Source organism: Lonchura striata, chromosome 5 (genome assembly GCF_046129695.1).
Source record: "Lonchura striata isolate bLonStr1 chromosome 5, bLonStr1.mat, whole genome shotgun sequence".
Lineage (NCBI taxonomy): Eukaryota > Metazoa > Chordata > Aves > Passeriformes > Estrildidae > Lonchura > Lonchura striata.
Window position 1 is genome coordinate 44,833,582 of NC_134607.1, and position 121,896 is coordinate 44,955,477.

At 38.3% G+C, this 121,896-nt stretch overlaps 2 protein-coding genes across 4 annotated transcripts; both read left to right on the forward strand.

Annotated features, from left to right (window-relative positions):
• The first annotated feature begins 13,897 nt into the window (after window positions 1-13,897).
• Window positions 13,898-95,927, forward strand: CNOT2 (CCR4-NOT transcription complex subunit 2). 3 transcript variants are annotated; one of them, XM_021528960.2, is made up of 15 exons: window positions 13,898-14,027; window positions 63,784-63,906; window positions 74,371-74,437; window positions 77,787-77,934; window positions 78,538-78,720; window positions 81,082-81,161; window positions 82,301-82,426; window positions 84,934-85,058; window positions 86,541-86,661; window positions 86,773-86,929; window positions 88,697-88,758; window positions 88,855-88,904; window positions 89,708-89,808; window positions 90,396-90,540; window positions 94,790-95,927. In XM_021528960.2, the coding sequence occupies exons 2-15, from the start codon at window positions 63,796-63,798 to the stop codon at window positions 94,874-94,876; spliced, it is 1,563 nt and encodes a 520-aa protein (XP_021384635.1). In that variant the 5' UTR covers window positions 13,898-14,027; window positions 63,784-63,795; the 3' UTR covers window positions 94,877-95,927. The 3 variants fall into 3 exon arrangements, with proteins under 3 accessions (XP_021384635.1, XP_077639646.1, XP_077639645.1); XM_077783520.1 differs by having other exon boundaries at window positions 88,697-88,904; XM_077783519.1 differs by lacking the exon at window positions 13,898-14,027 and adding an exon at window positions 14,579-14,632 and having other exon boundaries at window positions 88,697-88,904.
• Window positions 95,928-101,990: 6,063 nt separating this feature from the next.
• Window positions 101,991-118,877, forward strand: KCNMB4 (potassium calcium-activated channel subfamily M regulatory beta subunit 4). Its single transcript, XM_021528984.3, has 3 exons — window positions 101,991-102,329; window positions 110,706-110,833; window positions 118,471-118,877. The coding sequence occupies exons 1-3, from the start codon at window positions 101,991-101,993 to the stop codon at window positions 118,637-118,639; spliced, it is 636 nt and encodes a 211-aa protein (XP_021384659.1). The 3' UTR covers window positions 118,640-118,877.
• Window positions 118,878-121,896: the final 3,019 nt, after the last annotated feature.

Sequence of the window (121,896 nt, forward strand, 5' to 3'; positions counted from 1 at the left end):
ACTGAGTCTTCAGAAGTTGAAAGCAATTACTTATGGAGTGAATGAAGTCCAAATTACCACCTACAGGGGATTTCCCATTTTGGAAAAAAATTTTACTTTTATCTTACTGAAAAAAACGACATAATAATTTACTGAATACTTCAAAGGTAATACAACAGGGAATTATGTCACAGTTTCAGGTTATATTGTGTGCAGCTCATCTGTGTTTCTCAATTACTGAATAAAAAGGCAAGCTGTTGGTCATGTTGAACTTGCTGACTTTTGGTTTTTTTTTTTTTGGGTTTTTTTTTTTTTTTTTTTTTTGGTTGGTTGGTTGGTTGGTTGGTTGGTTTTTTGCATAGCCTGTAAAAGCTGTTCAAAAGCATTTTGTCTGAACTGTATTCTGTCATTAAAATATAAATATTTTGCAGGAGTGTTTCAATTTAAACAAAATAAGAGATGAGACAAGAGTCTTAAATAAGATTTCATCATGTCATTTTTTTTTAATATTGATTACTAGCTCACTGACTGTACCAGAATATCTCCACTGAATAGCTGAAACTAACTGCTTTTTCTGAGATTCTTCATGGACTCTAATCTGCTGAGTTCAGACACATACCTTTAAAATGAAAAAAAATCTTTCACATAAGGAAACTGCATTACCTATGTACTCCTATTTATTCTCACTATTTAAGTTGTAAGTTTAAAGTACAGAGCTCACAGTTCATGTTCTTGTTGTCATCTCTCCACCTACAAAACAAAGCATTGTCTAAGCACCATCAAATTTCTGCTGAATTCTGCAGACAGGGTGCTCATGTTTACTTTCATTTTAAATATAGTACCATGAATTTTATCATGAAGACATGACATAGTTAAAGATTGTCAAGAAAGGCAAGTTTATCAATGTAAGCCATGTGATCTTATTTTATTGCCCTTAAAATAAACAATGAGATGTGCAATGGCTTCCATTTGACTTCTTACTATGAAGTGTGTAGATAGGCATAACACATTTACAAAATTAGCTGAATTAAATGAACATACTGTCAGACAAACAGTTTTTATCTCAGTCTAACAATATTACATCAGAAGAATAGATTTCTGGTCCTGGGTTTTTGACCCCTTTTTGCCAGAGCTAATGGAGATATTGTGTGCTCAAAAGTTTCTCCTAGTTTTTGTAGATGTTTCACAAAAATATTACCTCTTTCTGCAACTATTTGCTTGTACCAGATTTTGGAGCATCATGCTTAAAACACTACTATGATAGGTATTTACTAAAACTGATTTTTTTGTTGCCTGACAAAATTTTCTTTAAATATTAATTAAAATATTTGCTACCAGTAAATATCCATTTCCAATGTTTATATAATCAAAGAAGTGTAGTGTGGAATTCTATTTTTTTAGACCTGGGAAGATTCTTCTTGTGTATAGAGGTCTGAGTTACAGCCCTTTTTTGCTCATACCAGTGACTTGCACTGCCCTTCCCATTATTAAATATTTCACTGAAAAAGCTCAGTCTAAAAATCTATGACATAATATAACTAGATGTTAGAGCTCCAATACTGAAAAATCTCAGCAAAATTCAGCAGATGCCAGGATTTAATCCTGATGGAAGGTGCCTTCTGCATAACCCCAAGTTATTGCACAATGGGTGTTGACTACAAGACCTGCCAACACCAGAGACCTGCAGGGACCTAAGAATTTTGCAGAGAATAAAGTCAATCTCTTCTGAGAGTGGTGATCCTCTTAGAGAAAAATTTTGCAATCCCCCTCTGTTTTCTCTCTTGGTCAGCCAGTGAGTGCTGAAGAACCTCACTATCAACAAGAGATTTTTTGTTGGTTGCAGGAGATGGACACAGACCCTGTTGATGCCTCTCAGCATTCTGACAGAATGCTGAGAGGACAGGGCATTGATTCTACAGTTACTCAGAAGGAAATGTGTCACATAATGAGTCACCTGCATTGCTACTCACAACACCTATGCTCGAGCAATTTAGGTCTCCCATACAAGCTGACAGTGACCTCATCTTACTTGTGATTCCTTGGGATGGTGAAAGCAAGAGATGCCATCATCATGAGGGAAAATTATCATGGAGACTGCTCAGCTGTTACTCTGGAGAAGAAATGTAAACCCAGGACAGCATATTCAGTACACTGCAGCTATTATCAGTATAAGTATAAATATTACTTATGATAAGTCATCGTACACTTTAGACTATGGCTATCTAACTATGATCCACAGCTGGACAAAAATTGGAAAATGTTTCCTTTTCTTTTTTTTTTTTTTTTTTTTAATCTATTAAAAGCATGACTACAAGGAAGAATCGGCTCACAAAGTAAACTGGAAATTAAGAAGGCTGAGACATTACAGGAAGCAGAATGTGCCTCAAAGAAGCTACTCCTAAATAATACATACTCTTTCAGGGGAGGACCTAATATAGTAAACAATCTCTCGCTTTGTTTCCATTTAGATAAAGGTATTGAGTTTTGCCATTTAATTTTTCTATGTTACTTTTAAATTTAATATTTCATTTTTTAAAAACAATTTAAATTTAATTAATTTTTAATTTAAGTGGGTGGTTTGTTTCCTGCACTAATGTTTTTAACAATTGCCCCACACACTCTAGTCTGGCTACTCAGAAAAAGAAGATAAAGTAGCACACTGCTAAGGGAAAGATTCTTCTCTAAAAGCTGGTATTTCTGGTAATAAAATACCATAAAATGTTTTTGCTTCTGCATCTCCTACCAGAAGTGGATCACATTCCCCTGAAGATATTAAATCTCTTTGTTTGAAAAGCCACCAAACACTTTAAGGGCACATGAAAAATGAGAGGCTGCCATAAGGTGCTGTGTGATCTTTGCCTTGTCACTCCAAACCCCATCCTGGGTGCCACGGAGCAATGACCACTGATGTCTAAAAGATGGCTGGAGTCAAAGAGCATGACCAGAGGTGCTGCTGTGCTGGCATCAGGCATCTTTGCCGAATTTAATCTCTGGATTAAAAACACCTTGCATAATAAACAAATTGCACTATATGAGACAGAATTTCTGAAACATCAGCAGTTTGGTGATGTGCTTTTATGAGACATGTCATCAATGAATATGTATATAAAGGCTTTTGATTTTTTAATCAAAAGGATGAATTTATCTTGATTCCCCATATGCTAAGTGAGATTGATTAGTGAAAGATATATTATATAAAAACTTCACCTGATTAAAACTAAATTATTCATTGCAAATAAATTATCTGACAAGCTGGCCATTATCCTGTTTCTGAACCAATCAAAAACCAATCTAACATTCTCAAGCTCTGTTTTCTCAAGTTATGTCCAAATACTGACAACACGGGACAAAAACATCTCAGGAAACAAACATGGGCACTTATGTTGATTGTCTATCAATGTAAGATGGATAAGTCTGGATAACTTGGACTGCTCTTAACAATTTTACTGAATATCTGAAAAAATATAGAAATACATCTTATGCATCTTCCAATACACCACTTTTACATATGAATTTTCTGTATCTTGCTAGAAGATATTTAGTTGTTAAGGAACTTGTTTTCTATTAGAGGAGGGACACAGTGAAGCATTTACTAGTATATTTTTATGTTTCTGAAGACATGGGTCTGAACAGCTGCAGAATGCAAAATAGTGGTCAAGACCTTGTGGCCTTTTTCAGGTTTTTCATGGACTGCAAGGCTACAATAGCTCCCTTCTCTTTTATTAAACCAGCTTTACACTCTGCTTTTCCTACCTGTAACATCTCAAAGCTTCCTGCTGCTTTCAAAAGCTCAAGCTAGCAAACGCTTCTGTATTTCACACTGACAGGTTCCTCAGGAAGCAGCGTAACATACCAGCTTGCCATGTTGCCCTGTGGTGGCAACAGGCCTTGGCATACCAGTGGGATGTGGCCCTGGCTCCACTGGCTGCCACCTGCAGAGCTGGGACCAGTACCCTCCCTGCTGCCCCCAGCTACCTTCAAGGCTCAGCAGCAGCTAGCTAGGTAACAGTGCAGGAAAGAAACCCAGAAGAGTGAGAAAAGGCTTTTGCAACCCCAAAAGATACTATTTATTGTGGGGTACCAGGCATCCTGTGATGCCTGTACACTCAAACAGCCCCATGCTATTTGGATGCAGTGGTGCCTATGATGGGGACAGAGATATCTATGCCTATATTATGGCACTGGTCAGTGGCTAAGGCTGGCACAAGCCCTTGCCAGTGGGCTGGATGCCACATGAACAGATGAAAAGCAGCACAGCCATGCCAGGGATCTGTCTGAGTTCATCCCAGGAGTAGCAGCACCGAGGTCAGCGGCACCACACCTGCAAGTTGTTGGTGCCAATGTGCTTGGCTAAAGATTTTAGGCTGAAGTTAGTAAGGGGTGGGCCACATAGACAGAGGAGAATGTATCATTCCAGGCCAGAAGCAGATTATCCGAAAAATTTTAAATAAGAGTTTAATGGCTGTATGTGAGAAATGGCTGGATTAAGTTTTTAAATTAAAAAAGAGGAAACAATTACTTGCAAGGTTTGGGCAGGGGTTTTGCCTGTTGGAGGGTTTTCAGGCTGTCAGATTACTTGCATTTCAGAGTCATCAGATTAGAAATCCTGTTTGAATTCTTCACACTAGAAGATTACTAGAATGATTGGTGTCTGAATTTTGATCAGGTTTTTGAACATTTTCTTCTTTCAAACCAAAATATCTACATAGATGCATCTTTCAGGGAAAAATGTCACCCAGTTTGTTCACGATTAGAAGGATGTTTCAGAAAAGCAAAAGCTTTTACCTACCTTTTATACATGAATGCCATATTTCCATCTGACTAGGAGGGTCACTAGAGTTTGAAACTGAGGTGTATAAAAAGCATTTCCAGGAAAAAACTGCTATGTGATTGAGCAAGGCTGCTGTTATTTAGACTCAATACTCCTGTCACAGTCCTTTCAGACAGAAAGAAGTAAAAGAGCCACCTACTGTGGATTCTGTTTATTATTCTGTCTTTTTCCAGTCTTCTTTTGCAAGAGGAGTGGCTAAAGAGGTACATAATTTGCAGAGAATTGTGCTCTTCTAAGTATTGCACATCCTGGGTTGCCAGACTCAGGTGTGTGTTGCTACTAATAGCAATGCCAGATTTTTTTCTAATCCAAGCACTTTTTTAGCTGCAATCCTTCTCGCTTCTTTGAAGCAACTTCATGTGTGACACCAAAGTATGATTGTAAGCAAGGCCAAGGCTGGGGAGAGCTGGAGTACATGACAGGCACATCCTAGTGGGTCTGAAGCTGGCTCTGGCCATCATTGCCTTCCACTGTGAGAGATTTCATGCTGAATAGTCATGGTCACCATGTCCTTGGCCTTGGAGGTGATCCTCCATGATGTGTCGTTGTTGGAAAAAAGCAGCTGACTCCAAGGTGTTGACTCAAAAGCTTGTTTTGACATGATGGGGTATGAGTACAATCCCTGATGTATCAGTATGCTCTGATGGCACTGAAGAAATCTGTGTACTACACTTTCCCTCAGAGAGCAGCATCATAGCTAAAGGCTTATAAAATTCCTGTCATGCAAAAGAGTAAATAGAAGCTAAAAAGGTCATGAAGATTTCACACTGAGAAGGGAGGATGTAAAAGAAAGCGCTGGATGGAGGCAAATGTAGAATGCAGAACTATAGCAAGCAGGGTACACAAAACAAAGGTCCAAGGAAGCATCCAGGCTATCAAAGAGCTTGCCAAAATTTGAGATATTGAGAACAGTCTGAAAGACAGAGGTTTATGGGCAAGAATGCCCTTTTCCATGATAAGCCAAATGGAGCTGAAGAAATTGTCAAAGGCCAGAGGGAGAGAGAAAGAAATAAAGAAAGAGCCCCATATGAGATAAAGAGAATAACCTAGAAGGGAATCCCAGAAAAAGGGGGAGGAGGTATGACGAATGGTGTCACAAACACAAAAAATTTACTGACCTAAATCCCAAGTAACAGTAAAATGCAGTAGGGAAATCAAGCAGACATTTGTATGGTAAATTTCTTATGCTGCTTAAAGTGAAATTCAGTTGAACATATTTAGTTCAGAATTAGTGTATCCACAAGATTTGGATTCTGGGATAACACAAACCAAACTAATGGGGTGTATTCAGTGGTTATCACTGCTCCAGTGATGTTCACCACAGCTACATCCCACACACAGTTAGTAGATCATGATGTAGAGATCTGTATATCCTAGACCTTTACTATCTACACTGACACAGGGATCTGGAGAGTGGCCTGAATGGACCAGTGGCAGAGAAAGTGCTGTGGGTTTCCCAGCCCAGGAGAGGCTGGCAACTGCACAGGGCAGTGCTGGCACACAGCACCTAGACATGTGGATGCCTAGTGGATGCCCAGTGTGGAGTTTCGTGTCAGGCATTTCATACAAGATGAGAATTTCATTTTGAAAGCTAGAAGAATTCAACATTGAATATATGACTTAGAGAGTACCAATGGATGAAAAATGTTTCTTTTATAAGATGTGAAAAGAAAACCACTTCAGGTCAATCCTTTGAGGAGGTAAACAGGAAAATATTTTTATACGTAAGCTATAAACAAAATAGCAATATATCTACAGTAGAACTGATATAGGGAGGTGAATATTTCTGACATTTTTGGTGTGTTATGGCACTTTGGTTCCTTCTGTATGTGAAGTGGATTTCATTTTTCTGGCAATTTTAGTTTGGTATGGAAGTAGTGTTTCAATACTTCCACCACTGACATACAATAATCAGGGTATATCCCCTCTGGTAAAGTTCAGAGTCTAAAATAAATAAGAACTTGGACTTGAGAAGTATATCTGTTGGCCAAGGACTGCAAATGTCAGCTATATCTTGCAGACAAGAGAAATCAGAATGCATTTTTAAAATATTTTGATTTTACGTATTTTTGCCAGTTAATTGTTGTACTAGAATTTCAGGGAGGGAATGTTTGTGTGGAAATTATAACTAAGCATCTCTTTTTCTCAAGAAAGCCAAAAGAAAAAGAATGCAATGTGATATGTAGCATCAAGGATGACTAGTGAGCTTTTATTTCCATCCCAGGAGATGGGTTTAGAAAGTAGGATCCACAAATTCTGTTTCTCTCCAGAGAACTGTAACAGTACAGTATTCACAGACAAAACACACATGCATGTGACACAGCCCTTAAAACACAATTCTTATTTATTTTCCTTTCTGTGGGTGGGTAAAGCCTCAATGCTCTTATAAAGAAGTGAAAGGCTATTTGCCCAGTTTGGAGATACAAATGAGGAATTATTCTAAGCTAATTAAATAGCTTTTCTTTTCTCCAAACTGTGATAAAATGCAAAATATTTGATAACATTGCAAACAAAAACATCATGTTACAAATGATACATTTTTTAATGCATTAGATATTATTAAACCTATGAAAATGTTCAGTGATGGTAAAAAAATGTAAAGATACATTTTTATGACTAGGGTTAATTCCTTCCTCCAACTTAATTTTATCTATAGTATCAGGAACATCTTCTTTGGAAACTACTGTGAGGCCAAGACACAGAAGTCACTTGACACTAGACTCATGATATTTACTTGCTGATAGCTACTGCAATTTCATTGGATCATGCATTTATTTTATTTGCAATGGCAACAGATAATGGATGGAAAAGTTGAGGATGGACACTTGCAACAGAGCAACCATCTGGAGAAATGCAGAGAACAGGCTGCTTCAGGGGGCAGGGCTCAAGTGATCTGCCCCAGGCTTTGCTGAAAGAATGATAACCTTGGCTCCACAGCAGCTGACTGCTGTTCAGGAAACCTTTCAGGGCAGGTTCTGACCTAACACACTGCAACATGGGCTCTGTTAAACACAAATCTTCCACAGGTAGCAACTATATATAATTAGCAACTATAACAACGATAATACCGATAATAATAATGAATCTTGTCTTCCCAAATCCTGCTTATGAAGGCCAATGAGAATTGCAAGGGTGCCTATAAAACTCCTTAGGTGAATGTGAATTCACTCATGGAGAGGTAAGTCAGCAGAGGTTAATGCCTAGCAAGGTGTTTAAGTTTCAGCTCAGGTCCAGACACTTTTGGCAATGGGTGTCCCACAATTGACTTCCTTTTATTGATTTGTTGGTTCGACAACTGGAAGTGATGACTCCAGCTGTTACTTCAGTGGTTGATGGAACATTGAAACCCACATCTGCACCACAGAAGAGAGCAAAGCCACCTTGAGTACCAAAGGTTGTTATGATGGCTGACTCATGCACTTCCCCCAAGAAAAAGGGGAAGAAGAACAAAGGCCAAACTTCCTGGTGCTTCCCTGCACAGCAGAACAATACAAGGCAGTGCTCTCAGGGCAGGTACAGTTGATGTTTTGAAGACAGATGTGAGGCCTCTCTAAGAGCTCATCCTCCCTGAAAACAACCCAACTTTGCTAGATGAGCACAGAGATCTTATTATTAGGCTTCCTGGCTAAGCAGCTTTTTGTCAGTTTGCAATGTGACTAGCTGTGTGGGAAAAAAGCAAACCAAGATATGGCTATCTACCCTCAGGCTGTGATGTCATGATGCTTATGCTGGATCTCTACACGGCTGGATTACTGCACACTCTGGCCCACCCCAGGATGAGCTTGCTGACCTGTATAGAGACAGTTCTAAGCTTTTCCTGATTTTACATCAACAGCTGAAGGATGGATAGAACATGGTCTTGATTGGCACAAGACCTGCTGCAATAAAATTATTCCATTTACATTTTTCTTCATATGTGTAAGGAAATATTAACCAACAGAAGAAAGGCCACTGTCTTTGAGAAACAATATTGGGAATGATGAAGTCAGATTTATTTTCTGACCAAACCTCAATTGGTTTCAGGTCTCAGAGTACCAAGTATCCTTTTACTGGTTGAGCATGTGAAATATCCATAAATGTCCTCAATAAAAAACCACTGCAGGCTGAATGGGGATTATAGCACAGGGCCAAAGTATATCTGGTCCACTGAATAGATCTCAGATTATCTCATATTTGTACACAAAAAACCCACAAAAAACCAAAAACATACTCATCAGCCTTTGGCTAGTAATTTATCTGGGTGTTACTACAGATTGCTAACAAGGATATGGCAACCACAACTATTTCTCACAAAATCTTTTGCCATTCTAACAATACTAAAATGAATAAAATTCTTGCTCGTGATATTCCATGTTTGAATATAACTGTGATTTGTCATATTGTCTTTCTCCCAAGGGAACACTTGAACTGGAAAGGCCAAGCTAACTGTAAGGTAATCTAGTCCATTGGAAGTCCCAGTGAGAAGAATGTGTTCAAAGAATGTGAGAAGGTGGCACTTGGGGACACAGATTAGTGATGAACTTGGGGGCAGAGGTTAGTGATGAACCTGGAAGTACTGGGCTAACAATTAGACTTTCTGATCTTAAAGGTCTTTTCCAACTTAAGCAAATCTATGATTCCATGATTCAATTGTTTCAAAAGAGAAATAGCACTTCTGACCAGGCTGCTCCCCAATGACCATCAGCTGACTGCAATCTTGAGAACTAACATAAAAAGGGTTTCTCTTTCCCCACTGCCATAACTTCCATCTCTTTGGGGATAATGTTGTTCAGGAATGTCAGTCAGCACCTACTCGGGCACTGGCTTGTATCTCTAATGCTTCTCTCCCCCAGAAAACATATTTCCATCTGCATCATTATTCTTCTCTTTGTCTAAACAAACACTTGAAACTGCTATCTCTAATTCTTGATTTATCCTCTCATTTACTAGCACGCTGGTAGACTTCTTAGTTGCTATACAGCAATGTGAAGCATCTTATTTTGGGAAAATGCTACATTTTATCTCCTCTTTGGGGTCATATTACTTTCCAGAATTGTCAGACTTCTTTTTAAATTTGGTATTTTTTCCCCCTGATACTCTGTTATAATTAGCACTAAATCAGACACTGAAGGCACTAGAGCAGAAGGCTGAGAAAGGGTTTCCTGGTAGTAAAAATATGAAAGACTGAGATAAAGATACTTCTGCTCCCAATATTCCCTCCTGGAAACTACAAATCCAGCAGATGAGAAGCCATCTGTGTGGATACCTTGTGATGCATTTTAACGCTAAAATAGTAATTGAGCTGCACTTCTAGGGCTTCCCTTGCCAGCAGCCATCCCTGGAAATCCCCTGTAGGAGTGAAAGGATAGATAAGGACAGTGCCATGGAAACAGCTGATCCTTCCCCTACCTTTCTTAAATGCACTAGCAACTGGAGACTAACTTGCAAAAGTCAAACTATCTAACCAAATCTGCACAAATCTAAATATTTTGTGCTCAATTTCAGTGTAATAGTTAAGAACTACAAGTAAATACACTAAGAAAATGTGAGGTCTCAGTGCTTTTGTTCTTGGGAAAAAAAAAGTGTTGTCAACACCTCTCTAATCTCTAATAATAGATTAATTAATAGATAATCTCTAATATTAGATTTGGTGTACATTTTGACATACCTTTATCCTCCTGTTATAGAAATATTTGAAAAATCAAATAGGCTGTACTAATGAAAAAAATCTGCCACGTTCTTCTAGGCCACAGATTAATGCAGTGCAGTGCTGTAACCCTACAACCTTCCAAATAAAGCAATGGAGGCACTTTTGAACATCATTAAGTAAGAAATAGATTAGGGAGAAGCTGCAGAAAACAGAAACCTCTGTCTTCTCCTGAAGCAGTATTTCACTGTTTTAGCTGATCAAATGCACTTTGCAATTCAAGCTGTTTCTTCCAAGGGACTTAATCCATAATCTGGGAAAGAAAAATACAACCTTGTTTCACCACTGCTGAAAAGCTGCCAACTCTTGCTCCAGGTGATTGCACTGTATTTGTTTTTCCTGAAAACTCTGGTGACAATACATAGGTGGGAGAAAAACTGCATTTCAATTAACATTTTTGTTCTATTTAAAAATTGCTTATAGGGTTGCTAATTCACCATGTTCTGCCTCCACTCTTAAGTGAGGATGGTCGTCTTACTATGACTAATTTAATTTCACGTTTTGGTGAAGTGGAACAGCCTAACCCTGCCCTACACATACTCTGGGTAATTTCTCCCACTTCTGCACCTGCATTGCCCACATCTGTTGGTGATACTTTGAGTCACGGAGTGTTGATGAACTCTCTGGAGCTAAGCATTTGGGGATTCAAAGCACACCTGACTCTTTTGATGACCTCTTCCCAAACTTTCCAGCCAAGTGCTGTTGGTTTTTAGCCTTCTGTAGGTACTAGCAGAAGCATTAGCCAGTGAAGTCCAAACGGATGGTAGGCAAGTGTTGGGAGTGCTTCAGAACACATGCTTTCAGGGCCCAGCTTTCAAGAACATTAGGTAGAAGGCTGTGTCAATGGCAACACATGGATTGTTGACTGCAGGGGCCTGCACACATGATCACATGCAGGACAGGTTTCTGTAATCATGCTTTGTAGTTCCTTCACCTGTGCTGCTATAGACAAAAGTTTTCAGATTGACTCCTACAGGCATTCTTACACTGATTGAAGATGGATGTGTATCAACCTAGTCTGTGGAATAAGTAAATAGTAAGAGACCATTGATTAAATGAGAATAAAAATAACAGATGCATATCAGTTTGTAGACAAAGACCTAAAGAATGAGGTAAAACTCTACCATACATGGTTCAAAATGGATTAGGACTGTCCACACAAATTATCAGTCCTCGTGTTAGTTGCGTTCAGGGCACTTCTTTAATTAAGCAGATGCAACTATGGGAAACAGACCTCACCTTTGTAACAAAATGTATTGAGTCAAGACTAAAAGCAGCAAAGGTATGAGCACATACTTGACAATACACCTTCTTTACTGGTAGCCTTGGACGTTATTTTAACACATCAAAACACTAAATGCTTTCACTTTCTTTAAGAAAACAAAAGAGGAAGTAGAATACACAGCTACTACAGCTTGAGTAATGAACTTCCTCAACTAAACACAGAGTTAAGCAGAAGGACAGGTTAGATTTTTTTCAGTTAACAGAATTTTAATCACAATTTACACATATTGTGAGTGCAGGTTGGGTTGTTTATACTAAACTAACCAGTCTAACACAAGATAACACACTTTTTTCCCCATTACTAGCTCTGTTGAGCTAGTCAAGCTTCTTGTCCTATAAATGCTAATTGATTTGTATGTAAAGTGTTACTTTGCAATGAACAGAGAGATCAGCCCATGTACATGCAATGACAATATCAGGTTCTTAGTTTACTTACAGCATATTGTTTGGTATTGTCTTAATGACTTCTCTTTGGGAAAATTGAAGGAAAATTAGCTTTTAAAAAAGAAAGTCAGACCAGTGAAGAAGTGTGAAATGAAATATAATGAAGCAAGATGTTTATAATCAGATATAAAAGAATCAGACTATATAAACACTAATAACACTGAAGGTTAATAACACTGATTGTATTTTTCAGTATAAAAGTACTGCTTTTGTATTTGATTTGTGGTAAGAGGAAATTTTTGATTTTTCAGACTGAACAACAAAAGTGGTCCAGAAGTTCATACTATAAACAGCATGTCACTTTTGGTACTTTCTAATGGTTTGATTCTAGCAAATGCATGAATTTGTCACAAAGGTTTGTGATTGGAATAATAAAATGCAGTGCCTTCCTGGATGGTGTATATACACATCCATTTCAATGACATGGCAGCCATTCTCATCACACAACTAAAGCTGGTGGCAAAAAGAAACTGGTCTCCTGGCTTAAAAGGAAGGCTGCTCTTTTATCTTCAAAATGTATTTATGTTGATAGACATGTTACTGTAGTACCTTTTTCTATAAAATATTAGTGTTGTGTAACCTAATGAGTTCTTCAGTAATTCTAAATTCAATCTGAAGGTTCAAAATCAAACCTGAGAAGAAAGCACACGTGTGAAACTATTGAAAGAAACCTGCTATTGCTGCTCATATCTTTGCTTGAAATTTTAAACTTTATGATGATTTTACAAACTAAGGTGTCAGTGCCATTGTTTTGTTTTGTTTTGTTTTGTTTTGGTTTGGTTTTTTTTGATGGAGCAGAGCACCCAGCTCACAAATGATGTTGGCCATTATCCTGTGAACACTTGTGCAAAGGCTTAGCTTTTTTACCATTGACAGTCTCATTAAATTCAAGGGGATTATTTGCATGAGTGTTTTGTGCATCAGCACTGGCTGTACTGAAGCCACTGCTATAACACACATTTTGTGGGTCGATAAATTAAAAGTCCACTTAGGTCATCTTGTAAATGCTTTTCCTCTTTATTAACACACAAAGTTAATAGCTGGACCTGTCTCTCTACTGCTATCACACTCCAGAGAAAATGGGAACTTTGACACAATTTACCCCATCGTCGGGTCGTTCCTGACCTAGAACCTCCACAGGATGATGCACAGCCTGCGGAGAGGCCAGGCCGCTCCTTCTGCGCTCTGCAACCCAAAGGGAGTTGACAGAGCAGGGCCGTGGAGGATGGGACACCCTCTCTGGAAGCCGGGGCGCTCGCCAAGGGAGCGCGTCCACCCGGGGTAGGTCTCCAGAGGCCCCGGCAGCCCCGGGGAGCACAGCGAGGGGAGGACCGGAGAGCCCCGCTGCGCCCCGACCCTGCTGACCCCCACGCCCCGATCTGGCCCGGCACGCCAGGCCGGCGCCCTCTCCCCTCAGAGAACGGGATCTGGGCCGGGCGCGTCCCCGGCCAGCAGCGTCTCGGCGGGGCCGGCGGGCACCGGCGGCATCCGGCAGCCCCGCGGCCTGCGGGCCCTGCCCCCAGCGCTGGGCCGCGTCTCCCGCGGGAGGCGGAGGGAGCGCAGCCGAGGGAGCCTCGCTGCTCTTCCTCCTCCCCTTCCTCCCGTCCCCCCCAGCCCCTCCGCAGGGCCGAGCCGTTGCGGGCGGTGCAGCGGCGCTGCCCCCGCCCCTCGGCGCCGGCGGCCGGGACGAGCGGCGGCGGGGTCACGGCGGCGGCCGGGTCAGAGGGTAAAGGTTGCTCCCCCAGCATCCTCCGTGCTGGATACTCAGCCATCTTGGATTCGCGGGACAAGAAAATTCATGCGGTGAGTCCGGCCCCGGCCGCCCCTTCCCCGGCCCCGCCGCCGACACGGGCCTCGCCGCCGTCCCGGCCGCGGCCCGATGTGGGAGGCCCGGGCGGCGGCGCGGCCCTCGGCGAGGCTCGGTGGACCTGGGGCCGCCCCGCCGTGTTTCCGTTTGCTTTTGTCTCCGAGGGGGAGCGGGGGGGACGCGCGGCGCCCGAGCCGGGGGCGCAGCCGCAGGCCCGGCCCGGCCCGCCGCCCCCCGCCCTCCTCCGCGGCCGCGGGCGGCGGGACCCCCGGGCGCCGCTGCGGGGACGGGCGAGCCCGCGGCCCGGCTGTGTTTGGGCCCCGCATCCCCGCGGCCGCCGTTGGCAGCTCGCCCTGCGGCCCACTCGGCCCGCCCGACCGGCTTCTTCCCGCCGCCGCCCCGCCGGCTGGTCCCAGGCCTCCTCCGTCCCTCCGAGCCCGGCCCCGCGGGGCTGCGCGGCCGCCCGGCCCCCGCCCGCCGCCTTCCCCGGGCCCGGCGCCGGGGCAGCGGAACCTGCCGCCCACGGCCGGGGCCGCGCTGGCCCCGCGCTCCGCCGAGCGGCCGTGCGGCCTGCGCCGCGGGCCCCGGGCGGAGAAAGGCGGTGAGATGGGGGTGTTGCTGGCTGGCTTTCGGTTGAAAAATTATTTTATTTTCTTTTTTTTTTTTTTACTTTTTTTTTTTTTTTTTTTCTCCTGCGTCTGTTTCACTCTCCTCCTGGTGCAGGTTAAGGCTGTGTGTAAACAGGTTCTGGCTTTCCCTCGGACGTGTTTGTAAAACAAACTTGAAAGGGACAGAGCGCGGGCGCCGGAGGAAGGAACCAGCCTTCCCCTGCCCGCCTGGGCGGCGATGACAAGCTCTGGCGTGAGCCTGACCCGTGCTGGGAGAGGAGGTGGCACAGGGTGACAGGTTAGGGATAAGAGGGGGACAGTAGGGCGGTGGGAAAAGATGCAAGTGTCAGTGTTAGCAGTCTAGTTAGTGTATGTATGCTTCTGGTGAAAACAAGGACCAACTAATGGGTGTTCTTGGTTTTAGGATGGGGTTTTTTTGGTGAAGTTACAAGTAACTTTGTTTTGGAGGCTCTGTAATGTGGGAAAATGAAAATATGTTTGTGTAAGGTGGTATTTGCTTCTGCTGCTTATTCAAATCTAACACAAGCATGTTTAATTTCTGCTGTCTCTTTTATCAGGGAAAAAGTTGTTCCCAACTTTGCAGTGTTTTATCCCCAGGGGAGGATAAGAACTTTCTGTGTATCTTTCATAAACATATATGTGTTTATGTGACTTGAGTGCGTGGAGGAGACACTCCTATGTGCCTGCACAAGCAGCAACATCTGGTGTTGGTGACTGGCTGCTAGTCTTAACTCTTCAGCTGGGGAAGGATAGATTAAGATGATCAAACCTGCTGTCATGCCTGTTATTGGAAAACTTTATCTTTTGGAAAACTTGGATTTGTTTCAGACTTGTGAAGACCTGCAAGAGCAAAGTAATTTTAGAAGTTTATATTGCAAAGGCATCTTCCTTTGGATCTGGAAGAATTGTTGTGTATGTGCTGATGTACTTTAAGTTACCTTATACTGACACATTAATGGAACATAGCTCACAGGATCAAGTTTTGTGAACTTGAACATGATGTATCTGTCCCATGCCTTTTTTTCCCTCTTCTTTTTGCCCCCCAATTCCACTGTTCTTTGTGTTGTGTATTCAGTTGGTATGCTAAACTTCGAGGTGTTGACTGCTTCTGATTTTAGAAAGGGATTTGAATACTCACTTATCAAGAGCTGACTGACTTGACTTGCAAGTGTATTTCCGTTTCATTTTCAGCAATCTGTTGATAAAGCTAAGAGTGTAGTAGTAGATAAACCTTGTCTACATATCTCTTCTAGAAACTTAATACTGCTGTCAAGGTAGTCATTGTTATTGCAATCTATTTGTGTGTCAGTTCTATCAAGAAATGAAAGAAAAGCCCTTGGCTAAAAACTGAAAATAAAGAAACCCCAGAAATTTATATCAAAAAAACAGATTTGAATTTTCTTTAACAGAATCCAGTTCTAGTAATTGTCATTTAGTGGAAAAAAATAGGACACTTGGTGTGTTCTGAAGTTTGATGCTAAAAAATTGTTTGATGCTAAGAAGTGGCTGTTTCCACCTGAAAATCTTGGTCTTTACCTTAGTAGCTTCATATGAAAATTCTATGTGCCTGCAGTGGACCTTTAGATCTCAGAAAGTATTTCTGTTTAATTTTTTAATATTTCTAAATGCATTTCTGTCTGGATAGAGATTAGCTTTGAAATCAGGAACATTATTGCTGTTTTAGCCTCTGTTGTAGCTTTCTTAAAAATTATCCTAATATTCATGTTGATGGAAGGGCTGTTGTGTAGTAATTGCTAAGTAGTAACCTCATTATGGTTTTAAAGGGGCCTTGTATCATAACTTTGTTTATTCAAAAATATCTTCCACCTCCATCCTTTTATGAACTCAAGAAGATAATAGAACTTAAAAACACACCGTATTTCAATTAAAACAGAGGTTTCTATCACCTGGCTTTCTGACTTTATCTGGAAACTAAAAATAAACATTGAATTGCTTGTTTTCCTTTGAGGTAGTATATAAAGTGCACCAAGTACAGAATTTTATTCTAATGGAAGTAGACCCCTGTATCTAACTTTTAAAATTATGTCTTCCCTTAAAGCTATAATTTGCTTGAATAAAAGGCACCTTAAAAATGCGTTATCAAAAAGGAAAATTTTTAAATTCTTGGCAGAGTATTTGCCACATTTGTTGTGTGTCTTTATAAATGTTAGCTTAAATAGAAAGCCTTTTACCAGTTTCTATGGAAGTACAGTACCTTAGGAAGTCAAATCAAAATTTTTATGACAGATTTAAGTGATTGCTCTGTACATGATACACTTTTTCTTATTTTAAATTGTTATTAATACAGAAGGTATGTAAATTTCAAGGATTGACAAAAGCATAGAAGCTGAAGTTAGGTTAACTTTGCTTTATCTGAGCTTTTGAGACATAAATAAGTAAATATATGTGAGCATTCTGCTATACAGCAGAAATCTGCTAATATATTTGCTTTAAATTTATTACTCAGTTATACTGCACTGAACAATTCAATATAACTTGTTTCAGTTGTCTTTCCTGAGTAGAATTGGCCTTTTTTTTTTCCTTTTTTTTTTTTTCCTTTCCAGATGTGCTTTTGCACATAGGTGCTATGTTTGTGTGTGTCTTGTTGGTCTCCTGACCAAAGTTCCTGGAAAAGAACACCTAAACATACGAACACCTGAAAGTTTGTGTGTCGTTTCCTTGCCTTAAAAGCACCTGCTTACATGCTGAGGGTTAACTTTGTGCATGAATTTCCAGGATGGATGGTGTATTTTGACAGCTAACTATGCTTTTATTGAGCATTATAATAGCGTAGGAAGCATTGTGTCAAATGAAAATACTGCACAGTAGGATATTTTAAATTGTCCTTGTGGAATTATTTTGGTTTTGGAGCAGGTGTGTATATACCAAGCATGGTCTGCTAATCAACAAGAGATTCTTACATAGCATTTAAAATATTTTTGTGTTTGTATATGCAAAAATTAAAAAAAATCCTAACCAAACACCCAGCCACAAAATATTCATATTGCTTATAATAATATATTTTATCTTTAATTTTTAATACTCTGATAAAATAGGATATTTTTGTTGTGGTGGTGTGCGCTTGCTCATCTTCTGGTCTGGTTGTGTAATAGGCTCCAAATCAAGGTGTAAGTGGTTCTTGTCCAAAGGGGTTATTGAGAACCCTTAATTTGTCTTGTTATAGCATTGGTTATCAGTAGCATTACAGAAAAGTGTGCTTTATTGTTTCCCCCTGACCTGGTTACTCTGTCCTTTGATTGCTTTTTGCAGTGCTAATACATATAATTTCACAACTCTGCATTTCCTAGGAGGATTCCTTTCAAATTATGCTGGTAGGTTAACATTTTATTACAATGAAGACTTTTTTTCAGACACATCCTTCTCTTGTTAAATTGCAATGCAAGAGTTGTTAATCAGAAGTTCAGTAGTAAGTAAACCATTGTTTCTTCCTGTTTCCCTTTTGATTTGGGATGATTTATGGAGGGATATTTTTAAATATTATTTTTTACCCCATGTCACTTGGGATTTTTTCCTCGTTTTTTTCATTTATTTAACTTCATAAGCATTTTTAAAATCATACTTTCAGATTTTTTTTATGCAGTTGAGATCAATCAGTGATGCTTGAATATAGCTTGCTGTGGTCAAGCTATTCATCAAATGATATAAAATGCTCTTGTATTTGTGGTACATAAAATGGAAACTCTTATTTTGCATTGCTGTTACTGAGGAGACAATTATCCAGTGGGCTTAGTAGGACCATGCTTTTTGTGTGTGTTACCTACTGAAGTGATGGGTTACTCTGGGTAAGTCATGTAACCAATTCATAGCCAAGTTCTAATCTGTAGTAAGAAGATAATGGTTCCCTGTGTTTCACTAGCCTGGTTCAGGATTTCTGTGAACCAATACCAGTAGCAGTTAATCCATATGGTACCAGTGCAGTTAATCCATATGGATAGCAAAAACAATGTTAACTCTTCCCAAAATGGCCCTGTACCAAGTTCAGTAGGTGGCAGTTGTCTGGTTTGTCCTTACATGTTTCAGAATGGCGCATCCACAATATTTTCATTACAATCTAAATATGTGTGCATTTGGAAACAATAGCAGGGAGTTTTAATTCACCAAAAAGAGGCAGTTGTACTCATTATAGCCAACTATTTTTAATTTTAAAATGTTAACATTTAGATTTGTAGGCAGTGTCTTGGCGAACAAGTTTTCCTAAAGCTGTCTTTATAAAACAGACAATGATAATGTAATATCATATATTATCTTTTCTGTCAAAGGGTTGTAGAAAAATACCTGTCCTGGTGTAAAATGGGCAACTAATGCTTGTGTCAGTGAACTGTGTACTTGTCTTGCTGTCTGTATGACTGTGTGAGTTCTTGATTTGAGCTTCAGTGGAATAGTATTTTTCCCCTTCCAGCTTATGAAAACCTTGCATTGTTTGGGGCAGAATGACTATTCCTTGTAAGCATTTTTCATTTGAATTGTAAAAACTATTCTTGCAAAGGAAATGTTGCCAGAGAATTATAATGATGGAAAAAATATATCTGCCAACCTTCCTTCTGTTGCTCTGCTGTGTAGGGGACTTGTTTGGGTATATGCTTGAAGTCTTTTACCTTTCAGTAGTGATGAGGTTTGTGCGAAAGTACTTGTTGCGTATAAATATTTAATTTTGAAAACGTTATACAAGAGGAAAATAGCTGTGAAGCAGGTATTTTATGTAATGACCAAGTAGGCTAAAAAATTGTGTAGAAGAATGTAATCTCTTGAATGTTTGTTTGTACCATGTGTTGTGATGTGGAGAAGTGGAAATCTGAAAGGTTTTCAAATAGAAATCAGCTGGAAGCAATGTCAGTTTTTGAAAGACTGACAAGGTGATGAACAACTCTGAATGTTAAAGTACCTTGCGATACTGTGTCCATCTGTAAAACTGCTTGACTCAAAAAATCTTTTTAATGAGATGTGTGATTACTTATTGCAGTATTGGTACTGGTCTTGATACTTTGCTATGTGGCGTACTTCTCCTAACATGTCAAAAGCACTGTTGTAAAGTAGAGAGGTACCTTATGTTGAAATCTTAATTTGTTGGCTTATTTTCTGGATATGGATGCACATTTCCAGTAAGATGAAATTGATCAAGATCAGCATTACACATGAGAGTAAGTCAGTATCGCTTTTTATTTCATGGTGGAAGTCAAAGTAAATTCAGGAAATCGGGTTCCCTTGCTACTGTGGTATGGAGTTAATTTTTTTGCTTGTTTGGGGTTTTTTGGGTTTTCTTTTGTGTATGTTTTGTCTTTTGTTTTTGGAAATTTCAGGGTGGTATATTTTGGACAATAAATACATGTTTTGTTTCCCCAAGTTTCCTGGAAATTTAATTAGGCAGGAACATAACTGTTGTGAGATATCTGTAATGGAGCAGGGACTGTCAAAATTTCTTGTGAGGATAATATTTAGTTTTCAGAAGTTTGGTGCTCTTTTAAGCTTAGCTTAGGTCAGTGAATACCAGCAATATATGGTTGATGGCAAGTAGTATTTTCATTGGGATCAATATTTTAATTAGGAATTACAAACTCTTAATATTAGCAGTGGTCCTAATCTTTTATTGTCTCTGGAAGACATGCAACTCATTTAAATGATTTTTTTTTTTAAGCAACTGGCAGTTCTTTTACAGTCCACAGGGTAGATTCAATTTTGTACTAGTCTGAATTAGGTTTTATAGCAAGAGTCCAGCAAGTCTGGAAAACTGGGATGGCCAAGTGTAGGTCTGGTTGGTAACCAGGAGTGACTCACTATAACTTGCTATTTACTAAAAGCTTCAGAGTTTTCTGGAAGACTCACTAAGCAGACATCTTTAACTTCACCTTAACAATGTATTCCAGTGTCCAACTGCTGGCCTTTTCTATACTAATGAATACCTGCATCTGCTGAGACCAGTTATTAAAGCAAAACCATTTTGAGCAGTGTATTTTAAAACTTAATAGACTAACGGTACCTCACAGGCCCTGATGTTAATGTACTTAGGAGAGAGACTGGAGAGGAGTAACAGAGGCTGCAAATGCTTAAACTGTTGGTGGTAGTAAATAAATAAACTGTTGGTAGTAGAATGTGCTTCATGGATTAATTTATTTTTGTAACTGCAGAAAACATAAAAATTTAAAATAAATCATATATATTTAGGTAACCGAACTTTGGGTTAACTCAAAAGTTAAGCAGTTAACTGAATTTATATAAATATGCTTATATATGGAAACTGAAATCAGAAGGAGAAATTAAGGTATGAATTATGGTCCTACAGACCTCCTAAAATTGTGTCTAGGTGAAGGAAGGAATTTCAAATTAGTGCACCTTCTTGTAAAAGAAATAGTCAGACATGATCTACAGGTATGTATTTGCTAGGATGGCAGCTGGTTAAGCATCCTGTAAACACATGCAGACTTTGAGAGCATCTGCACCACAACTTTTCCCTGAAGTGGGGGGAAAGTCACAAAGAGATCTGGAAAAGAAGGAAGTTGAGGCTTACCATGGTTTAAGTGTTAAGAAGCAGAACAAATCTTTAAGAAACTAATTTTTATTAATTCTGCTGCTCACAGCAAAGGCCTTTATGATTAGTAGGGGTTTTGGTTTGTTTTTTCTTTATCTACTGAATGTAAGTTAAATTTTACAGTCTCAGATGGTTCAGTATTTTTGGGACTGTCAGGACAGAGCTTCAGTCTGAATCGAATCTAATATTCTGCTCCAGCTGAGCAATTGTTCTTTGTGCATATTGATGTAACTGCCCATGGCTCTGCAACAGATTCCAGTGCAGTACTTAATTTTGTAATGTGCTTCTAAAAATAAGTGCATAGTCTTATGTAACACATCTTGTATTGTTAGCACCTAGAGGCTTCATCCCCACTGGTATGAGGTGGAACACATCCTACATGATTTTTGATAGTGGGTATTTACACTTTGACAGTCATTGGGAATGAGTAGTAGTTTTAAGAATATCAGATACCATGTTTGCATGCTCAAGTATGTTACTCCTCTGCATATCGGAGCAAAACAACAGCTGGAAAGGTACTATCTAGTTCAGTAGATATTTGATTCCTTAAATAAATTCTGTGGATTCCTGCTTATGGATATGTTCACTTTCTCAGAGCTCTCACTTAATTTGGCTCTGCACTGCAAGAGTTCTGAAAGTCTGTGGATGCTGCAGACATGAAAATAAGATATTAATAATATTAATGCAGCTTTGAGAGCAAACTTGAAATCTTGAAAAGGGTGACATTTATGATCAAATTAAACTGTTCTGTTAGTTTTTGTACACCTCTTGCTGTAGTGGTAGCAATGTTTTGATCTCTTTAATGTGGCTTTTCTCATGCTTTTTGAATTCAGGCTGCAGATAACACATTAAATTAGATTATAAAATGCATCATGTCTTGCTGATAGGATGACACCTGTACAGAACAAACTTGTCATATATAAATAAGGGACAGAAATCAAATTTATCAAGAGTTACAGCTTTACCCGAGTAACTTGGTTCTCATTTTTCACCACTTCTTGCAGTAGTTGCTATGCTTTTATGTTAGGGGCACATCTGAAATTTCAGAGTAAAAAATTGAAAGTTCATCTCAAAGTCTGAGGCTGAAAACAGAGGCAATCATTCTTTATTCTATTAGTGTCCCTCTAAAAGTTACTTTTCTATAATGCTGTTTACTGACACCCCACATGCTTCACTTTACAAAGTCCTCCTCTTTCCCTGAGAGATCTGGTACTTCAGTGAAGAATGAATTTAAAGGGATAAAACTAAACAAACAGGTAATCTCTTGATTAGGTTGCATCTTTAACAATAAATGAGATGTTTGTAGATGCTTTTAATGATTGTTTTATCTGAACAATTCAAATTATTTGATTTTCTAGCAATATCTAGGCCAGGTATCCATAACTTTGGGGCAGGGGTAGCACTGTCAGCCCTCACACTTTCTTTTGTCAACTGCGGAGGTAATCTGGAAAGACTGAAAATGTAAAGCTTGGTATTTATGACACCAGATGCCCAAGCTTCAGTGTTAGGTTTACCCTTGGCAAAGTGTGGGTTACTTTTGTCCATCTGGAGGCCAAAAAGCACGTATACATATTCAGGTAGTTAGTTATGTGCCATTTCTATGTGTATAGGTTTCATTCCTTGTATAGAAAGGCTGAGACTGTGCCTGGGCCCTAGTGGAGCAGGCATGCACCTCTGATAGGAGAGGAGAAGGTGGACCAGGGAGGGAAGTGTCACAGAGAGAAAGAGCCTCTGGTGTGCAGACCATGCCATGTTGTTCTGATCCTGGTCTGTCAGCCCAGACCTAGCCTGTCACTTAAAACCTGTGAGAAGAAAGCAGTATTGTTATAGCAAATATGTTCCTCTGTTCTCTCTGGTATTATTTCCTCTTTTTTTTTTCAGTAAGTGCCCAGGGAGCCAAATGCGAGAATAATTAATGTATTGGTTGTGTATTTCAGCATTCTTACACCCAGTCCTTTTTTTTTAAGAGTGTATCCCAGAATTTGCTCACCACAGCTGTCTGTCATCTGTTTGCTCACTGGTAAGAGAAGACTGCTAACATGAAGTAGGTCCTGCTCTGAGCCTTCTTGGCCTCGTGTGAGTAGGGCTGTGTCAGGAAAATGTTGGTGTCACCAGGTTCATAGGGGATTGTTGAGTGAGAGGAGTTTAATGAAAAGAATGTGCCATTATTTTGGTGTGGAGAATCAGTACACACTTTTTACTTTAAACACTTAGTTGTCCTATTAATATAATTTATCTTTGTGAAATTAGTGTGTTTATCCCTCACTCATCATATAACTTGCTATTTACTAAAAGCTTCAGAGTTTTGTGGAAGATGGCATAACCTCCTTTTCCTGTCTAAGCAAAACTTTGAAGTTTTATGTGAGGTTTATTCAATATCTACCTTTTTGACTTGCAGCTTATAGAATTAATCGATAGTCTATTTTATTAATACAGGGTCAGAATGAACTCATATCCCTCCAATGTCGCCTTTGCCATAGCATGCTATAAAATTGTGTGGGTGTATTTTGATCCTCCTGAGATACAAATATTTTGGCAATGAACATGTTTTTTCTGAAAACCTATATTCACTAATAATTGTAGTGACACTCTGTCTGTTACTGTTTTTACTGGTAAAGCAAAAAGTGCGTAAGACCACAGAGAATGACAGATTTTGCTTAGAAGGTAAGCTTCTGAAATTGTTATGCATGAAGACCATTAAAAATAATTCAGTTGTGAGTGTTAAACTAATACTGAAACAGAAAAAAAAGTGAAAACAGTCTTGCTTAATCCATTGCCCTCATGCTTTGTAGTGTCAAACCCAGAAGACATACCAAATTTTGCCTTGGTTTGCAAAACAAAGTTCCCTTTCGTAGTGTGTTTCTTCTGTATGAATACAACTGCCATGGTTCTGCCCACAGTATAATTCTTTATTTTAATTTTTTTTTTCCCCTATCTTTTCTCTATTTTTCTCTGACAGGTGAGACTCCAGTGGTGGTAAGAGTCTATCTTAAAACAAGATAGACAGCTGCTATTAGAATGGGTTCCACAGCAAGGCCTTGTCATTTCCAGGAAACGTTGCCAGGTCCTGCTCTTGACAGCAGTCTGGCTTCTGTGGAAACTGCCAAACTGGCAAAACAAAACGAACAAAAAATCAGAATTATAAATGGCAAGATTACTTATGAAAATGTGTCCCTTGAGTAAGAATGGGACTCCTAGTGATACCTTGTAATTACACATCTGTTATGAGAATCTAATCTAAATTTGAGGTTTGAAATGATAGAAATCTGTGCAACACTGCTGATATGGTCATATTCTTCATGTATTGGTTCTTTAATATCAAATATGCTTTTAAATCTTAGCAATTAGAAGTTTAAAGTTTTTTTTTTTCACTTAGTGTGAGAAGCTTTGAGTTGGGTTAGTACATAAACCTGGAGAGGAGCAGCTCTGTTCCATCAAGTCATGAAGGCTTTCCAGTGTTAATATATATAGGCACATTATGCTGAGAACTAAAGTTTTGTCTGAAGACAGGGGTTTAGGTAAGTGCAAGACACTCCAGGTAGCCTTTTTTAATCTCCTGTATGCCCAGAATGCCTCTGTTTTTTTGCCTTTTTATGATTTGTTGGTTTGTTTTTGTTGGAAGTTTTTTTGTGCTTTTCTTATTCTTTCATCACGTCTTTTCACTGAGTTTCATTTCTTCTCTCACAATTTAAGATTGAAAAGTGAAGTTTTGGATCACCTCATTGTTCTTCCTGATGGTTAGTTTTTATCTTGTGATGTCAGACTTGTCTCATTTTCAGTTCATAAACTGAGAGGGATATAGGTCACTGTTTGAACAAGTGTTTGAAGTTTTCTTGAAAACAAACCCCTCCCTCAGTACATAAGACCTTGCTTCAGTGGCCATTAAAGTTGCAGACTTAAGGGAGTCTGAATTCAAGGAATGCTGGAATGAAGGCTTTCTTTCCCATCTTAACTCAGGTTCCATCTGCATGTCACCATTACACAGTCTTTTAAAATCAAATAGTGTTTTTCCCAGAGCACTCTGGAATTACTGGTTAGAGAGATTTCATGGTGTTCTCACACTGAGGTTTTTCTTTTTTAATCCTATTGTTCATATCATGCTATCCAAAATTATAGGCAAATTCAGGATTAATGTTTTCTCATGGAAGTGCTTTATAATATGTTTTTGAAAAGTTATATTTTTAAATTGTCTCACTGAAGTGACAGCCATGCATTACAAATAGAGAAACTGAGACACTAGCGTAGTATATCATAACATAAATACCTTCATTTAATTTGTGAATAGTTAATGCTTCTCCATAGACTGAAATATTTCAAGCAGAAGAACTTGTAAAAATCTGTGTGTAGCTCCCCCAGCATTATTAAAAAAAATTAAAATACAAACCTTAATGGACAGGCATAAAATTAGTCTACATATGTGGCATTTAAACATCTTAGCTAGACATGTTTTCTCTCTGTAGTTTCTGTGCCATTAATTCGAAGAGGACAGAGGTAGATCTTGACAGTGGTCCCTGTGCCATTGAACAAAATAATGGGAAAATCCAGAAGGGGTGGGTCCAGGATCTTTAGGCTCTGCATGCTGTAGTGTGTGGGTCTTTGGGGCTCTCTGCCTACCCATCAGCACCTTACACATCTGTCTTTTTCTTTCTGCAATTTCTTTTCCTCTTCTGGTTTCCTCCTCCCCTATGTTCTAGCTATTCTCCTGATAGCACCCAACTGGTATTTAAAACAATGACAAGCATTTCTCAGTCCTAGGATGACAGGTCCTTAGCTGTCTCATGGCTGAGCTTACATCCACGCCATCGCACAGCAGTCCTGTGCAAGAAGGGGAAATGTGTTGTAGATAGCTGAGAGCCTGCAGGATCTCAGGGTAGCATATGAGCATGGCGATGCAGAGCCTTGCAGCTGAAACAGATTTGAGCAGGTCTTCATTGTGGTGGTACACAGTGGTTTCCTAAGACAAGAACAGACTGAACTTGTCACTGTTGCACAGCATTTAAGTACCAGAGCATCCCAACAGACTAGATTTTTGAAATGTTTTCAGCTGGAGGGGGCTATTTTTCTGTTGAAAAACATTGAACTATATTAGCGGCTCTAAAAAAGAATAAATGTTAGCAGTTTTGCCCAAAAGCTGGTTAAAGGTTGTGTTTAGTCCTAAAAGGCTTATGTATTCTGTGATTTGGCCAAGTGAATGAATATGGGGTCTTAATGACTACTGTTATACAATACAATATTACTGCCTATGCTTTCTGTAACAATTTAAGATGGTATTAATTTAGTAAGACTGAATCGGTATGGTTTCATAGCTTTTTCTTCTTCCAAAGCAATGCATTAGAAGGCAATTTTAAACAAGGCCCAAATTAAAGTGCATTTCATGTGCATGCAATTTATTGTGCCGTTTTGAACATGAAGCATAGGAAGAACTCTAAAAAATTTCTTGAAAATCCTTAGTTTAGAAATGTTGTCTTCAAATTACAGGATTTTGTTCGGAAATCCCAGTGTTAAAATAGGGACTTTTCAAAGGGGGCTATCCGCTCAAGATTTCTTTTGAAAATGGCTCGGGAGTAAATGCTTAGAAAAAGTATTTTTTATTTATTTTTGATTTTTTTATTTTCTTTCTGAAAGAACGTGTCACTTTAGGAGATATATTGTGTCTGTGGGAAAATTATTGATACTCTTAGAAATTGATTGGAAAGCAGCTTAACTTCATGTTTAAGGAATGGTTATCACTGTGTTGTAAATGAAGATATTTCTATCTTCAGGGTAAGGATATAGGAGGATTATGTCATGAGAAGTAGAGTGAAGCAATTAAAAGTGGAACTGTTACAAGAGGAGTGGATGCTCTCAGGTGAGGTGAAGGTTTTAGTTTTATTTGGTGTGTTCACCTGCATTAAAAGTATTGTGAAAATAGTGAAGCTATTTATTTAAGGAATATGTGACTAATTTTCTCCACTTTTCTCCACTTTGTTTTACAAGTGAGACTTAATACCCAGAATCAGCTGTAAGTCTTGGGGTGTCAGCTGTAAGATCCAGATTTATCCCATATATCTTTCTTCACTTAGTTTTATTGCCGTTGAGTCTTCTGACTTCAGCTAGCTAATATGTAGGCATTTAAGCCTCTGCAAGTCCAGGTAAAGAAGTACAAGAGCTTGAGTATCCTTGAAAGTGCATACATACAGCAGGATGAGCCTTTGCTCTGTGAATGAATATGTGTACCTGAAAGAGTATGTGTGTAACAGGTCACAGGGACATCATGAATGTTGCTGTGCCCCTGTCCTCCTTTTCGGACTGTGCTTGTGGCAATACACTTACAGCCAGGCTTTATGTTGTGCACATACGCTGCAGATAACAGTCGGGAATTTTCACTAGGATGGACTTAAATGTGTGAGTAGCTGACATTGTGAGTTGCTGAACTAAAACTTCCTCTTTTTATGCCTCAATTTCCAGATAGGGATATCTTTTTCTTATTATGCAAGTCTTGTTTTCTGTGTGTAATTCAAGGTTTTGGTAAAAATCTTCCCATGTAAATAGGCAGTAGAGCTGGTAGACCAGTGCTAAAGCATAAGAACCCTGATAAACCTGGTATCACTGTAGCAATTACAGTGTAATGATGATTGATAAACCTTTGAATAATCTTTAAAAAACCCAAAAAAAACCCAAAACCAAACCCCATGCAACAGTGTATAGATAGTAGGATCCCTATGGGATTATGCTTTTTTTGAAGATTGCCTCTATGTGCCTGTGTGAGTAGTGATTATCGAGATCTCAAATGGGAGTATAGTTAGCATATTTTGCTGTTAGGGATCAGTTCTGGACTGATATTTTCTTTTCTGCCACTCTGTCCTCTCTGCGTTGTGGTCATTGTCTTTCTTGGTGAAGGGCCTGTATTGAATTTTGGTTTGTTTACTCTCTTTTCTTGGACTGCTTACTGCCTGCTTTTTAGGCACAGCACCTCTGGAATCTTTCCTCTTCAAACTTCTTTGTCTGACAAAGCCAGAGTTTGTACTTCAGAAAATTTATTTAGATTCTCTTGGTTGACAGATGTGATAATTTTTGATGTATAATTTTATAAGGATGGGTGGTATTGCTTTTGCAGTCTCTGTGCTTCTCCTTTCAGATGCATATATAAATGATTACTAGTTCTGACTAAAAAATGTGTTTAAGTTACAGTTTCTTGCAGTTTTTTTTTTTCTTACTAATGAATCAGAACAGTATTAATTGGATTAGGAGAAGAACATTCAGAATAAAAAGTCTGCAATATGTAAATTTTGCTCAATGACTCAGTGTCCTCTCTAATTGTGGACTTCTCTTGAGATCTACTGTGAAAAGGTCCCTACTGGGCCACCATGACAGTATGAAGTTAATTCAAGGTACAGACTTTGCTTGTAAAAACCTCCTTAAAATGTAAGCTACAGTACTTGCCACCAGTTTGTCTTATTGTATTTTTTTTTCAAGTATGTAATGTACTCAAGAATCACTGACTTTTAACAGTGTTAATTTATCTTCTTGATGTTTTTGTTCTTTAAAATGGCTATTAGGCTTTCTAACTGTAAAAATATGCTTGATACTGATGGGCTTATGTGAACTGGTGGACTTGCTTGTAAACAGTTACTTGAATTATTTTTTTTTTAAAGAGTTCTGGATAATTAAGAAATATAATGGAAAAAATACAATTTTCTGGAAAGAGATAAATGGTTAAAGGAGCATCCATTAGGGCTGCAGACATACGTTACTCCCATGTACATCACATAACTGACACATGTTAATGGTTGTGTGCTTCAAAAGAGTAAACTACTGACATAATTTCTTTCATTTGGGTTTTTACCTAACTAAACCAATTAGAAAAGATCATGACACTCTTTCATACTTTATTTAAAACTTTTAACTTATGTTTCATGTGGTTTTGAAAATTCTTGAAGGGTCAATTCTTCTAAAAGGTGAGTTTTCTGTTGTGTTACGTGTCAGCCTTGCTGCACTTAATTTCAGTATTAAAACCAATAGTTTCTCAATATTGTAGTTAATAAATTTAGTTGTGAAGATTCTTTTTGTGTATGTGTACATGTGTCTTCATCTTGTTACAGAGAAGTTTTGAGATTGCTGGATATTTTTTTCTATTTTGGCAATTCTGTAGTGAAGTGTAGTGAAAAATTTGCAGACATGAGTTGAAAACTCTGAACTGATATGCCATCAGGTATATATTCCAAAATGGGACAGTTGGGCTTTTTTACATCTAGATTTTTTTTGAGGGATAATATAACCTGAGATTGTGGATATGGTACATTTTTCTTTTTTGCAGAATTAAGTAAGCAATTCTCAAATGAGTGTCTTCCTTATAAAACCTTCTTATGGGAAATACACCAAAATTACAAGCATGATATCCATACAAAAATATCTTTAGCTTGTGTCCAGATAGGAGACAGAGTACTGTCTTTTGTTTGTTTCAAAGTACACCTTTGTTAAGTGAACACTTTGGATTATTAGGATGCTTAAAATGACCTGATGGACATTTTAAATAAGGTCTTTCCTCTAATGTCTCTGTTAACCCATTAAATAAATAAGGTTAAAGGGTTAACACAGACATTACTTAGGCATTAAGTCTAGCTTTCCTTAGTTAACTCCAAGGAACTTGCTATAGGGTTGTTGTAAAAAGTAAATTCCAGTATGGCGGCCAAATTAGGAGCAGGAGAACGGATTTGGAATCTTCTGTTTTGGCTTTCAGTGTATTGGAAGGTACTAGTAGGTGATAAAGAGATACCATTAAAGACTGTAAGGAGGGTGCCCCTTGAAAGCTGTTTAAGGGTTTATAAAGTAGAAGTTGTTATTATTAAGCTTTTATTCATTTATGTGGTTTCTCTGATTCCTTGCAGCTGGTCTTTCAGCTCCCCATTCCAAGGGCAGAGAGGAATAAGCTGTGTCTCTTAGAATTATTTTTATTTAACTGTCATTTCTTGAGAATGCTGGTGGTAACCATTCATAGCCTGCAAAAGGTTTTTTCTACAGGCAGTTGTAGTGGGTTTGGCTGAGATGAATTCATTTTCCCAGAGCAGTCCTCACAGTGCTGTGCTTTGCATCAATGGCTAGAAGGGGGTTGATAACGCACCACTGTTTTGGCTACATCTGAGCAGCTGTGGCACAGCATCAGACCTGTATCTCCAACATTTCCCCCACATCAGCAGGCTGGGGGTGGGCAAAATCCTGGGAGGGGACACAAATAGGCCAGCTGACCCAAAATAACCAAAGGATGTTCCATACCATATGAAGTCAGCTCTGATGTAAGAGCTAAGACAAAGAGGAGGAAGGGAGGTGGTATTTGTTATTTTACAAAGTTTGCCTTCTGCAGCAGTTGCTACAGATGCTGAAGCCCTCCTTCCTGGGAAGTGGCTTGCTGATGGGAAGTGGAGAATTAGCCTTTTTTTTTTTTCCTTTTTACTTCTGCACGTGTTAACTTCTGGTTTTAGTTTAGTAAATGGACTTAACTCTAGAGTTGTTTTCTGTCTTACTTTCCCCTGTGCATCTGGGAATGAAGAGCGATAGAGCAGCTTGGTGGGCATCTGGTATCCAGCCAAGGTCAACCCATTACAGAAGCAAAAAGCATTAGATAGAGAGATTTTAGAAAAATTGTGGAAATTAAGGTTTTGGACAATGTGGACAGTGTCACATTTTCTCTTTTGGAAGCAAGACACAGAAACTGTTTATCCAAGATGCTGCTTTCCCCTAGACAGAGATCATAAAAGAACAATGTAAACATTCTGTGGTGTCAGCCTTTCAAGTGAAATATCAGCTACAGAGCAATGGCTTTGATACAGCCATGTCTGAGCAAGCTATTTATGACCATTACCAGCACAAAAAGTGTTCTTCCTTTTTCCTCTACGTTTATGAATGCTTCCTGGCAAACAATAGTCTGCCAGCACAGGTACCTGTATGACAGGGAAGTGAGCAACTGAACAAACCCAAGAGATCTGGCCAGTCAGTAAACTGGCTAGAAAGTTGCTGTTAGAACCAACGGATAAGTTGGTTGGCAGAGCCTGCTCTGATAAATGAGGAAAGTAATTTTTAAACTGTTCCTTGCTAGACAGGCAAACACTGCCTTAGGCTCTAACAATTATCTCTGATTTCCAGCAAGGCAGCTGAGTTAAGAGCTGCAACATCAGGAAAAGAGGAACAAGTTTCTAAAGAGGTATTTCAGGTAGTTTGCTGTGTTCTTCTCCAGTTTGGGAGTTTCCACTGAATGTAGTTTTGGAGGTCATAGATGGGAGTATTTCATAGATGGAGCAAGATCTTGGCTTGGCAATTAATTTAAACATGTCATTGAACTAAGATGTTTTTGGTCTGCTCATGGTGTGACTAATGTGATATTTCATACAGTATCCACTGGAAATTGGCTGAGTTGAGGTGAAGTCTGAGATTCTTTCTGTATCGGATGCCCTTTTTTCTGTACAACTGTTTGTAGCAGGTATACTTCTTTTGCACACCATTTTCAGAATAACTTCAGCTTTTTACAAATATAACTTAGTAAGCTACTAACCTAAAATAGAACAGTTCAGTTGGGATGAATTTGCAAAATGAGTTAAGGCAAAATTAAGCTTTGTGGGGGAAAATCTTCAAATCTGCCATCTTACATGCCTCTCAGTGGTTTGTTTATGTTTTGGTTTTGTTCAGATTTTATCTGTATGCCTGTCTTATCCAAAGGTAGTTTTCTGATACTTTCCTAACAATTAAATTACTTTTTGTCTTCAAGTGTGTCTGTTTACAGGAGCCAGACTTCTGTAGCAGCAAGTCCTAAGTCGAGTTCTTGGCTGCTATAGTCTGAGTATCCATTATAATAGACTTACAGAATTTATTTTGCTAAGAATCGCAGTTTTTATAGTAAGTTCTGTTTGTTTCACTTCTCAAACTTTAAATGGAGACAGAAGCTGCATTCTTAGCATTCTATCCATAGTGAGGGAATGAAGGAGGGAACTCGTGCCTTTCAGTAAAGAGTACAAACCTGGGATTTGCTCTTCTGTGTAGTTGCAAAATATGCTAACAATTCCCTCTAACTTTTGTTTGTGCTACTATGCTCAGCTGGTTAAGATCTGTCCAGTACTAAAAAAAAAATCAGTGCAGAATTTTAGCTTTAGAGACTCTTCAATAATATGCAAAGGAAGAAAAAATAGCTCCTATCATGTTAATTCCTTTTGCCAGTCTTAGGGACAATGGGGATTACAGTATTACCAATGTGTTGCTCTCAGTGTTTAAAGGGTACTGTCTGAGACTTTTGGGGTTTTTCCCCTGGTCTCAGTTTCTCTTTATGCTCTTGTTAAAGTGAGCAAAAATTAATATAAACTTGCTCAATTTAACTAAAAGCAAACTCAAAAAGAGACCAGTTATTTAATAGTATTTTTAATTAATCATGAACTGTTATATTATACTTTTTCCAAATCTTTCAATTTGTTCTGTTATGTTTTTTTGTTTGAAGAGTATGTTGAACTTTCAAAAATGTTTTGCATATTGATATTGTAACTTAAAACATACTCAGACTCCAGATATGTATAAGAACAGAGATTATACCAGCATTATTTCTTAATAGATTTGCTATGGAAGGGTTTTGTGTACTTGTTTTGTTATTGTATTGTTACAGCAGCTATCTTTAAGGGACAAAAGGCTGTCAAATAGGTAGCAAGAAGTACTGGAATGTAGCTGGGGATGAAACTACTGGGAAAACTTCCTAAAAATACTATATATTTTTATATTTAAATCTGTGTAAATATCATGACCTCTAGCCTTGACTTTGGAGCATTTTTTGGATGCTTTTGGATGATACATATCTTTTGGTCTTAAATACATATAGTCAAGATAATATCTGGGTGCTCATTTTTAGATGCTTAATACTGCAGGAGAAGGATTTAGCATACATAGTAACATTTAGCATACATAGTAATAATGAAATTTGACTTAGTCTTAAATGTTCTAGTGTATCTTACCTTAAAAGAATGGTTCTTAATATATGAAATAAAGGTGTGCTCTGTAGCTCCATTTATGAGTGCCTGTGTAATGACACAGTTTTAATTACAAGGTCATTGTACTTTCAGATGTATCTGTGCTTACGTTTTTTTTTTTCCTTTAGCTGCCATCTGAATGTTTCTAGTGCCTTATGAACTAGTGAGTGCAATTACTGTTCTGGTCCATCAAGAAATTGAGAGTGGGGTAGCATAGACAATACTGAAGCAATAGTTAGACCCAAAGAGTTCTCACATGATCATCTGCAATACATCAAAAGAAAAGTTTGCCATTTAGCTATTCCAATTTAAAGAGCAAAAGGCTGAATCATCTGCTGACTAGAGAACTGAACAGGTTTATGAGAGAGGAAATGAATAAATTTCATGTTTTTTCTAGGTACTTTGGATTTACTGATCAGTAATAGAAAGGTGTTTTTTCTAATCAAAAGCAAAATAACCTGGACACTAATCAGCTGGAAGAGATGTGTAGTTTGCTTAATTGTCAGTACTACCTTGCTCCACCTTATTAAATGAGTGTAAAATCTGGATGGGCCCTGGAAGGAGTAATTATAGGCTTATTTTTCATGTTAAATGCAGTTAGGTTTTTGCAGTTAGAGAAGGACAAGTGATGTGGAAAAAAAAAATTGTTTTATCTGTTAACCAATGTCTACATATAAGCAGTAAAGTCTAAATTGTTAGCGTACGTGGCCAAAGACAGTTTTCAGTTAAACATTCAATTATAAGAGACTGTGCTGTGATATTTAATGTGAAACCCAACTTTTTTGGACATTCCCGTATTAAGGATATGTTATCATGGGGCAGTTATATCATGGTGTGCTTTTTTTTGTATTTTTCTCCTTGAATTTTTTTTCCCCTTGCTGTCTGTTTAAAACAAGAGGAGGGAAAAACGAAAGGTGAAAGTCTCTTCTACAACCCTCTTTCCCTCCTTACAAAAAGGGGTATGAATACAGCTTTATTTTCAGACCCTAATTTAAAACGGTTTGCACCCTGTTGGTATCAGTAAAATTCCCTGTGTGTAAAAGTGCTTGCTTTGGGGAAGGGATTGACTTCAATCCCTAACTAAATATAGCTTAATTTAAGTAATGAGTTTCTCATTTGACTTCAGTGAGGCTCATTGTGCATATGACATTCCCACTTAAAAGTATGTTGTGTAAAAATAAAGTAGAAGAGTGATTGAAAGGGCACTGCTAATTTGTTTTAAGTTTATATTTTCCAATAATGCATTTTAAGTACTTTACCATGAGGCCTTTTTATTTATTCAAATACACGGTTTTTTCCCCTGCATATCTCTTGCTGATCTACAATTAGCTGCAGAAACCTTTGCTAGTCAGCAAACGTATCTTGCTACTCTGTTCTGGAGCACCTTGTACTGTCTGCTCTCTCTTCAGGGACAGGGCTGTTGCCCTTGTTGCTCTTGTACACTGGTTGGTCTGGGCAGGTGGGAGTGCATGAGCAGAGTGCAGCATCCATGGATCAAACGCAAAGGGCCTGTAAGAATGAAACCAGTGATCTGCAAAGTGCTCTCAAGCCAAACAAGCAAAAAAGCTAATGATATTTTGAATTAACTTTCCTTAGTGATTTGGCATGTGTTTGCTAGTGGGGCTGAAAAGAGTGTAAACCACTGTTCATGGTTTAATAAAGTCCACAAGGGTTATTTAGTGAAGTCATGTGCTCTTGATTCTCTGCAGAGTATGTGTATATTAAGGGTGAAGGCATATCTCCTTACTTTTGTATTCCTGAGTCCTACTTAGGAGATATGTAGCTGTTTATCATTAATTGCAATTTTATTTTGATCTCGTATTGTTGCTGCATTACTATAAAGTTGCTTTACTGATAATCTAAAAATAAGGACATTCACAGTTTTCTTAATATCCACTTAACTGTCAGTGGATGAAATTCTTGAAACATGCATGGGGTAACGTACTGTGGTGTTGAGTTAAATGGAGCAACTGGAGAAAAAAGATACGCCCATGTCTGGACTGTGTTGTTTGAATAAATTAAACAAAATGGAATGGATCTGCATCAGTACCTGACTGGGCTAGACTAGCCCAGATGTGTGCCTATAGCTCCACATAAATATATGATGCTTGAGGAATTAAATGGGGGGAAACTTGGAGAAGTCAGAATCTATTAGATGAAATAGAATCAAATTCAGTTTCAGTATATGAATTGATGTAGCTGCAATGTTGTGTACTGACCAACTTCAAACAAAAAAGCAGGAATATTGCAGATGTGCTCAGATGAGTGCTGTTGATGTGTGTTGAACTTCCAGTGTCCAGGGGCTGGGTTGTTCCTGTTGGGACTGTCTTGGCTCTATTTCTGCACACATTGTGCCAAAGGCTGCACGTGCCCTAAAGCTGGAGCTTATATCCTGCATAAAACATTTGGACAAATACTTAGTTGATCTGTTAACTTATTTGCCCAAACATCTAATTCAATGTAGTAGTCCTTTAACTATACTAAACAAACAAAAATTTATTTTTGCAGATTTTTTTTAACAGATGTAAAGATGGCTTTACCTTTGAGGTATGAGTCACATAGGTGTTCACACAGAGATCCTTGTATGCTCACAGCTATTTGAATTAGAGACTTCTTCTATTTGTAAGTGGTATTTAGCTGGAATATTCTTGGTGCCCTCCCCTGTTTACTAACAACACTTGGCTATTTTTGTTTTTTCCTGAGCTGCACAGTTTTTTACTTGGAGTTCCTGGCCTTTAAATCTACTTGCCCTACTTGTCATTGGTATTTGTGGTAGTGGCTTTATTGTTTCTTCAAGCTCTGTGTATTGTAGGACAGGGCCAAAAGATGGTGGCAAGGTGAAAAAGCTTTTCAATAGCAGATGAGATGGATGTTTGCTTATTTAACCTGTCTGGGCATGTCCTCCAGGCTGCAGATTTGTGGGGCATAGTAGTGGATCTGTCTTTCCCACATAATCTGGGAATGAAGTAACTTCATAATACAATGCAGGTCTTCAGTCATCTTCATATATCAGAGAGAGTACAATCCCCAGGTGTTAGTAGGATAATGGCTTTGCTTCCAGGATTTAGATGAAAGCACGGCAATGGCCTGTGTATTAGAAACAGAAGAGGGAAGGGAAACATCCTGCGACTTCACAGATGCTGTGTGGTAGCTAGATTGTTCTTACCTGCAGGTGTGGCTGAAGCACAACTCTGCTTCATTGTTGATTTCTGTTTTCTTGGCTGTAGGAGAGAAAGGTCAGGAGTTCTACCCTTCTTGGGGGATATTCTTGGTGTTGCCTTCATGTCTGGCTGTCCTGACACAGTCAGAGAAAATTTAATAGTTAGAGTTTAGGGATAGGCAGGAATATGTTTTGCTAAAGCACTTGTGTTTGTTGTGGGGGATTTGCCTGTGTTATTTGACCTGAAAACATATGGTCTCATGTTGACAGGTTTTCTAGCTGACAGCATCCTTTCTTTTGCCTCATATTTTTTAGGTTTTTGTTTTGTTTGGGTTTTTTGTTTTGTTTTGTTTTTTGGGGGTTTTTTTTGTTTTTTTTTTTTCCAGATAAGATAGCTTTTACAGTGCTTGGAGACCTTGGCTTCAGCTTTTCCTTACTCTCTTTTCAGACATGAAGAAAGAGAGTCACGGTTGAAGACTTTATAAGCTTCACCTCTAGCTCTAATGACCCATTTGTATTCAGCCTGTTGCTCTCACTGTAGGTGTCCCAGCCAGTTGATATTGCCCATTTTGTCCACCCTGCCTGCAGTTTCCTTTCGCTAGAGTGAAAAAAATCCCAGACAACCAACCCAAACCCACAACAAACTCACTCCTGTTTTTGATGCACTTAGCCACCAGTCCTACCATTCGTATATATCCTGTTTGCCACTACCTCTATCTTTCTGGAGTTACTGTGGAATTTTGTTGTATACAATTTCATTGCACTACAGAGAGGATATTTTATTTCGTGTTCTACTATCAAAAAGAAGGAGAAAAGTGACATAATTTTATTCTGAAGCATTCATTTTCTCTCCCTTTTCCTTCAGGCTTTGTGATTGGCCATTCTCTTGGCCATTTGGGAAGTTAATTGGTGTCTCCCTTAATTTCAAGACACTGCAATGGAAATATGGAAGTGAGTGTCACAGAGCAAATACCTGTATTTTTTTAGTGATGCAGATCTGCCAACAGTAAAATACCTGATTGATTGGCTTCTTTATGGCATTAGGGTTTGGTGATGATATCTCCTTCTGTGGGAATAAAATAGGGTTCTCTTAACTGAGATTCAAGAAACTGTATAGTTGACTTGAAGCATCCTTTTTTTTTTTTTTCCTTCTCAGTGGAAAACTAAACTTTAGGCCCAGTGCCCAGAAATTTTGCCTATGTCCTGTTAAGTTGGATACAGCTGACTGGGTCATTTGTCCTGTTACCTGGCGTAAGGTCCTTATGATTATTTTCCAAACAGCTTTCTCCTTCCAATGTAAAGTTTAATTAGGGTTAGTTTTACTGACTCTACAATGGGATGCACAGGTCTTGAACTTTAGAGTTGTCCATTCCAGAGAAACAGAAATGTTACATCATTTCTTTGTAGCTGGTATGTGAAGTGGAAGGACTGAGAGGTTGCTGTCTTTGGGTGACAGTGATGGTATATATCACTACAGTATGGCAGTATTGAAGAAGATGTTGTAAAGTCATATGATGTTCATCAAGACAAAATAACATGTCAGGGATTGAATTTGCTTTTTGTTGTACTCTGGATGTTTTGAGTACCTTAGCAAAAGCGTCAGTCTCTTCATGACTTGGATCCTGAGTGGGAGGTTTGGACCTGTGAGGTAGACATCTACAGATAGATCCATCATCTCTGTTATGTATTCAGAGAATAATTCTTGAAATATCAATTCGGTTTATGATGGTGCTGAAATGGTGTGTGTTGTGATTTGAACACTTTAGCACAGCAGACTTAAAGTTTGCCTTAGACCAGTGAGAAAGTTTGTTACTCGTTTAAATAATATCCACGCTCCTGTTTGAACTTGCTTCTGCCTATTGTTGGAAACCTAAAGATATTTTTTCATTTTCCTTTTTCCAGCAGTAATGTCTTCTGTTTTTTAGGATAATACTGGTCTAATATTTCTTGAATGAAAATTTGGGATTAAAATAGTGATCACACACAATGGATATTTTGAAATATCCTTATTGAGAAAAACACTAAAACAGCATAATGGTTAGGGTAGCTGTAATTTCCAAGTAACAGAAGAGAGAGATGAGACTATAAAAGCAGGTAGTATCAACAGAAAATTATGTCATTTCGCTGACATTGTAGACACTTACTTATCTTGGCCCAAACCAGAGTTACTTTTTTTTAATTTTTTTTTTTGGATCATATACCCATATGAAGTTGCTTTCATCTGTATGTTTATTCTCATTTTGGGTTATCTCAGCACTGGAAATGGCTCAATATTACAGTGATGTCAATTAGCTACTTTTCATACTTTTCCCTGTACAGCATATTAAGATTTTCTTCCTAGTGTATTGTGTAAGAAGACTACTCGTGTTCATTTTTACCACTCCTCCTTGTAAGGAACCTCTGTTACATCTGTGCAATTTGGACCAAGTCAGTGTCTTTGCAATGCTCCATTTTTAGGAGGTTTTTTTGTGACATTACTTGCCCCTTTTTATCCATTTAGCAATCTGAAATCTAATTAAATGAATGTTTTGTAATTTTTGGTTATATTTATTAAAAATAAGTAGTTTTTCCATTGGAACTTCACTCCCCAGATGAAATCTTAAGTGTATATGCTCTCCCAAATATGGAGAAAGACATGAATTTGTGCACAGATAAGAGATGTTGATTTTAGTTATCTTGTCAGAGGTCCAATATGTGGAGGAATTAAAAGTGAAAGATGAAAAGGAGTTGTCAAGTCATACAGGCTAATGAAGAATTTTGTATGAAGCAGTTAAGAAATGCAATTTAATGTGAATATAGTTAGCCAGAAACTGAATATTGTCTTAGGTTTTAGGAGTTTCAATATTCTTCCATTGCTTATTGTGATCTTTTCAGGACAGGAGAGATAAAAGAAAGCTTACATTATGAAAGTTTTATATTTAATTTTTTTTTAAATCCTGCCAGTTGGTAAAGCTTTTGTCACCTGTAGTTGATTGGGAGACCTTTTTATTGAGATCTATATGTTTACACACGTGTGTGTGTATTGTTTATATCTTGATCTGTGGGTTGTTATACCTGACCCCCTAAGCTTGGTGAAATGAGAATGTTTGTTCTGCTAGGCTGTCTATGTGATCCAAGTGAACAAGAATTTGTTATGTACCAAGAAGAGAGGTTCATTTTTGTCTACAAGGATACTTGACAGAAAAGTATACAGACATGTGCATGTTTTAGGATTATCTCTCCATTAATATGTCAAAGCTAGTAATTAATAATCCTGCATTATTTTTCTTCCTAATTATCAGCTGATGACTTTGTGAATGGAAACTGTTGTTGTAATTAGGACTTAATGTATGCAAAGAAAGACAGTGGTGATTTTATTTCATGAAGTGGTTAAAGGGGAAACTGGTGCTAGAACAAACTGCAAGTGCTTTCTCCCTGCTTAATTTTACTTGGATAATTAGAAGATTAACTTGGATATTTCCATGCATCTCTGATTTCTAAGTGTGACCCTCACATCCTGGAGGTGAACAGTTGTCTGCAAAGTCATGGTGGTTCTGCTTTGAGAACCGTCTCCCACTCAAGTTAATAGTGGTAGTATCTGTAGCAAAAGATCATTCAGGATTAGTAGTCCTTTATGCTTAATGTTTGTTTTCTTTTAACTGTCTTTTGTATAGTTATTTTGTGCTCTTGCCAAAGCTCTGCATGTTTGAGCAGTTTATAAATAATTTTTGATTGTCCTAAGTGCAGTTCAGTGATGCCTGTTTTACTTCAGGCTTCAGGTGCTGCGTCCTGAGATACAAATGTCAATGTAGAGCTGTCTTAGGCGAGTGTAAGATGCAGTTGAAATAGAATGTGGGAGAGAATAACTAAATGAGCTGCAGATAAATATAATAAGTTGGTAAACTTAGGTTGTGTGTGTTTGTTCAGTTATTCATTTTAGATGCTGGTTGCATATCTGTGTGACAGATAAAATGATTGTATTCTCTTTAGCATGAGCCATTAGAATTCTGGTGTGACAAATTTAGCATTATTGGCTTTGTTCCAATCAGTAAGATCAGAGGAAATGTGAAGTATGCTCCAGTAGATGCAGTGACTAGGTCTGCCTCACGTATGCTTTACTACTTCTAACAAGTTTGAAATGTAATTCACCTGCCTCTTCAGAAATCTTTTGTAGGCAGTGGCTTGAGATCGCTCCAGGAGCAATTGCTTCCATGACACTACTCTTGCCTGTTGGTAAGGCAAACCTAGGTGTTGCTTTTGAAAGCAGGAATCTTAATGCAGCTGTTTCTGAGTTCTTCAATTACTGGCAAAGAAACTGTACTGCAAACTTGGTTGGTTTGGTGGAGCATACAAAAGGGCCTTATTACCTAGAAAAACATTTTTTTTTTTAATTTATGCATTTGTACACACAGGAGGACAGTGATTTAATTTCAAAATTAAATAATGAAATCTTTCCAGTAATGAAATACTTCCTGTTGTCTTTGTTCTATGTGACCTAACGTTTTAATGTCAGAAGCATCTTTGTTTTCGCTTTTCATTAATCTGTATTAAAGTTTGGAATGCTTGAGAAAAAAACAGTTTTTCTGGCCCATATCATATGTGTTTTGGTATATTTTTTAACTGAGATTTCTTTGTATTGAGACAGTTGTCCAAACTATATGGTCCAAGATTGAAAGTGGGACTTGTCAATGAATACTGTGTAGTTTTTCTGAAAATCAAATGGAGGAGGGAGGAAGAGAAGCTGTTCTTCAGGAAAAATGTTTTAATTTTTTTCCTATCAAATCTAATATTAATAGCCATTTTTTCTTTTTATTTTTCATAGATTTTTATTTCTTTTCTGTGACCTCTACTCTGTCTTACTTTTTCTGAAATAAGATCATTCTTAGTGTATGTTGTCTTCTTGGGGGTTAGGTTTTTTGCATGTTTGTTTGGTTTTTTTATAATGTTACTGTTAAGATTTTTAAACATCTAGCAATGTTTTTTCTCAGTTTGTTTAAATGGAGGGTGAGTTACTTAGAGTTTGTAAAGCTAAAGCCTAAACTTAGGTTGCAGATGGAGTCTGATTGGGTGTTACTCTTGAAGCTTATTTTGAAAGGTTTTGTACAGAACCAAACTGTGCTGAAACAACCATGTTCTCCAGTGGTGGAGCAGGATATTTGAGTAGAGAAGCAAGAGATCCTGTATATTTCAACAAGAGCTTTTGACATACACTGGTGTGGCCTACATAACTTAGTTAAGGAGGCGTGTCATAGACTGAAGCTTCTGTAAGTTGTTTGGAAAACCCTAGTATGAATATTTCACTGTGAAATTGTAGGGAAATTTCAGGTTTTGTATGCATTTTCTTGAGGGTAATACTTGACAGTACTTCTCCTGAATTACTGGCTGATAGAATACAAAGTAAATGTATGCACTTTGCATAAAAAGGCTAATAGAGAAATGCCAAACAGTACAAATATATGATGAGTACTGCTCAATTAGCAGGAAAGGAGGTAGTGCTTGCACTGAGCAGTAGGGCATTCAAACCCTGCAGTATGTTGTTGAGGGAAAGAGGGAAACTGACATTGTTCTGGGATGTATTCATAGCAGTGCCTCTTGTCCAAACACTAGTGAAGTACAGTGGCTGTGTTCAACAATGTTAAGACCTCACATGGAGCACTGTACTTAAAGAAGTATATTAACTGCTACAAGGACTAAAAAGGAATGGTTCTAGCAATTTGCATCAAAAATGCAGAGACGAAGAACTGGAGATGTGCAACAGGAAAGTGAGAGGAAAATGGAATTGACAATATTGTTATAAAGGTTTGAATAAAAAGGTTTTTAAGAAGCTGAAGAGTATTTGGTCAGATACTGGGATAGGTTCCTCAGGGAGGTTATATAAGGGCTCTCATGGGTTTGAGAGCCATTTAATGATACTGTTAGATAGTAGATACTGGCTTGTATCTTCTGGAGAACTGAAACCTCAGGAGCCAGAAGCTACCACGCAGAATATGGCAGCAACTACTCTTGAATGTGAGGTATCTCTTTGCTAGGGAGAATCTCATGTTTCCTGCAAAAATTTTAATCAAGTTAACATCTAATTTGGAAGAGAAGAATACAGTTTGATGCACAGCCTTTGGCTTGAAGAATTCTCATTTCCTATAAAACACAGAAAATGGGGTGAAATAAGGGTGATTTTAATGAGAATAGAGTTTGTGTTTGTGGAGGTGAAATAGACTAATATTTGGATAAGCATGTTGTCTTCTTAATATAACATTACATACATATCTAACAAAATAATGAAGATTGGCATTTTCTCATTGAAAAGATACTAATTTCTAATTTGGTTTGGCCATAGTGCTCTCAAGTCTTACCTATTTTGGTACTTGAGTAGAGTCCCACTCATGCTTTATCAATCCCTATTTTAGGGATGATGAGACTGGAGTGTTGTGGAATTTCAGCAGTACTGTTTTAACTGGTCTGGTAAAGTTCACATTGTAAGGGTGTGAGATGCCTTTCTTCCCTTGGAGCTAAACAAAAGGCTGCTCTTGTGTAGTTGTTTGATTCTGTCAAGAGAGGAGAAGGAGGAGCTGAGTGAAACCCAGCTTCCTGTGTGACGCTGCCTAGAGAGGCTTTGCAACTCAAGCCTTTCCCTTTCTGCCAGGTAAAGGAGCAATCTAGATTTGTGTTGGAATTATGACACTTTAGGGTTTATCCCCTGATACTAGTTGCTTATGCTGTGATTAAGTTTGTCATACCTGATCAGGAAAAGAATGTAACTCTTTCTAATTTCTCTTACAGCCCCAATATTATTTGCATGCCAGCTATGGTGCATGTTCCCATCAGTATGTTTATAAGACTCATTGACGGAGGCTATTCCATGTGTAGCAAGTCTGAACTTAATGTAATAAATAAATGTAGTAGTCTTAATGTTTATACAGTGTTAGAAGAAATACTTGATACTGTTAAGTATAAGGATGCTAGAATTGAAATAGTAACATTTTAAGGCAAGTAAAGAAAGCAGCCTTAGGGAGTGTGAGGTGAATACAGGATCTACCCAGAAGAGAGTTGAGGAAGCACTGAAGTTTTATGTTCTATATGTTGAAGCTCCTGAAGGATCCAGTCCCTTTCCAGGCAGAAGGATTGTTCCTGTAAGACTTAGGTGGTAGAATTTGTACTTTTTATAGCCAGTGAAGTTATTACAGAAACCTCTTCCTCAAAAAAAGAAATCTATGGGTTTTCCACAGTACTTGATACCACCTCCATTTTGTCAGAGGAAGAGCCATCTGTCAGACACATCTTGTATCCAGCAGTGCCAGGTTCCACTTGCTTTGGGCAGCAGTACTGCTCTTTGCTAGTGCTGGTGAAGGGAGTGCGTCTCTGGATTATCTGGTTATGTAACTTGGGAGGCTAGGTTTGTTTGCAGAACCAGAGGCATATGAAACTCTCTCCTGTCTTTTTGGTGGTGTATGTTGACTTTGCAGGAAGGAGGAAGACAGCAACTTGCCTGCTGCCCTGCTGTTTCTTTACTGGATGAGATGAGGCTGAGTGTGCTGCTGTACAGTGGTGTGCCAACACTGGAGACAACAGCCTTTCCTGCTTTTCTTCCTCCCATTGCCCCACCATTGCCAAACTGGGTTGTGTTGCTTGGTGCACTGGACCTGGGGCTGTGCTTGAATTGCTCAGGGACCACAGGGCTGACTGCTGTGGAGTTGGGCAACTTGTTTGCTTTCTTCAGGCTTTCATCTAGGCTGTGTTTGGCGATAGCCTTCTTGAATAGGTCAAGTGCTTCAGGAATGATTTCACTGAAGTGTTTTGGTTGAATGGTTTAAAAAATTTTGCAGAATTAAGTATGTCCAAATTAGTTAGCAAAAGGTAATTTGAAATGTTGCCACTTTTCTGAGGTAAAGAGCTGTACAAAAGTATTGTGAGAAGGGATGATGCAAAATGCTTAGTGGAGTTCTACCATGCAGCTGCAGGACCCCCACCTGGTTGTGTTATGCCTCTTCTGGGCATCTCTCTTACAGTGTGAATGTGCTCTTTGGCTTTCTGGTGAAAAACAGGTTACAATTTTGTGATTGTGTGCAACAGCAGGTTCCTTCTCTAGACCCTGAAAGGTCACCATCTGCTTGCTCGATTGCTTTTTGGTGATATTTTTTTTTCTGTTTGTTTGTTTTTAATTATTTTTATTTTTCTTTCCATTATTTTCTCATTAAACTAAGTTTTCTGTTGGGGGTGGTTTTAGTTTTCCTTTTTCTTTGGATTTGGAAATAGGGATTCTACACTTTCAACTTCTGGTTTTGGCTTTCCAATCATCTCTAAAAACTGTTGGTTCATGAATTTGAACTTGTTCTTTTTCTGTCCCAAGCATTGGGTTTGGAAGCATTTCTTTTTGGAAGGAGGAAGAGTTCCCTGTAAGGTAGATAATAGGAGTTGTCAGTATTCAAGTTCTGTTTGGGTTAGCAGAGAATAAATTGCATACAGTTAAAAATAACTTCAGGGGCATTTGTGATTTCTTATGTGGTTTTCTTACAAGGCAAATCTGTATTACTAGAATAACTTGTCTGTACAAGATCAAGGCATCTATGGCTTTGTGCTTGGAGAAAGGGTCTCAAGATACTATAGATCTAGATCTCTGCAGCCTTTAATTATTTTTTTTTTCTGGGAAAAAAGACACCAGCACCTACTGCTGATCCATCTTTTTCCTAAGTCTTTGAACGAGTAATAATTTTGTTTTTAAAATGTTAATGACTTCTGCTTTAGTTGGAGTGTGATTATTGTTTTTTATGGCATTTAGATTTTGCTTTAAAACTACTCAGAACCATTTTAGTATACTTTCATTTTATTTTCAGTGTATAGTAAATGTTTGCAAATGTTTTTTTTTTTTTCCTGTTTATGGAACAATAGGACTCGTAAGGTTGGAAGATAACAATATATTTTACTAATCTACTTTCTCCTCCATTTACAGGAAGCAGTCATCAGTCAAAATTTACTTACCTGAGCAGACACAAAAAATTAATGGGCAAAAGTACAGAGTATGTTGTGATTTTCAGTGTGCTTAAGGTTCTTTGAGGAGAACCTTATTCTAAGGGAATGGGATGTTTATACTCTCAAAATGTAAGATTTTGGTTTTAAAAATATTTAGGTAGTAGATTCACAGTAAGATGTTGGAGGAACTGGTTTTGAAGTATATATTAATGTGTTCCCTACCTTTTTGAGTTTTTATTAAAAAGTGAGATGGAATGGTGTGTATATGCATTTGGTGGTCAAGAGAAATTTTTTAAAGTCTGCATGTACTTTAAAAACTTTTGGAAATACTTTTCTTTAAGATTTGTAAACAGTGTTCCCACCCAAAAGTGACAGTCTTCCCAAATTTGAGTGTTACTAATTTATAAAGTGGTATAGCATCTTTCGTTTTTTTTGAATGGTGTTTTACTGCATTCAGTGCATTGAAACATGGTGCAATAATTGTTATATTTCAGTATCATTTACTGCAGTCTGTAATCATAATGAAAGTTAGTCAAGGTTCTGTGATTGTAAATTTGCAGCAGCTTTACCACACAGTGAGTGGTTGAGTTCTATGTTTTGGAATATGAATAAGAAACATGTTTTATTTGGCCCCTTTTAAGGGGCTGAAAAATACAACCTTCATATTAAAGGCTGCTTTACTCATAAACATTATTTGGAATTCCTAGTGTTCCTTCAGCTGAAATGGCAAAGACTTAGAAAGATCTATGAAAAACCCCCTTGGTTTTGCTTTTACAGAAATGTATGTTGTTAATAACGGTATGAAATACTTTGGGATAGCATTGCATTTAATTCAATAAAATCATCTTTGAAGATGAAAGGTTCAATTTCAGGACTGTTTTGGTTTTTGTTTTAACATCAATAAGTAGAATTTCAGTGGCTTTGTTTTTTATTGCAAGTCTCAAACTGTGGTGCTATGCAGCATAGCCAGTTTTTATATTTATTGCCTAAACATAGAGTAGGAAGGAGGTGACGTTTCTAAATTGGGTGTTTTGCCATTTTAAATGTAAAATTTGTTACATTCTTGTGAATTAGGGAGGAATTTGAGTGGACTGGATTCTGTGAGTTAGTAAAAGCTGACAAATTATTGGGAAAAAATGTGTACATGACAAATCACGAAGTTAAAAACAGATGAGTTGGCTTTGGGGTTTTGCCAATTTGCATTTGAAAGTAGCATGGTCACGTTCCCAGGAACATGTCATGACATGCTTAGGATTCATTAAGCTAAGATGATCAGAAATGTCAAAACCTCAAGAATAGCTTGCTTTTGTGATTACTCTGTTTTACATTTTGGCAATATGTGTTTGAATTTAATGATACACTCTGGAAAGTCCCAGAAGTGATTTCGAAGAATTCTTCCTTTCTGTTGTCATGTGTTGTTTGTTATGCTCAGTTGGCATGGATTGGTTTCTTGTTCCTCGGGGTAATTTATCAATGTGTTCCTTTTGCATCCAAGATAGTCTGCAGATTGTTTTGGCTTTCCTAGAGCAAGGCTGGGTAGGTAGTTTACCATTAGGGACTCTGGCTTTCACCAGTAGTTTCTAAAAATTATCTTTGTGGCAGTGTGTTTCTCCTCAGTCTCCCATGTAGTGTTTAAGCTGAGACGAGAGAAGCCTGTGGTGTGGAATTGCGGTTCTTTGTGCAGGTGAGAGCCAGTGTTTAAATTGCAGCAATGGTATGTGTAGACTGGTAACCATGAGTTTGAAAAATTCTAGTTCCAGATATCCTTGGTATCAGGATGACAAAAGTTGTCCTGACTTAGGTGCTGTGATAAGGAAGGCAGATGAGTGTTCTCGTTCATGAATTTATATATTCTGAACCAGTCAGTAGGATCCAGTCTTAAAGCCAGTAGTGCTTGAGACACATGCAGTACCAGGGTAGGAGGAATAAGGACTAGCAGAACTTGAGAGCCCCATGGGATGTGATTCAGCTTATTTAAATTTGGACTAGATCTGATACTTCATGAAGCAGTACCAGACAGACCTGTTTTGAAAAACTGGATCCACAGATGAAAAGTCATTCATTTATTGAGAGTAATCTTCAGCCTTGTTCTTTCTGAAGCATTATAATTGAGTTTGTCTTGTAAAGGAAACCTTCTTTGGTTGAGCACATCTCTATCCATATTGTCTCTCATTTCCAGTCCAGCAATTTTTGTACCAAGGAATTTTACAGAAGCCTGTCATCCAAGACTGTATGTTTTGTTTCCTTTAAAAGTAGGTATTTTAGAACAGGATTTAAAACTTAGGAATGCTTTTGTAGGAACATTTTCTGATCTAGATTTTTGTATTAAATCCTTTGTTGATTTGAACAAGAAAGTTGTATTTCAGAGCCCCTGATTTAGAAGATACCATTGTCCCTATGAACATATATGGGAAGAGGGAGCAAACTGTAAAGTTCTACTTTATGTTAAAGTGCAAGGCCAGTTACAAAATTTAGTAATGTTTATGGAAAGGGATTGGAAAATTGCTGTAGACAACCACATGCCTACTTTGCTCTTGATGAGAAGAAATTCAGAAACATCAGTACAGAGTAGAAAATCAGGTAAGTATTGGAAGTCACAAAGATCCAGAGGGGCTCCTGTCTTTCTCCTAACTAGGTTAAGTCACAACTTTTCTTCCTTGTTTGTTGGGTCACTATAAACAATTGATATTTAAAATAATTTTTCTCTGAAATTCAACAACGTTTTAAGAAAGTAGGCTGTTAAACTGGAAAACAATAACAAAAGGGGGAAAATTGAACTAACCAAGGATGCACTTTCTAGAAAACCTAAAGGTTTTCGTTTCAATCTTTTGTCAATTAATCTGACTTAGACTTTACAGGAAGCCCATAGAAATTTATGCACAAAGGATTCAGAGAATAATTTCGAAGTGCATAAAGCCATAGTATAGTGAAAGTCTTCGTAGAATTATTTTTTGTAAATAATCTGAAATTTAGAAACTTGTAAGTCCTTTTTAAAAGAACATTTACCTCTACTTAATTTTATCTGCTTAACTAGAGCTATGCATGCCCAAACTAGCTATCTAAGCCTTTCATCTAAAGTTTAGCAAATTTATCTTTATTAACAAAAAAGGCGCTTCAGATCATGCATCTTTTCTCTGTATGTTCTTCATGGCTTGCTGACAGATTGTTTTCTTTTAATGTTTTTGAATCATTAATTAACAGGTATTGGTCAATATTCTGTTCTCTTCAATTGAAATTTTAGACTGGGGGTTAATGTTTGATGTTATGTGAGAAGCGTGCAGGTAACAATAGTTAAGATCTTTAAGTTCCCTTGGATTTATTAGGGTTTTATTGTCATTTTTTTCCCAGTGAAAAGACAGTTGAGCAAATAAAGAAAACCATGCCCAGGTGCTGGGTGCCAAGTGACACCCTGTGCAGGAGAAGTGGTGTGGTGCATGTGGTTACTCCCCTTGGCTGTGCTCTTGCTCCTGTCCCTGAGGTGTCTGTAGTTGCTGTAGGGATGGTTGGACAAGGTATTGTAACAAAGCCTGTGGAACTTCAGTATAACCTACCACAAGTAAATTGGTGGTACCCCAGTTGTTACTTATGTTTGCAGCTTGTGAGCAGCCCTCATGGAACAGGCATGATGGAAAAATTTAGGATGGCAACTTCATTGGTCACCCTAGTTCAATTTTACCATTACAGACGGTCAGTTACTTACTATACTTGCTTGATAGTGTTTTCTATCATACAAGAATGTGTCCTTTTGATAAAGTGAATATGGACAACGGGGTGCTTCCCTTGATCTTCCGATACAGTTTTTCGGCTGTTAAGATACTGTAAACTGGGGCTGTGTCTATTGCATTGTCCCATCTGCTATGGCTTAGTGTAACCATGGCTGTAACCACACAGCTGGACCAAGAACACAGCTGGTTGAAAACTTAAGAAGCCAGCCAGGAGCAGGACTGGGTCAGTAGGCTTCACTGCTGTGAAACATTATTCCTTGTGAAAATTCTACTTGGTGATGATTCAAACTGTAGTAAATCTTTCATTATGAAACACAAAATCTTCCTATTCAAAGCCTTAGTATAAAAATTGTATTCTTAATATAAGAATTGTCTATTGAATGTATAGGTTTCTCTCTGTCATTTCAAAATCCAAAAAGCTTGCTTTTCATAAAAATTTTGTAGTTGCAGCCTGTAGTGAACCATGGTTATGTGTTTGTATTCTACCTTCCTGTGACTTACTGTCACTTTTAAACTAATTTTAAAATACCTTAAATAACCTTAGTCTCAAAGAATGCTTTGAGAGTTAAGTGAACAGCATTCTGCCAGCTATCTCTACTACATCTGGTTTTCCTTGTTCTGCTTTCAAAGCTTTTGTTAGGTGTTCAATTTATTGAATTATCTAGACTTTGCCGTTGCTTAAAATAATTAATACCAGTACTTTAGAAGTAGTAGATCTTCCTTTCTAGAAATCTCCAGTATTGGAAACAACTGGTTTGTGTGCATTAGTATTTGTTAGATAGATATTTAAGTTCAGATTATTTTTAAAAAATCATGTATTTGTGACTGATTCTTCTTCTGTGTTTCACTTAGATGTGGGTGATATAGTCTTGTCAAGGTTTTTTTCTATTAATAAGCAAAAAACTTTATATGATATATATCCAGTCACTATATTAAATACATATTTTTGGCTCTTTTATACTTACGTGTATACATTAATAATATTGCCATTTCTGAACTAGTTTGAAGATAAATTCTGGTTAGAGCTAAGAAAACATACTTTTTCTTGTGTGGCTAGGTTTGGGGAGTTACAAATTGTGTGTCATGCTTACTCTATAGGCAGTTCATTTGTGCTGCCTCTGGGAACATTATTCTTCATAGCAATCAGCATTTGGGTATGTTCTTTTTTAAAAAGGGGGGGAAGGGGTTAAAAAAAACTGCAAGGAATATATTTAACAGAAAAAACTTACAGCACCACAGAGATACATAAACAATTTTTTAAAAAATTACAGTATTGAAGGAGAATACTTAAATACTTTGTAAACACTTTCGACATTTGCACTTTTTGAGAGCTAGTTACTGTATAATTTAGTCACTTAAAGAGAGCTGTAGAATCTGGGTGGCATTTTGTTTAAATTAAGAATAACTATAAAGTTATGCAACATGTAGCTGCCTCCAGTTATCCGGTATATAGGTCCATGATGAAATAAATCACCCTCCATATTCTTGCCAGCCTGATGCTAAGAGAAAGACATATTCATAACTTTACTGTATTAATTTAGATTTTGAAAATATGGTAAAGAAATTAGTTTTTATCTTTCCTGAACAAGATTTATATCAGGAACAATGTTTCTTTTTAATACAAAACTTCTAAGATTCTGCTTCAAAATTGTGTGGGCCAGAGAGAGCAGGAAAGGGATTGTATCACTCAGGAAGCAAGAACTTCTTACAGGACTTGGCTGATTCTGAGAATTCTTCAAAGAATTTGGCATCAGATTGTGATGTAGTGATTTAAATTGCTTTCCCCATCTGCAATACTGGTAAAGTATGTTAAGACTAAAGTTCATTTGACTGTTTTGCTATTGCAAGTTTAGGTGAAAGTGAGGTAATGCTGCTGGTCAGGATAACTTCTGAATTTTGTGAAATCAGAAGTAGGAACTCCGAGTAAAGTGTATACATTAACTGAAGATTGAGAAGTCCCAATTTCAGTAAATGTACTCTTCTTTTTTTTTTTCCCAATGGCAATGAGACCAGAATAATGGGAAGCAATGCCTATTGGTTGTTTTACTGGGCTGTTGAGGCACTAAATATTGCTGTTCTGTTTTGTACCTCTGTATACAGCTATTCTCTGAGAAACTGTGAGGAAGGTGTGAGATGGATGAGACCATCCCATGTCTGGGACTTGGGCCAGGTCTCAGCAACATTTGCAGTCTGAGCTTAGACTGCCAATTTGAGATAGCTCTGTTTTAAAATGTTGTGGTGTGAAGTTTACCCATTCCAAGAAGAGTTACTTTTAATTCAAAACTGGTATGTTATTTCAGTTTCTGATATTTAAACAAAGTTTACAGCATAAAGCCAGATTCTTACAATATGGAAGTCTGACTAAAGTCCATATGCATAAATTGAGAGGGTGCATGACAGCTTTAATGGGCAACGGAGTGTTTGGAGAGATTTAACTACAACGTGTGGAAGATTAGTACAGTGGAAAGGCATAATAGGTGCATTTACCACTTCCTTAATTTTACTTGTTGATTGCATTTGTGATAGTATGCTAGGGAGCTCACTCTGATTTATCTTTTCCACTGTGGAGTACTATCACTTAAATAATGAGAAATGATGAGGAATTGCAGTTCACAAATTTAAAGTTTTAAATAATACCAGTACTTATCTATTATCTTTTTTAAAAGATCAACATTTTTTAAGACTGGTTTGGCCTTGTACTTCAGATATGATGTAAAAACATTCAAAGTTGTTTTGTCACACTTTATTTTGTCTGAACCTCGTTCAGCTGTAATCACAACATAGCCTGGTTGTATAATCAGAAGGTCGCAAGAAACAGGCCCTGGAATATGTAGGAAGCATCTGAAGGGTTTTATTTAATAAAAAACACAGTAAATAAATAATCAAAGGGTAAAAGTTTGTAATTTTGACTTGAATTTTTTCATTTGCCTTGTATAGTTACAGAGTTGTACATATGTTTTAGGAGGACACTTCAAAAACCCATAAATGAATTTAACTTTAACATGTCTGTGCTCTTGGGAAGTGTTTCTACTTTTGTAGACTGTAACATTAGTCTGGAGAAGGAGAGTCACTGAGAGGCAGGTATGCTGCCAGGAGGTTGTGCAGCTCATAAATACTTCTTTTCCTTCAAGGATTCAATATATTAAACATACTTAATGTTTTGAATTTTGAAGTTGTATTTTAAGGTAAGACAAGATGTTTGATGTGCTGTGTGCACAGAATAAATTTTTTGGCCATAAATATTGTCAGTTCTTTCTATTTTTAAAACACCTCCAGGAAGCAGGAAAAAAAAAAAAAAAAAAAAAAGCCCAAACCAAAGGGAAGCCTGTATTTCTTAAAATTCAGCTTAAATTAAAAATACTGTGATTACCTCCTTCCTGAGATGCTTCAAACAAATGGTTAGTGGCTTACATTAAATACTGTATGTGTGAATGTACTGATAGAAGATAAAAAGTACTGGATCTCTTATTCAGTTAAGATTTATCTACCTTGTGCTTCCTGTACAAACTCCCCCCACCCTGACACCTTCCCCCACCCCCCATCTTGGCAGAACCTGGAGTAGAAATGTGTCTGTATTGTGATTTATTTAATGTCAACAAACTTCATAAAAGTAATGAAAGATAAAAATACTCTGTTGTTACTCTGTTAATCATGTTGCACATCTCGCTGTATGTACAGTGCTTAACTGCAGGAAATGCTCAGGAAAGCAGGGCTTTTTTAAAATACAGTATTTTAGGTTAACCAAAGATGAAAGTTTTGACTCTATCCAGGAAGAAAAAGGAAGGCAGTGCAGCTGTCTTAAAAAGTTAGTGGAATTGGTACTATGCTTAAAAAAACCCAAAAAACAACAAAAGAACAAAAAAGCCTGCAGTATTCCTGGAAAGAGGAGCCTCTTCAAAATCATTGTGGAAGTGTCCCAGCTGGAGCAATGGTTGCCCATTTAGCTGAAGCACAGATGTAGAAATCTAACCTCCTGGCTGAGAGTATCAGCTGAAAGCAAGTAAAAAGTCAGAGGAGCCTGTTCTTTAATTGTTTATTCTTCTCATACAATAAATGAGATTTGGCATGATGAAAACACCTAAATCATGTTATTATGAACCAAAAATTAATTAACACTTCAGAATTTGTTTTTTCCATTTGGTTTGCAAGCTTTCATCTGCATGTCTGTTATACAGTGCAAAAGTTTTTAAACAAAAAACCAACAAAAAACGGTGTCCAGTGAACAGATGCAGAATACCTAATAGATATTGTGACACACATCATCTAATAAGACTTAATATTTTGTAGGAATACAGGTCTAGAAAGCTTATCAATGGGCATTTTGGTTTAAATTGATTAGGGCGTGTAGGAAGTGTTAAATATTACTTGAACGGTATGTACAGTAGTGACTACAGAGATAGCTGGAGGCACTTAGCAGATGAAACTCTGTCAGATTGGTTTAGGTGTCATGTAAAGGACCACAACAAGGTTAAGAGAAATGGGAAAAAGATACTCTCCCAGTAATAGAGCAGGCACGTGGTAATGGTGCTTGCTCACTGACAAGCATATCAACACTATCCTTGCAACCATCTTCCCTTCCCAGTGAGACCCAGCTGACCTTCATGTTTCCAACTCATCCACTCCCATCCCCATGCTACCGCCTCCTGCCCTGACAGTGTCCTTGATGCAGGCTATTTTCACTTTTGATCCCCTGGAGGGATACAGCCTCCCTAAAATCTGGGAGTGTTGTTTCCTCTTTCCTCACCACTAGTTTTCCTTAAATGTTTGTATGTTACTCCACCAGGGTGGTGGTGTTGTGTTTTGTTTGGGTGTTTTTTTTTTTTTTTGTTATTGTTTTTTTTGTTTTGTTTTGATGGCTTCTTAGAGGATTCATCAACATAAAAGGTTTTTGAGCTGCTCCTTATTAATGAAACCTTTGTATCATTTGATACTGAGAGCAGTTACTTGTGCTTCAGAAGTCAGACTATAGTTCTGGCTTAGAGTAGACAAGGACCTAGTTTGTTTTTCAGTTTAAGCTGTGTTGGTCCATTTGTTCATTGTCTGAGTTGTCTGTTGTTTATGGAAAATATTTTTGAGAAGCTGTGAGCGATACCAAACATCAGAGGTAGCAAAGTATGTCATGCTGATATCAAAGCTGTAAAGTTCATAGAGAAAAAATACTTGAACGCTGCAGTTCTCTTAATTGTGAAGCTGAAGTCCAAACTACTTAATCTTACTCAGTTAACTTCTGTTATAATTGCTATTTAAAAGTCTTTTTTTTTTTTTTAATATGTGATGACTGTTAAACACCAGTGATGAATGAAAAGTCTTAAAAGTGTTTGTCTTCCCCCAGAACTGTTCTATGGTTTTTATCAGAAGTCATACTATATTTCTTTGTATTTTTGAACATATTTGACTTGTCTGGGGATTCAATGAATTAAGATGCTGGTATTCCAAACTTGGCTTATGGCCTGTCTGATTATCACTTCACCTGCTTAGCTGCCTTCATAGGGAGTGCATTTATGTCCCATAAGAATCTTTCCTCTGCTACATGCCCATACACGTGTCGCAAAACATGTATTGAACAACTTCCCTGTTTTAGTGCATTCTATCAGAGGGGGAAAACTTACCTCAAGAGAGGACCAATACTCTGAGGTCAGAATGGTATGTCCCTGTTAAAATCCCATTTTCTGTTGCCAGTACAAGACGCAACAAATTTTTTAAGACACAAGCTTCTTATTCCCTCTATATGCTTTGCCTCATCTTGGCATCACTCTTTGAATTTTCAGCTGAAATTACTTATAGCCAGTTCTGTGAATTACTTCATACAGAAATGAGTTTTTAGAGTAGGAAGTACAAACTTCTTTGAACTATTGGCTTTGGTCACAATTTTCTTATTTTCTTCCATGAAAAATTTATAGAATCTGTCACATTTCTAAGTAATTCAGTACAATGTGCATGTGCTTAGTGTGATTTTACTTTGTGGGTTCATTTCTCTAGTTACCTTATCCTTTCAGCTTTCAGACTGCACATGCATCAAGTGAGTTTGGCCATATACACAGTTTGCTGCAACAGAATTTTACTGAACACAGAAGTTGCATGTTTATTAATTTGCTCTGAGGATCACAGTGTTTAATAAAATGCCATATTCCAGCTTCTTGCTCTGGGGCCTGGAGGAAATGGTAGGATTTTGTTGTATCTGAAGACCTTACTATATTAGGCATTTTCTGATCTTCTAAAGCTGGGCTTTACAACTGGATATGCTCTACAAATGAAGTCTCTAGACAATATCTGAGTAGATCTAGAATTTCTAATTGGTTAAAGTGTCGTTTTATTTATTTCTTTAAAGAATGTGCCACAAAGCAACACAAAAGGCAAGCCCAGGTATGAAACGGGAAATAAAATTCAAATAGATGAACTTGCTGAATAAGAGGTTATCTTATTCTGATTTGTTATAAAAGTGAAATTTATGAGAAACAACTAAACTTGTTGTGTCAAAAGTGAAATACTTAAAAGCACTAATGCATCTCATATGGCAAACTGCAATGTTTTTCAATTAGAAAATAAAATTTTAGTTTAAACTGCAAATAGTTTGCAACCAGTATGTCTCTGAATTACATAATGGGATGAGTCAAAGGTTATCAAGGTAGGAAAGTGCTATTCTGAGACCTTCTAACAGCAGTTTTTTATTATGACTGAGGTGTAAAATAGTGATTGGGAGAAACTCGCAAAATAAATTTTTGAGGAGCCAGGAAAAGTGTCACTGTAGTAATGCGTTTATTATGAGGATATTTGAAGATATTTCATTGTCTTTCTGGAATGGAATTTTGAGGTTTTTTGCTTATTTATTTACAGACCTTGCAGCTGAATTTCTCCTAAGAATCACCCATTCCTACATTAACCAAGTACCAGTTTTTATAGGAAAAGTTTATTTTTATAATTATATCAGACAAGTAGTCATTGTTCCCAATGGATGATAGTCCTTAAACCATGGCATTGACAAGAAAATACAGCTGTGTGTTTTATAGTATGTGTGTGGCTGTGCAGATGTCTGCAGTAGTCAGGACTTGTGATTTCATTGCCATGTCTATGGAGGAGACACGTTCCTCCTACTCGGGTCATGCCATTGACTAAGGTGGATTGAATGTGCCATCATCCTTATTTCTCCCCAAACTGCTCTAGATGGAGTACAAGTTTGTTTGCCCTTGTCACTTCAAATCTGTTGCTGCTTTTCTTGTATTTGAAGTATTTCTTGTATGTGTTTGGATTTTGTTGAATGGCCTGTCAGTAGACTATTTTCCTTATGAGTATAACTCATTGATCAGACCCATAAAAGGCATTCAGCTTAAAGAGAAGTCATATCCCAAACTACTGTTGGTTGCTAATATATTCCAAGTGTTATTTCTGTACCAGGAGGAGAACCTGCAAGACTTTGTCCGAGGATGGGAATGGTGTCAACCATGTTACAAGACAAAATGGAGTTTCTTATAATCACAGTTTTCAAGTTCAGCTTTAGTAATTTCAGCGTTAGTTTATTCTTGTTTTAATGTAGGATAGTTTTTCCTACTCCTCCTGTGCTATTTCAGGAGTGTTGTAAAATGTTTATTTCATAAGAGTTAAAGATGGTTAACAACAGTTAGGATGTCGATCTTGTTCAGGAGAATTTCTGTGGCTTGTTTGATGTTAGGGACTGCCATTTCTTGGATATAGTTTGTATGCAGCATAGATTCACTGTTTTAGTGTAGCTTTTGAAAGCATTATTATACTTCATAGAATACTTGTGAAACTTCACCCTGTAGATGATTGTTCTTGAGAACATGAGTGGAGGGTAGTCTAAAATCATAACTATTTATCCTTTATTTCTTTGATGCTCAAAATTTTGTGTGGAGTTCCTGCATTTAGATTGCTGTGCATCTTGTCTGTCATAGTTATATTACAAGAGGAAAGACTATGTAATGTTTTAAGGAGATCAGTTGCATCTTCAACTACTCAAGAGACTTGACGTAAGTCTGTAATTGCTGTTATTTTCTACAATGCTGTGTGAATTTGGAAAATAATTTATCATATGACACAAGTACCTGGAGTTTATTCTAAAGGCTGTCCAACTTAAAAGTTTTTTGACAGATTTATGTCTTATTTTGTGGTGGTCTTTTAGTCTTCTATGTTTGTGATTGAAACTTGGGGATTGACATAACTTAAAAGAATATGAAGCCATTTATTAAAGATTGCAGAATCATTAGGGTTGGAAGGGACTTCTGGAAATCATCTAGACCAACCCCCTGCCAAGGCAGGGCCACCTAGAGCAGGTCACATAGAAAAAACCATGAACAAAATACCTATTATACGATTTTATTCTTACAATGGGTAAACTGTGCCAGTATTAAGCTAATCAAGAAGAAAAAGAAAGAGAAATATAGTGAAATGTTCTGTTTACCATGATGACGTTCTTTTGGTACTACAAAGTTGTTATTTGTAGTCAGAGCATAATCATAAAGTGTACAGGTAGAGGTTATCATTCACCTTGAAGAAGCAGAGTGCAATTAGGAAATGAGAGCAGAGGATCTCAGCTCCTGGGTTTTTTTTTGTCTTTCATGAAGAAAAGGAAATTATTTTTAGCAGTGCACTTTTTAAAATATTATTTTTAATAGCTTTACTTATCACTAAAGGTTTGGGATTTGAATGATTTTTTGGATTTAGCAACTTGGTAATATATATTCTATTGTATATCAGTTCCACTTAAGTTAAATAGGAATTATCTTTGACACTCAGAAATAGGACCATAAACTGTAGTAGTTTTTACTAAATTGAATTTATGCTAGCAAACCAACTGATGGAATTTCAGATTCTGTATTTTGACTTAAATTGCAGGCTCATTTGGTGTTCCATGTGATTTTTGATAGGATTTTGAGAGACACTTATTTCTCACTAAAAAGCTCATTAAGGGTCTCTTTTGTAGATACTGCCAATGTGTAAGTATGTTATTTTCTGTGAAAAGAGTGATTTGTGACAGAAAAGAAATACAGTAAATTATTGCCTTTGCTTATTAAGACCTAGGCAGCAACATCAGAAGCAGTAGTATATAATTGGGTAGAAGCTCTGTAGCATCAAACTGAGATTACAAATTTTAATTTCTTCCATGTAGTGGTAGTGTGTCTACTGTAGTCACTGGAGAGGCAGGAAAGGGAAGATGCTGCTAGAATTCCTAAAATGGTTTATCTTTTTTTTTTCCAACTTGTATTACTGTGTATAGTTTTAATCTCATTAAGATTAATGAGTTTAATCGGTTGTAGTTCAGTGTTGGTTTTTCTACTCTATGGAAATTTAAAAGTATTCATTCTCCTGCAAGATTTTATAGTATCATCTTAGTTTAGATTTGGCTATATTAATAGTGTGAGTGAGCACTCCTTAGGCACTGCCTATAGTAATATGGCAAAACAAAAATATAAAATTAATTTTCATTTTTTAATAGTATTATTTGCTTCAGAATGTTAAATTAACATTGATATACAATCACAAAACCTCTTTATAAGTAAATTTTGAAGATTTTCTTGCAGCTTAAGACAAAATTTTTAGTAGTTTTTCATACAAATTCAGTTTCAATAAGATATTTTCAGTTATTGGTGAGACATTTTTGTGTGCTGAATTATGCTACACTGCAGTATTCCTCCCAATTAAAAATATTTCTCTTTATATCTTTTAAAAATAAGTATTGATTATTGTTTTGGGTTATTTTCTTACCTGAAGGATAAAGGTCAACGACCACAGCAAACTGGTTATTAGATCCTTCAAGTTCATAACATTTGTACAGTGCTTCTAGTTCTTTTGTTGTTGGGAAATGTTCCACTGAAGAATTTAAAAGTCTTGTCAGGTTTCTGGCTGCATTTTGCTTGATGAACATTAACTTGAAATGGTGAGTTTTAAACATAGAATCATAGAATGGCCTAGACTGGAAGGGGCCTTAAAGATTATCTGTTTCCAGACCCCTGCCATGGCAGAGATACTTTCCACTAGACCAGGTTGCTCACAGCCCCATCCAGCCTGAAAACTCTGGGGATGGGGCATCTAGAGCTTCACTGGGCAGCCTGTGCCACTGCCTCATTACCCTTACAGTAAGGAATTTCTTCGTAACATTAATCTAAACCTACTCACTGTCAGTTTAAAACCATTTCCCTTTTGTCCTGTCAGTACATGATGCATATTTTATGTAGGCTCCCTTCAGGTACTCCAGGGCCACAATTAAAATATCCTTAAAACTTCTCTTTTCCAGGCTGAAAAACCTCATTTCTCTCAGCCTTTCCTCATAGGAGAGGTGCTCCATCCCTGTAATCATCTTGGTGGCCCATCTGTGGATTCATTCCATTAGGGCAATGTCCTTTCCACGCTGGGAACCTCAGAGCTGGATGCAGCTCTCCAGGTGGGGGTCTCACCAGAGCAGAGCAGAGGGGCAGAATCCCTTCCCTCACCCTGCTGGCCACACTGCTTTGGACAGCCAAGATCCAGTTGGTGTTCTAGTCTGTGAGTGCACACTGCTGGCGCATGTCCAGCCTTTCATTTATCAGCACACCCAAGTCCTTCTTGGCAGGGCTGCTCTCTCTCTGTTCATCCCCCAGCCTTGGTTAATACCAAGGGTTGCCCTGACCTAGGTGCAGCTTGTGCTTCAAAAGAAAAACCTGTGTTCACCTGATCAGAACACATGGCCATGTGTTTGGTGAGTTCTGTTAACTCCATCCTAATGTGTAGTTCCTTCCCTTTCTTTCCTCTGTCACCATGAATATTTTCTAATAATATTTTGCATGGGATTACCAGTGGAAGTTGTTAGTACTTTTGCAACACTATGCTAAAGAATGAATTTACCTAAGTGCACCGTTTTTACATTTTTAATGAATGGTTACACTGCCAGTCTGTCCTGTGCAACAGAGAACTGAGTTCCCAGAGTAGAACAGGAAGAGTAATTAGAGGATTAGAAATTGCCATGCAATTGGCATACTACTTCTGTGAGATTGTGTTGGCATATGGGTGTGTGTGTGTGTCTATGTATATATATGAAAGAGGAACTGAAATACAAGACCTGATTCCTACGTTTCTTCACCTCACCAGTCTAGACCCTGTGTACCTGAAGGTCCAAAACCTCAGGTCACTGTTACTTTCCAAAGGGTTTAAGACCTATTTGTAATAACTTCATGAACTTTGCTGTATTTACTTTCATAGCTGATTGGGCAGTGATCTGTCTGTCTGAAAATCAAGCTGCAGTCTGTGTATGAGGTTTCCCAGTGGCTTCTTGTCCTAGGAAATAAGCAACTAAGTTCCATCTGCATATCTGCCTGCATTTGGCACAGACCCAGTTATTCTCACACCTTCTTACAAAGAGTACCACAACAGTGTTTTTCCAATATCTGTGCATATGCTTGTAGCATGAGTGACTAAATGAGTGTGTTAGTGAATACTGGAATAAGGTAACATGGATTGGAAGGTGCCTGCTGCTAACCTGGCAACAGTATGACACCATAATTGCATAAAGCTGCTGTAATATAAAAGTCTGCATGGGGATAAGTGCTCTGATTCAGAAGTCTGCCAGCTGTTTACTGTCCCCAGTGACTATTGGGAAGTAGATAAATTGGCTGCTGGTTTTAGCTTCAGAATGAGCACAAAGTAAGCAACCTGGCTACAGCAGCTGCAGCTTAAGTCTCTAATCCCAGTTTCTACTCTTTTTGTTACTGGTTTTTAGCAGCTTGCCTCATGTTACTGTGCTGTTAGTTTTGTGACAGGGATGGATAGTGGTGTGAATTGTACCACCACATTTCTTTGTTGTGACCTGTGCTGTGGTTCACCCTAAGAACAGGTGACAGCTCTTTCTAGTGGAGTGGAATCCTGTTAGGAGTGCAGGCAGTTGCCAGAATACCCTCCAGTGCCTGTCCCACTTCCCCTGGGAGTTTGGACAGCTTGGACACTGCATGTGACTGCTTCACTTGGCAGCATCGAGCAACACAAAATCACATACAAAAATGCTGCTGTTAGGAAGTGTCAGCAAAAAGTCTTTGAAGGTCTTCAGGGTAGTTGGGTGCAGTGATGCAATTGGGTAGCAGACAGGAGCACTGCAGGCTCTTAAGCCTTCCCCTCTTCCCCTACAGCTGCAGCCTGCTCTGTTTTCTCTGGAGTTCATCAGCACAGTTCTGTTAGGTGTCATGTAGAAATACAGGTTTCCAATTAAAAAACCCAATATTTATCTAATATTAGAAGTTTTCTTCATTTTCTTTCTTTATAACCATGCTATTGTCAGACTTCATATTAATATCATCGTACTTCATCAGTGTTCAGGGGATAATAGTCTTGATTAGTTTTTTGGGCCACTGTCATTTATGATTTTCAGTACAGAATATAATCTTTTAGAAAGTTTAAATTTAGTGGAGAATTTAAAATATCTTTCAACTTTTCAGTGAAAAGATTATATTTGGACATACTAACTTCTGTGCAGCAGCTACAGACATACATTTTGAGAGCTCTGACCCACCGACTCAGAAATCTTTGTGATGCATATGTAGCTAGCCACGTGTAAACCTTTGCAGAAATAAGATAAAAATCTTCTGGGTCAAAGACAATAGTTTTTTCCCCTTATATAGCTCCTGTATTGTAGCTCAGGGTTTATTATTACATTAGTACTGTACCACGTATGCATCAGTGACTTGCTTTCTATCACAATTCAGTTGTTATTCTGATGATGTATCACAAGAGAAGGTTATGTGGCAAAAAAATAATCCTTTTTTTATCCCAGGTGTTGTTAAAGGAATACCAAATAATTCTTTGGGACTTGTGAGAAGCTTCTTTTCTGTTTCTGAAGAGCAGCAGTTGGGTGAGACTCCAGTTTCTGTTTGTTGCTGAAGATAGCTTCACCAAAGTATTTCACTATCCCTTTTACTGCAGTTAAAGGCAACTGCTCATCTCTCTGCACTTTACTGAGGCAGAGCAAAGGACAAGATAATCCCCTTAGCCTGTTAAATGCTCCATCCCATCTGGTAGGTGATAATTGCATTGTAAGGGGATTAACACAGTGGGATATGCTTACAGTGTAATGAAAGCTTCACTGTAAGTGTGAAAGTCGACTGATTGCATCTAGCACGTGGGGACCTTAAATTTGCATGCATTTTTTATAAAACTTAAAAGACAAGTTACATTTGGGGAAGGTACACAGTACCTTTACATGCCATCTTTTACATATTTGTAACAGAATTTACATTTGTTCTGGACTATTAGTAGTCTGAATATCTGAAATCCTCTTGTAGGAGTAGAGCAGTAGATGCCTGTTTAGCCAAATGTTTTGACATCATTCTGTGGACTATAGCTGTATTAAATGCATCCCAGGTGTTGACTACTGTTAATCAAAAGTACTATGACTTTGAAACCATGGAGTTTAATTGTTACCAATCTAGGAACAGCCATGTTATTTAAACACTGCCTGGAAATCTTTATCAGTAAAGGTGAAATTTGAATAAGCCATGCTGTGAGGAATATCATTGTAATTTTGTGTCAGCGGGGATTTCTGTCAAGAAGATTTCTGGCTGAAAGTAATTCTTTGTGTACCAACCAAAATAAATACTTTGAAATTTTAGTTCGAAGCATGAGCTTAAGGTAATGCAGATTGACTTATTATTTTACAAAAAAAGTTTAAAATCCTATGGTATTTAAGTTTATCTAATGCTGTAGTGAAGATAGTAAATCTTAAGCATTTCATAAGCTAATTGCACCTTACCTTACCTTTCAAGATGATAAAGATCCTTGAGAAGATAATTTATGTAGAGCAGTAGCTCAGAGTTGATTATCACCCTGTTGGATTGCACTCTCTCTAGTCTTCCCATATGGTACAAGAAACTGGGCAAGTTGCTCTGTGCTGACCTGCATGTGCCACGTCACTGGTTTGAACATTAACCTGAGTGGTTAAAACAGGGTTTGGTTAGTGCACACTGTGCTGGGATAGATCTTTGTAGTCAGGTGATCAAATGAAAGTTGTGTATAGAAGTACCCACTGTGTGCAGAAGATGCTTTAGTGACATTGTATGACCTTGCTGCAGGATTAAATTTTGTAATGAATTAAGGTTCTGTGTGGCTGCTGTTTCTCTGGTTTCCATTTCCTGACTTAGCAGCACTGTGTGCATGTGTGATTCTGAGAGTAAGGGTAAAATAAAATCTAGAGGGGTTTTGTGGGTGTCTGCAGTAATTTTGCCAGTCTGTGATGAGGTTGTTGAGTGTGGTTAAGCTCAACCTTCTCTTACTTAATCATGGATCTGAGTGGGGTCAAGTAGAAGGCTGGTTTTCCAGGTTCTGGTGATGAGACATGGAATATTTCACAGATTTTTTTTTTCTTCTTCTATTTTTGCTATTTCTTTTAAGGCGACTGAACTCTAAAGAATATTCTTAATTATTTCCTTTTAGGCTGAAAACGTTTACCTGAGGAGAAGAAAACTAGAGAAGTTTGCTCTTGTTTTCTGACATGTTGTAATTTTAAATAAGCTTAGGTGTAAGGTCATGGAACTCAAAAACTAAACAACATCCTTCCACAAAATGAATACATTCCCCTTTTCCCACCTCACTCATTTCTGGAATATGAGTTTATGTCACATGAAAATCCCTCTTGAAAGAACCATTATGCTTGCAATATACAGAAAGTATTTTTAAGAGCAATTTTCAGATATTTAGAAATGGGTTTTTAACTGTCCTTCCATAGATATATATTTAAAATATATACCAACTATGTAGCAAACCAAATAATATATGGTATATAATAAATTTTCTTCTTATTTAGGTGACAAACAGCATGTTTGGTGCTTCAAGGAAGAAGTTTGTAGAGGGGGTTGATGGTGACTACCATGATGAGAACATGTACTACAGCCAATCATCAATGTTCCCACATCGGTCAGAAAAAGATGTAAGTTGAATAAGCTTATTTTTTCTCCTTTCAGTACTGAGATAGTTTCAAGTATGTGAAATGTATGTAAAGAAGCGCTTCATTTAGCTTTAAGTTGTACATTTCCAGTGGAAAGTGCTTTAGTTTAGTGAATGTATTAATGTAAACTTCAGCCATATGCTTGCAATTGTTGTTTGGGTTTTTTCATCTTGAAGCATTGCAATTGTAATTTAAATTGAGTTATTGATTATATCTTGTGCTTCTGTGCAGTGTCTACAGGTTTGTTGTTGTGTTTTTGCATTTTAAATCTTCAACCATTTTTAGTTTCTGAAAATGCTTTGTGCAGTTTGTTTGCTGAAGTAATCTAAGTTAGGTATTTCTCCTATTTGGAGTGCCGCACGGTTACAAAACTAGTAATTCCTAAACAATTTTCCCCTCAGTAATGACAAATTTGATGTTAGAACTGTACTGACATTACTGAAGCTCTGTTGCTTCTTACCAAAGAGAAATAGATTAGGCAGTAAAGTATTTCACTTTTATATGGAGTGGCATGAAGAAATACATGAAGGACTTGAAAGTATGACTTGAAGTTAAAGTCACCTGCAGGTCACTAATATCATCTCATGGCCGGCTTGCATTTAATATGTGTAGACAACATATTCTTCCTAATTAAAAAAAAAATTCATTCTAATTTTTAAAAATGTAAAAATGCTTCAAGTCTTCCTCCAAGACTGTTCAGAAATATGGTTAATAGCAGTTGTGAATATAGTCTTGATAGACCTTGACCTGTGTCAATAGAAGCATTTCCTACAGACTCTTAGCTGAATTTTAATTTAGATTTTCAAAGAGAAGGAAATAGATTTAGAGTAGAAGGCCTTTTTCAGACAAAATTGAATTAAAAAAAAAAGGCGCAAATGCAGCTTTCCAGCTCAGTTTCATAAACTGATAATAGACAGCAAAGGATTAAAATGTAGTACAGTGTAAACAGAACTAAATGGGCTGCTCTTTTCTCTTTATGTTGATTACATGTGTACATGTACCACAGATGCACAGTGGAATATTTATGATGTGGAATATACATCCTTTTTCTGGTCACCGAGAGGTGCAGCTAACACTCAAAAACAATAGACAGAATTTCTCCAAAGTGATTTTTGTACATTAAATCCCTACTTTTAGATTTGATACGCTGAGGGTAAAATCATTATGGTGTAGTAAGAAAGGTAAAGTGAGATAAATGCTGCGCTGCACAGCATACACGGTGAAAGCTGATGGCTTGACACATTGTTGACACCGTGAATGAATGTTTTATTTACCTACTTTTTCTGTAGGTAGAATTGTAGAAGTGCCTCTTAGAATGGCACTTCAAGAGGAGGAAGGTGGGTGTTCCATACATCAGGAATGATAAATGAGAAATCTTGAAGGCTTGTGGGAGAAGTGGCCAAAATGGGGCACAGAAGCCTGCTGTAGTTGGCAGAATAATGCTGCCATTTCAACAGGAAATAGAAGAGCAGATTTGCAAAAGCTTTTTAAAATTTTATTTCCAAATTATTTTAAGGTTACACAAGTCCTGTAGCTTCACTATTGACCATTACAACTGTCTGAGTTTGTTTATGAAATTTTAAACTGTTACATGTTACTCTAATTTTTTAAAATAAGCTTATAAAATAAATTTATGGTGATAATATTGACTGTACACCTTTGATCACTCAGGTATAGCTAAATGCATACTGTGTATTACATGTTCCATTTGCTGTTTCATTTGGCTCACAGTAGATAAAAGGAGGATTGGAAAGGTTGTTACATTCTCTTGGTCTCCAACTTCTTTCACAGCTTTGTAAACCTTTACGTATTGAAAATAACCATGTTTTCAAGTAGTCTTTAAACTAGAATTCAGCTAAAAATGTTGTATATGAAAATAAAAGAAATATATTGACTGCTGTTTATATAAGTGTTGACAGACTAAAATAAAATTACTCAAAGTTTTTCCAAGTAAGCTAATAAAGACTAATGTTCAAAATCTAGATCTAGTTTTATGAATACCTGGGGGAAAAATTCCAGCATTCTAGATCTTGAAGCACTTTGAATCATTCTGTCTTCACATCTACTATGGAAATAAAATAAAGACAGAAGAAGTATTGGGGAAAGAAGCAAATTACTCTTATATTATCCAAACAAGGTGCAATTCTACTGCAATTTAAGCTATTCCTCTTTTTTCATTTTCAGCTTCATTTATGTCTTTACTGAAAGCAGATAAAATTAATGTTGAAGGGTTTTGCAACTGACCTATAAAAATTACAGGAATTTATTTTTTTTTTATCTTTGATGTATGATATGAACATATGAATGCAGAGTCCTTCATTTATGCTGTGTTTATCTTCTAGAGTTCTTCCAACAAAAATAGAATGGTTTTGGTGGAAACTTCTGTGAATGGCCTCCCTAAATACTGTTTTTCAGCAATGGCTAAAGCTTGTTTAGTATTTACCCTTATACTGGATATAACTAGGTGTTTCTGGTTTTCATTTTCTTGAAGTTTTACTGATTCTGATCTTGAAAGTTGCTGCTTTCCAAGGAACTGTTGCTGCTTGTGTGTATGTATGCTCCAAGCTGAGTATAGGAATGGGGGAGCATAGGGAATGGTGAAATCCTCCTAAAATTTAGAGTAAAGGCTATTACTGCAAGTGTATTTGTATAAACTTCAAAACTTAGTTTTCACTTTATTTTTGCAGTAAAGTCAAGCCAAATCCTGTCCTAAATTTCAAAGACTTCTGACATGGGGAAAGAACTGGCAGCAAGTAATTTTGGACACGTTACTTTTATTTCAGCCTCAGTTTAGCTAAGAGATTTTTCTTTTCATTTACCTGTTCTTTCACTAGAGAAAGCAGCTGTAGATAAACAGGACTAATATGGTAATAGAAATTGAAAAGTTGCATGTTACTCATATGCACAAGTGCTTCCAAGATCATGTGGATACTGACTGGATAACTTATTTTAGACCCCCAGTTTTGGTTCCTATCTGTGAATATTTCTGCACTTGGTCAGTGCATTATAACCAGGTCAATAATCCTTTGGCAAATAAATTAGGTGTTTTACAGTACTTTCAGAACAAAGAATAGGTTAAAGGAGTGTAACATTTTACTGGCAACAAGTGGCATCCTTTTACTATAAATTGACAAGATGGTGCACTGGACACCTGCAAAACAATTGCAGAGCTTACTTGTAGCTAATTTCATCAACTTAATTGAGCTGTCTGTGCATGCAGCAAAATAATTTTCAGGACATGGATACATGTACTTTTATTTGGATAGAGTGACAATGGTATAAATTGGTAGCTCAAGGCCCTCATGTACTTTTGAAACTACAGTTGTTAAATGAACAAAACAAAAATGCAGATGAGCTTTGAGGAAAGATAGGACCAATTCAGTTTGAACTTCTTTGATTTCTCATGTATGAGAATATAAGAAGGACTCCACAAGGTTTGACCAATCTAGCCCAACCCACTGAAAATGTGTACATGAGAGTGTAAGATAAGGGCATAGTCTGTTGCTTTGTAGTCATAAATCTGACAGTAGACACACATGCATTTTAATTAAGGTCTACCCAATCAGAAAATGTAAGAGATTTTTTTCAGTTAGTATTGTTCCAAATCTTGGCCCAGTTCTTTGCTGTTCATTTTCATTTTGGGTTGCTCAACAGATAGTAAAATGCTTGCAGTGAGGTAGTAGTAATGCTTCTGATTTGTGTTTTTAATTGCAGCAGGTGAGATTTAGCTTGAAGATTAGATTAGTGTCATTGTAATTGTTTGTCTGACTCCCTAGCACTAGGAAGTCCTCAGATTTGGATACTGAGTACAGAGAAATGGATTGTTGGTTCTGAGAGCTTGCTTTCCAGAGGTTTCTGCCATCCTGAGCTGAAGCATGTCTGTGGTGGATGAAATTCAGGTGTTCCTTTGTCATGAGACAAAGTTGCACAAAGGCAGATATCAGTGGTGCTGATACAACAAAGGGTGATCACAGGCCTTTTACTGTGATTCTGTTAAACTGATTTATAGAACCTTTACTTTTACCATGTTTTGAAATACTTGGCCTTAGAAGGTGGTACTTTTACAAGAGAGAAAACCTTGAAGGTTTAGCTTACTGTTGTGATTGAGATGCAGAATCTTGCTAAGTTTTGGAAACTAGGTGCGTAAGAGTTTAGTCAGTTTTCTGGAGATAACTTTGACTTTAAGGCTGCTGAACCTCATTGATCCAGATGAATTGCTGTCTTTTTAATGCTATTATTTCAGGATTCTGAGGATACCTATGGTATCATGTTCCATAAGGTATCTTTCTTGCTTTAGTCATAATTTACTTCAGATACTTTACATAGAGTTCTACGTATTTAACAATTCCCATTAAACCCCCTTGTGTCAGGAGCAGTTGTAGCATTCACACTTAATGCTGGTTGGCTGAATAGCTGAATATACTGTACTTGAACCTAAATTGTAATTGTCTGAATAGTTTTGATCCATTTGTGGACTGAGAAAAAACCCTAAAGTTTATTTTGAGAAATGAATAGATTAATGTTGTAATTATAAATGGCAAATGAATGTTTTCACATGCATTACTTTGCATGTAAACATTCTTACAGGTTTGACTGAATAGTGAGTTGGTTTGCCCTGCTTGCTTCGTGAAAAACATGATTTAGGCTTCACTCTTTGAAGTGTGAGTTACAAAGCAACAGAGTTACTTTTCACTGTCCAGAAGAGTGATTAAATATTCCTTGCATGTATTATTGAGTACACAATAAGGGTTGTTTTTTTTTTAACCAAACAACCAACAAATGAAACAAAAATAAAACAAAAACCCTAATGGAAACAAACTTTAAATGTATGAAAATTGCAATGCCACTGATAGTGGCAAATGTGGCAAAGTAGTTGGAATAGTTGGATTTGAAGGGATTGAGATTAGTAACAGTTGAAGGAACTTTGTGTTTTAATGCAATTCCCTTTCAGAGCCTATCATCATTCTGCCTATAGTGTACATTTTCGTAATAAAAGTTATACATTATGCTGAAAGAACAAAAAGTTTCAAATACAAAATGCATGCTTTACTGTGTCACCTATAAATTTGCACATGAATGGATTTATCAAATAAAACAATACATCATAAACTAATTTTACTTAGAGACAAAACTGTCTTTATACTGTTTCACACAGTATATGTATCTGAAAAATATATATCTGAATGTAAGTTAGTTTAGCATCCCTTTAGAATCTGGAAATACGTCACGAGGAAATTACTTTTACTGTTGATGACTGTACTATAATTTTCACTATGATTGTGTTTGTACTTAGGCTTTTTATAGGATAATTGAATGCCTATGGTAGGTGTTTATACTTTCCTGTGCCTTATCATTGCTTCATCTAGAAGCTTTATTTTCACTTCACCGTGTATAATAATTTTCATATGTCAGCTCTAGCTTTTGAAGTGGTGCCTTTAACTAGATTAATTCCATGCATAAAATCATGTGCATTTTCTAGAAGGGGAAGGTTATGGTTTCTTGCCCAATAACTCAATTCATTGAACATGCTGTTGTATAATATTGATGGTTTATGAGCTCAGTGGTGGGCGTTTTGTTTGGTTTGTTGTTGTTGTTTTTTTTTTTAATGTAGCTGGTTATTTAGTTGGTATAAAATATTTGCTTTGTTGTCCTAGTTCTTAATTGCTCTGGCATTTTTTATAGCATCTTTCAATGAGCTTTCAGTAGTCATTTGGCTCATTGATAAACTGTACTATCAAACAATTTCTCTGCACAGGGAGAATTTGTTTTTACTTGGGTAGCCATGTTAACCTCACGGTAATAATGTCATTGTCATTCAAAGGCAAAATCTTGTCTCTAAGGTCTTGAGATATTGCTGCTCTCAGCAGTATGGTCCTACCTCCTTGTATTCTCCAAGTGCTGCTGGAGGCAGAAGATCACAACAAATGAGAAATTATGAAATAGGAAAGACTGAATAAAATTTCATTTATTTTACATATTCTACATATGTTTATATTTCACAAATTATTTACATCAGTAGTAATTTTCACTGGCAGATAATACCCTATATTTATATATGTATACAAGTTTTTATTGATTTTTGATACTGAAATTTGGAAATACTTTATTGTAACATGGAACTGTTGTGAGTGCTGTATTACAAGGTGGTGTAAAGGGGAAGACTAATAACACTACTAAAAAACTGCCTGAATTCTAGTATTTTTATCTGTTATTTGTTGACTTGTTTTAGTACTGTTTTTTACATCAGTATAACACCACTTCTTTTGAGGCTGTGGATCAGATGTTGTTACTAAATAGTGCAGCACAGATGGCAGATACCAGAAATAAAGTATTGTAAATACAAAATTATGCTGATGTTTGCATCTGTGAGAAACCCATCATTTATCAGGCCAGATACTTCTCACGAACTTGCTTATTCTAACACATTTTGCTTCTAGCAGTTGACTTTATAGTGCTAAATCAATATATTTTAGCTACAGCTTGTCTCATGTTTAAGAAAGTAGTTTTCTGCTATAACTACATAATGTAGCAGCCGTCACAGAATTGCTTTACTGAGTTTTCTTGGTGCCACCCTGCTGCCGTGGCAGCAGTGGTGGTAGGCAGCTGTCCCCACGCTGAGCTGGAGCTTTGCTGGGAGGAGGCGAGATGCTGCAGTGCACAGGGAGGTAGGAGCCTGTTCAGCCATCGCTGCTGCTGGACTTCCTCCCACCACCCCTCTGCTCGCAGTAAGACTGCAGCATATCTTCTGCACTCTCCTGAGGGGGTTGTAAGGTGCAGGGCTTTCTTCACAGTTCTGACAAATGTAAACATTTCTTGGTGCTGGTTTTATTTTTTTTGGATTTGTTGACACTGTCAAACTGCAGTAAACTGATCAAGAGTAATAAAAGCAGGTTTGTTTATTTTTTTAATCTCTCATCTCTAGGGAATAGAAATTATCTGATATCCCATTGCAGCTTGTTGATTCTTTGTGTGAACCAGTCCAGCAAAATGGGGTCATCTGCTTGGATCATCACTTGGTTTGAGTTAAGATGCATAATCTTCTATGATCAAAATTGCACTGTCTCTGTTTGAGACTTGGGATTAAAATTATGTCCATGTCTTGAGTGTCATGAACTCAAGTCTCTCAGCCTGCCAGTACTGAGTGTTGGTCTTTCCTGTATCCTGGCAAAATAAAGTGCAGCCTCCATGTTACACAAGGTCGTTTATGCTCAGTAGGACCCCTGTTCCCATGGGATAAGTTGTAGGCCTCCTCTGTCTCTTAAAAACAACATAGGGAAAGCTAGTTGGAAAAAAAAAAATCTACCTAGGTCAGTATTACAACTTTGGAATAGAAGCAGAAGTCCCATGCTGAGTTTAGTGGCTGTTAACCACTACCAAATAGATTTAGGTTGTGACAACTATAATTCTGAATTGCTTTTCCCTAAGATTCTTATATAATTGGGTAAAGTTTAATAAGTATTAGCAACTGGAAAAGGCTTTAGTCACCTTAAGGCTTAGTGTGCTTTGGTTTTCATTAAGGTTATGACTTTTGGCTGTTGCAGTCAAAAAGAAATTCAAGTGACTTCCAGTCAGAGTTGCAAGTATGCTCTTGGAGAGTTGTTTTATTTTCTGTATTGTGTAGCAAGTAGCCCAGTCAGATGTAATACTGATTGCAAAATGCCAGAAGAAATTGTTTTAGTACTACTAATACCATTAATCTTGAATCTTCATTATCTTTGCTGGACCAAGCTTGAGTAGACTGTCATAGTGACTCAGAGACTTTGAATGAAAGTCAAAGTTCCGGTAATAGAGGTTAAGGTTTTGCTGAATTTGTTGCTGATCTGAATTGTATGGAAATAAAAAACCAAGACAATTTTAAACTGTATTACTTAGATATGACAGAAAAATATGTTTAACAAAGTAGAGATTAAATAAATTAGGTATCCATACAGAATATTCCTGGTCCATAAAGTTTGAGAAATGCTGCATTTAATTTGCCTGGAACAGATCCACTGGATTTTTTATTGATTTTTTTTTTTTTCTTGAGGCTTTTTAACTTGGATGTTTTAAGTATGTTATGACATTAAATTATCAGAGTTACTGAATTCAACACTTGGCCTTTATTATGATTTTCTATAAAGGTTTCTCTACAAGTCATTTTGCATTAACTTTTTATGTAAAAGTAAGTGGCACAATAGATGTAACCTACTTTGCAATGTTTCAAAAGAAAATATTTCTAATAAGCAGTGTTCAATAAATATTATTTGCTACTGCTTTTAATTGAATTTTAAAAATCAAGTAGCACTCATTGTACAATAGGTAGGATTCTTTTTTCTCTCTTTAAAGTAAATTATTGCCTCTTAGAGGTTTTCTAGTTATTGGGGTTTTTTACTCCAAATTAACATTATAAATAGAAGACTTTATGCTGAGGTCTGTACCATTTTCTGCTTATTACATCACATGCCACCACAGCAATTTTTTAATTCCCTGAGCAGATGTGCTTATGGGATATTCCTTTTTGACTTAACTGTTTTGCTTATCTGTCCCAAAGCTGGTAGTACTTTTTGAGTGATGTTTCTAGCGCATTGTCTGTTGTACTGGCTTTTATTTTTGACCTTGCGTGCCTTTATCATTGTCTCAGAAGGTGTCTTATGACTTTCTGCCTCTCATTTTTTCCCACAGAATTACAATTTTCCACACCTTGCAACATGTTCTAGGCTGTCAACTTGTTCTAGGTGTTCCTTGCAACTTGTCAAACTTGAATGTTGTTTTTTTTAACCTCATCATTTTACTTTCTTTCCTTTCTTAAAAACTACTGTCAGCTTGTTTTATCAGTGTTTAATGAACATCAGTTTGCTAGCTTGGGGTGGGGGGAAGTGTGCTTTTGAAATCTTGCCTCCCAATTGTCTCTGCTTCAGCATGATTTGGTTTGTGTTGCAGAGCAATATTATTGTGAGTGAATTTTAATCCTCCCAAATGAAGAGTGGTTGGAAGATATGCTGCAGCACTGAATCAGACATGTGCCACTCACTAATGGACATCTAGTCTATGGCATCAAGTGTTTTAGTTTAGGAAAGCATACAGCAGCTGGTAGGCCCCCAGAGCCAACTTATCTTTTCACAAATGTATTTCCCTCTGGCTGCATCACTTGCTGATGCAGATATGGCCTGTGAACCTGGTTGTATGAATGCTGAGCTGAATCCACTGGGTGTTACTTAAAGTGGGTTTCTGTTCACAGTAAGTTCTTCACTAAGAAAGAAGATCTGTCTTCTTTCTCATTTCTACCATCTGGATTTGGCCCCAGTATAGACAATTAGCACATTCAGCTTATAAGGTTTGTTTGAATTTTACATCTGCCTAGATGATATCAACTAAGCCATTTTTAATTTACCACAGTAAAGTTATTTTGATTTGAATTCTTTACTCTCAAGCTGAAACCCCAGAAAGCCTTATGTCTAAGAATTCAGACATTTCTTTCCTTGAAACCATCCTAAAATTTAGTCTAAGTCTAGATTAATTCACTAAACAAGCAGCTATTTGCCCATGTGTTACTAAGTAGAAGTAACATGTTCTGTTGTGGATGGACGGATTAGGTCAGATAAAAACTCTTCTTGCTCCAGGGAGACAATCAGCTATATCCTAGTGTTGGTGATGATCAACAAAAACAGAGATGGATGTTCCAATATTTAACTTCCCTTAAGATTACAAAGGGTTTTTTTCCAAGTGTTTATGTTCTATGTCCCGTTTCTCAAAGTTATTAATGCTTTATATTTCTTCAGAAGCATGGAGAACTATTTATTCTTTTCCTCTTAAAACAGTGGCTGGAAATCTGATAGCAAGTGCCTACATTAGTTGCCTTCTTTCTTGGTAATACATGACTTCTCTAAAGTGGTCATGGTAGAGCAGGAAATATTGCTTCTGACATTTGTAGGTCCTATTATATCTGTGTACAAGCATGAAGCCAGCTCTTACGGCAATATATTATAATTTTAACATTAGAATCTTACCTGAAGTTCGTGTTGGTATATACCTGTTGCTACCTATCTAATCATATTGTAAATGATAGTATGAAACTCTCTTCTGATGAACAGGAAAGGATCTGGTTGTGTGAGACATGTTTTGCAAAGGAAAAGGGCCTCTGATTTAAGTAAATAAGTATTTTTTTTCTTCTGTAATGATGGGTCTTCTGGCTGCAAGGGTAGAAAACCTGAAAGCTTTAAATCTTCTGTGCTCTTTGTTGCAAGTAAAATCTGTGTTTATATAGATAGTCATACATTTTTATTGATGTGTAATATACTGCTACACGTGTTAATGTACAGATATTTTGGGGAGTTTCTAAAATTTTTCATGACTTTGAATGAGTTTTCAATTGTTTTGGTTTTCTTGGCATAACACGGTGTTGACAACTTCCAGAGCAAGATAGCACAATAGCTTTGTCTTTAATAACCTCTTATTCTTACGTTTTAGATGCTGGCATCACCATCAACATCAGGTCAGCTGTCTCAGTTTGGGGCAAGTTTATACGGGCAACAAAGTAAGAATTCTTTTTATTAATAATATGTTTATTTTATGCTAAATAGATTACCGTTTGATAATCTGGAACATGCAGATGGCTTTGTTTTCTGGTGACTATGTCTCCTTATGTACAGTTATTTTAAGATACATTTTTGCTTTGCTTAGTATGCATTTTTGCACTGTTTAGTGTGCAAAATGTCATATTGTCACTTTATAACTGCTAAATATTCAAACACAATCATACTGTAAAAAATTTTTCTATGATTTAACAGACTCTCTGAAGGAAATCATAAAGAAGGCTGAGCCAAAATGAGCCTATTTCAGAAAACTATGTAAGGAATAGAAGGAAATTATGCCTTAAATATAACTGGTACTTCCATGCTCTGTGTGAGCACAGTACATCTTGTGTACCTGTTTGGCAACTTGCATTTGACAAAGAGCTGTGCCATTAAGATTATTGCTTTCTGCATCACTGTATTTTTTCTTTCCCTGGCGATGTCATGTGTCTGCCACTCATGGACACCGTTGCAATAGAAGAGCTATAGAGCGACAGTCACGGGGTAATGCTGACTTAAGAACCACCTCACTTAGGGCCAGCATTGAGAATTGAGCCTTGTGGTAACTGAGAGTTGCACTCAGGCAGTGACTCAGAATATCTGAGATACACTTTCACAAGTAAAACTGCTTATGAATGTCATCTCTCCTGTGTCACTGTATGCTTTTAAATGTTTCTGCTGTCTTACTGAGTGCATCTAACTCAGATTCCAAGAAAAAGTGTACCCTTCAGAGTACTTTTAGAGAGACTGGACTTTATCTAGACAAACGCAAAGCTTTGCTTGCTAGATGCATGGCCTTCCCAACTTCTTTTGGCTTTCTTCAAATGGTTTGAAAAATACAGTGGTGTTTAGGTGTGGCTTTTTTTCTTTGTTTGTTTTTTATTGGCATTGGTTTTTTACAAGTTTTTTTTTTTCCTATCTCAATGGTTGTTGAACATTGACTCTGTAATATAAACTGCTATTTTATTATGCTACTTGAGATTTATATGAGCAGTTTCTAGCCAGTCTGAGAGTTGTGTTTGGTTATTTTAGGTGCTGATTCTGGCACTGTTGAACCTTTCAGACTTTATTGTATATAGATACCGAAGTCGTTTATTCATTTTGTTTATCACAGTTATTTGTTGTTTATTTTTTAAGGTGTTGTTTTTATCAGCTTGTTTTTTCATTCAGTTGGTTGCTGTGCCCAGGATGTAATCTCTGTAACATGTAGACATACATACCTACAACCTTGAAAGTAAATATCAGATGTCAGTTTCTATGAGATCTTGAGAAAAAGGGGCAAGAAACTTTTTTGTTGAAGTCATAGTTATGATTAAAATACTCTTTGGGAAAAACAAAACTGATAGTGCCTATGCACTTTTAATGATTGGTCAGTCATTAAGCAAGATGTCATATTACAGCATTAATGTAACCTAAATTTGACAAGTAGAAAGGAAATTGGCCATTTCATTAGTCTGCCTTCAACATAACCCATATAGGTCTCATCTCAGTGAGAAAACTGGGAAAAGAAAGTGTAAGAAAAAAGGGTTTTGGGTTTTTTTTTCTTCTTACAGTGAGTATTTCAACTGCCCTTCCTTGCCAGCAATATGGTTCTACTTCCCTATAACAGCCCTCATCAGTAAAAAAAAAAATCTACTTTAATGAAAGCCAATGAGAAGAAATAACTATTAGTCTAAAAGTGGCTTTGCTAAAACAAGTGCTTGCACAAAATTAGGTTGAATATCCTAATTGTGTTTTTTGGTGTGCTGTATCTAGTTTGGAAGTGTATGTATTTTTTCTTTACAGTTTTATTTTTAAAATCCCATGTAATTGTTAATCAACATGAAATATTATTTATAATACATATTTATGCTCATTGAAATTATTCTGATGCAGCAAATTGCCAAAATATTTACAGTGAACACTTCAATGTAATCAACTTTTAATGAAATGTTAGGATGCTTGTTATAGCAAATCACACTACCACTTAATCTGAATGTATAGAGATAAATCTGAGTGTTACACACTTGAATTTTACTGCAAACTCCCTGGATTTGCAAATTGTAGGGTAGGACACAGACTACAGCTCTTATAGTGTAAAAGCTCAGTGACTGGGAGATTTCTTCAGACCTTGTCTGTGATAATAATTTGAGCATATGCTGTGTCTGTTCTTTGCATTCTTAATATTTAACCACGTTATACATTGGCATATTCAGCTCTTCTGCCGAGGTGTTCTACCATGGGAGAGTGCTGATCCATCAGAATTTTCTTTTGTTTGGTCTGCAAGATAACATTTTGAGTTCTGTCAGTCTGCCCCAGCAGCATTTATGCCAAAGCAATAGGAACTGTCACAGCCGTCATTTTTTATATGCAGAGTTTGTTATTATTGCCATGTTGCACTAAATGACTTTTTCTTGTCTTTGAACATAATTCTGAAACTTCTTAAACACAGAAAAGTGATGTGAGAATGATGAAAAACTTAATAAAGTTTTTTGACATTTTGAAAGAGGACAGTAACTGATTTCCAGCTGTTCTCAGTTGAAGTAATTTAATTTTTTTACCTCACTGAAAAGCTTGGTTTATTCCGTCACACACAATTGTTTGTGTAGAAAATACTTCTGATCACATGGTTATAACCATTCTCTGTTTCTAAACGCTAGTAGAACGCTGTTAAAATTCTGCTTGCTTTCTTTTCTGATAAGGTCAAACTTACCACAGACATTGGAGTACTGTTGCCATAAAGAAGCAACTTGAACTGTAAAGAGAGAATTGGCCTAAAATGTTGCTTTTGTTGTCCTAAAAACAAGTGTTATTATTAATTAAAGATCCATCACTTTCTTTTTTTATCAGAGATTTGCTTAATTTTTAGCAAGATAAATCAGTGTTCTAAATACTGGTCAAATACCTACTTATTTATTCAAAAGTATTATTTCTTGAGTGCATATTCAAAAGCATGTTTCTTGAGTGCAGTTATTGATTTTCCTAAAATGCTGCTTTCTTTTGAGATAACTGTAGATTTTCATGTCCTTATTGAAAATCTCAAAATTCAATCCTTCATGTATACTATGTATGTCAAAGGAAACAAAATTTTCCAAGTGACTTCAGAGAAATTTCTTAAAGAGCTTTTCCAAAGTTAAACAGATATGAGGATAAATTTGATAGTTGAGTTTCTTCTATCCAAACAAGGACTTAATTTTTACACTGCACTTTCCTTCAGTCTTTACACTTTTTTTTGTACATTGTCAGCATAAATTGTTTCCATCTCTACCTGATGGAGAAGACCTTGTTGCTGATTGCTCTGTATCTCCACCCCTCTGAATCTTTTTTCAATAGGTGCACTAGGCCTTCCAATGAGGGGAATGAGCAACAATACCCCTCAGTTAAATCGCAGCTTATCACAAGGCACTCAGTTACCGAGCCACGTAACGCCAACAACAGGGGTACCAACAATGTCACTTCACACGCCTCCATCTCCGAGCAGGTATTTATCAATAGCCGATATTTCTGCCATTGTGTCTTTCTGCAGAGCTCTTGTTAAGTGTTCTGCATATTTTGCCTCATACTTTACAGTCTGATAAATTAAAAAAAAAAAAAAGTAGGTTTATGGATCACTTCCTGTGTTAGGGAAATAATACCATTAAAAAGTAAGGGTTTACTGTAACACAGTATTTTATTTTTGTATGTAAAGAACAAATTGCTGGCATGTTCTGCTTCAGAATGTAAGAGGTGGTTATTTGATGTAATAGTTAAAATTTTGCTATGATGTCATACACTGCATGACAATATAAAGGTAGTAGGTCTGAAGTGCTCTTTAGAAAAGAGCTGTAACACCTTTTCATATGTATAATACTTAAGTATTTTTCTAAACCTGATGAAGGACTTGATTAGCATGTAATGGGTCATTTGGTAGTTCTGAAGAAATCCAGAACTGCGTTAATTATAGAGAATAATCCAAACACAGTGTTTGGTCGCTAAGCACAAATTAAGGTGCAACAGCTTGGAGTCCATCCTGCGTTAGTAATCTAAATGAGTAGCCAAATACTGTTGTACAGATTCATCTGTGTGGATGGTTTTTCTTTTTCAGGGGGATATTGCCTATGAATCCTAGGAATATGATGAACCACTCCCAGGTTGGTCAGGGCATTGGAATTCCCAGCAGGACAAACAGCATGAGCAGTTCAGGGTTAGGCAGCCCTAACAGAAGCTCTCCAAGCATAATATGTATGCCAAAGCAGCAACCCTCTCGACAACCTTTTACTGTGAACAGGTAAGGCTCTTTAATTGGACCATCCCTGTACAGCCATATACATGCTGCTCTGGAAATGTAATTTTTATCCATTAGAATAAATCTTGAAACCTGTGTCATCTACTCATGTCTGGCAATAAACTTTGAAGCTCATTGTAATATTCTTGTAAGGTCTTTGACACCTTTAAGCTAAGTTCTCTTCATGACTGTTGAATTTCTGCTGCATCCGCTTTAAAGTATGTGATGTTTCTCATGTATTTCCGAGTTTATTTTTGAAACATACCTTGAATTTTCAGCATATGCATCTGTTTTAAAATTGTTCATCTAGGACTTTGGGAAGAAGTAAGGCAAAATTTAAAAACATGCTAGTTATTCTGCAAGGGAAGTAAACTGATTCAGACACAGTAAGGATCTGATATTTAACTACTTTAAATTCTGGAATGATGCAGAAAATAGTGGCTTGCCATTTGTTTAAGGACTTAGTGCTCATTTGGTTGCCAAAAGTTTCTCAATAGCTTCTTCTCTTTCTAACTCTGGGCAGGATACTAACATCACAAATCATTAGGCTTTAAGTGTGTTACAGTGCTGTGTTCATGCTTCATTCATATTGATAAAATTGTAGTAAGCACTGTCTTAGTTCTAATTATTTAATGTGTGTAGTCACAGCTTAATATGGCTGTCTGCTTTTGATACGTGGTTCCATTACCTCCTGATCTCTGCTCCCAGTTAAGTCCTTTTCCTTCCTTCAGACCCTTCCTTAGAGGAGTGACAATTAGACAGATCATAAACAAGCTCGTAGTGGCCAGGTGCCACCTTTAACCCCATCTAGTATTTTACCTAATAGCTAAAGGAAAGTGAAGACGAGCGTTACAATTATCTGATACTTAATCTGATTAGTTTTGTCGCTTCACATTGATATAGGCATACAGATACTGTTCTCAAGCACAGCAAATAATGATCCCTTAATAGCTGTTTGTGGTCTTGGAGTGTGAAAAGACTTTGTATCTTGCTTCTGATTACACAGAATTTTCCTTTTCTATCCTGTCTAGTGGCAAGCAGAGCTGATAATTTTAAAAAATACTATATTTTAAAGTATTTTTGAAATTTGAGATCACAACCAGATGAAATAGTAATGTACTTAACTGTGTAGAGGACAACGATACTGAATATTGATACATGTATACAAAGTACTTGTTTAAGTAGGTAATTAATTACTTAGCTGTAGGGTAGATAATTAAATACCTGTGTGTAGGAACTTTTGAATTAAAATGCTCATCTTTTATTATTTGCATTTCTTACTTTCAATAAGCTACAAATTTTACAAATTCAGAAGGAGATATCTCCGAAACAATGACTGGCTCTTATTCCACAGTTTATTAACCTGTGGAAGTATAGTAGTAGTACGTATCCAATGGCTAATTAAGGTGTTTAACAAAATTTGGAAATTACTCTTGGGGAAAAGAACTTACGGCATTTGCTTGTCAGGTTCATCAATTATGGAACTTTCAAGAAGTGTTTTCTGAATAGTTTAGGTTAGGTTTTTGAACATGAAGCATTTCAAGGTATTTCAAATTTAGAGTTAAATGCTTCAGCTTTGTAACTGTAGAAATTTTGCATAGGTAAAATTTCCACTAGGGAACCCTTTTCATATTTTTATTTATGGAAACTTCCAAAATACCAGCTTCTATTCTGTTGCAGGGAGAAGTGGATGTTGTGATTTCTCACAGCTCAAACATTCAGAATTTCAGTCACCTGAGGGCCTACCTTTGGGCTTCTCAACATCTGATTCCCACAGGATGAAAGTGATTATTTGTGAAGCTGTGCAACCACAGTAGTTCTCTATGATACTTAGATGTTTTCAAGCCTTTTTTGCTTGACTATATGAAATTTTAGCTCGTGTCCTTGTATGACAGAGACCATCCCTCTGCTCACAGTAACGCCGTGTGTACATGGTCATGATTGCATACCATAACTGTTCAGCTTATAAAGACAAACATGGTCATTTTCTTGATCCAGCTTCCCACCTGCCAATGAATGGATTGCAGCCTGATTTTTAATTACTGCATTTAATGTTGCTTCATTTTTGTATATTAAATTATTGAGTAATGATCATGTTAGTCATAAATTGTTTGTTGAGAGATGTCTTAATACACAATGGCTATTAAAAAACTAAGCTATTTTGAAGTCATTCCAGTTGACCTGATTGAGCAGTGCCTGATGCTGGTGCTCAATGTTTTCAGAAAATAATTAAAAAACAAGTTGAGGCTAATATGGGTTGCTTAGACTTGAAATAATTTCAATTTTTTTCTCCCTTTAATATCTTCCACTAGAAATACAAAGTATCTATATTCTTTTGTCTGACTTCCTGGATTTTTTTCACAGTATGTCTGGATTTGGGATGAACAGAAATCAGGCATTTGGAATGAATAACTCCTTATCAAGTAACATTTTTAATGGAACAGGTGAGTTTACTCTCTTTAATGTTGAGCTTAAACTACAGTAGATTTTTTTTTTAATAAGTCTAATTAATAATCCTTTGTTCTGTTGCAGTGCAACTTTCTAACAATTTTCAGATGTTCCGTAGAAATGCTGCTCCAAAAGCAGTGCTAGGTAACTGGTACTACTTTATAGCAATGGATTGTAATACTTTTGAATACAAAGTGCAAGTAGTTCTGTAATATATTTGCTGTACTATAGATTATACGTAATCAGTTAGGAATGCAAAACATCTCTTGAACTTGAAAAGGGTATTGGAGAAGATTTATCCATATTCTATGAAAACATTAGGTATGTAAAAGTAGTGGGGAAGCATTTTTTTTTATATCAAACTCCTTTTGAACAGCTGGTTTATCATCTGATCCTTTCAGTCAGTTGTTTAAGTTATGATTTTTCTCTGGGAATTACTTCTTCACCTGAACTTAATGAACTAGAGAGGGGAAACTATCTTCGTCCATAAATGCTTTGGGTTCATATGTGCTTTTGTTTCTCTATGTGGCTGTGTATATGAAGCAACCTGAGGTGCTGGTGATGTCACAAGAGTTGAATGGTTTGGGAATTCCCTAGGACATTGTGACATTTTTATAGAACTCCAGCTCTGGCCTCACCTATGTAGCATTTCTGGCTGCAAATCAAAAAGTGTTCCCATGTAACTTGCACTGCATTGGCTTTTCAGCTGCTTCAGCTTTATCTTGCCTTATCTAAGGACAGTAGAACTCTTTGATGCTGCTGCTGCTAATATGGGTTATTCTCTCAAATTTCTTCTTGATAATTCTTCAAATTTAAAACAAATTTAAATACCTTTTCTGAACTGAAGTTTTGGTAATTTGTCTGTATTTTATATGTACAGACTAATTCAAGAGGAGTAGAGGAGGAGTCAGTACCATTACTAAATGGTATTGACTGTCGTTTGAAGGCAAACTTCAAACATACTGATGCTCTTCAGGGTATTTTTGTAACAAAAAGTCTGTAGTTATATGCAATAATTAGAGAATGAGAAAAAAGATCAACTTGAAAGAAAATATGTCCTACATTTATCTTGCTCACAATGAAGTCTTTGAAAAAAAATACATAACAGAGTTAAAAATATCTGTTTTTATTATAGATGGAAGTGAAAATGTGACAGGACTGGACCTCTCAGATTTTCCAGCACTAGCAGACAGAAACAGAAGGGAAGGAAGTGGCAATCCAACTCCATTAATAAACCCTTTAGCTGGAAGGGCACCCTATGGTAAGACCATACTTTTGAAAGCTCTTTGAATGAAATGAAATTTGCTTGATTCACCTGTTGCTGTTCATTAGACAATAGAGAGTATTTTCAAAAATGCCATAGGTGAGATGATAAGACTCATTTTTTAAAATGAATAATTGATCCTGTGATTGGAGAGTCCCTTTCATAGGTATTAGAATGTGTTTCTTTTAGTTTTACTGTCAGTAGGGATTGTTGGGGAATTTGGTTTGTATGGTATGATTGCTCTGAGGCTGCTCACTCTAGAAATTTCTTAGTTAATAGGTTTTATTCAAATTACATATATACAAGAGCTGTTGATGTCCGAGTAGCAAACTGCAGGAATAGTGTATTATTAGTAGAGGTGTTACTGTGTAAAAGGTCCTGAGCTGTAAACATACTGTAAACTTTTCCTGTTTATTTGATAGTATTTGCTGTTGTACTGTTCGGTGTGACCCTTATGATGAACATCTGATTTCAAAAAATAACCTGTAAGCATCAATTATTATCACTCAGATTCCAAGTATGTGTCATATAATTCTTGCTATACAGGTTAAAAAATAATAAAAGGAAAAACCTTTAGGTGGATACAAATCTTACTATTTGGGTCTTGAAAAAATTCAGGTAAGCTTAGCGTGAGGCACAAAACTTTCTTTTTGTTACTGCTTTAGTATTTTGTTACGCATGTTGCATCGGCTCTTGTGAAAAGTTGCTTTTATAACCATAAGTTAAACTTTTGTGACACTTGTCAAATTTTGAACCAGAAATAACCTAGTGTTTTCTAACTATAAAACACTAGTGTTTTTCAGAGATAGCGCCAACTTTAATTGGACAAAAGAGATACCACATTATCAAGAAAAAGTAGCCTCGTGGATTTGGCATAACCAGGGCCCTCTGCATAAGATAGCTGATAAGAAAGAGTTAAACAAGTTAAACTGAATTTTTAAACACGAGGAAAAAAGTGACTTCCCCAGGTAAAGACACTCAGAACCAAGCATGAGTGGAGACTTAATACAGCTTGAGGCTTATGTAAGATTTTGTTCAACACAGAATGGCTTGGGTTGGAAGGAACCTTAAAGACAATCTAGTTCCAGCTCTGGAAAAAGAAGACAGTATGTGAAAAATTGGTAGAAGATAGGCGGGAGATCCACACAGATGTACTTCCAGCACGGAGCTTGAATTCAGTATTAAACAGTACTGCAACATAAAAATACCTGTAATTGTTCTTTTGCTTACACCATTTCCCCATTTGTTGCTAGCATAGCTGTTTGCATGACTGCATGATAAACCAGGAAATAAAGTTCTCTAAAGAGCTACTCTGAGCATCTGCTTAGTGCAGCAAATGTGTATGGAGGTAGAAACTGTCAAAAAATGAAAATGTGAAAAACTGTGGATGTTACCTTTCAGCACAAAATGCAGAGAACACTTGGTTGTGGACAAGAAAAGGACAAGTTCAAAACAGAGCAGAGATCTATCTACTTTCCTCGTACTTAATTAATTATTCAGGAAATTGTACTTCAGATAACTTTTAGATGGAATAAGAATATCCATTAAAGTGAATTCATTATCAATTTTATTCATCCAGTGGAAGAAATTACTTCATCGTAACTCTGGATGAATAGCAGAAACAAGATTAATTCAATGTTGGTTTTTTCCTTAAATAAAGGAACTTTGATCTCTAATTCCAGATCACTGAAAAAAGTCATGTATTGTCATCTAGTGAACCATTTTAGTCCTATCCATCTATTAAGAATCTTCAACGTAGACTTCCTTCTGTCTTCTGTTCTTCTAGTGCAGTGTTCTTTGCAACCAAATCAATGTATTATGTCTCAGCAAAGTCTAATCACCCTTGGGTGCGTGTGTGGTGGCTTGTTTGGTTTGGTTTGAACTGGCATTAAAAAAAAGTTCCTGTTAAGTTGTCAGAATCCATGTTCCAGTGTGACTGGGCTGCTTTTTTTAAAGTTAGGATCAGAGCACTGAGAGTTGCAGGCTAAATGTTTTCAGTTTTCGTACTGAAAGTAGGAGTCACTTTTATGTCATGGGCAAGTATTTAATTGTTAACATACTCTGCTGCAAGTTAGCTGGTTGTCCATTGAGAATATGTGCTTCTGAAGAGATTATGCAAAAAAATTCTTCATGCACTTAGGAGATGGAGAAAAAAAGTATTATACGTGTAAAAGCAGTACCTCTTTCATCAGTGGATTTACCTAAATACAGCTTTAACAATGCCTGTAAAGATTATTTGGTTATTTAGATGTGTGAAACAGGTGCAGTGGATGTTTCTATGAATTTAACCCGGAGTGTTTCTCAGCTCACACTTAAATAAGAGGCTTTAGTCTAATATGTGTGGATGTTTTGAATGAATATGCTTTATTTTGCTTTACCTGTTTCTTAAGTCATCGCTATGCAGCTTGTGCGTAATGAAAATGGACAGTAAGCAAGATCAACAGAAGAAAATTTTTTTACTTAGCAGTCATTTAATGTTATTCTTGCTTTCATTTTGATGATAGTTGGAATGGTAACAAAACCAGCAAGTGAGCAGTCCCAGGACTTTTCAATACACAATGAAGATTTTCCAGCATTACCAGGCTCCAGCTACAAAGATCCAACATCTAGTAATGATGACAATAAATCTGTAAGCAAACCTTAAATCTTCTCTTATTTTCAGTATTCATACTTCTTTTGATGATTATATTTTAAAATGGTCAGTGATTATATTTATAATAAGATATTTTCAATTCCACCCCTCTAAATTAATGATTTTGTATAAGCAGCATTTAAAATGTAATTATATAAATGGAATTTCTCAGCAAGGTTTTTGGTTGAAACAGTCACCCTGCTTGGTCATGTCAAAACTTATTTTTGAGAACTGATAATATTTTTTAAGTTTACAATTTATAGTTTTTTTCCTATCAATTGTAGCTCATCTTTTTGCTGCTGATGCAGTAGTAGTAATCGACACATTATAAGATTTTTCTTCAAAGTTGTCCAATCCTTTAAAAGTTAAGGGGTACAATATCTCCTTAAGGTGAAATGCTTAATTGTGATGTGGAATCAGAGAGCATTAATAGAGAGCATTGGTGACTATATTGTAGACTGCTGAGGTTGATTATATCTTAAGTATTGGCATAATTATTGTGCATTAGATATATAGCTTAGAGCATAAGATTATGGGCTTTTCTTCATTGTTTACTCTGAAAACTTTGTAATTAAAAAAATGCTATTTTATGCAAACAGGTGAATAAAATGTGGATGGCAGAGGACACTTTCCTGCACTATTTGACAAAATGTTCTAGTTTCAGATTTTTTTATTATTTCTAATTGCAAAAAATATGTTAATGACAGTGCCATAAATATTGGTGAGCAAGTAGTAGACATGACTACAAACTCATGTAAGAACTAAAAAATGAACTGTTCAAAAAGAGAGACATGAGGAAGTCTGTCCCCCAAGTGTTGTGGGTAGTTTTATCATGAGGAAAATGTTCTGATAGGATTAGTACTGTGTACAGTAAGGGGAGAGTAAATGTGATTAATTGTATAACTGTAGACTTGTTATGAAGATTATGAAAGAGTTAGAAGTTTTACATAGGGCAAATATATTTTCTCAGTATATAGATTTCTGGAGCATAGTCTGTTTTCCTGCCAGACATAGTCTGGCATAGTGTTTATATCAGACATAGTATTTACATGTCTTTCCTGATAGGTGCAAATTGTATGTTGCTTGCACCTGAAGTTGGCCTGAGTATTACCTGTTACTGTGTCACAGAGTGTTATTCAGGAGCAGGCCTTTGGGGAAAATCCATGATATGGTGATCCAAAGGAACCTCTAGTCACAGGCACTTGGGATAGCCCCTGTATATTCCAACTTGAGTGTAAAATAATTTATTCTTTTGACTGCAAACCTTTAGCCTATTAATACCTGTATGACAGGTATACTTTGGAAAATTATAAGTAACATATAAGGTTTGCCAGCAGAGCTCAGGGGCTTCAGCTTGATGCCATTTATGAAGTGACTTGATATACTGGCTTAGAGTGCTTGACTGAAAAGATATAGTCAATAAGTGTTTCCATATTGGTTTGTTTTCATCATACCAACTCTGCAAATTATCTTTACTAGAATTTGAGTACATCAGGCAAAACATCATCCAGCACAGATGGGCCCAAGTTTCCTGGAGATAAAAGTTCGACTACGCAAAACAACAACCAGCAGAAAAAAGGGATCCAGGTGTTACCTGATGGTATGTATAATTCCATTTTTTCTACTTTGAAAGTTTTGACAGTCATTTAGATTACCTTGTTGCTTCCTCTGCTTCTTAAAAGAAGAAAATTAATTTGTTCTTCTTTCCCAGGCCGGGTTACCAACATTCCTCAAGGGATGGTGACGGACCAGTTTGGAATGATTGGCTTGTTAACATTCATCAGGGCAGCAGAGACAGATCCAGGAATGGTACATCTTGCATTAGGAAGTGATTTAACAACATTAGGTCTCAATCTCAACTCTCCTGAGTAAGTTTCTGGGATTTAATCCCATCTTCACTTTAGATTTTATTATGCTGTCTTTCAGAGTCTGTTCACTTGACTATTAAACCCACATGCTGGCATGCCAAATAAAATGTGAAAATGTAATGACAATAAAAAAATTTTCGTAACAAGGAGAACTTTGCTTTTGGGCAAGCATTCAATAAATCTAGTGGCTTTGCTTATTCTTTTAACTTCTTTAGGACTTTCTTCAAGGAATTGACAGTATATTGTTTGTAAATGTAATGTATGCATTCCTTTTCTAATAATAATTTTCCTTGGGGATATTTATACTTAATTCTTGGCAGTTTGGGAATAAATTAGATTTATACAGTGTAATGATCAACAGAACACCTGCAGTGTTAGGCTGCATTGAAGATTAGTTTAAATGAAGGTAGTTAACTTCCAGTGGCTTGGTTCACCTAAATAAACTAGTATAGCCATCTATTTTTGCTGCAGAGGCAGTGGGGAGAAAAGTAGTCAGTGACTGCACAAACACTAGAAGAAGTGCTTTAGACAGGGGAGATGAATAGCCAGCCAACCCAGGGTGCCTTTCTTTTTACGATAATTACTGAAGGAACTTGGATCAGTTTAAACAAAACTGGTGTCTTTCAGGTGACTGCAGTTGTGAGAAAAAATTAATTTCTGATGTTCTGACTTTCAGCTGAAAATCTCACACCTTTTCATCACAGATTCATATAGTGTTAGCCTTATAGACAGAGTAGTATATATATTTTAAGGTTTGCCCATACTGTATTAAAAAAATGACAGCAAACTCACTCAGTTTCCATCTTTCATAAATTTATATCGAGCTGCATGTAATTCAGGAAAGCTTGATGAATGTGGATATTAAGCACAGGAAAAATGGCTCCTTATTACTCTGCTTTTCTTAGCAGCTGTGTTGTAAATAACTGTATTTTTAGTATTTAATTACCATATATAGTGTATTTAGGTTCTTGAATGGGGAGGATAGGAGTTAACATTTGATGCAGTCAGTTCCTATACTATAAAGCCGGTCTTACTTCATGCTGCAGAAAAGCTTTGCAAGCAGCCCATGCAGACCTCAGTGTCTGGACTGCCATCCTTCCTTATGTTAAATGTTCTTCCCTTGCTCTATGAATTTTTGTTTGAAAAACTAAAACTGTGTCACATATGAAAAGGCAAATGTTTCTGCCCTGTCTGGTAGTTTGGTTGGTAAAAATACCTGTGTGACATAAAAGCCTAGCACAATGAATGTTATTTTGGAAAAAAAAAATCAGAACTTTGTATACATTGCTAGTGGATTAAATTATCCCTTCTAACTCCTGTTTTGAAGAAGAGTAAGATTCAGATCAGATTTAAAAAGCAACCTACCAATATAAATGTTTCCTCCCATTTTAAATCATAGACTAATAAATCAGAACCCACCAGGCTTGTGACAACTATTGCTAGTTAAATTGAAACCATGCATAATAACACTGGATACCTGAAAAAGGTTGGGACCTCTGGCATCTAACTTGAATGAAAGATAGATTTAAAAGGAAATCTTGACCCTATAGTTTCCCATGTCAATTTAAATGCAACCTTGTTCTGCATATAAAAAGAAAAGTAATAAATGTAACTGCTTTAGGAAAGTTTCCTTTTTACTTCTTACCCCAGCTAGGGATTTGGTTGTGTAATATAGTTCTTAGGTTAGTGAAATTGATTACAGAGGGGTTTTGTTGGTTGGTTGGTTTGGCGGTTAATTTTTATAAATTTATGTTTCTCTTTTCTCAGAAATCTTTATCCCAAATTTGCATCCCCATGGGCATCGTCACCTTGTCGACCTCAAGACATAGGTAAGAGAGAAATAACTATTAAATTCAATCTTACTATTTGCAAATTATATAAATTTACATGTCTTAATAGTTGCATCAATTCCGATTCTTTTTTAGACTTCCATGTTCCATCTGAATACTTAACTAACATTCACATTAGGGATAAGGTGAGTACGTGTATATGTGTGTGCATTTTTTGTTAATTTATTACCAGTAATTTTCTAAATTTTCTTTCAGACAGATGTTCAAAATAAGTCCATTTTGTGCATGTCTTCAATCTTTCTAGAAGCAGAGCTGAGTTAACAGGCTGATGGGACACATCAAACACCCATTGTGTATCTTATGAAAAAAGAATGGGTATAAAAAAGAACAGCTAAAAAAGCACAGCATGTTTTTAAGAGTTTGCCCTTCATATGAAGTTGAAGTTTTTTGTGATATAATTAAAATGGCAAATTAAATTGAGGTATTTCTTCTTGAGATAAGCTCAGAATTGTGTTCTCATTTATCTGTTGCATTCGATATCTACATGAAAAGGGATTTTTGAGATATATTTTGTTTCAGCTATTTGAAGGGATCATTGAAAAATAGCATAAGAAATTTTAGTAGTGTTACTTAATAGGACGTGAAGGGAGCAAATACATGCAGAAGTTGTGGTTGTGGGTTTTTTGAAGTAAAATATGAAGATGGGAATACACAGATAACAAACAGGGAGAAAATTCTGTCTTGCTGGTTTGTTACATGTGTATTTTTCTATTGTATCCTTTAATTTGGAAAGGTTAACTAAAAGTGAAGAAAAACTTATTGTTCTAATAATTATTACTCCTGTTGTATTAGAATATAATTTTCAACACTCTTAGAATAGAAGGATGGAAGTTCTGGATGTATCCTTGTATTATTTAAGTGGGGTAGTGTGTTTTAAAACATTTATCTATTGTGATTTTTCATCCTCATTTTCTTCAATCTTTTGCAGCTGGCTGCAATAAAACTTGGCCGATATGGAGAAGATCTCCTGTTTTATCTCTATTACATGAATGGAGGAGATGTATTACAGCTATTAGCAGCAGTAGAGCTGTACGTTCAAACCATTTTGTCAGTCTTATATGAGTTAATCTATTGCAATAATGAAATGGCAGATGTTAAAAAAAAAAACAAAACAAGACAAAACCCAGAACACCCAAACAAGTTAGACATTGAAAGAAAGAAGCTTAGTCAATCTTTAACTGTAAAGCTTTTTTTAAAATACCTCCTCCAACCTTGGTGTCATTTTGTACAGATTTTTTTTTACATTGGTATAGTGGAAATCAGAAGCCCATTTCATGTATTTTGCATATGAAACACTGTGGAAAAAGTGGCAGGTGCCAGTCTTTATTGAATGTGTAATTTGCCTGTCATCAACCAGATAAGAACCAAGTAAATACTCATAAAAAGAGTTTGCTGTTAGAACCTGCCAGGCTTGAAATTTCTCATGTGTTTTAGTTTGAGGTGTAGTAACTATACGGAAGAGGTATGAAATTACAGGTTTGACCATGTTGTAGAAATTTTGTTTAGGATTTGAATGCAATGTACAGTTCTGATTGAAACCTTTAAAGTTAGTCTATTAAGTCAATTTCAGATAACTAACACAAAGAATTATTTTTTCTTTCTGTTACAAATTAAAGATTTAATCGGGATTGGAGATACCACAAAGAAGAACGAGTATGGATCACCAGGGCACCCGGCATGGAGCCAACAATGAAAACCAATACGTACGAGAGGGGAACATATTACTTCTTTGACTGTCTTAACTGGAGGAAAGTAGCTAAGGTACCTCTTTTCCCTTGTGTAGATACTTTAAGTCTGTCAGCCATGTATTTTTACAACAACAAGAGTAAAACACAAAAATCTCTTGTCTTTTTATTCTCCTGTTATTTAGGTTCATTACCTTAATTTCTGATATGTGAGAGAAAAAAAGTTGTTTAAAACATTGGCTTGCTTGTGGAAAATAAGGAGCTGTCTCTCTTATTTCCAGTTTTCTTTGGGAGGTAGAAGGACAAAAGACTTCTTTTAGGAGTTTTGTTGAAATTGAAAGCTCTTCCCACAGCATAGAGTTGAAGAATGAAAAGCATTATTTGGAGTTTTAGAAGTTGTACTTGCAAACATTTTATTACTTTGCTTTAGAAAATTAAATAGGATGCTGCTACACCTCACTTAGGAATTTAAAATGGATGTGGGATGGGTGCGGGGAATGCTTTTTTGGTTTTTGGGTACAATCTCACCTTAACCATACTTAGGAATTCCATGCTTTGTTATTTGCAAATCAGAGTTCTTCTAAGGAGGAGGCATATTTCTATGATGCTTGTTTTCTATACTGTAGACCAAGAGGCATTAAAAATCAGAAGGCTATAGTTTTTTCCTATCCCAACTGTCATAACCTATTGGTCCCATTCTGTCCATTAATACTGTCAATAATATTCTGTGTCGGACCATCTGTAGATACTGTATCACACTCTTCTTTTCTCTAAAAAACAACAGATCAAATCAGATTAACCTTGAAGCCTTGAACTCAGTAGATGTGTTCCAGCATATTGTAACTATATTCTGTGGTTCCACGTGCTTAGGTATTTCATAGAATAAGAAATCTTTTCACCACCAGCCCAATTTATGAATTGTTTGCTGAAAAGGCATTTCATTTGGAGATTATGGAACATTGCATGAAATAGTTACGTGTCTGTTGATATGATTTTAAACATCCATTTTAAAAAGAATAAAGTTCAGTGTCTTCCTCTGTCTAAAGTTCAGTGTCTTCCTCTGTCTATACAGCCATTTACCATTTAGATAAGTATTAACTAGATACATGATATTTTTATTTCCTCCCCCACTCCACCCAGTAATTTTGCATAGTTTGTGCAAACTCCCCTCAGGAATTAACATTCCACTTGCCCTGAAGGATACAGGAGGTTCTTTAGTCCAATTGCATATGTGACTCCTTGCCTCTGCTGACTTTTACTGCTGCAAGAAAACCCAAGAATCTGTAACTGACAGTTTTAGCGGTGAGCCCTGCTTTCATAGTTTTTCGTAAGTGCAAGGCAATTCCAAAACTTCTAAACAAAAGCACCACTCCTCAAAAAGAAAACAGAAACAAAAGGAAACCTTTTGTTTTTACTTGAATTACTCATTTGCTGCATGGTATGCTTCCTTAAGTTCCCCAAGATTCTATTTAAAGCTATTTTATTATTGCATAATGTCATCAGAGAGGAAGTAATTACCTTTTGAAAGGATAGGTTTCTTTTTTGGAGTCAAATGTATGTTTTCCATTTATTTACAAGCAGTGAGCCTCACGTAGTTTCACGTATCAATGGAATTGTAGTTTTAGCTTGTATGGACACACAGCATTTCTTTTTACTTAGGAGCATTATATAAGGATAATAGTAACCACTTCAGGATCTCCTTTTACTTCCTGTGGTAAATGTATGCAGCTGCTATTTGATGCTTAGCATTACTTTTAAAGACAGTATTGTCTCTGTTTGAGACATTAATTTCTGTAGTGGACATTTCCTCTGAGGAAGACTAATACAGACCCACCCTAACAAGAACAGTTTCCAGAAATACTGGTCAATTAATTCTTTTTTAGGTACTGTCAGACAGAACTTCAGGTGTTCTTACATGCCACTGAATATTGAATTTGAACTTTACTGACACTGGGATGCAAATCAAGAAGGCTGTTTTAAGCTTGTTTATTTTAGCAGTCAATGATATTTTGAAGTATGAACTTACATACTTCTAGAGAAAATTTGATAGGGAAACATACTCCTTCTGAAAGAGGGACTTCCAATTTGTGGGACACAAAGGATTGCTCAGCCTCCTGAGCATTTATTCCAGGCACCTTGTTAGCAGCTCCCACTGCCAGTAGAGGCTCACAACAACCTCAAGTTTGGAAAACCCTTTTTTAGGATACTGATACTCTCTGGTTTCTGATACTTACTGTATCTTACCGGTTTGGTTAGCAATTTGCCATGGGTAATTTTGAAGGCATTTCAGAGCTTGTGGAAGCTCAGTTAACTGGTTGAAGCTGACCATAGATAGATAGTATCTGCAGGCCCTTCCTTGATTATTTAAAAGAAAGAAACTTTGACAGTCATGAAAGGCAGAGAAAGCTGGAGTAATACCTTTTAATAAAATGACTGCAGAATTACTGGAGATCGTGGAATCATAGAATGGTTTGGGTTGGAAGAAACATTAAAGACCATCTACTTAAACACCTGTACCATGGACAAGGACACCTTCCACTTGATCAGGTTGCTCAAAGACCCATCCAACCTGGTCTTAAACACTACCAGGGATGGGGTAGCCACAGCTTCTCTGGGTAGCCTATTCCAGTGCCTCACCACTCTCATAGTGAAGAATTTATTTCTAATATCTAATCTAAATGCTGCCCTTCTTCAGCTTAAAGCCACTCCCCCTTGTCCTATGCCCTTGCAAAAAGTCCCTCTCCATCCTTCCTGATGGCCCCCTGAGATCCACCCAACCTAATCCAGCCTTTGACACCAAAGTAGATGTATGGACTTGTACCCGTTGATCTCGCTTCTTACCCAGGGAGGGAGAGTTGCAGCATCTTTTCAGTCTCAGCATGTGTGTATCTGCTCAAAAAGAGAACTTACACCAACTGGCATGCAGTTTTTATTAGGAATGCCAGAAATGATTCACTTTTGTATATATGACCTAAAAAAGCCCAAACACCAACTAAATAAATAAATAAAGAACCCCCAAAAACCAACCAACCAAAACAAAAACAACAACAAAAAATCTTTGGTTGGAATAGAGAGCCGGGAACTAGAAATAAAGCAGATGTGCAACATTTCAGTGCAGATGGCTGTAACCTCACACAGGTTTTTCTAGGGTTTTCCAGTTTTAGGAACAGCATTCTCAGGGGAGTGCATAATGCATCACATTTTCCACTACTTTTTTTCCTTACCATTCTGAATGTTCTTTCTGTGCTGAATGGACCTTGTTTTGCCATGAAAAAAGAGAGGTGTAAGAGTTGGATTTCCTAAATTTTATTTCTGTTCTTGCATTAATTTAGTACAGATTTATATGTACTGAAGTATTAGACTATTTAATCACTTTTGAGAGTGTTCTGAAATAATCATTACTCATGTGTTTTCATCTTTGTGTAAAAATAGTGGGCTAAGTTTTCTTTGCAGATGATGTTCTGCTGAGGTTCTCCACCAAGTTAGATAAAACAAGTTACTATTCATGCCCAAAGTTGTTGTTGTTGAATTACCAAGAACTACCCCTAAAAAACAGTTCTGAAACTTCTGCTTACCCTGTTTCTTGAATGAAGACTAAATGGGATGATACACAGTTAAACTTAGGAAAGGTCTGAAGAGTATAAGATTTCAGGTTTGGTGGGTCTGGGGCTTAAATATGAGCATGAAATGCGGAGAAATATTTCAATATTGGCTTAAATAAGTCTCAGTACTTTGTACATAGACATTTTCACAGAATCATTTACATTAGAAGATACCTATAAGATCAGATACAACCTTTGGCTGATCACCGCCATGTCAAACAGACTAAGTCCAGTTGTTTCTGGAACACCTCCCTCATGTCTAACCTGAACCTCCCCTGGTGCATCATGAAGCAATTTGACCTGGTAGTATGACATGAAAATGTTCCCAAACTTTAGTCCATCCAGAATAAGCCTCTGTACTCCTAGCATGTTTTAAGACAGCTTTTGTTTATAATTCAGCTCATGCTGTGATTGTTTGTGTTTTGTGTATGTGCATATATAAAATTGTTTGAGATTGTAACAGGGATTCTGAGTCATGTAGCATTCAGAAGGAGAGCCTACATGTTGCAGGTGTAAAGGCTTTAGTATTGTTGTAATTTTTTCTTCTTAAAATATGGAATTCAAGATAGCAAAGTCATGTGGTTTTGCCTTAGGGTAATTTAGTACTTGACCTCCTCTGTATTTGTGCTTTTCAAGTATGGCTGGTAGACCAGGTGTTGACAGGTAAATGATACATTGTTTTATTTGTGTTTGTCTTTTTTTTCTTTTTTTTTTTAATTGTAGGAGTTCCACCTGGAATATGACAAATTAGAAGAAAGGCCTCATCTGCCATCAACCTTCAACTACAACCCTGCTCAGCAAGCCTTCTAAAGACTTCCCTTTTCTTGGGGTATGGCTGTCTCAGCACAATACTCAACATAACTGCAGAACTGATGTGGCTCAGGCATCCTGGTTTTAATTCCTTGAGGATCTGGCAATTGGCTCATGCGAAGGGTCACCATTTGAGGTCCTGCCTTACTAATTATGTGCTGCCCAACAACTAAATTTGTAATTGTTTTTCTTTAGTTTGAGCAGGGTCTGAATTTTTGTTTGTTTTCTTTTTTGCCAGCAGACAAGCTTGGGTCTGTAAAGACAAGCGAGTACACTGACAAAAGTTTACCACTTAGTTTTCCAAAATGTAAAAACAAAAAAAAAGAAAAAAGACAAAAAATTAGACAACAAAATTTGCATTGTTCATTGTAGCACTATTGGTAATAAAAAATGTTTGTGCATTTTTATGTGAAGATCCTTCTCGTATTTCATTTGGAAAGATGAGCAAGGTTTGCTTCCTTCATTTTACTTCCCCTTCTGTCTTTGAAAGGCAGTTTTCGCCAAGCTTAATGCAAGAATATCTGACTGTTTAGAAGAAAGATATTGCCACAGTCTCTGGTTAGTTTCCAGGGTTGTGTATTACTGAGCTTCATCTTTCCAGAATGAGCAAAACACTGTCCAGTCTTTGTTACGATTTTGTAATAAATGTGTACATTTTTTTTAAATTTTTGGACATCACATGAATAAAGGTATGTATGTACGAATGTGTATATATTATATATATGACATCTATTTTGGAAAATGTTTGCCCTGCTGTACCTCATTTTTAGGAGGTGTGCATGGATGCAATATATGAAAACGGGACATTCTGGAACTGCTGGTCAGGGGACTACTTTGTCGCCCTGTGCACTAAAGGGCCAGATTTTCAGCAGCCAAGGACATCCATACCCAAGTGAATGTGATGGGACTTAAAGAAGTGAACTGAGACAATTCACTCTGGCTGTTTGAACAGCAGCGTTTCATAGGAAGAGAAAAAAAAAAGATCAATCTTGTATTTTCTGACCACATAAAGGCTTCTTCTCTTTGTAATAAAGTAGAAAAGCTCTCCTCACTGCAGTGTTGACTTTGATTTGAGATTGTGAAATTATTTCTTCAACAATGAAATATGGAAAAAAAAATTGACGTATTAAAACTATCGAGCTGTACAGTGGTTAAGACACTTGAAGAGTCTTTTTGCTGCTGACAAGTAAATTTATGAGAATTTCATATTCTTTTCCACAGTAAAGTTTCCATGGCTAAAAACTTTGGTTAACCTTGGTTTCAGATCCCCTCTTTATAATAGCAGATAATTTTTAGAAAGCTGGGTGGGTACCATGTCAAATGATAGAAAGATGCTTCAAGAATTCATCACTTGGGAGAAGCTTGGGTTAGAACTGATCACAGCTTAGTTCCATGTTGGTGTTTTCCCACTGAAATCAGAAATACACTTCATTTGGTGATTGCTATTATGTGAACTTACAGATGCAAATAAACATGAATATAGACTGGTTCTGAAAACTGCAACTGTTCTGAGTGGAGAAAAAAAAACTTGAACTGTTTGGGATAGTTTTATTTTTCTAGATATGGTTGCTACTTCTCATTGAGTTGCCTCTGGTGATGCAGATCATTGAAAAATACCTGAAATTACCAAAGCAAGACATGTTAGTGAATCCTGGGATTTGGGGTTTCTTTTTCCATTTTGACCCATTTTTCTATGTAGTGCAAAACCAGTTTGTTTGCATGTATTGAATTATGCTTGGAAACTGGACCATTAGTGGCCTTGCTGTGGTTCTGTATCAGGTGTATGGTGAATTTTAAATTCTGAACTTTTTTTAATACCTATTTTAAGATTGTAAACATAAAAATACAAGCCTGTTGATGATTTTTTTTTTCTATTATGAAAGCAAAGTTTTCCCAGCCTGAAGGAAGAGAATGGTTATAATCCATATAAATAGCACAGCTGAAAAAGATGGTGGCTTGTTCCGTTTCTCAAACCAGAGCAGATTCAAACATATATTTGATTATCCAAATACAAATTTATAAATTTTCAGAATGATAATTTTCCAAAAGCATATTGTTCCCTCCACAATTAATGTTACATTTTTTACTGTCAGAGGTTCATTATGACCTGTGTGGTTTGTTTTTTTTTTTTTTTTTGGTAAGGATTCCCAAAATTATATTTCCTTCTTCAAATCAAATGCAATTATTTTTCATGTTCATGGAAATTAACAATATATGGTAAAGGGAGCAAGATCACTTACATTAAAATACTAAATACCTATGTCACTTTAAAAGCAATTAAACTGAAATTGGGAACCCAAGTTCTCCCAAAAAATACATGATGATACGGTTGTATTCAACTTCCCAGTCTTTCAAAAATGTGAAATGCCTGATTTTGGAAAACTTCTCACCAGTGAGCATGGAACTGGTGCTTTGCTCCTTCCAGGTGGAAGAACAGTCTGGCTCCTGATTATCAGTAAAATAAGTATGTATGGAGACTTTAAAATCTGTGACCTAATTTCATTTTACACTGTGGGTTGAAGCAAGAGCAATAGATATAAACAGAAAACAAGGTGTAAGATTGAAACCACTTCTTAACTGATACCATATTCATTTTAAAAATTGAAAAAAAAGAACATACTGCTTTTTTTTACTGAAAGGAAGAAAACCTCAGCCCTCATTTACATACTCATGTGGCAAATGGGTGACTGAATTGCCCTGCAGATTTTCAGACTGACTATTAAGCTCTGAGGCTTATTTAATATGTTTTTACATTCCACTAATGCTATAAATAGGGATATACTAGAATGCTGTTTTTAAATTTGAGGTGGGTGTTTTTCCCCATAACTAGTTTTATACAACAGTGTGCAAGGTAAGTTCTGAGTAGAAAACCCAGTCTTCTTGGAAAGAAGTAGAAGTATTCCTGTTTCTTACCTGTCCAACATGTCTCATAGTCCTTGTGGCATATTGTTTACAAATCTTTACTGAATAGTTAGCTCCACTTTCTCTACAGATCTACTACCTTCAACTTCCAGGGTTTAACATAAGTTTCACTGATTTGATTACATCTGGTATTGCAAAAGACACTTCTTATTTCAGCAATTGTTACTTAGACTACCCTGCTTGTGGGAAAATCACAGGTACCAGAGTGTCATGAAGGAAAGGGTTAAGCATATTCCACTGGGGTCTTTAAAAATGAGCAAACAAAAAACCACCCCACACTTGGTCTCCTCAACCTTAGTGGTGTGGTGCTGCAAATACACACATGAGAACTTTCATGGGCATGATTATAATCTAATTGAAGCCCCAAGTAATCCAGGAAAGCCTGCAGATGCTCACATGGGTAAAAATATTTCTCATGTGACTGACCTTTGATGAAGTGTTGGCTGCATCTGTTGGGGTTCACAACTGACCACACCACTCCATCATGGCTGTGTAGCATTTCTACAGTACGAAGATGTATGATTGTATCACTTGGCTGCATGGCGTGTCTGAAATCCTCTCTGACCCCAAGCCAGTATTTCTTGCCTGTTTGTTTTACAGTTTCCATGAAAAGAAAAGGAGAATGTAACCAAATAAGAATTTGTGTATTGTATTCAGATGCAGGAGAGACCAGAAACAGTCTTTGGCATGACCTAGGCAGGGCTGGGAAACAGAGGTCTGTGGGTCCATCATCTTGCTCCTGAGTGGCTCCTAGGTGACCATGGCTATGGCAGAAGGCTGTCCATCTTCTAAATAATGCTGTTCAAAGTTGCTAGTCACCTCTAAGAAAATTCCCTCTCCCCCTGCCTCCCTCACCCCCCCCTTCCCCAATCCCTTGGTAACTTCCAATTGAAAATAATTCCATGGCTGGACATTGAATGAAACAGAAAGGAAAAATTGGTTGCTGTCATACTCAAGAAAAGCCTCTAAATGCACAGCTGCCATTCTAACCATGGGATACCTAGACAGTGCTTTTGGTTTAAGACCCTAAATATAACAGTTACTATTCAAGCCAAATTTCAGCATGTGAAATTAGTTGTCAAGTACCTTTTCATTGTGTCCCTCAAAATTTGCCACTACCCAAAGCCAGTAGAAATTGAATTCTGGTAATGCAGATTGGATTTAGCAGTTAGTCTGGATTGACAGCTGCTGGTTTTATTTTCATATATAGTATGTCAATTAAGTTTTTATTTTTCTGTGATAAGTATGCATGCTCTTGTTTCCATAAATCTGAAAGTTTCCACTATGTTAAAAAGACCTGAGGAAATGCAGCTGGATAACCTACTTTGAAATTTTGGGTTTAATAGTTTCAGTGGCTTTAGCACTTAAAACCACTTTACTGTTAGAGGTAAACTTTTGAAAGCAATGTTAAAGCACATTGAACGATAGTTTTGACTGTTACTGATTCAGCTCACTTCTGGATTAGCAGTGTTGAACTGAGTTTGTGTATTGTTTTTCTAGGCTTCAGTTTCTCATTTGTATTTTATATTGTCTTCTTGGTACTAGTGAGTTAATACATGTCAGGTTTTTCCTGTTGAAACTACCAAAATAATTTTCTGTAAAATCACCTTTTGAACTCCCTCTGGTTTAGCAAACAATCCAGTGAAGTAGCCAGTTGTTATGATTGGGCCATCCTTCATCAGCTGTAAACAGTCCTGATGAGGAGCGAAAGGAAGGCAGGTGTCCCAAAGCTCTCTGGTGCAGACATTGATGAACCTCTGTGGAAACCCTTCAGCATTCTCTAAACTTATTCTTGAGTAAAGGGTGGGTTTGGTTGTTTCAGAGATCTCTCTTCCCTTGGAAGGCCAGTTAACTTTCTGGTGGGCATCACAGCATTTGTTTTATAAAGGCACTCAGTTGTTCTATTTAGATATTTGCTTTTGGAAAAGGTAGTTCATTTCCTGGAAGAGGGGCAGTCAGCATCCCGCACTCCAGCACGAGGCTTGTGCAAGGAAACAGGGAGGTGTGAGCCCAGGCCCAGTGAGCAGTCGGAGTGGGTGTGGTGGCAGAGCTGCGCTGTGGCTGCCCAGCCTCCAGCTGCCTGACCAAGGCAGAGGTGTTCTCAGCACTGGCCATACCAGGTGGGTCAGCTGCAATTGGCCACAGGTAAGGCTGTCCCTTGGTTGTGGGGCAAGGAAGGGCCCAAAAGAGCAGGCAGCAATCTGGTCTTCTGCTGTTGAGATTTTCATATAGACGTTGGACTTCATATGCCAGCTTTCTCAGCCCTGGTGGCTCCTGGTGCAGCCCATGGTCCTGGAGCCAGCATCCCCACTCCTGCCCTCAACAGGTGACAGCAGAGCTAAAATCTTTACAATGGGCCCCCTTTACTCTGCTACAGTGATCAGGCACTGATGATCATTTTTCACTTCAAATTGATCCAAATAGACTTTAAGTCTTGACTGAGTCATTGGTGCAGAAGTTCAGAATCTATGAGATCACCTGGTGAATGCTTAGTCCATTTCTAGTTAAAGTACAACTTCAGCATCTCCCCAGCTGTGGAGGATGTAGGGCTTGGATGCACACAGGAGGACTAGCTCAAGGTTGCTCTGTCACCCAGTGAGCTGTTGCCTTAATTTCCATCTGACAGCACTTTATGTACAAGGGATTGCAGGGACTTGAACCAAGTATGGAAGGCCAGCTGTTCAGGAGGTAAGACAGAAGGAAGCCGCAGCTCATTTAAACTGAGAAAGCAGAGCTGGAGCTTCCCTTTCAGGTGGTACGTGACTGATCAACCTGATTATAATTTTATTTTTTATATTATGAAAACTATGCAACAAGCCTCTACCATTAGAGACTGCTGTCACTACAAGTGCTGGCGCCACAGAGCCAAGGACTAGGCAAGAGGAGTTGAGTTTCTAGTATAAACACCTATAGGAGTTTTAAGTAAAAAAACCCATAATTCCAGCTCAGAGCTGGTATACTTTTTCAGAAACCCTTTGATAATCAGGGCAGGCTACTGCAAAGCAGCTGGCTTGAGGGGAGTGCGGTGGTTCACTTGTGCAAGCAAGGACAATATTTACATCCATCTATATTCATGGCACAGCGTGGACTTAATAGCCTTCCTGCCAAACCTTGCTTAATAGTCCATTTGGAGAACCTACGGATCAGCTTCATTTATAAAAGTTTGATGTTGCAGTCTGCAGTGGGAAAGAAATTGGAAAAGGAAAGTGCTATTTCCCAAACTTTTTCTGCATTTCTGTACCTTCTTGTCTACAGTGCCATCAAGTTCAGCTATCAGCTCGGGCCTCATTTTGTTATACTAATTGCCTGTGATAAAGACTACAGAATAGAACTATAAGTATTGCATATGGTACTTTGGCACCGAAGAATTTGTGTTGCCACAGTGGGAAATGCTGGCTAATAACCAAGCTTTATTTGCCAAATAAATACATTTTCTTGAATCAGCAGCTTTTCTTGCAAACCTGCTTGGAAGACAGCATTTCTTAGGGTGAACCTTCAAGGGTCAATACCTTCCTGTTCAAAGCAACTCCTGTGTGTGATAGCTATCATCTTGCATGTTATCTCTGTCCCTACTGTGCAGATGCTGGTTTTGGGGCTGGCCAGAACACTTTACTTTGAACTCCAAAAATGTTAACATTTGGCTAATTCCCATTATGCCCTTCTTTATTAATAAGGTGAAAATAGAAGCTGACTTCTCACTTGTGGATGCTTAATTTCTTTCATTTCATATCCATTTCCTCCTCTGCTCATAGAGACCTTGCAGACTGTGATGCCTTAGGGGTACTGAATGGAACTTTACACAAGATCTCCAAGATTTAAGAAGGAAGCCAGTGGTGAGATGTTGCCTTAGGGGGGGGCCACAATGCACCCAAAGGACCCCACCCACCCTCTTCTAGATATTGTACATTGCATGATGGTACCCAATATTAATCCGGACTAACCCTCCGCACAGCAAATCTCCAGTCAGATAATCGGGTTGCAAGCTGTCCCTTTCCACTCCCGGAGGGCCCTGAATTAGGTCAGACGGGATTAAATTTGCTTTTTTTATTATTTGTCTTTTTTTTTTTTTTTCCGTGCTGGTTACACGCGCAATCAGCCTCGGAGGAGGCGGGGATGGAGGCGGGGAGCGGCGGTAGTTTTAGCCGATGGCAGTGGCTGATGCCCGGCGGCGGATGCCAGCGGCAGCCGGGCGATGGCGAGGAGCCGGGCGGCTTACGAGTACACGGAGGCGGAGGACAAGAGCATGCGGCTGGGTTTCCTCCTCATCGCCGCCGGCTTGCTTTCCCTGTTGGGTTTGGGTTGTTGCTGGCTTCGCCCGGCGCTGCAGGAGCGGGGCGGCGGCGGCTCCGCCAACTGCACGGTGCTGGCGGTGCGGCAGCTGGGGGAGCGCTTCGCCTGCACCTTCTCCTGCGGGGCCGCCTGCCGCGGCACCGCCCGCTACCCCTGCCTCCAGGTGCTGGTCCGCACCTCCCGCTCCTCCGCACCCGCCCTGCTCCATGAGGACGAGCGGCAGCTGCGCACCAACCCCAAGGTGAGACCCGCGGACGCCCTCCTCTCCCAAAATGCGGGCGGTGGTCCCGTCGCGGCTGTCGGTGCCCGTTCACCGCTCCTGGCACTCGCCCTCTGTTCGGTGCGGGGATTTCTCTTTTGGGAGGTGGAGGGTGGTAAGTGAAGTGGGGGAGTATCCGTCCGAAATGCCGCTCTGCTTGTTGCTCAGCAAAAAGTAGTATATCTCTATAGTGTTTATATACATATATAATCTCAGGGAAGGCTTAGGCTCGATACTTGGAAAAGGCTCTTCACCCAGAGGGTGGTTGGGCACCGGAGCAGGCTCCCCAGGGAAGTAGTCACAGCACCAAAGCTGACAGAGTTCAAGAAGCGTTCGCTCTCAAGCACATGGTGTGACTCCTGGGGCTGTCCTGTGCAGGGCCAGGAGGTGATCTGGATGATCCCAGTGAGTGCCTTCCAATTCGGGATATTTTGTGATTCTATATAGTATAGTATAACATGCTGTATGTAATGTATACTGTACTATATAGTGTATTACACTGTACTATATACTGTATAGTATGGTACATGCGCACACATACACACACACACTGTCTCACTCTCACACACTCTCACCCTTCGCGGCCAGCTCCATTCCGTCCGTCCCACCCGCGTCCGGAGCGCAGCCCCGGGCGGCAGCGCAGGGACGGCAGCGGAGGCTCCTCTGCCGTTCCCCGGCTCTCCCCGCCGGAGCCCCGGGACGCCGGTGCGGAGAGGAGGCGAAAGTCCTGCTGCCGGCGGGGAGGTCTGTGTGCTCGGGCAGCGCCCGGTGCCGCTGCGGTGCGCGTCCCGGAGGGTGCGGGACTTCGCAGTGCCGCTCCCCGGAGCGCACGGAGAAATGCTAATGGGGCCGCTGCTGGCGGGGAAAGGGCTACACCAAAACTAAAGTTTCCCCCGTGCTGTTTTGATTCTTAAACTCCTCCAAGGACCAAACGAAGAATTTGTAAAGTTGCATCTTCCAGCAAACTGGGGGAGTCTGAAGGCAATGTACGATTTTTGTACTTTCTCTTTCCTTAAAGGCAGTTATTCCTCCTTCTCCTTTTTCTTTTTATGCTGGGTAAAATGGCTTTCCTAGCACGCACATGAGTGGAGGAGATATTATTAAGTAGTTTGAAGAAGATGTCGGAATCCTCCTCCTTCTGAAATAACTTGGAATTAGCACTATGTTGCATCCACATCTCTGTCAAAGAGCTGAAATTTCCTTGCCACTACACTCTTAAGGGCCATGCTCAGCACAATGCAGGGGTGTGTTTGCAGGGCTGGGAAGCATGCTTTGGTGTCCAGCTGGGATGTGCAGCCTCACTCTCCTCAGTCATACTTGCACGGGTGTGCTCCATCACTTGGAAGGCAGATAAAGTTTCACACTCAGGGTTTGAGGGTTGCTTTTCCCCCCTTGGCAGCTTGGAAGGGTGGTCAGGGTAAAAATCAGAAGAGTAAGTAGCAGGATAGTAAATCTGACAGGATTTGGATTAAATTTTTGGCACTGCTCAGAAGTGATGAGTGATTGAAGCTGCAGTGCTGGATGGAGCCTGATTAGAAAGCAGATGAAATGCTGGCCTGTGAGGGAGCTTTGCAAATCTTTTCCTGGGAGTGCTGCTGCCAGGCTCCCTGTGCAGAGGGGTGCGGTGGCAGAGGTGTGCTGGGAGTGCCCTAGCTGTCCGAGCTGCAGGACTTCTCTAAGCATCTCTCCATTTTCAGGTGGGCGGGGGGAGTTGGTAAAATGCAGGAGAAAAGTCACCCTTTTGATATGGGGTAAAGATGACGTGGCTCTGCAGAGGGGCAGCATGGCTCTCCCTGAGCGTGGCCCTGTGGCTCAGTCGTGGTCATCTCCAGCAAGGAGCTGGGAGATGGAAAGTGGGAGATGGGAGGTGAGTGCTGATTGCCACCAGAATGCCTGGGCTCAGCAGCTCTGGCAGCATCTGCAGGTTCAGCAGCAGCTTTCAAATTGGACCGTGACTGCAATACCATTCTGAGTAGTCCAAGTGTTTTGTTTTGTTTTTACTTCTTGATCTTATTTACTTCTGCCTTTCTGTAACTATGGTGGGAAGAGAAGGATTGCACCTGCCCGGGGGCTGAATTGCAATTGCAGGGAGGCACTCCAAGCTTGAGAAGTAATGCCTGTAAATATCACTCAGAAAACTATTTTTATTTAACAATTAATTTCATGTTAACTCTTAATAATAAAACAGGGCTGTTGGCTGTGTGTGGTACTTTCCTGCTTTTACAAATATAATCTCTTTTCTTTACCTTTCACCTTGTGTTTCTAGGTGTGGGCTGTTTACCCTGGGATATTGATTGCTGAGTATTAAATCTGATTTACCAGATGTGACCAAGCAAAAAAGGATGCATTTTTTTTGATGTAACTGTAGTCTTTGGTAGTAACTGAATTTATCTCAGTGGAAAATTGTGCAGAAAAAAAATGTGCTCTAATTATTGTCCCTACTTTAAGAAGCTTATGTAAAACAAATACAAAATAAGCAGAAAAGTCAGGTCTCATCAGGAAACATACCTTTGTAAGGGACTGAAGTCTGGATCTGTTTATTTGGTTTTCCCTTTTTTTCCCTAATTCAATGTCTGCAGAGACAAACAGTTATACTCTCCTTTAATTTTTGATTTAAAGTCTTGCTGTCTTTGAAAGCTTTCAGGATTTTATGTTGAGGTACATTAGTTAGAGCACAGAGTAAGAATCTGCTGGATTTAATGCTTGGGATCCCATATATATTTATGAACAAACACTTGGAGAGCTGTTTAACCCTTCCTGTTCCCATCACATTTTTGCACTATGCTTCCTTGTGTTGATGCACTTAGACATATATACATGTTAAACAGTTCCAACTAGCTAGAAGGGGAAAAGAAGAGCAATTTTGTTTTGAACATTTTTTAATTTTAATTTCTGCTTAGGTGCTTCTCTTTGTAGGGTAGCAATTTTTCTCTGTAAATCAATAGTGAGAAAAGGCATAGTTCAGGATCCTTACAACACACAACAATAACAAATCAGCTGGCAGCTTCACTCCACCCAAAAATCCCAAGTGTATTTGATTAAAAATCTTCTATGTTCTGTAGTAGAGCAGGCTGACACATAAGCATATCACAGATATGAATGTCTGTTCCAGTGAGAAAAAATATTTTTCTAGATGCAGGAAAAAGAATTTTTTTTCTTCTCTTGCTTTCTAAGATAATCACATTATCTTAGAAATACATACATATATATATATATATATAATATATTATGTACAGCCCAGGATTCATTTTAGCTCTTAAAAGATTATATAGCTGGGTCAGAGATAATCCAGGAATGTATATATAAAGCACTGAACGTGGTTATATTTGTGTTCAGTCTGAGTGATCTGTGGATTTCTTTTTTGTTTTTTTGATTGCTGTCTCAGAGGAAGAAATTTATTGGAGTGACTGTAGCCTTTCTTCAGCTGCCTTGATAGCAATAATAATCTCTGAGATAAGGCTTAAGCAGGATTAATTCCAAAGTCAATTTGTCGCTATTACTCCCTGGCCATTAGGCATGTTGGTGGTGCACACAGCCAGCGCAGGGACCAGGCCACAGCTCTGCCTGGAAAAATGGCAAGGGAGTATGTCAGCTGCTGAAAACATCTGTTTTCTGGCTTTTTAGACATTTCCCTTTCTACATCTGCAGTTAAGTGTAGGGTTGGAAGAAGTTGCCCTCTGTTCTGCCAAAGAAACTTTTAGGGAGTGACTGTAAGACAGAGGAAGAAGAAGGTACCCCAGTAGTGCATGGAGACACACACAAAGTTAGGAGAAGCTCCTCTATTGCTTGGTGTGGTGGGTTGACCCTGGCTGGATTTCAGGTGCCCACCCAAGCTGCTGTATCACTCCTCAGGTGGATAGGGGAAAGAAAATATAATGAAAGGCTTGTGGGTTGAGATAAGGACAGGGAGAGATCACTTACCCTTTAACATCATGGGAAAAATGGACTTGACTTAGGGAAATTAATCTGCTTTATTGCCAAATAAATCAGAGAAGGGTACTGCATAAATAAAATAAAATCTAAAAATGCCTTTCCCCTACTCATCTTTTCTTCCTGAGCTTAACTTCACTCCTAATTTTCTTTACCTTCTCCTTCCCACCAGCACAGAGGGACAGGGAATGTGGGCTGTAGTCAGTTCATCACACATTTGCACTCCTTCCTCTTCACACTTTTTCCCTGCTCTAGTGTGGGGTCTCTCCCACAGGAGACAGTCCTCCATTGCCTTCTCCAGTGTGGGTCCTTCCACAGGCAGTAGCTCTTTATGAAGTGCTCCAGCATGGCTTCCCCGCAGGGTCACAAGTCCTGCTGGAAAACCTGCTCCAGCACGGGCTCCTCCCTCCACAGGATCACAGGTCCTGCCAGGACCCTGCTCCCATGTGGGCTTCCCCCAAAGTGACAACCTCCTTTGGGCGTCCCTTTGTGTGGTGTGGGGTCCACCATGGGCTGCAGGTGGATCTCTACTCCAGCAGGTGTTGTAGGGCTTGCCCCACCAAACAGATGGTACATGTCTGTCCCATAGCTCACCAGGAGCCAGAAGGACGGTCACTTGGAAAGTGAGTTTAAAATCTTGCTCTGGAATTCCTTTGGTTTGTCTTCTGTTGGGCTGAATTGCTTCTATTTTGGGCCAGGATGTCTCTTCACATTTTAAACTTTCCTGGACTTGTAGTCTATCAAGTCTGTCTTTTTATTAAAACGTGACTGAATTAGGCAAGAATTGATCTTTGAAAAGCATTAAATTCAACCTGGAACTTAAACCATAGTCAAGAGTTCATGCATCTGTTCTTTCTCTGTGATATGGAAGAATATCTGTCCTCATGAAGTGTTCAGAAGCACCAGGAATCTTCCCAGGCATCTGCAGGGACACTGAAGTGGGAGCATCCAGCAGCAAACACAAATACAAATCCTACAAAACCTTGGTGTAAAGATGTATTGGCTATTAAGTGACATTTTTACTAGTGTCCTAGCTTGCTTTCAGTTGGCATTTGTTTATGTTTTGATGCCAGTATTTCATCCCATGTCTTGTAAGGGAGGACTACAGATTTAACGTTTCAGAAACTGCCTACTGCCGAAGTGGAGTTATTTCACATTCATCCATCAACTCACAGCAGCAAAGTTTGTGAGGATATGATCCCCTTTTATCTGCCTGCTGAATCTGTTTTGGAGGGGATAGAGCTGGTCAAGCAAGTGCCCTAGAAATGTGCTTGGGAGGCTGAGTAAAGGGAGATCCACCCCCTATGTGGGTCAGAAAGAGACAAAAAGCACCTTGGGTTCGTGGGGACTATGCTGGTCCTGGGCTGGTAAACAAGCTCCAGTGTTCGTGCAGCAGCTTATAATGTTCACACCGGGATTGCATCTTGGGTGTTTTCTGGGGCTCAAGGTCTTTGCCACATGGAGTTGATGTTTCAGGGTGGCCCTTGGGATTCATATTTGGACAGGGACCATTCCTCTCTTCAAGACTGTTAATCTTCAACAGGCAGAAGCAGTGACACCACATGAATTTATGGCAAAACCCCAGGTGTCTCCTTTGTGTTTTCCACATGAAGATAAAGAGGAAGAGGTAGAAATGTATCCAGCATGCTTTCTGTCAGCAGGGAATAGGTGTGCAGAGAATGATGTGAAGTTTGAGTTATGGAAAGCATTTGCTGTTGTTCCCAACTTCTAGGGGTCCCTCCTGGTAATAGTCCCATGCACTCATGCTTTGGCATAGGAAAATATAAGTGCTGCCCAGAGAAACTGTCTGTGGGCCCCTTTGCATCTTCCAAACCAAGAAAATCCCTGTCCTGAAAAACTCAATTTTAATATCTTCATTTTGAGCTAACAGCATGGGGACTGATGGGAAAAAATGTGAAGTGCTCTGTGATGAAATGTCCTGGGAGACTGCTAAAACTTGATACTTGTCTGTTCAGACAGACATCTCTTGGGAAAAGAGCTCTCTGGTTGTTTCTAAGCCTAAAACTCAGGATGGGGCTAACCAACAATTCACCAGGTTATGAACTTTGTGAAGGATTCAAGTAATATTTTGTGGGGGTGGAAGGTCTCTGAAGGATCCAGAGAAAGTTTAACCAGGACTGGTGGGGTGGTTGCATTTTCATAGCAGAGGACAGCAGCAGGCTGAGCCAGGAAGAGGAAACATTTCAGAGGATGGAGGAAATATGTGTACTGGAGCCAGGAACACAGAATAGGAGTTTTGAGATAGCTGGGTGTGTTTAGGCAAAGTAATGTCTATTGGTACTTAGCTGGTTTGTCTAGTTATTAATTTTGAGTGCTGGCTAAAGAGTGGTTGGTTTGAGGGCTCTTTCTAGAGCCCCTAAAAGCTGGGGGCTACCTACAGGCTGGGGGCTTGGGAAGAGCAGCATGGTGATTACTGTCAGATGTAGGCAGTGAGTGCACAGCTCGTGGGATGTGGTGCCATTTCCAAAGCAGGAAATGCTCCATAAAGGAAAACATCAGAGTGGAGGATGTTGGAAGGGCTGGATCCCAGGCCAAGCAGGGAGGAGGGGACCAGCTAGGAAGGTGCAGCACGTTGGTGCTGTCAGGGGTCAGAGCAGAGCCAGCAGCACTCTCAGGTGTCTTCTGCCAAATTTGCTGACTCTGCCCAGCTGCTGCACAAATGTGTTTATGCACCAGGAGTGTGGAGGAAAATGGGGGGTGTCTGATGCTTCCAAAGTGGACAACCAAACCAAAAGTTCTGTTGACCAAGGAATATTATCAAAGATGGCAATAACAGTATGTAACAAATCCTGCATTCTGGTTTCTGAATTAGAGTGGTGTTGCCATTCATTTCTGTCCTCCATCATCAGCAGTGGGACAATGTCTCACTACGACAACCCTTGTTTAGGGTCCCATGAACAGGGAAATAAAGTGAGCTCTGTGCCATGGCAACACCAGCCAGGAGTCCATGTGAAAATGGAGATCCTTGCATGTGGAAAAGGTAGGTTTCAGTTTGGAAGCAGCAAGGAAGACCTTGCAGATTCTTTTCATTCTGAAGTATGCAAAACACTGGCAGCAATTGCGGGTGCTGACCGAAGTGGTCAGATTTTACATGATCAGGGGAATAAAATCCTGAGATTTATCTCTTGCCCTTGGAATGGCAAATCTTCAAGATGTTGTATGGTGAACATGGTCTTGTAGGTCTGTACATCTTAGGTATAGTGTGCAGCTGGGGACAAGGTAAGCCCCTGTGACACCTCAGCAGAAGGAGAGGAAGCACTCGCTAGGCACAGTGAGCCATGGTGATCTTTATTCTCATGTCAGAGAGGGTATCACTGTCCTTGCTGTACTGCCTTCAGGACACTGTGGAGAAATTAATGTTGTGATCATATGTGGGCTCCCTTTAGGGGCTTCCCACACCCTTCACCTCCTGCTCCCTTATCCTTCCTAAGTAGGAGGCTTTTAACTGCCTTCCCAGTCACACTTTTTTCTATTTGCAGCTCCCAGTTTTAAAGGAATTAAAATTCAGTGTGTGCTCTTGGTGTCTGTATGTCCTGCAGGGTGAAAGGTCTCTGTGTTACAGGAGGATCTGCTGAGCTGAGTTACTCAGTGTGGTTCAACAGCTCCTGTCATGATCTCCAGTATGGATGCCTGGTAAAAATGAGAGGGATTGTGCTTGGACACAGAACTCTGATAGTGCTGACACTTGATTCAGTGAACTGTTTGTTTTATGTTGTTCAACTGCCTGTGGCTATGAATTAAGTGTGGTGTGTCAAAGACTTTGAAACAAGTTGTGTGTGTGTGTGTGTGTGTGTGACCAAAAGAGGGGAAGAAATTCCCTTGATCTCTGGACTTTGAAGCAGATGTCTTAAGGTGAGATCTGCAGGTAGCTCAGTTGCATGCTCAGCTCTCCTTGACTTCTGTACAGCAGAAGATGCAGACAGTGGAAGAATACCTTCTTGTATCAGTGGACATCAGCCAGATATCCCATCACCTGGGAAAGCTTGCTGGACTCTTTGGATTATTTATTAGCATGATACTTAACAAAACTTGTGATTACATGCCTCACTGAAAATAGGAAGTTATTCAAATCCAATCCATGCAGCTGGCTAGGAATATATCAAAATGAAATGATCATTTTCACGTTCATCATGCCAGACCCCAAGATGTTATGATGTGGTTTGGTTTAAGAGTGGAACAAACATGTCAAAGCCTTTATTTTCTTTCTGAATGCTATTATATTCTTTTCCAGTACCTGCACAGAATAATTAGCAATTAAAGTTAAATTTCTTTTCTGTTTCTTTGGAGATTTTGTTTATTATTCTCAGTCCATTTCAGTCACGCTGGTATCATGAGGAAAACACAGAGAAGTGATGCCCTGTGTTCTTGAGCACAGCAGTAACTCTGTTTTGCAATGTGTCTTGGCAGTGCTCATACATCCCTCCCTGTGCAAGAGATGATCAGGAGAACTCTGAGAACGTCACGTACAAGCAGAAGTACTGGAAAGAGAAAGTGGGTTCTCAACCATTTACGTGCTATTTTAACCAGCACTTGAGGTGAGTAATGTCCATTTGGCTAGGCAGGCGTGCTCATGCATCTGCTTAACAGCTGTCCATTGGTTCTGCTTGAAAATACATATAAATGCATGCATATGTATATACACACAGAGACCCCCTCCAGGGCAATGTGGTTTATCACGCAGAGCTCAGTGCAGAACTTTGCAAGACAACTCTATTGATGAAAAACTATACAGAAAGGAAAGGAGTATTTTTACCACTTGAAGTAAAAATATAAAACTCCGAGAAAAGTTTTCCTTAAAGTGTGCAATTTTTATAGCAAAAAGCATCTTGGCTTTTACCACTCAGCAGATTTCTGGTGTGGATATTAGCATTCCTTTCCTCCACAGAAAATAAACTCTACTCTATTCACGGGAGAAAAGAAGAGAACAAATAGGGCAAACTAACTCAGTAATTTTGTTCATAGAAGATTTGTGGATCAGATGTGTGTAATAAACAGCAACAGAACTGCCAGGTTTCCTACATGCTTGCAGAGTAGAAAGTTGTAACCTAAAGCATCTCCCCTTCTGTTTCAGTTCTTACTTTTACTGCCAGTGTTGATGTGGCTGCCATGCACATGAGAGTGATGTGTGGTTTCCTTCCTTCAGTAAACAGAAAGGGGAGGGAGTCCTTTTTCCTGTCTCTGATGGTGATATGCCAGGAAATAAAAGGCAATGTGGCTGCAGGAGGAGGTTAGTCCTAGCCCACAAACACTTGAAAGTTAAATAGACGAGGGAATAGCTCATGACTTGCAGGTGCAATTCAGGGCTCAGTGTGGGAGCATTGGCACCAGATACTTAAGTTCAGAAAGACAATCAGGAGGAGAATGGATGGCAGGTGGAGAAATGCCTGACTCTCTTGTGGGTGTCCTGCTGAGTGCCTTGGGGCCTCCAGGTTTGTCCTAGGCTGCCTATAATAGTTTTCTCCCTGAAGAGACTGTAGACCCAGCCAGCATGCCCAGGATGAGTTTGTTGTCCCTGGTTAACTCTTTGCAGAGGGACACCACCAAAGCTTTGTAGCAATTTTTTTTCCTTTAGAGGGTGAAGAAAAATTGCTTACAGCATGCAGGGGTTAAAACTTAGGGCACTCTGAGTGATGACATCAGACCTGTCTGGGACTTTCTTGGGAGTCCTCTGGTCCACAAGGTGCCAAAGCTTGGATCTGGTAACCAGGAACCAAGTTATGATTCTGGTTTTTGTGGGCAGGCAGGTGTTGCCTGTTCCTTGTACTCCTGAAAACTGGGACTTGCAGGATCCACTGCCCAAGTGAGCAGGAGAGTCAGAAACATGGGTTTGTCTGCAGGAGAAGTCATGGCTAGGATACATCTAAAACTGATGTGGAAAGGATGATGTGAATGTTAACTTTTTTAGTCAGTGGAGAGAAACGGGCCTTTTATCCTACCCCAGAGTAAATGCCTGATACAGGTCAGATGCCCAGAAGTGTTTATTTCTCTCCTGTAGAGGAGTGTAGCTGTCCAGAGCTATGGGAGCTGATTCTCAATTACATTTTGGTGGAGCAAAGACAAACCTTTTCTGCAAAGGCTGCATGCTGCCTAGCATCTGACATTTATGTAAGCTGGCGCTGAGAAATTGTGCAGCATTCAGGAAGGGTTTTTTCCCCTAAAGATGCTGAATCCTATACTGCTAAAAGTTCTTGCCAGCACAATGGCTGCCTTGAAACACTGCCTTTTGCTGATCATACAACAATTCATACACAGGATAAGAGAGGCTCACTGCCAGAGATACTAGAAGATAGCCTAAGCTGAAATGTGTACACCATCTATTTTCTTCTGGAGATAGCAAAGAGCTTTGGGAGATACGTTCTGCTGACTGGGAATGTGCTTGCTTGGGTATACTTTTAGAGCAATGATGACTAAGCAGCCTGCAAAGCAGTAAAAAGAAATCATAACAAACTGAGGGAGAAGCCTGTTCCCTTCAAAATATAAGTGTGTATGTTTTCTGACAGTATTTTTTTCACTGTGTGAATAAACTAACTGTTGTCTGTCAGTCTGTATAAAATAATATATATAATAATAATATAATAAATAATTTTTTAGAGAATTTAGTATTTGTAATATTAATATTACCTCTTTTGAAACAGCATCTAGGTAAATATACAGGCAATTAATGAATATAATCTCCTCTTCATCGAATTTACTCAATCTTCATTGTCAGAACTATTGCTGCATGCAGAGTATACTGTTAGGAACATCTTCCTTTCAGTTTGGTGGGTTCAATAGGTTATTTTGAAAAGATTAAAAAAGGGATGCCATTCTTACAGTTCAAAGTTATACAAAAGGGATGAGAAGCAGACTTGGCAATTTCAACCATTCTCAGTTACCATAAATCAAACTTCCCAGCAAAATGAGCTGCCTGACATTTCTCTTAGGGAACCAAGTACAGCTTATCTTAGAGCTCAGACCTTACTGAAGAGCAAGGTGTTGCTTTGCCACTGTAGGCTCTTCATTTTAGTTCGCACTTTTCTGTGACAAGCTTTGGGACAAAGGGTTCAAGCTACATAGGGAAGTTGCATTTCTGGATCTCTGGTGAAGATGCCTGTCTGTTGGCATGATGATATCCCAGTCTGAAGGAAGACCAGCACAGCAGAAACCAACCTTCAGTGTTTCAGACTCTAAAATAAAGGATGAAGTTCTCAGGCTGTTGCCAAAGGTTTTGAGAAGGCACTGAGCTCTAGGGCTTTGCTGTTCTGGATCTCACACCCAGTGTCCCAGCAGTCTGCAGTCATGACCTCATGCAAACAAGGGCCACAGCTGCATGCCCTAAAGTGGGAGGCCTGAGGGAACAGGCAGGCATGGGGAAGATCCTGACAATTTACTTCTTCATGTTCCAGGTGACATTGACATCTATGACAAGAACAAAAAAAAGAGAGAAACTAAGATTGCCATGAGGTGAGACCTCACTGTTTCATGCCACGCAGAGACAGGCACCTTGTGTCAAGTCATTTCTTTTTAGTGGCTGATTTATATGGCATTGTTGCTTGTTGACTCTGGGTTTGTTCCATACACAGGAACACTCTGTGTTTCCTTTGCTGTGGCACAGCAGATGAGCCAGCCATGCTTTAACCTCCTCTATGTTTGCTGCAGGATGCTGTACACAAATTTATCAGAGATTTGAAGAGCAAACCCTGTCAAGTGATCAGTGACAACCTGTATGTTGTTGGGATGCCCTGCAGGGTTCCCACTTATGTCAGAATAATTATGTGTGTAAGCCAAGGGTGCTCAGGTAGTAAGGCTGCTCATCCATAAAATCTTGGAACATAAATTTTGGTTTGCTCTATTACTTCACAGTTTTCTAAATTAATTCCCTCCACCTCTGGAGCAGTGCTTGGGCCTGAGGGGGAAAGGACTTGACTGCCAGTGAGACACTGTGCTGCCTCTGCATGCAGCCATCCAGCTGAAGATCTCTGCATCTTGCAATAAGGGAAGAAAAGACTGCTTGTCAGAGCGAAGGGATGTGAATATCTGTGGGAACAAATTAGTGTATTGCAAACATCTTTAAATCCAGATTGTTTGAATACAAAAGCATTTGTAAGGTTTCCTATCCTGTGCCTCCACTTCTGTCAGATATTGTTGTGCGGCGCTAGGTTCACAGTTTGGTTCATAAGTGACGACAGAAATGTTTATGTCCTGTAATCTTTTGGTCCTACATGACATTTTGGTAATCCCTGCACTGAAATTCTCCCCATGGTGTTCAGTAATTGCTCTGAAGGCTCTGATGGAGGCCTGTTTTGTCTGGTGTCTGAACTACCTGGCAGAACCTAACAGGGATGTGTTGTATAATGCAATTAATCCAGTTAGCCCTGCTCAAAGCTCCACAAATGTCCAGCCTTGAGCTCAAAGTCCTGCTAAAAATAAGTCCTGGTCTCACCTTTTAGCAATGAAAACAAAATTCCTTCCTTCTTGTCTGTTCAATGAAAGAGAAAGCTGTGTTTTCAGGGTTAAGGCAAAGGCTTCTTCAGGGATTTTTTTTTCAGTTTGTTGTTTCACTGTGGCTGCTGCTGGGCAGTGGTAGTGCTGCACAGTGGCCATCACTATTCGCAGCAAGAACCAGCTCTGAATGCCTGAGCATGCTTTGCAATCACTGCAGGGTTTCCCCCTTTTGTCCCACTGGGTCTCTTTCTTGCCTCTGTCGCTGTTATGTGCATGGATAACTGGTGTTAAGATTTTGGGTGCATCCCCTCAAGAGGCTTTACATATACTGGCAACCTGACTGGCAGCATTGGTAGAAAGAAGAGACTGCCAATAATCAAGCTGAGTGTGAAGATGCCCAACCCCTCTGCCAACATATTTGAACTGAAGTACTATATAAAGTCACAGAGCAAAGATGCATTATTAAAGACACTGTACTTACAGGAGCAAAGCAACAAATTCATTTGTATCAGCTGATTTTCATAGGGAAAAGAAACGTGTTTCTAGGCATTTCTAGGTACTTCTAGGATGTACTTCCTTTGAGTTCAACATCATTGCCTCAGCACCAGGGAGTGACACTCTTAGGCTTTCCAGGAAAGACAGGTCTTTACCATGAGAAGTCTTCCCTTGGGGACAGAACACCTTTGCATTTCTGTTTCCAAGTAAAACAACAAGCCTTCAGACTGTGGGAGCAGGCAGGTCACCTTTAAAAAAATAGCATGAAAAGTCAAAACTGCTAGATTTGCCAAGCAAACCTAAAGCAGTTACATCACTGTGTTTCAAGTGCCACAGAATCACAGAATACTCTGAACTGGAAGGCGCTCACCAGTATCATCGAATCCAGCTAAGGACCCTGCCCAGCACCGCTCCCAGGAGTCACACTGGGTGCCTGAGAGCACTGTACAAATGTTTCTTGAGCTCAGACAGGCTTGGTGCTGTGACCACTGCTCTGGAGAGCCTGTTCCAGTGCCCAACAACCCTGTGGATGAAGAACATTTTCCTAATATCCAACCTGAACCTCCCCTGACAAAGCTTCATGTCATTCCCTTGGGTTCTGTCACTGGGCACCACAGAGAAGAGATCAGTGTCTGCCCCTGCTCTTCCCCTTGTGAGGATGTGACTGCAATGAGGTCTCCCCTTAATCTTCTCCACACTGAACAAGGCAACCTCAGCCACTACATATATGACTTCCCTCAAGTCTCTTCACCATCCTCATGTCCCTCTTTTGGATTCTCTCCAACAACTTAACATCTTTCTTATATTGTGGCACCCAAAACTGCACACAGGAATCATGGTGAGGCCACTCCAGTGCACAGGGACTTTTACTGTACTTAAAAGTAGCAGTAATACCCATCTAAACCCAAACCTCATCTCAAAGCTTACTTAAAGGCTTTGTCTTTGACTCTTTGCCAAAAGGGAAACTCTTTCAAATTTCAAAAGTCACAGTCACATCTATAATGAGTGTTTGACATCCATTGCTGCTACCTTTGGTATCTATGGTTTTCAAAACATTTAAGATTCAGTCTAAAGGTTATCTTACTTCCCCCAATCACACTTTCTTTCCTCTAATTGAATCCAATTTTCTAGGTTTTTGCTTGTCCCTTCTTTTTGAACTAACATCTGCTTAAAAAAAAATACTTTAAATGTCACTAATAAGTTCAGAGCTGTGAAGATCGAGTGTTGCCTACTTATGGCCTCCTTGTCAAGTAGCACTCTAATTCACAGGTGATGATACAATAACTGTGAGGGAGCAGGCTTATACCTTTTGTGAAAGGATATCTCTCTTCAGGTGCACAGGCTGGTGAGTTTGCACCCATGAAGTTAATACTGCTTTATTCAATTTATAGCGTTCACCTTGCCTGTTTATGTATCTGGAGATTTTTGGTTGCACAGAATTCATACATTTCACTACTGAATACATCTGGGATTCTTTTGATATCTTTCTGTGCTCCTGAATTTCAAATTTTATATAGCTGAGCTGCTCACAATTAGAGTTTTATTCTGCTCCTTACTGCAGAAACATAGACAGGTGTATGAAGTTGGCCTTGGGGACTTTCAGGCTGGCACAGTGCACAGTATTCACTGCACAGCAATTTTGGGTGAGAGACCCCCAAATGCAAATGCAGGTGTAATTAAATCTAGCATCAGGTGTAGCTGGCAGTCTGGCTCCAGTAACTCCTTAAGGATGGATAAAAACTCTGCAGACATGCAAGCCATTCAATTTCTCAGTGTAGCAAAAAGAGTTCCTTCTTTTTCCCTGACAGAATTCTCTCTTAGGGCTCCTTTCTGATCAGGACAAAGCTATCATGGGAGAGACAGCACAGTCATTGAACAGGTCTCTGCTCCCTTGGGCCACCATGTTAGGAGACCTTGATTCCCAGGACATTGCTGGATGAGTCTGCTTCTCCAGGATTTTAGGTTGTGAGGTTTGTTGCTCCAAGAAGTGTCAGGGGTCACTGGCGAAGCGACATGCGATGGGAGTGTTTGATGTAAGTGAGGACCAACAGGAGTCAAGACTATAGATATTTTTCTAATTGGAGAAAGTTCTCTTTTTCTCCTTTGCAGATAGTTTTCCAGCAGACTGCGTGTCTCTGGCTGTAGATGGGAAAGCAAGAGTGAAGTGCAAATGCCATGAGACTGATTTAATAACTATTAAACTGCAAGGGAGGGCAGAAAGAGCCAGAGCTGAGGAAAACCTGCCATCACATTTCCCCAACAACATCCCAGACTTGGATGAGGCAGATAGACAGCAGATCTTTCAGACATGTGGCACAGCTAAATTTCCAAATGTCTCAAGATACTTCCACCTCAGTTCTCCTCCTCTCTCCATTTCCCTTTGGAAATGCATAAACCTGTCACAGACCCCACCATGACTGTGTATTAGATGCTGCTGGTCGAGGCCAGGAGTTTCAGGCTTCAAACCTTGCCAAATTGTCCCTGTAGGAGTCTGCTCAAGTCTACTGAGGCACTGCTGTCCAGCAGCCCCAAATCACAGTGTACTGCTGAAACAGACTCTGCTGGGAAGGAGCTGACCTGGGAGCCTTAGCCACGCCAGGGCAGGCTGCAGTCCTCCTGGGGACAGATTTCTTGCAGGCTGCTGCCTGCCACTGCAGCTGGGCTGGTCTGGGCACCAGCAGTCCAGAGCTGAGGACAGGGACCAGCTCCCTGCCCAGACCCAATCCACAGCCAGGGCTGGCTTCATCAGGAGCCTCCATGTAGCCCCATGGACACATCAGTGCCCAAAGCTAAAAGTGAAGCTTTAATTACTGTTTAAATCTATTTCACAGGACCTGATAAGATTTGAGGTAGATATGTATAAATGATGCTTGGTATTATGTTTTTGCCAGAGTGGTTTTGCAATCCACAGTCAGTATGATACTGTATCTTTCATGGCTGTTTGTGATGACCACATTCCCTGGAAGATCTAGAGCACCAACACTGTTTTTCTTTCTTTATTTTTTTTTTAATTTTTTAATCCAGGACTTTTTAGCCTGTAAACACTGCAAGTGGAAAGTTCTCATCATCTGCCATGAGTGCTGGTGATAAGAAGGCAAATAGAAGCATTGAATAAAATAGTCCATTTAATCATCTTCTAGCACTTTGGCAAATAAATCACCTTTACTCTTACCATGTTAGATGATTTCCACTTGTGAATTGATGATATTATGTTGATTTATATTTTTTCCATATTCTGTTCCTCCTTTCACAGGCCGGATGATGTGATGCTGAAGCGCACCCATGATGAGACTGTTCTCTTGCACTGCTTCCTCTGGCCCGTGGTGACTTTCCTGGTTGGAGTCCTCATCGTGGTCCTGACCATCTGTGCCAAGAGCTTGGCTATCAGGGCAGAGGCAATAAAAAAGAAGAAGCATTTGTGAGTGGCAAGGCTGCTTGTGGAAAAGAAAAACCTGCAAGAAGGTCTCAGGCAGGTCAACCTGACACACCTGCAGGTCTGTGGGGCACCCAGCTGCATCTCCTTCCAGGGTCTTATCTGTGGTGGAGTAGCTCTTGTCTCAGGACTGTTCTTGGGGTGACTGCCCCATGAAATGCCTGCTAATTGCTTCTTCTGCTATGGCACTAAATAAGTATATTCTACCAAAAAAAAAAAAAAATCTACACTGCACCAAATATGCTGTGTTCTGTTAGTACTGAAGAGCAGCTACGCAGAAATTGAGACAGTTTATGAAACTCCCTGATGATGTTACTTTCATCTCCACAAAGTGATATTTCCTAATATTTAATACTAAATATTTAAAATATTTACTTTAGCTAGAACATATTTCCAAAATAATAAAATTTTATTGTTTTGGGGGTTTTAACTTTTGGAGGTTTTCTCTATTTTTTTTTTTTCTTTTTTTTATTTTCTTTTTTTTTTTTTTTTAAGATTTAAGGCAAATCTAACATTGTGCTGGCTAGGTTTTTTCTCACTGTGTAGAACTTAATTTTAAAGTTCAAACTTTACCTTCTGTCTAGACAAAATCTTTCATTGCCACCCATTCACTGTGATGAAATGTAGAAATCTCTCAGAAATACTTCTTAAAAATTAAACAGTTATTGGAAAAGATTATTAAATACTGAATTTACTTTATTGCCTCAGTGGTATTCCATCCCTACAGTTTTTCTTGTCCCCTCTCAGATACCCTCTTCATGAATGCTCCAGGCTGTAAGGAGCAGGGATTTTACAGTAGTGGTTTTAGAGGAGTATGTTTTACCAGCATCTTGCCCAAGTAATGGAGTGGCTGAGTGCTTGCTGAGGAGAGCCTGTGTGCCATTGGTGTGACTCACGCTGCCAGAGAAGGAATCAACTCCTTGTAGGGCTGTGGGTGTTTGCTGCTGAACTGCCCATCCCAGTCACACCAGCTCCATAAAGGCCACCTCCGAGGGGATGCTCCAGAAACCACAAGCAGTGTGACCATGCAATCTTTCTGGGTCTGCTTTCTCTGCTTGCCCCACCTCCTTGCTGTGTGTGATGGGAGTACCAGCTCTAGCCCCCTTGCTCAATATGGAGAACTCCATATTTCTGGCAGCCTCCCAGAGCACATTTTTGTGTGCCATAGTCAGGGGCTGGGGCCAGAGCAGTTTCATGGCATTTGTCATTGCCCCCGCAGGGCTGGCCCCCCCAGGACCAGCTGTGCAGCTTGGCAGCGCTGGAGTGCAGCAAAATGGAAAAGCCATGTGGCTAGGTCAGGAAAGTGAGTGATTACTGGCAAAGCACTTTAATCTACATTAACGATTCCGCAATTCTAAACATACCGTGTGTTGTACTAATCTCTGATATTCTTAGTGTTATGTGTAAATACCTTGGGGTTCATTGTGATTTTAACACATAGGAGAAATATTTCCTGAGGGTGAGAAAAGTGCTAGATTTGAAAGCCTGAAAGCTTAGTTGGCACAAGGCATGATGACAAACCTGTTTCTATTGCCCAGGGTCCTTTTCAGATTAATTGTATTGTGAGTTTTAGAATTGATTTCCATAAGACCTCTTGTAGACACTGTGGTGCCCAGTGATGAGGCTGATGCAGGGCAAGGGCAGCAGAGTTACTGGAGGTCATTTGCTGCTTTCTCTTCTCACTTGCTATGTGACTTTTGAAGTGTCCTCTGGTCCCAGTCCACATTGGGGTAGCTGTTCCTTCAAAGCAAGTTAAGGAGATATGTTTGTAAGGGTAGGAACTTGATGCTTCTTGGCACATTACTCTGTATGAAAGATCGAGTTGGCATGCATTCAAGGACCTCCAGTCCTGTAGATGAAAAATATCTCTTGTAAGAAAAATTTCCATTGCCTTGTGTTAAGCATCACCATTTTGAAGGTGCCTGCTGTCCAGCTCGCACTGGTACCTCTGTCTCAGCCTACAGAAAAGAATAGTGCTGGATATCCTGGGTGCAGAGAGGCTGAGAGCTCTCAGCCTCTCAGAAGAAAGCCTGCAAGCTTCTGAAAGAGCTGTCCTGCAAAGGACACTGAGTTTTGTTTCACTTGTGTCTCACTGCTGTGGCCTTGTTTGCATCCACTGTGATTCTCTTGCCTCAACAACCCACAGAAACACTGCACTGTGTGTCTGATTTGGGGGTTTGGTTGCTATTTTTTAATATATATTACTTACTCTCACTCTGCAAATCACGTAAAGCTGAAGTCGTAGGGTGGTTTGGTTATCTGGGTAAGGTAATGCCAAATTCTCTTCATTTATTTCTCTTTGCTAGCTTCTTACAGTTAAGAGGAATAAGCCTGATTTCCTACATACATTTGTCCTTCGTTTTCCCAAGGGAGAAGGAAATACACAGTGACACAGATTCATCATGAAATTTTAAACCAGTAGCTTGGGGCTCACAAATCCAGATTAACAAAATCCTCTCTTTCTTTGCTTCTGAAGCTTTTGTGAGTGAATCCTACAGCTGGTTCTCTGAGCAAAAGGCAAAAAGAAAATTGAATGAATGCAGCTCACTTGATTGGCAATCATATATTTGAATCTGTTGGAAATGCCTTTTGCAAAGGCCTCTGGAAGAAAGTAATGGCTACAGAGATGATATTTTGCTGAGAGATTAACACCCCAAGTTAAATATCAAAATTGGTACCCAAAGACCAGCAGTAGGTCTATGCCTGGCATAGCAGTATCTGATTCTAAGGGGAAAATTCAAAATCCTAACATTTAGTCTTCTGTCTCATCCCATCCCTCACTGATTTAGAAATGTCTTTGTAATCCCTGTACTTGATTGTGGAAGCTGGGGATTTCCCTCTAGCAGATTATTCACTGATTTCCTCTTTGGCTTTGCAGATTTCCAGGTTTTGTAGGGTTCTCTGAAACATACTTGCAGCCAGAGTGGCTGCTTTTCCCAAAGCCATCTGCAGAGTTGGCTTTTGTATTTTATTCAATATTTATATGCCATTGCTTTGAGGAATTTTGTTCTGTCATGCTGTCTACTGCTCCACTTCAGTAAAACCTGCCTGCTCTTTCACGTAGTGCAATTAAATTAATTTGTTTATACAGTATCTCTCTCTGTTAGTTTCTTACCCTCATTTTAAAAGTTGTAGTAATAGAAGCATTTTTTGTCGCCTTTTTTCCTGCTTATGTGTTTCTGTGTTGTCAGGAACAGATAAGATTTCACAAAGTTAGAAAATGTAGGTGTTGAATGAACAGCTTAA

Bases quoted from the DNA above. Each gene is read 5' to 3' on its own strand.
- CNOT2 (XM_077783520.1), top strand. From the start codon at position 63,796: ATGTTTGGTGCTTCAAGGAAGAAGTTTGTAGAGGGGGTTGATGGTGAC. The intron at 78,721-81,081 runs GTAAGGCTCTTT...TTTTTTTCACAG, and splicing joins CAACCTTTTACTGTGAACAG to TATGTCTGGATTTGGGATGA. The intron at 86,930-88,696 runs GTAAGTTTCTGG...CTCTTTTCTCAG, and splicing joins CTCAATCTCAACTCTCCTGA to AAATCTTTATCCCAAATTTG.
- KCNMB4 (XM_021528984.3), top strand. From the start codon at position 101,991: ATGGCGAGGAGCCGGGCGGCTTACGAGTACACGGAGGCGGAGGACAAG. The intron at 102,330-110,705 runs GTGAGACCCGCG...GTGTCTTGGCAG, and splicing joins AGCTGCGCACCAACCCCAAG to TGCTCATACATCCCTCCCTG. The intron at 110,834-118,470 runs GTGAGTAATGTC...CTCCTTTCACAG, and splicing joins TATTTTAACCAGCACTTGAG to GCCGGATGATGTGATGCTGA.